The following is a 139,376-nucleotide window of genomic DNA, read 5'->3' on the forward strand; positions in this document are numbered from 1 at the left end:
GTCAGTGCCAGACTGGCCCTGGGGCCAGCCCTCCCCCGTGGCAGCCGCTGCAGGGACTCATCCAGACGGAGTTGTTTACACCTTTCTGCTGAGCTGCTGCTGCTTCTGGCCAGCATCAAGCGTCAAAAAGAAAATACTGAGGCGTGGGGGTGCTAAGGAGGCTGATCTGTATGTGAGTGAGCAGGAGGGCTCTCCCTGGGCAGCTGCTGGCACCAGGGCGGCTCCAGCGGGGAACCGGGAGCCCCGAAGTTTCCCAGGGATGGGGGGGACGGTGCATGTGGCCGGAGAAATGCTCGGTGCAGGCTGAGATGGGGTGAGCCTCTTGCCTCCCCTGCAAGCAGGGGGGAGGCAGAGCCCCCCCCCGCCCTTGCCCCCCAATTTAGCCACTCACCTAGGAACACCCATGTGCTGGAAAGCCCTCTGCAGCCGGGGCTTCTTGCAGGGTGGGGGCTCCCCCATTGCCTTTGTTCCCTTCAGACCCTCCCCTCGCCTCTGACTTTCCTTTGCGGCAGCTCCCGTGCTTGCCAAAAGAATGCACTGGATGGAGCGAGGGAGCGAGCCGGGCGGGTGTGCGCGCTTGTCTGCGCGTGTGTTGCCACTGACTTCATTAAAGCAAGCTGTCCCCGAGCTGCAGAGGCGCGGCAGCCTTTAATTCCGTGGCCCGGCTCTTGCGGGAAGCCGGCGTCGCCTGGGCGCGCTCCTGCCCCGGCAGCCGCGGGCTGAGCATCCCTGCGCCGCCGGTCCCTGCCCGGGGGGTCTGCCCGCTGCCCCGGGGGGCCGGCGGATGGCTGGCCGGGCTCTGGCGGGCTGCTGAAGATGGAGTCGGGAGGAAGGAGTTGGACACTTGGCTCCAACTAGGCTGGACCGCGCTGCAACCTGTTTCCCCGGCCTCCCCTCCGCTGCGCTGGGTGCTGTACCAAATTGCGTCTTCCTTTGCGACGGGGCGGATGGAAGGACTTGGATCCCAGCCCTTTCCCTGCCGGCGGGCACTCCCCGGGCTCGCTTTGCTGGGGGGGGGGGGCGGTTAAAAGGGGCTGGTTTGGGCTTGCAGGCAGAGCGGTGGGAAGGATGTGGCTGGGCTTAACCCCTTGCTTCGTGGCGGAAGGTGCTTAGGGACCGAGCTGCTGCGGCCTCCGCCGAGCGGGACGGCTTCCCTGCCCTCCCCGCTGGCCGGGGCTGCCCGAGGGGCTGTCGCGGGGGGGCTGGAGGCAGCCGGCTGCCCAGCACGCCGTGCCCGAGGCGCTGAGCCGGTGCCGCGCGTTGCTGCCTCACCTCCACGCGGGTCCCTGCTCCCCCCGAGGGATGGAGGAGAGACGGAGCTGAGCATCACCCGGAGAGGAGGAGGGGGCTGTGGTTGGGACTGCACCCCGCAACCCCCCTCCCTCTTCTCTTCCCCCCCACCCCGCTGCCTCGGTGGTGCTGCTTCGGCTCACCTGTGTGTTTTCTTTTAGGATGGCTCGCTTTGGGGAGGCGGTGGCCGGCAGGCTGGGCTCTGGAGATGGGGGCTCCGACCAGAACCGGAGCCGACAAGGACCTCCTGCTCCTGCGGGAGGGACCCCGGGAGCCTTCAAGCAAACCAAAGCGCAGAGAGCCCGGACTATGGCTCTGTACAACCCTATCCCTGTCCGGCAGAACTGCTTCACCGTCAACAGATCACTCTTCCTCTTTGGGGAAGAGAACATAGTCAGGAAATACGCCAAGAAGCTCATCGACTGGCCATATCCTTTCTGCGCCCCCTGTGAGCCCCCCCTTGCTCCCCGGATTTGCCTCGGTGGCCACCCAGGACACGTGCGTGTGGCACTAGCTGGCAGGTAAGCGCCTGCCTTCTTCTCTCCTTTGGTGTGTGGCAAGGGGTGCCCCGTCCCCTGGGGATGCTCTCCTCACCCTGTTGCTGCTTCCCCTTCTGCGCTTTGCTCGGTGCCTGGCGGGGAGCTGAACCCCTTCTCCCTGTGGGGAGCCCCCCCAGCCTCTTCTTAGGCTTGGATTTGGAAGCCCCCCTTGCTGGCAAGTGGGGGTGTCTCTGATCCCGGTTTAACCCTGCATGCTTTAGGGCGCCTTGTGCCCGTGCGGCTGGGGGGGTGGTCACAGCCTTTTCTCTATGCCTTGATGTCTTGCTGGAGTTCTGCCACCCCACCCGGAGCTACCCATCCCATTGGGGACGGACCCCCAGGAGCCTGTGAATCTCCAGACCCTGTTGGGTGGTGGCTTTGTCCCCTCCTGCACCTGCCAGCCTGTGCCCCCTTTGCTGCTGATGACACCTGGCAGGGCATGGCCATCCTCGCCCTGCAGCCCCCGGCCCCCACGGTGGCTCTGGGAACTGGCTGCCCCCTCCCTGCAGCAGAGGGGAAGATGCTGAAAACCTCTGGCTCTACCCCACGGCCCCTTGGGGTGCTGGCGCAAGGGACTGCGGTTATCCTGGGGACTCCCCTTCTAGGGCTGGGTGAAGGGCGCAGATCACCCCCGCTCCTCCATCCTTTCATACACCCTTGCGCGCTTCTCTCCCCTTCTACCCTGCCTGCGGGTGCCCCCGGGCACCCTGGCCGGTGCCCAACACCGCAGCACGCAGCTCCCCATCAGCCTGGGCTCAGCATCCTGCTGCCCCCCGAGACCCCTCCTGGGCTTTGTCCCCATTGAGGACCCGAACGGGAAAACTTCAGCGTGGCTACGCTTTGGCTTTAGGACCCTCCCTGTGCTGTTTTCTGCAGTGGTGATTACATGCAGCTCTCGCCGCTGCTGCTTTTTCCCTCTGCAACTTGTTGGTTAACTTGCCGGCTCCTCCGGCAGGCGCGAGGGATCTTGCCCCGGTGCCAAGCAGCAATGCCTTGGTCTGGTGCAACAGGTACCTCGGGGAAACCCTCCGATGAGGTGTAGGTGTGCAGGAGGGGTCACCCGCCCTGCTGAGCATCGCTGGGGAAATAGTCCCTTTGCAACACTGACACGTCAGGATGAGCCTCTGCCAGGCAGGAGCTGGTCCTGGCTGGGGAGCCACAAAGCCCTCAGGCTTAGGGGGGTGACCCGGGGGTGAAGGGGCAGCTCGGGGGGGGGCCGAATTCCCTGTGGCATCCCTAAATCTGCCCCTGCCGGCAGCGCCTGCTGGGTGGGCAGCTGCAGGAGCATTGGTGCGGTAGCGAAGATGGGGACGCAACACCTCAGCTCGGAGCCCTGCAGGGCAGCGGCTATGCCGGCCTGCCTGCTTTTCCAGAATACGCCAAATTATTCATGTGCTTTTCCAGCACAGTATGGCAGGGCCCTTGCCCCTTCAGCTTTCATTTAAAGCAAGATGGAGCTGGGGTGCTGCCGTTGGCCCGACGCTCCCCGTGTGGGCCGGGGTCCCGTGCCAGTGCGGCACAGCGTGATGTCTCATCTCCAGGCGGCTGCTGTCTCCTAGAGACTAGAGCTTCACCACCGCACGGTAAAAACTCCCCAGCGTTATTCTTTCCTGGAATTTGCAATGCATGAGGGAGATAAGCTCGTTTTATGGTGGGTTTTTTTTTTCCCCAAAAGTAAGTGACATATCCCCATGTGAGTGCTGGGAACAGGCATGCTCTAGGTGCGGGAGCTGAGCATCCCTGGCCATCCCCTGCCTAGCTGCCATCTCTTTCCAAGAAACTCATCCACCCTGGAGCTCCTCCGCACCTCTTGAGCTCCTGAGGGCTTGGGGATGGACAAGGCTTTTTGGTGATGAGTTTGGTGACATTGGCCAGGCAAGTTGTTTCCATCCTTGAAGATGTAGCCTGGCACATGCAGCCAGTGCCTTTTGGTAGGGCCAGGGAAAACATGTGAGCATCTCAGTTGCCTGGCCTGCAGCCCACAGCATCGCCCCTGAGTGAGGGCAAGGGTGGTTTGGGGAGGTGAGCGTTGGATTTCGGCCACGGTCAGCGAGAGCTGCTGGCCCCGGGAGGGAGATGGGCTGGTCCCTGCGCTGTGGGTTAGAGTGGGCATGGCATCGAGGAAAGCCAAGGGGGCTGGGGTGGAGCGCGGGGAGGAGTGGAGGCTCTTCTTCATCCAGCTCCAGTTGACTAGGTAATAGGGCTAAAAATAACCGGTGATTCAGGCCTGTATATCTGCTGGGTGACTGTATAATTATAACCAGCAGCCTCTGCAGTTTGGCTTCCCAGTGTAAATAGGGATGATGCACGGAAGGGAAGGAGGAGAACTACGAGTAACTGGGATTGGGATGCAGCTCCATGGGGAGACGAGTCTTTGCTGAGTTTCTCGCTGGAAAGCCCAGTGCGTTACCTCTGCTGGAGCTGCTCTTTTTACTGGTCCTGCTCAAAATGTGAGGCGGCTGCTGTTTTGGCTGTAGGAACATCTACTTCTCTTCTCCTGTGGCAACACAGCCTTGTCCTGCCTGCTCTCCTGCTGATGGCCAGGCCTTTAGCCCTGATTTCATTTGTTTGGCTGCCTGGAAAGCTGCAATTCAGTTAGCACGAGATGGGCTGCAGCTCATCTATATCTGCTCGGTTCTTCATCCGCTTAATCACATTTGACCTGGATAAGATCCCTCTCCTGCCCCAGAAAGGCCAGATGACATTGTGTGGCTCTGTCCCCAAGGACAGCCTTCAGCTGCAGGCACACACCGACCACTGTACCTATCCCCCTGGTTTGGACTGATGGATGTCTGTCAGTCCTCTGGGGACCTTGCTGTTCCCTGCAGTGAAGGCTTTCTCCTATCTCAGTCTCTTTGAGGACCAAATCTGGTGTCGGGCTGGCCGAGAGCAGCTGGGGTGTCTGAAAGCCCCAGTGCACATCCCCAGTCCAGCCCGTGTGGGGATTTTGCTCCATGGGATGCACACCCACACGTGCCTGAACCGTTTTGCTCGTGATGACTCCTACTTTGACCTGGGCGTCTCTGATGCTAGGTGGGCACTGCCCCTCGGGGACCCCGGCAGTGTTATGCCACACCTGAGCAAGCATCTTCTGCACCTTTGCTTTCGTCCAGCCAAGATTTTGGCAGGTCTTGCCTCCCCGCGAGAAGAGCTGCACCATGTCATGCTGTCCTTGGGCAGCTCCCTCCTTGCGCTACCCAACAACATTTTTTTTTAACTCCATGGCTGTTTTTTGTGCCCTTCATTCATCAGATTTTTAAAATGGTTTTTTTGGGGAGGGGCAAGTAGGTGTAATGGCAGGTCCATCTTTTTGACAGCCGGAGAGAGCGAGGCTGCCTGTCAGATGGTGAATTTAAACAGAGGCAGCTGTTGTCATGGTGATGCCAAGTTGCATCCTGTTGCTGTGGCAACCAAAGTTAAAAAACTGATGTTAAGGCAGGAAAATCACATGATGCTGTTCTTTTTTATTTTTTTTTTTTTTAAAAAAAGGAGAGGATAGAGATTTGATTTCCAGTTTTTAAGTGCAGGGTGAGGTGGGGGAGAAGGAGACGCTTTTCCACGGAGCTGTTTGCACGTGGCAGGCAGGTGCCCCGCATCCCTACGGGAGCAGCAGCAGTGTGGGCAGCTCTGCCCCGACCGGCTCCTGGCTGGCACTGCCTTCGGTTTAGCCCCTGACGGAGATCAGACCGCCACGTTTTGGAGTCATAAGCAGCAACATCTATGGCTGCAGATAGCAAGCGGCGTCTCCGCAGTTGAGGCATGTCCGTGCAGTGAGATTTAGGCAGGCTGAGCACCTTGGCTGGGTGCTCCCTGCGAGCTGCGCAGAGACACGAGTGCAGTCCTGATCCATGCTTGCTCTCCTGAGCTTGTTTTGCTGTGCGTAACGGGCACGCGGGAGCTGGCTTGCATCCAAAGCATGGTGGGAGGATTTGGGGTCTGTCAGCACCTTGTCCCTTTGGACGTCACTTTCTGTCAACCCCAGCAAAGCACCGATGGGCCGGGAGTGCTGGGTGGCAGGATGCAGGGATGGGGACAGCCAGGAGGGTCCATGGCTCTATGGCTGCTTGAGGGCACTGGGTAGCCTTATCTGCTGGGCGAAGATCCCCTGTGTCCTCGGGGACAAGCCAGGGAGGTGCTGTAGGGCTGGGGAACCCCAGAGTTGAATTAGGATGGCTCATGGTCTTTGCTCCATTTGACAGGTTTCTCTTGGAAACCGGCCTTGGAGAGGAGGTGCTCGCTTTCCTGCTGGGGTATGGAGCTGAAAGGAGGGGGGTCGCGGCGTCCTAGGGATGGGGATGTTGAAGAGGTGGGTCTTCCTGTTGTGCCACGTCTGCGTGGGGCAGGCAGCAGTGGTGGGGTCGGGAGCAGCAAGATGAAGTCCGCAGATGTAGGAACTGAAGCTCCCTCTCGCTGACACCCGGGGAGCAGGAAAAGCCCCTCAGTGCAGCAGGTCCTGGGGGAAGCCCGGAGAGCCATGGGAAAGGGAGACTTAAGTTTCTGGGAGATGTTGGAGCTGGGCTGGGTGATGCTGGGTGATGCAGGCAGGGTGAGGGTTTAAATTGTTCCTGTACTTCTCGCTGGCCCTCTGAGGTAGGCTTCCCCAAGAGCCCTTTTGAGATGCCCCCATGGCTTCGCTCCTTGGCTGCTCTTCTCCTTCCCCACCTGCCTGCCCAGGAGCGGGGAGAAGGCACGGTCACCAAAGCGGAGAGATGGAGGGGGGCTCTCTGCAGCTCCCAGTCCTTGCCCACACCCAGGGAGGTATTTATCTTGCACCCAACCTCTCAGGGATGTTGCATCAATGTGCCATCAGCACCATAAATCTATTTTCAGGGCTTGGAGCTGGGCATGCTCCCTGCGTTAGCAATACCGATGTTCTGGGTGGGCTGGTTTTGGGTCCCGGTTGGGGAGGGAGGTGAACAAGGCAGGTCACAGCTGGAAGCAAGGATCCATGGGTGGCTGGACATCTCCCTGGTGCTCCTTGCCAGCCCCTGCCAGACCCACCGAGGAGCTCCAGCTCCAGGCATGGGGTTAGCCTGTAGTGCCTGCTCTGCGTGGGCTGGGGTGTGGGTCTGGGGGGGGGTCTGCATGGCCTGGGGGCACCTTCCCCACCTCAAATGCACGGGGAGGGAAGCATGGAGCTGCAGGTGTGGTGTGCACTGGGATCGGCTGAGTTGCTAAGGAAACAAGTCAACGGTGCAGGGGAGAGAGTGTAAAGGATAAAGGAGATAAATCAATAAGAAAACCTATTTTTATCGGCTCCCTAATGATCCTCCAGGAGAAGCCAGACGAAGGAGGAGGAGAAGGCTGGAGGGAGACGGGCTTTCATTACCAGGCTTGGAGGGAGGCGAGTGCTGCTCTGTGTTTTGGGTGGCTGGAAGGTTGTGTAATTAGACATCTAATGAGACAGGAAACAAAGGAGTGATAGAGCATCGTCCGGTGGGCTCCAGCCCTGAGCTGGGAGGGTGCTTGCTTGGCAGAAGTGAAGTGCGTGGATAAAATTGCCCCCGGTTCAGCCAGATGTTCCTGCTGTCCCTTGGGGAGGGTTTTCTTACCCTTGGCTTCTCAAAACCTGGCACAGCTGGAGCTACAGGGGCTTGTTTCTGCAGGGTTGATGCCTTGCAGCTCTCACCCAGCTCCAGATGCGATAACCCAGACTTGGGTCCTCGGAAAACCGGGCCAGTGGGGTTTGGAGAGTCACTTTTGGCAGCGACCTTGTGCTTAGGTCGCTGCTTAGGACAGTAATTGCCCCGTTTCCCTTAGACTTGATACCTGCTGACCCACGTGTCACGCGCTCGCCAGAGGTGGAGCGGGGACGTGGTCCTATGCTGGGGCTGTGACAGATGTGCACTGTTAAGCCAGATGTTGGAGCCAGAAAGGAAATATAGGGGTGAGCTGAGCCATTAGAGGTGGTCCTGAGCCCCTGTACCACTGCTGGGCAGGGTTCCCACGCTGCTGGCTTTGGAGAAGTCGGGTTTTTCCCCCCGGGTGTTTCCCCTGTGGGACTTGTGGCCCCAGGAGGGAGGAGGTGGCGGTGGGGAGGAGTGCGGGATGCTCGGCGAAGTCAGCCGTGCTGGGGCGGACAGACGGACTCACCGTGCTGTTCTCACACTTCTCATCTAGGCAAATGTGCCTAGCACCTGGGGAGCTGGCTGCACTGCCCCACTAACACGCTGTTTTCTTTTAAGCCTGTGCTAATTGCTTGCAGACTTTCAGGAAAATGAAACAAAAGGACCCCAAATAGGCCGGTGGCTCGGGGCCAAGCGCCACGGTCTGCGTATGAGCCAAAGCGTGCGGCTAGAGGTGGGAATCGGGGAAAGTACGTGGCTTTCGCAGGAGCCATGCAATGAAGTCCTCACTTGTATCAAGCCTTGGAGGAAAACTTTTGGGGTCTGGCCTCCCCCTGAGCACAGGGAGCTGCTCGCGATTCATGCCCAGCTGGCATCAAGGTCCGAGCCCGCAGTGGTGAGCTCTGCAGCGGTCTCTTTTTTGGTTTGCCTTTAACTTAGCAATCATTAATTTCACTGAGTGGCCTTTTAAATGCCTTGGCTGAATCTTTCCTGGCTCTTCTCCCTACCAGGCTAAATACATCCCAGTTCCTGCAGGCTCTCCTTGGGTGCCCCTCCTGGCCAGCTCTCTGGGGACCCGCTCCGATGCCCAGCCCCGCTCCCACCTTCCCCTCAAATCGCAGTGTGCACAGGGTCGCTGCTGCCGGGGTTGATGCCACCAGCATCACTTCATGGTTTCCAGTTGCTCATGGTCAGCACTGGGATGTCTTCTCTTGCCCGTGGGCTCAGAGCCACTGGTTTAAAGCATCTCACTGTAGTCAGCGGTTTCGGTGCCCAAAAGGCAAGGTTGCAAAAGAGAAAATCATCCCTTTTCCCAGGGGTTGATGGCACAGGCATTTGGTACCTTCTGGCCTGAGCAGGGTGAACCTGAAGCTGTGGGGTCTGGAGAAGCCTGGTGTGGTGGGAAAGGGCTCAGCTGGGGTGCTGCTGCCTGTGCTGGCTTGGTATGGTGGGAGTGTGGCTGATTTCTTTATGAGCAAATCCATTCCAGGTGGGATCACATCCCCTTTCCACAGACATGAGCCTTGGGAAGGTAGCAGTCCCCTCCCAGGGTGGCCGCCGACGCCAGTGGTGACAGTAATGTAGCTGTGTGTTTTTGGCGTGGAGGGAGCGGAGAAGGGGCTGACTGCCCACTGATGAATCTGACCTCATTTTGTTATTAAGGACAACAGGGATTTTATTGCAAGGATGTAAAGATGGATGGGAAGTTAAAAAGATGTCGCTGGCCTGTTGCTTGGAAGTGCTTTGTTTTCAGGGCTTGACGGTGGGCCAGGCAGGAGGATGGAGCTACATGCCCCCACCTTGTTCCCGGTGGCCCCTATGAATCGAAAGGCAGGAGGGAGCTGAGTTTGGGGCACTTTCCTGGGCGTCTGCCTGCCCTCCCCGCTCACTCAGGTCCTCAGATGTCAGCGTCTGCTGCCACTTGTCCTGGTGTGGGGTTGCTCCCAGAGAAGGGTGCGTAAGCCCTCGACATGGCTGTAGGATTTAGGATGCTTGTAAGGGTCCAACTAGATCCTGTTGATAAGGTGCCACTACCTCTTGGGGTCCTGCTGAAGTGTGGCCGAGCTGGGATGTCTCCGTGGGGAGTTTCAACCCTGCCTGAACTGGAGCTCCAACCCAGGCGTCATCAGTGTCTTGAGTTGCGAATGCTCAGCTTGGTGCTCTGCAGCTCCCAGTGCTGCCTGGGCTCACCCTGCCACCCGTGGGGTGCTTGGCAAGGGACCCTCGGTTCCTAGGGCATGTCCACCTTACCAACGCGTGGCACAGGGTGGGCTGGCCTGGGTTGGGTCCCTAGGACCTGCCAGGGATGCCCTGTCCTCCTCGGGCTGTGCAGATAGTCCCTCCCACAGGGATGCTTTAGGACCAGGGCTGCTGATAGCCCATGACACCCCCCTCCAAGCCCCATCTCCTGCTGCTTTGTGATGGAAGAGAGAAGGCAAGCAGCAGGGCCACAGCGTGAAGGGACGTGCCAGCCCCGGCCACCAGCATGCCGTGCCAGGGAGAGCCTCCTTGACGCTGCCAGGAACCATGCTAAGCTCTTTTCTAGATGAAGCCCAACCTGGTCAGAGCCTAGTTGTACACCTTCATACTTGTGTCTGTCTTCTGGGCTCCTACCACAAGCAGCATCTCTCTCCCATGAGAGTTTGCAGCCCAGCAAAGGCTGTTAGTTAAATGTCCCATTGCCTTGGGAAGGAGGTGACGATGCTCAGCACGTCTCCAGTGAGGAAGGTCCTGGGGGCTCTCAGTTCTCTCGCCACCCCTCTCATTTCCAAACAGCACTAAGATGGCCTCACCCTCCTGCCTGGAAGCAGTGGGAGGTGAAAGCTGGGCTGCGTGTGTGCATGTTCTTTTGGGGGAAGCGGTGGTGGTGGTGGCGGCTGACAAGCAGGTGAAATGAAGGGTGGGCAGGGGAGGGGTGGTGGGTTGGGGATGTCATCCACCTCTTCTCTGCTCCTTAACTCCCCTCCACGCCCTTCGAGTACATGATACTGGCAACCATCATTGCCAACTGCATCGTGCTGGCCCTTGAGCAGCACCTCCCCGAGGATGACAAGACGCCCATGTCACGGAGATTAGTAAGTACCCCGTGTCCGTCCGTCTCTGCCCTGTATTGGGGGGTCCGGCGGGTGAGCAGGGGCATCAGCTAAGGGGAAGTCACCCCAACCTACCAGCTAATTTTTTCTGTTTTCAGGGTGGTAGGGCAGGAGGTTTCCTTGAGGACCAGCCCCTCCAGCCTTCCTGGGGCTGCTGTCACATACTCCTTCTCCATGGAAAGGGTTCAGGAAGATTTAAGCCCCTTAAAAAGTGGGGTAGGGAAGGGGGACTGGGCAATTCGAGTGAGTCATAGCCCCTGCTTTTTGTTTCCAAGTTTGGTGCTGGCTGAGGAAGGGCTGGGAAAGCTCCCAAAGGGGGGGATGGGGCTGGGGAAGGTGGGATGGGATGTGGGTTGGATCAATGTGGAATGGCTGGTGCTGTGTTTGCACTGTCTCTATCTCCCCCTCTCACCGTGTCACTGGTTCCCCTCTGGCAGGAGAAGACAGAGCCCTACTTTATCGGGATTTTCTGCTTCGAGGCTGGGATTAAGATCGTGGCTCTGGGATTTGTTTTCCACAAGGGATCGTACCTGCGCAATGGCTGGAATGTCATGGACTTCATCGTGGTCCTCAGCGGGTGAGTTGGGCAGCGCGGGGCTGTTGGTGGGGTTGGGCAGCTTGGGCGTGGGGGCTTGACAGGAGCTCCAGGATGCAAGGCAAGGCCCTGGTTTGCTGCTGTCAGTGGTGTTTCTTCATCCCAATGAGGGGGAGGATGGTTCTCTGCCCTGGAGGCTCCTGCGTTGGCTTTGCTGTGGGCAGCTGATGGGGGACAAGGTTCCCCGTTGGGCAAGGAGGGCTGGCTCTGAGGGCATCATGTCTAGCTTTCCTCAGCTGGTGGCCTGGCATCTGTCACCCATCTGGGCATGGGGTGTGGTGGGAATATGGCCTGATGAGCAACTGGACATGGTTTGGGAGAGGTCTTGGGCAAAGCCCCCAAGGGGAGGGAGAGAAGCTCTTCTCCTCTTGCCTTCCCAAGCACTTTCCAGCCTTGGCCCGGTGCTGGGGGTTTGGGAACAAGGTCTGGGGGGAGCTGTGTTCCCAGGTGATGCTTGCTCAGCATCCCGGCGTGCAGCAGCAATGCTGGGGGTGGTAGTGCATGGAGCTTCGCGGGTGCTGGTTGTGTCACCGGTGGTGTCACCTGCCGGGGACGTGGCCCAGATTTGAGTCCTGCTTGTGCTGTGATGGGCTTTGGTGACATAGAAACGAACAGGGGCATTTGGGCTTGTGTCAGCCAACAATGGCAATCGGCTTGAGCAGAAGCCTCCTGGGGTGACCCCCCCTGGTCCCTTGCTGTGTGGAGGGCAGGTGGGTGCCTACAGCCACCAAGGGGTCCTGGGGAAGGGGTGCCTGGATCGTGGCCGTTGCTTTTTGTGTGCTGATGGAAATGCCACGTTCAGAGGAGCTGGTTTGATGCGTACAAACAGATGGTGTCTGTGGATCTCTGAGCACTTCATGAGCTCTGCTGGGTGCAGAGCAGCTGCGGGGCTGGCTGGGAAACTGAGGCACAGGAGCCAGATGAGATACCTGGGGTCTCTCCCGAGTTGCTTGCTGTACAGTCCTGTCTCTTGGCTTGCAGCCTGGCCCTGCCTGATGGTACCACATGGGACATAACACCCATTTGGGTGTTTGGAGGAGGAAGGCAAATGCTGAGCCTGGTGCCACCAGGGATGTGATGATGGGTGCTGCTTGTCTGCGGTGGAGAGGTGCGGGTTGGGACTGTGCTCAGGAGGAGGGCTGAGGAGAACGTGACTGGGAATGTTTTGACTCCCTTGGTCCAACACGGACCTGGATGACCTCTCTGGGGAGTGGGACCATCTCTGCGGACGAAGGCAAGGTGTCTCGGTGGGGTGATGCTCCTCGGTGGGCAGCAAGCGGGCTGCCTGCGGATGGTGCAGCCATCACGCAGGACGCTGCTGGCTCTTCTGCATCCGCAAAGTGACTCTAATGGGAGAGCTCCGTGGCCAGGTGGGCTCGGTGCTGTGGGGAGAGTGGCCGGGCACGGCTCCTGGGCTGGCAAAGGTGGTCACATCCCTGGGGACAGTGTGGGACACGTGTCACCCCTGGTAGCAACAAGAGGGGATGTCTTGGCCTCACTGTGCAGCTGTGGTGCTGGGCTGAGCACGCAGAAAGCGGCTGGGTGCCTGGGGAATGCCCGTCAGCCGTCTCCTGGCCCGGGCATCCTTTGGGGCCTGGGCCAAGGGGAAGCACTGGGCTGGGAGGGGGGGTTCGCCGTGGACCTCTCCCTGCCCTCCCCACGGCTCTGGGCGAGCTGACTGTAACGGAGCCGGTGCTGAGTCAGCGCTCGGCAATTACTCACTCGCAAAAGCCTTGCCAGCTCCTTTCAGTGCTGCACCGCGGCGGGCCCCGTGCCAGGGAATCAATTGTCCGTGAAGGGCTGTTCGTGCCGCGCCGGCCACTCTGCCGGGAGGTGCCTGGGTCCCCCTGACACTGCCAGTTGAGGGGCGCAGCCCTACAGGGTCTGCTTCACCACCATCACCTTCCTCACATCCTGATGTTTGCTCCAGCAGGATGACAGCCTCTCCAAGAAAAGCCCGATTACCTGCCGGCGTGGCCCCAGCCGTGCCGGTGCCTGTTGGCATGGACTCACTGGGCTTTTGGGGGGCATTCTCTTGTATGGTGGGTGGAGGAGACAACCCACAGATTTTCATTCTGGACCAGTTTTGGGAAAGGTAGGGGTCACTGGGGGATCAGCTGGATGAGGTTATGGGCTCCTCCGTGCTGTTCAGCTCTTGGTTTTGCCGTGTGGTGCTGATAAAGCCATGGTTGCGCCTCCCTAGCAAGAAACTCTCGCCTGTTTGATCTGCTGAATTATTGGCAAATTTCTTCAGCAAGTAATCCTCGGCTGGCAAATGACTTGCAAACAGCTTGTGGGAGAGGGTTTGCACTTGGTGGTTCACGCTGTGTCGGTTGCATAAGGTGGGTGGTGAATTCTGCATGGGGGACGTGTGCGGGTGACTGTCGGGTTCAGGATCATCTTTGCAGACTAAAACTTTATGCTTGATTAATGTATGAGTGTCTGGACAGAGACTGTTGAGCTTGGGAGAATTAATTGTCACTGGGATCTTGTCACGACTTAGCAAGAGGCAGCGGCTGTGGTGGAGCGGATGTTGTGAGCATCAGAGGTGTGGGGTAGCGCTCATCTCAGGATGCGCTGGCCGGTTTGGGATGCTGATGCATCCCATGAGGATGGACGAGAGACAATATTCACGTGAGCAGGACCCACCCCAGGATGCATCCCTGATGGACCCAGAGGGACCCAGCATCGTGCTCGCTGGCCCTTGTCCCTCCAAGGGTGACACAGAGTATTACTTTTCCTTTCTGAACGTTTTTTTTTTTTGCTACCTGTCTGATAGGAGAGGTGCTTAATGCAGGTGGCATCGCGTCCCCGGGCACAGCGTAGGGATTTCCGTGAGCCGCGGGATATCCTGGACACGCTCTCCCTGGTGTTAATTAGCCTAACGAGGGGCTGTTGCCGTGCACTGTCTCCTGGGACCCTGTGCAGGAATGGATGGCATTGACTTGGGTTCAACTGGTGTTTGCTTCTTATGTCAATAAATCCAGATTTTTTCGTCTCTGTGGAAATCAACGCCCACCTAAAACTCCCTGATGCTAAAGCTTCCACTGGGGAACTAATAGTCACATTTGTAAACCCGCTCTGTTTATAACCTGTGGTTTCCAAATCATCATTGCTGCCTGAAAAAAACAGCCTGTTCTCCCCCAGCTAAAAATATTTTTCTCTGAAAACGTGCAGAAAATACCTTCATTCCTTCTGAGGCAGAGCCGGGGAGGGGAACGTCTGTGCCGGGGATGCTCTCCTTGCTCGTGCATGAACCAGACCTGGCTGGGCACTGAAGCTGGACTTATGACCTGCTCAATGCAGTGTGTCCTGGGCCAAAAAGGGGAAAACTGCTCAGAAATGGTGAGAAGGGGCAGTGGGACCTTGGCGACCTCTTAATCAGTGGTTCCAAGAGGGAAGAGGTTGAAGGGCCTTCAGCCACGAGCAACTGGAGCATCAGCTCCGTGCTCCCTGGGTGCTGTTAGCATAATGAATAGAGAACGAGGAGCCTGCAACAGCCTGCCTTGTCCTACACCGTATTTTAAGGAAGTCATGGAAAAAGAAGGGTTAAACTCTCTCTGAAAATATCCAGGTGGGTGTGTGCTTCACACACTCCAATGCTTGAGCATCATAGCACCGCGCTGGCTTTTTTTATAGCAGTTGCAGCGGTAATACAATAACACGTTATGTGAGAGGTGAAGGGGTGGGGGAACACTTCTAACAATGGGAAAAAATCAAAATGGAAATCAAAAGGCCCTTGTAAAGGCGTGCTGCTCAGGAGCCGGCAAAGCAGTCGCTGTAAAACCAGGATAAATACACCGGGGTCACTAAAACGAAGAGCTGGCGTCAGGGTTTTTCGGAGGCTTTAATAACAGCTGCTACACCTGGATGCCTTTTGTGAAGCCCTTGGGCACTGTGGTTTTCGTTAAGGGCTTTCGTGGGGTGGAGCATGGCCAAGGGAAGGCAGGAATGAATGATCGCCGGTGGTGCCTGCTGTGTCTTTGGCAAACCCAGAGCCAACCGGACGGGCACCAGCCCATGCCGGCGGAGGAAAGCCCGGCTCTCCAAGCCGGGACGGCTGGTCCTAAACCCAATGTCCTCTCTCTGCAAAGGCAAGCGGCAGTCGTGAGCCCGGCCTGTCCCTCTGGCCTCCTGGTGAAATCCTGCGCACACCCGTGCCCCAATTTTCAGCCGTGGCTGGGGCGAAGCAGGAGGGAGCGGTTCCTAAGGAGGCTGCTTCCCTCTTTGCTGCGGGGTTGCAACGGGAGCATGGGGACAAGGAGGGCAGGTTGTTGGTCGTTGTGGTGCTGCCTGGATTTTGGGGTGACCATCCTGGAAAGTACCCGGTGCCCTTTTTGCAATTCCCCTGAGCTCCCCTACGGCAGGGGCAAGGATGCTTTGCCCTCTGGTATTTAGTGCACCCTGCACAACCCAAATCCGGCATGTCTTAGGTGGTCTTTTTGGTCTCAGAGGTTCAGAGATGGTGGGCGGTTGTCCTTGAACAGGTTCTGGCAGAAGATCCATGCAGGAATGTTCATCTGCTGCATCCCCTCGTGGTTTGGGGTACTGGCACCCAGCAGCGTGCCTGGCACCCCATGCATGTGCGAGAGCACACACGTGTACACGTGCACACTCGGGCTGGGAACAAGCTCTTCCTCAGGCGCCGACACCTGCGTTTTCCTAACCGGGGGAGGAGAGCGCACCTCTAGGCAAGGAAGTTTGGGGGGGTGGATATGAGGCTGGGAGAACAAGTGTTAAATTGGAGCACAAGTGCAACATCCCAACAGAATTATTCTGCCAGAGCCTGTACCATTGCAAGGAGTGTTGTCCTATAGGATAAACCAGTAAAGTGACAACCCTGAGTCCGAAAGTGGAGCAATGCTTTGATCACACCAGACAAGACTTTTTTTTTTTTCCCTCTTCCCTTCTTTTCCTTTCATGAATGGTGCCGGTCTCCAACCTGATGTCTGCCCCATCTCCTACCCCCTTCCCAGCTCTTTCCTTCCAGGACAATTAGTAAAGTGTTTGGTCTTTCGTTTGGATGAATAATTAATTCTCCAGCTTTGTGAATGATTCATGTGCCATATGCCATGGCGACGGGACGTGCCTGACATTGGCACCTCGTACAAAGGGCAGCGCTGTTTCCCCTGCCCGGCGAGGTGATGGGGTGGGAGATGAGGGAAAAGGCTTTGTGCTGCTGGGGACGGGTGGTGGGGGGACGTGGGGTGATCCCTGGGCAGGCAGACCCATGGCTTTGGAGACAGGCATCCTGCCTTCCCCCGGCGCAGGGTCCGGCCCGCGTGCTGCTCATGCGCTTCGCCCCATCCTTCCTGGCTCCCGTTTCCCGCAGCCGCTGCGCTGCGGAGTGAGTCAGTCCCTCCCACGTGGCTGCTGGTCCCCGGGGGGGCATCGCATCCCCTTCCAGGCCCCCCTCCAACCTGCGCGGTCCCCCGGAGCTCCTTCCACAGCCCCGACACCCTTGTTCCACATGTCTGAGTGCAGAGCTCTCGGGCTGGGGCGAAGCCCTCGTCCTCCCGTGGGGTAAAGCCTTGGGTCAAGCTGCCGGGTCCATGCGCACCGTTTCTTTGCGCTGCCACGGACCTCGCTCTAGGAGAGGAGTTGCGGGGTAAAAGCCTGGCTCGAGGGAAGGGGAAAGGGGTTATTTTCCACCACATCCTCACACGGGGAGGTGGTATCAGCCAGGCTTGGGTGGATATCGCTGGGGTCTCGGACCTTTCCTTTGGCGTGAGTTTAGCCAACTCCTGCTGCGCTCCGCGGCTGCGTGCACTTTGTTTCTCTTTGCGGGGCCGGCTCTCCAGCCTCCTGGCAATGACTTTAGGTTTCTACTAGGTCCCGTTTGTGCAAACACAGTTTCACCAGCATCTCCTCCCCCTGCCAAATCCTGCATCTGCCGAGAGGCGTTGCCGGAGGCGGGAGGGAGGCGCAGGGTGGGCTTGCAGAGGGGGATGCTCCATTGTGTACCAAATCCTGGGGGCTTCTCTAGGAAGAGGTGGCCTTGGGGGATCATTTTGTCCCCCAGATCGAAGGCTGGTGAAGGCAGATTTCATCTTCACCCTCATCACACCTTGCAGGGAGTCGTTGGTGCCCATTTCACGGCTTTCAAAGCTGCCAGGAAAGACGGGATCAGCAGCTTTGCAGCAGTGCAATCCACTTGTGTCACGGCCCCGAAACCTAGAAAGAGCAAGTGAAGATGATGGGGGCTTTGAGGTTGCTCTGAACTGTGCCGAGGGCAGGACTCGGGCCTGGTGTCCCTGTCCCCTGGCACCTCCAAAGCAGGAGCACTGTGCTCTGCTGGGGCATCCTCGGGGTGGGCGACCCGATCCTGCTGGCCCTGCCTCGAGCGGGGTTTGGACCCAAGAGCCTAGAGTCCATCCTGCGACTCGTGATGCTGTCTGCCGAACGGGGAGGGATTGATTCACCAGCAGAAAAGGGCAAGAATGGGGTAAATTCATCAGGTAGCTTACTTTCCGTGAGCTGTTTGACCAGTGTATTAATTATGAAGTATTCTCCCTCGTAGAGTCAGGTGGCAGTGCAGGCCTTGAGGGGCCTTTCCACTTAATTATAAATATTAATTTGTGCGTCAGCCAGCCAGCCAGCACCCTCCCTGCCCCAGATTTTGAGCTGAGATTAGTCTGTCTCAGCCGATCCCTCCCTCCACCCAGCACACCCTGGAGCTACCCTTCGCTGGGACGGTTTGTCTGCATGTGCCTCTGCAGTGGTCCCCCATGGAAACAGTCGAGGGATGCTCAGTTTGGGGTGGGGGGGATGAAACCGAGGGTCGATCTGATCATTTTGGGGGTTCAGCCTTTGCTTGGGGTCCCCGCTGCAAAGCCCTTTGCAGCATGCTCCCAGCTGCGTGCGCTGTCCCCAAGGGCTGAGGTTTCAGGGCTGCTGGTGCTGCTCGCGATGGGATGACAGGGAGGGGAGCGGGTGCGATGTGCAGCCCGTGGCACGGGCAGCGGAGGCATGGTGGGTGCTGTCGTGTGTGCTAGTGCCCGGATTTGGTGCTGGCTCTGTGCTAGTAAAAGGGCTTTGCGTGGGCAGGGTCGTCGCGCATCTCTCATGGTTTATTCTGCTAAGTCCCAAAGAGCAGATAGTAATTTTAAATGTGATTATTCTTTTTTTTTTTTTGCCCCCCTGGGAAAAGAAATCCATAGGTGCGGGTCTTTAGCTGGGGGCGAGGGCGTGTGCTTGCTCAGCTGCTGCGAGCTGGAGCGGTGCCCGAGGGCTGAGAATCACTCCGTGCCGGCAGCCAGCCCCAAAGCCTGCAGGTGGGGCGGGCCCAGCGGGAGCTCACCCTTCACTCCGCAGCCTGTAAATAAATAAAATAAAATAATATAATCATTCTGGCTGCAAACACAAAGCATTGGATTTATTTTTTTTTTTCCTCCGAAAGCATGTTTTTGTCTGCTGGTGATTGCTCACTATTCAATTATACTTTGGGGGATTAGCATATACTTCCCATCCTGCCTCCTCTCTCATTTGCATTCTTCCAATAGCTCCTCTTTGCTCTTTTCTTCACCTGAAGTCTCTCTTTCCTCTGAAGAAGTAAAACTAACCCCTTTGCCTGGGTGACCTATAAAAACGCCTTCACTTTTTTTCTTCTTTTTTTCTCCAGTACATATGATGAAAAGCATGAGATCATTGGGATTTTTATAGCCCAATCTGGCAGCTTTTTCAAATAACTTGGATGGTGAGATGTAATTTTAGTTTGGGTCCTTGCCTAAAAATAAAGAATAATTATTAGCACATCAGACGTGGATATTGTAAGTGTTCGAAAAGGGTTTAAGTTGTTCTACAGATACCAGAGCTGCTGCCCTGTGTCAGCACAAAGGTCTGTCCCAACCCGAGTCCCATCTCTGCGCCGTGCATCCCGAGGAGCTATAAGAAACCTTAATGTGTGTCAATATATAAATCAGAAGTGGGTCATGCTGGGTGATACAGGTGGCTCTCTGCAAAAGAAAAAAAAAAAAGGCATGCTTAGAGGCTTAATAAGCAATTAACAGGTGAGATGCTGAACTCCGAAGCAGGAAGGTGTGTTTTGAGCATTGTGTTTATTATTAGCAGTAACGTGGTGGTGGTGTCTGTGAACCCTGGCTGTCGGGGAGAGGTGATGTCTGTTACTTACAGCCACTGAAGGGCTTGGGAAAAGCAGACAAAAGCCAGGCTTGCGTGTCTGGAAGCTTGCTTAGCTTTTTCCAGCCACCTCAATTAGTCTAAGAATGGCCTAGAGCTGCTCAGACCCTTCTCGGAGGCTCTGGGGTGCCTCGGTGCTCTGGGATGGACGGGTTTGCCGGGAGCAGCTGCAGCAGCGCATGCTCCCAGCGCATCCGCCCTGTGCCCGCAAAAGGATGCGCAGGCACGTATTTCGTAGCGGTGGGTCATCTTTCTGTCATCGGTCGGGAGACACGTCTGCAGTGCAACCACCTCGCTCTGGTGATCTGTCCAAACCTCCTTCCAAAAGAGCTCGTGATGTCCCTTGTCCCCCAGCGAGGACAAGGAGCATGTCACCTTGCCACAGAGGAGTCCCATTCTTAGCAGCTAATTTAGAGCGCTGGGAAGTAGTGCCCTGAAATCGCCTGAACCTTGCCTGAAGGCTCGGCGCGGCGGCTCCCGAGCCCTTCAAACAAATCTGGGTTAGCGGAGGACTTAGCAGCCAGGGCGTTCCGCTCCCCTCCGCCGCGATGGGCAGCGGGTGATGGTCCTGCCCCGGGGAGGAGATGTGCAGTGGGGCTGGGAGTGGTGATGGCTCCACCTCCATCGCTCTGCCTGGCTCTGTAGGACCACGGCTCATGCTGCTCCATGGTGGTAGGAGAGAGCTGTCGATCCCGCTCTGCTGCCAGGAGCCTTCCAGTTGGGCTTTTCACGGTGCTGGCCTTGCATCGGCGAGCCCTCGAGAGAAGGGTAGAGCCTGCCTTCCAGCCCAGGAGCATCCCTGGTCTCCTGGAGATGCTCAGCCCCGGCTGGAGTCAGTGCAGGGGCTGCGAATGCCTTTCCCCCGTCCCTTTGGGAGGCTGGTTGGACACCAGGCATTGGGATGTGAGGAGCAAAAGCTGAAGGAGGGTCTCGGGGTCTCCAAAGTAGCGTTGGGTGCAGCGTGTCTTCTACGCCGGCGTTTTGGGGAGTGCCGGGTTACCCTGCTCTCGCTGGGAGGTGGCATGAAAGAGATGAAAGTGCCTGTGCTCTTCTCTCTCCCGTGTGCTGCTGAGTGGCCGTGCTTTATCATACTTATTGATTTTGATCTTACAACCAATTTAACAACGCAGCTCTCCCCAGCCTCTGGGTGCTCCTGATTTAATTAAGTCCCTTTTCTACTCTCCAGTCAGCCCCGTGGGTAGCGGGGGCTGGTCGCAGGCTGCGGCACGGGGACCATGCTGAAGGGCGACGGGGAAAAGGGAAAGTGCCATCAAGGGTAAAAGGTCCCCGTATATATCAGGGGGTAAGCAATCTGGTACGCCGGGAGTCATGGGCAATGCATCACAACTGCTGCCAGGGCTGGTCTTTGCAGTCAACCCCTTGCACTAGGGCAGGGAGGAAGAGGAGGATAGGAAAAGGAGTTGAAACAACCTGGTTTGCTGATGGGAGAGTGTTTCTGCTGCCGGGGTATCCTAGGAAACCCAGCCGCCTTTCTGGAGGGGCAGGTTGGTACCTGCCGTACCTCGGGGAGAGGGGGAGAGAAAGACTGCTAATTGTTCAGCGAGCTAGAGAGCTGCTCTGGCCTGTAATTAGATGAATTAGTGGAACAATGACCCAATTTCCCTCGGTTTTTGGATTGCTGCAAACAGCCCTGAGGTTGCTGCCTCCCTCTGTCCCACTCTCCTCCCCGTCCCCTCCTCTCCCATCCCCTGCTCCTCCACTGCAGCCCTCCCTCCTCCTCCTCCCCACCCAGCACCCTGGGGACAGACCTGGATGGGAGAGGAGGCCATGAGCCCCGGCACTGCTGTCTGTGCTCCCGTGGCTCTGCCGGCATCCCCGAGCCGCACAATCCCCGTCCCCCCAGCAAGTACAGGGGCCCCGAATATTTCCACTGCTGGACTCGGTGTGCACCGGCTCCTTTCTGCCCCAATTTGTTTTCCAGAGATGGGCTTGGAAAATCTTTGTTTTAAAAGAAAACCTCTGGAGTCCTTCCTCTGCCTGCTGGTTGCCTTCCACGGTCATCAAACTTTCATTACTATAGATTTTTGAATGCGTGTGAGGTTCTCTGCTCCTTCTTGGCAATCCCAGAGGTGGGGGTCCGAGGAAGCTCCATGTGTGGAAAAAAGCCAGAGCAGCTGATGGCTGGAGGTGTTGCCAGGGGAGCATGGGTGACCGTCAGGGGAGCGACCTCCATCTCTGGGGCACCATCTCTGGTCTATGTGCCTCCTGCCTGGAAGGGAGGTTAAACCCACGCAATCGTGATGAGCGTGGTGTCGGCAGCATTGAGACCCCAGAGTGCGATGGCACAGCATGGGTGATGGCCAGCGCTGTGGCATGGGGCTGTCCGCAGCCATCATGGCATGTGGGGGGCATCGATGGGGGGCTGCCAGGGCTGGGTGGCCCTTGGGTGGCTTTGGCTGATCATAGTGGCCCATGAGCTTTGGTGCCAGCATCAAACGGGGCTCGCTGGCATGTGGGCTTTGGGAGGCATTGAATCTCCGTACCTGCCTAGGGATGTGGTCTTCCTCGTGGCTTCCCCCAGCCTGGTGTGGGAATGTGGTTCTTGGCAGTGGGGTCTCCAGGAGCTTTGCCCAGGATAACTCTGCTCTCTCCCTGTCTGCCCGCAGCATCCTCGCCACTGCTGGGACGCACTTCAACACCCATGTGGACTTGCGGACGCTGCGGGCCGTGCGCGTGCTCAGACCTCTGAAGCTCGTCTCAGGCATTCCCAGTAAGTTGGATGCTCCTGGTCTTCCTCCCGGGGTGTCCGCATCTGTCCCTGATGTCTTTCAGAGGCAGAGGGGTCCTCGTGCCACCTTGGAGACATAGGGTGAAATCAGGGAAGAGGGGGACAAACCTCCCCACGTAGTGGGAGCTCTAGGATGGCAGCGTTTGGTGTCCCTGGGTGGCATTTCCCCCCACCCAGCCTGCTCTGTGCTGGCACAAGGCTGGGCTTGGTGGCTTGCCGGGGCCCGCCGGCGGCTCCACTTCCCTGGCCAGAAGGCGGTGGGTGGATCCTCCTGAAAGAGGAGTGAGGTTTATTCAGGGGAGATTTTAGGTTTTTTGCAAGATTTCATCTGCCGACACGGGGATAAATAAAGAAATTAAGCTGCTGCTGGCACCGGTCCTGTGGTCCCTGCTGCCCTGGGCACTGTCTGGTCAGTGTGCTGGATCCGTGCCTTGGGGGCAATGTGGGGGACAGAGCGGCGTGGGCCGGGTCCCACCAAGTCTACGTGGAACAAGGACAGGCAGGACACCAGAGGGGGGACCAGATCCAGAAACCAGCCCTCCTGGAGTCTTGCTCTGCAGCCTGGCTCTCCCTGCTCTCCCTGGGATGGTGCTTTCCTCCGTGGTCCTCAGCTGCCCAAAGGGATGCTCCAGGCTGTGCTGGCCTCTTGCATCTGTCTGATGACAGTCTGTCCTTTCTGCTCACTGTCCTCCTCTTGCCAGATGGGATGGATGTGCCCCAGGCAGGGGGTTTGGATCACTGTCCTGAGCTGTGCTCTTTCTTTCCCCTCCCAGGCCTGCAGATTGTGCTGAAATCCATCATGAAGGCCATGGTGCCTCTCCTCCAGATCGGCTTGCTTCTTTTTTTTGCTATCCTCATGTTTGCCATCATTGGCCTGGAGTTCTACAGCGGGAAGCTGCACCGAGCCTGCTACACAAACAATTCAGGTGGGGAGAAGGGCTTTGCATCCCTCGGCTGGAAAGCAGCCGGGATGAGCACGTGTTGCCATTGTAGGAAGCCCAGGGCCGAGAAGATCCTGCGTTTTGCTTCATGCGCACCAGGCATCACCCGGTTGCGTTCAGGATGTCCCAATTTTTTACAGGAGCAGTTTGTGTGCAGCTGGGGCTAGTCCCAGCGGGGTTCCCGGCTCTGCCCCAAGCCCATCTGTGTTCAAGCTCTTCCCTTCGCCTGTCCTGTACCTCTCTCTTACCTCTGCCTCCTTTGGCTCTCTGCTGTGTGCTCGCAGGTGAACTAGAGGAGCTGGACCCCCCCCATCCATGCGGGGTGCAGGGTTGCCCCCCAGGCTACGAGTGCCGGGAGTGGATCGGTCCCAACGATGGGATCACGCAGTTTGACAACATCCTCTTTGCTGTGTTGACTGTCTTCCAGTGCATCACCATGGAAGGGTGGACCACAGTCCTGTACAATGTGAGTAGCTCTGCTCTGGGGTCTCTTTGGGCAGCTGGGCGTAGAGATGGGGAGCCAGAGACAGTATTTCTGTGTGCTGGAAGCCTGTAAGATCCTGAGTTTCCTTCGTGATGAGGATGGGGTCGGTCCTTCCCATTCGGGCAGGAGATGGGGGATAGAGAGGCATGTGTTGCCTGTTTCTGGGCAAAGGGATCTCTAAGGCTTTGGCCCCCATCTCTGGGCTGGTTGTGCAACCCGTTGTAGAGAGCAAAACCTCATGGGCACGGGCTGCAGCAAGCCTCCTGCTCGAGGGCTGTCCCTGAGGAGGCATCCTTCCTTCCCTCCTCCTCCTCCTGCGCTCCCTGGGGCAGCTCCATAAGAGTGGACGTGGTTTCTGGGCACTGCGCATCCGTTCTCCCTGCGGACAAGGCAGCGGATGTGCCTGCATCCCCACGGTGGCCTCGGAAAGCCCCGGAGCTGGGCTTGGACCCCCTCCCTGGGGCAGGGGCAGCGTTTCGGTGTCCAACAGGGAGCCAAGATCTTTGGTGTTTGTGCTGCAAACATCTGTCGGTGCTGACGAAGCAGGGAATGGCTGGGCTGCGTTCTTGTGGTCTGCAGTCGCTTGAAGTTGCTGATGCCCAAGCCCTTGGGATGCCCAGGGGGCAACTTGAGGGCAAAGCTGGAAGCAAGAAAAAATGCTACAGGCGATCGCAATGTGTAATATCTTTGTGAGCGATTGGCCATATACGTACGTTTTAGTTTATGGGCTAGAAGCAACCGCGCCAGTTCTGTTCCCAGCCTAATTTCAGCATCAATTTTGGCGTCATTGCACCGGGAATGTTTTTATACCCTGGTTCCCATAACGCCTGGAGATTTGCAGAGTGGCATTGCTCTGCGGGAGGCAAATTGGATGGCTTGTGATGGGGAAACATGCTTCGACAGTTACTTCGTCGCGAGCAGAAAGGCTGATCTTTAAGCCCAGGTGAAGGCATGGTGCTGCTGGCGTTGGGGTCCCCCTCCTGCTTGGTCCACCCCAAGATCCTTCTGGGGGTACAGGATGGTGTGCGTGGGCAGACGGACCATGAAACCCAGACTGGGATAGAAAGGGGAGAGTTCATGGCAAGATGTTGACCTTGCCATGAGGATTTGGTTTTCCTCTTCCTAAAATAGATGGTGGTGTCAGGATCTTGCTGCTTTAGTGGGGAGATTAGGCAGGATTGAACCACCTGGGAGCTCAGACCGAAAAAAGACATTTCTTGGCTGCTTCTGGCGTATCAATGAGATTAGAGACTTGACTACAGCGCCTATTGCCCAGGCATAATTAAGTATAGTGGGAAAGGTGTTTTCTCCTGCCTGGTGGTGTGGTTCCCTTGCCTTTAGGGCGTTGGGCAGCTGCTGCCTGCTCACACCGCTGTGCCGCAGCCCAGGCGTACCCAGCACTGCCCGTGCCTGGCACCAGCGACCTGCCCTGCGCCTCGTTTCTTGCATTAATGACTGGCTCTCTGCAAAAGCCAGGGGCTGCTTCCATCATGTCCCCTCCTCCCCGTCCTTCAGTGCCTGCAGCAAATAGCAGCAGCGCTCCCCGTGCTAGAGCCCCGGTTGCGGTGTGCGAGGAGCCGGTGAGCTACACAGACAATTTATGGTCTGATTGACCTCGTGGGTTTGTACTGGCAGTTCCCAAGAAAGTCTGGTCTCCTGCTGTTTAGGGTGTCATTACTGGGAAGGCTGGAGCTGACCCATTTGATACCTGGGATTTGCTGATCCACCATCTGGATCTCACTGAGGGGTAAGGGTGGGAGATGCTGCTGGGAGCACTGATAACCATGCTCCGTAGGACCTACCCTGCGGGATCCCCTGTTTACCACCGTAGTTGCTAAATTGGGGGTTCTCTGGGTCACTTGTGGAACCACAGCCCCAGTATCCGAATGCTCTTCCCAGCACCAGTCGCAATGCCGGGCAGACATGCTCTGTCACGGTGTCCCTGATGGCCAGGACCGTAAGGTGCCTCCCTTTCCTGCTCCTCTGCAAAGAACCAGCTATTACTTACCTATAATGGAAAGGATGAGGGACCTTCCTTGGCTTTTAATTGAATGAGGATTGGGGCCTTGGTATAGTAAAATGCTGCTGATTCACTCTGGGAGGTGGCGAGGGACAGGCACTGTTCCCAGCACTGTCAGGCTGCGCCTCCCGCCCTCCCCGGGGACACGCAGGGTGCCTCTAGGTTGCAAAGGCTATGGGTGCTCAGTCCTTCTGCTGCTTGAAGGCAGCAAAATAGGCTTTTGCCTTTTTTTAATAGAAAAATGAGGCATACACATGGGGGATGCAGTCCCTGGGGGATGCTGGAGGAGGGCTGGGCAGGGGTGGAAGGCCACCGGGATGCTCTACTGTCACCTTCATCACTTGGAGCAGCAAACCAGAGCAGGCTCCCGCTGCTAACCGGCATGGACCTTGCCCAGCACATACCCCAGGTTTGGGGGGATCGGCGGGGGACTCTCTGCTTTCCCACTGGAGTAAAGCGATGGGAGGCTGCATCTTTGCAGGTTAATGCCACAGAAGAGAGGGAGATCGGAGGAGAACCACTTTAGCAATCTCTCAAAGAAATTGCTTACTATAGTGTTCCCCTGTGTAACTGTATCGTGATGTTAAGATCCATTTTTCCACAATTTTACTGGGTCTAGAAGCATGGCTCCCAGAATTTGTAGATAGTATCACGAAAAGCTAATCGGCCCCAGGGTACTTTCCACGTGTGTTATTTCATGGATATGCTTGCCTTTCACTTTGTTTTCATCAGCCTGGCCTGCGTGAAATGCTGTCTTGCGAGGCAGAAATCACAGTATGGGTTAAAAAAAAAAAAAAGCCTCAAATTGTGGGGTGTTACGGCTTTTCCAGCTCCCGTCCCTGGGAGCCTGAAGGACTTTAATTTCTTTTAGAGGGGAGTTTCGGCTTTGCGGTTCCTCTGGCTGTCTCTGTGGTCCAAAACAGGGACTAAGGAGTATTTTTCTTTTCTTATTATACTGGAGCAGATGCCCCTTCCCTGGGCTGGCTTGAGATCAAACCTGATTTCTGTAGGGACCAGTTGGGAAAAATAATGCTGGCAAAGAGGCTCGCTGTCCTACTTCTCCACCTCTGCCCGTGCGCCGGCACGGGGAGGGGCCGAGTTGCAGTTTTGTCATTAGACAGCGATGCTGGGGTCCGGGACGGGGTGGCTGGGCTGGCGAGGGGCTGCCGGTGCGTGCCATGGGCTGGCCGGGCATGGCATAGGCGCTCGGTGGGGCTGGTGGCTTTGGATGCTCAGCCTGGCTTCCCTGGTCCCAGAGAGCAAACAGGAGAGGAGTTTGAAATTGTTATTTTCTCTGAAACGCCGACTCGAGAGGCTGTATTTATTCACCGAGATTGTTTATTCGCTTTCCCGTTTGGAAGCGCTCAGCCGCTGTGCTTGCAGGTAGCGAGGAGGAGCCTGGCTTGCCGGGAGCTGCCACTCTCCTCTTCCCCCACGTTGCCAGGAGCAAAGATGGGAAGAAAAACACCTGTGGCAAGCACGTGCCGGGGCTGTGGGATGGCCTGGTGGGCTCCACAGGGAGAGGGGTCAGCCCTGCCTGTCCCGGCTGGGTCCCTTGCCCGGAGCACTGCTTGGTGCTCTCCGGAGTCGGTAACACCAGTGAGGCGGCACGGGAACCTCAGCCCCTAGTCGGGATTTGGTTAGTTCGGGACAAACGACAACACACGTGCACGGAGAAGGCTGCTGTTCATAGCCGTGGGAGTGATGTGAACGTGGAGAGATGCAGGCAGGGTCTGAGGCTGCCGCGAGGCGCAAGCGGTTGCAGTTGCGAGCAGTTGTTGAGGTTGCGTGTGGTTGCAAGGGGCCACGGGTACAACCATAGGTACATGTTCAGCCGTGGCCACGGGCACCCTCCACTCACACCAGGAGAGGCTCTGAGCGCTTCACAGGTACAGCATGGCCGGTGCAGAGAACCAGAGCCTGTTGTGTGGGGACAGCCTGTTCCCCTGCGTGGATCTGGCCGTCAGGTTAAATTCCTGATCCTAATGTTATGGCCCCAGTAAAGTCCCGAGAGCCGGAGCAACCTGCAGACAGGCTCCGACTGCACTGCAGCGATAACCAAGCTGCAGCTCGGTCACGCAAAGAGCTGACTTGACTTTGCACAGGGCTATAGCTATTAGCAACGATGGATAAAAGCATTTGCCTCCTAGGCATATGCATTAAAGCAGCGCTGGATGAGCAGCCATGCTGCTAATTAAAACTGCATGGCAAGGCATAACCAGAGCTAGCCAGCTGCAGTTGCTTGCTGTAAACCCAAAAGGCCTCTTGTTGCACAAGGGATTGGGACTATAGGGAAGCAGGAGGGCAAAAAGCCATGGGGAGCCTTAGGAGTTGCCGGGACTGGGTGCTGGGAGCTTTCTGGGTGCTTTTGCAGCAGGAGGAGAGTGTTTGCTGGGGGAAAGAGAACAGAGTCCTTAGCAGCTTTCAAAATACCTCCCAAAATGCAGTGGTTGTGGGCAGATCTGTGTGCCATAGCCTCGGGGGAGATGGGGTGTGCAGGTCTTGCAGCCCTGGGCAAAGCTAAACAGCCGGGCGGTTGCAAAGGTGCTCGTTAGGTGCGAAGCGCGAGCCGTGCACGCGGAGCCCTGCAGCACAGACTCTGCAAGAGCGGCTATAAAATGCGAGCTGCTGCAAGGAAGGGGGTTTGCAGCAAGCGTGACTCAACAGCTACCTGCTTCCAGCACGCCCGAGGCGCTGCGGCCAGGAGGGTGCAAGGGGAGCCCACCCTGTGGGAGCGCTGGAGCCCGGCACCACCCCGGTGTGCGGGATCTCCTCTGCATGCGGGGTGCAAAAGGACTGAGATGAACCTCACCACGTGCAGAGGTCGGGGTTTTGTGCTGCTGAGTGTGGGGCTGGGTTTTCAAAAATCGGCTTGGGCTGCTTTTGACCGTGAAGCACCAAACTTGAGATCTTCTGCTGGAGCCTGGTTTTCAAATATGGTGAATCATCCATCCTTTTTGAAACGGGCGCTATTCAGGCGGCCCTGATTTGGGGCACTGGGAAAGGGAGGTGTGTTAAATCACTGGCTGTGCTGGAGCAGATGGATTGGAGATGGGTGCAAGGCTCAGCTGTCCTGCTCCCTGCCAGGTCCCCAGCTGCACTAGTTGAGTGGCCTTGGACAGGCTCAGAGGAGGAATCTGTTTCAAAACAGTTGCTTTTCCACGTGTGTGTGTATAAAATTGCTCATCACTTGTTGGCATAAATTCCCGGGGTGTCACGGTCGTCCCTTGGAACGCTCAGCACTCAGCTGCTCTCCCCGGAGCACCGATGTGTGAACAGTGGGACCTGAGCATCGTGCGGGTCTGGGTGTGTTTCTCCTCTTGCCTTTTGGAGAGCGAGGGCAGTGCCTGGCTTTTTGTGGGGCAGCCAGGGGCCAGCAAAATTAATGATTTGACCAGAGAGGAGTTTGCTCCTGTTGGGGTTTGCTTGGACTTGGAGCTGAGCTGGGAAACCTCCCTGAGCCCTGGTGCTTCCAGGAGCTGCTGCAGCTCCGTTGGACATCAGTGCATGTCCCCTGGGGTCCCTGCTCCCAAGGCAAGGGCTACAGTGATGCCAGCCACATGCCAAGGGTCATAGGGACTCGGCAGCGAGGGCCGGTGTTGCAAAGATCCCCCCAAAACAGCACCTGCCCTGACACCACGGTGGTGGGCAGAGCACTGGAGGAGCTCAGTACAGCAGTGGTCCCACAGTGAGGGGCTGAGCCAGCCCTGCTGCTCCTTTGGGCATTGCCAATGGTGAAGCTGGGAGTGTGATGGGTAACGGTGGCTCCTGGCAAGGAGCAGTGCTGGCCAGAGATGATCTTTGGGGAGAGGAGAAGGAGGGAGAGAGGCTGGAGAGTGGAGGAGATGGGAGGGATGGCGAAAGAGGGAAACCACTTGGCTTTTTAGCCTCTGTGCACTGGGACGTCGCCTGGGTCTTGAGCTGGAACGCTTGCAAAGGGAAAAGGAGTCCCTTCTTGTGTGTTTTAAATTAAAATGCAACACGAAAAAATATCCTGTTGGGGAGGTATGAAAATTTAATCAACACCCAGTGCTCTTAGCAGCTTGGTAGCAAGCACAGATCTTAATGCATCTGCAGCTATTCTTGGTGGCTTCTGGCCGGGCGGGCAAAATGGGGTGTGCTGGGGGGGGACAGGGGCTCCCAAAAAGTCCCCGGCACTCATGGCAGCGCAGGACAGAGCCCCTTCCTACTTCTTCCTCCGAAACGTTAGATGCTGAGTGTTTTAAATGCGATTAAGCTAGCGAGGACTTCGGAAAGGAGACTTCAAGTTCCACCCTGAAGGTTTAAAACCTGCCTCACTTTTAACGGAACAAGCCGGTTTTCCCCAGTGGCTCCTGCTGGTGCCCGAGCCGGCAGCTCGCGTGCTGCCAGCCGTGGGTGCTGGAGCCCATCCCCGCCAGGCACGTGTGCGGCAGCCAGCCTGCTTTACCCTCTTCTCCTTTTGGAAGAAACAGCTCTTTCTCCACAGTCAGCAATGCCAGACCCTCACCAGCTTGCCAAATGTTCCTGCTTTCCCCCCACCCCCTTTTTTTTTCCCCCTCTCTGTGTGTGCTGAAATGACACAGCAAGAAAAAAACTGTGTCTGCTGGATCCCCAGCTTTGCAGGCATGTTCTGTCAAAAGCTCCCTGCCCACACTCTCCTCCCTGCCCGTACGGGAAAGTCTCGCTCCTAGACCGTCTGCCGGCAGGAGTTGGGGAGCAGAGGGGCATGCTCCGGCTCCGATGCTCCGGCACCGATGCTCCGGCACTGCCCAACAACTCCAGGCTCAAGGGGAGGAGGTGGCAGGGGGGTCTCGGTGCTGTCTGGTCTCCGCTGCTCATCTTTGTTAAGCCCAGGGTCTGTAATGTCATTAGCAGGTTTGGTGCTGGAAATTGTGCTGGCGAGGCTCTGCAAAGCTGTTTCCGTGCCTCTGTGTCGGTGCGTGTGCTGCTGTGCATCAGGGCTGGACCGGGGGTATTGGGGTGAGTTGGGGTCCTTGAGCAAGGTCGCACATGGGTCTGTTGCCCCAGAGCATCGCAGCCGGGGTTGTTCCCGTATTTAGGAAATGTATTGCAGGGCCTGAGCTGCTGCTCTGGGCTTGCAGCGTGCTCAAAATAAAGCAGGGATCCAGCCCTGGCAATCACCAAGCCCCACTGAAAATAACAAAACCCCAAAGCTGATCCCATGAAAACCATGTCCCGCTGCAGCATGCAGGCTCCGGGTCCAGCCGGACAGGCAGCGGCACCGGCACGTGTCCGAGCCCAACGCTGAGCATCTGCACTGGGAACGCCGGCGCAACCTTAGCCAAGTGCTGGGTTTAACGAAGGCTGCGGAGCTTCGCAAATGCTCCGTCAGGAAAAGTTCATCCTGGCTGTGGGGCGGTTAGGGAGTGCTGTCATCCGGGGCTGGGGAAGGCGCAGGAAGGGGTCCGGGCAGGGGGAAGGTGGGGGTTCGGGAGTAGAGGTGGGGGCAGCTGAGGGGTTGCAGCGAGGGGTGGCTGGTGGGAGAGGAGGAGGAGGCACACGTGGGGTCAGGGTCTGCAGATCGATGCTGGGGCATCTGGGTGTGATTTCTTGGTGGATCAGAGCAGAACAGAACAAAAACTGCTCTCCGTGCCTATTTCAGATGTTTTGAAAACACTTGATTTTTAGTAATGCTTCCAGTAATGCATTTTTTGCATTCCATTCAGAAAACAGAAAAATGAAATATTTTGGGTTTTTTCCTGTTTCCCTGCTCCTTCCCCTTCCCCACACAAGCATGCCCATGCTCTGCAGGCTTTGCTGAGCTTTCTGGGCCCCTCTGCAGGGACTCCTGCCTGCCCCCGGCACCCCAGAGCACCCCGGGGCCAGCAAAAGGCAGCGCTGCAGGCAGGGCATCGGGCAGGAGGTGCCCACCCTGCCTGGAGACCCCGGCCCACGGCCGTGGCAGGATGCGTCCCGCCACGGGCCAGCCCCGGCCCTGCAAAGGAAATGTACCAATTTCCTCATTAACCTGATTTGGAAAAGCAAAGCATTTTCATTCAGATCTTGTCCAGCTGATGGGTACCAGGCAGGGCTGGCGGGGAGTGAAGCATGGCCCTGCATGCGGGAGATCAAATTACCGCTATTAAAGGGAAGAAAGAGATCTGTTACTGCGCTGGGGAGAGCAGCAGCGGGTGTCAAGGTCTTGAGGGAACTGGTTAGGCCAAGGAATCTGCTGTAAGGTATTTTTTTAGTTATTTTTTTCCCCCCTTTTTGCTGGGGTGTGGAGATTTTGAGGCTGTTCCCGCTGTCCTGTGTGTGTTTCTCAGCTGGATGCAGCTGTGGTTTGCAGGTTGGGGGCTGCAGAGGTGATGCTGGGGGGGATGGCGTCAGCCGTGGTGAGGGCATGGTGCATGTCACCACCGGGCAAAGCCCATCGGGAGTTGCCAAGCCAAGGATTTGGCACGTGAATGACGGGAGCTGTGGTGTTTTTGCACCCAGCAGGTCTGCTCTGCCCCCACGCCGGGCAGCAAGCCCCCGGGAGGTGCTGGGGAAGGCAGGCACAGCGCCCAGGGCAAAGCCTCCTGAGATCCTGGCTTTCCCTATCATCCCCAAACCCCCTTGCTGGGATTGCAGCTGGGGGCACAGGCAAGCCTCTCCTGCCCGGCTGTGGCGGTTGGGATGGTTTGGTCACCCCGTCGCTGCCTGTTAAAGGCCGCCTGCAATGCAGGCAAAGCTGTGGGTCCCCGTGGGAGCTCTCCGGGGGGTGGGAGATCCCTGGCAGAGGACCACAATGAGAGCAGGATGGGGCCACCGGTGCCGCTGGAGGTCCCATGGATTTCCCCCCCCGCCCTGCAGTGCTACCGTATCCCCTGAGCACGTCATGGCCAGTTGGTTACAGTAATGAATGTATATTACCGCGATCTAATTATGTGCTGTTTTGGTCCGTATTCAAACAGAAACCACAGAGGCTCTCTCCTAACGCAGATGGATTTTGAGAGGGGACTTGACTGCCTATGGGGCATCAGTGCGGGCAGTAGACGTTGGCCAAGCTGGTTGTGGAGGTCTCCAGGATGCATCTCCTGCTGGGGAAGGGGCAGAAAGCGCCCCTGCTCTCCAGGGAAAGCCTGAAGTGGGAGCCTAGCCCTGTTACTAGACACTGGAGAATCAACAAGGGTGGGTCTCTGTCTGGATGAAGTCCAGCAGCTCCTTGCATCCTGCTGCTCCCCAAATGAGTTGGGTGCCCACAGCCTCGGTCCCCAGTCCCCCTCCCCAAGCTGGTGGGCAATGAGTGGCCGTTAAAGGTGCCCTGCACAGGCAGAACATGCTCTCTGTTTATTTTTAGGTAGGAGAGACTGAATTTGCAGGGTTTTTTGTGGCTTGGTTCCCCCCCGCCCCCCCCCTTCCCCTATAGCAAAGAAATCCTAAAGTTTCCCATGCGAGCGCAGCCCGAGGGAGGGTACGTGTGGGCTGCAAGCTTGTGCTTTGCATTCGACTCAGGTATATATTTAGATTTCTTTAGATTTCTGGCCCCCCAAGTGAGACCTGCTTTTGCAGCTCCCTGTGCCTTTTCCCGCCCTTTGGAAAAAAAAAAACAAAACCCACAACCCAATACAAGAGCTGCCGAAAGAATAACCCTGTGCTGGGGGTTGAGAAGCAGGACCTGGCGGGGGCTCCTTTGCCAGGTGGGGACCTGCTGTGCCGGCTCCGTTACCCCATGAGGGTCCTGCTCCAATGCCTTGGTGGTGTCATTTATAGGCTCAGAGGCTTCGTCAGCAGTGGGATGGGTCGTGTCCGCGGCAGAGATGCGAGTCCAGTGGTTCAGCTCCTGCCAGGGTATGGCTGGGGGGCTCTACCGATGCCTTGGCATGAGAAACACCCTTGGGTGCCGAGTCCCTTGGGGAGGCTGTGGCTCCTTAGCCTTCACCAACAAGCTCATGTTGGTTTGGTTGTGTTGGTGTCTCGGGTATGCCTGGAGGCAGCAACCAACACATTTCTTGGTCTGGTGGCCATGAGAGAACTTAGGTGGTGGTGGTTTAGGCTGGTGGGGTGCATAACGAAAAGGTGGTTGTCTTAAAGGGAAGGGAAAAAGCAGCAAAGATCGGCCGTCAGGCAGCTCCTCCGTTTCCCACAGGGCTTGGGTGAGCGATGGACCTGGTCTCCAGCACAGGGAGCCAGGGGCAGGAGCAAGCAATTTCTTCATTAAAGGAGTTACAGCGTTCGTGTAATTTGGGGATTAAACTCCCTTTGTCTACCTTGACCTCTGCACATGATGACCTCCTTGTACCTTCAGCAAAGGGGAAAAAAATGGTGGGAAGGCACAGTGGATCAAGGCAAGGAACCACTGCCTATGGAGGGATATTAAGAACAAACTATACCCCAAAGGGATGGGAAAAGGGGCTGCTCAAGTCAAGACAACTACATCCTGGCACTGAAGAAGTTGCGAAGTGCTATGGGAGCTGCCAAAAGTCACGCCAACGCGGACCTTGTGAAGAACGCTCAAAGGGGCAGCAAGCAGTTCCCCACTTCTGCAGACGGAAGCAAGGCAAGGTGAAGCAATGACTGGGGAAATTTGGGCACAGATGGATATTTCACCCCAGCTTTTGGTCAACACCAAGCTAGAGGCACAAAAAGGGCTGGATAGTGGGAATGAGGACACGGGCATGAGCGCAGCCGATGTGGAAGCCAAGCACTGAGGCCATCGCACCCATCAGCCCGGCGCTCAGGCTGGCTCCCTGCCCCCCGCCGTGCTTGGAGGGAGCTGGCACATGAAATGGCAGGTCTGGTAACAAGTATTTTTAACAACTCCATGGAGTTGGGGGAGGCACCATCTGACTGGAGAATAGCGAATGCAGTGCCTATATTTAAAAGCGGGGGGAGGAAGGGAAAAAACGTAAGGCAGGCAGGAATAGGGCTGTAAGCCTGACCTCAATCGCATGCCATTTTGGAACAGATTTGGAAGGCAAAAGAGGAAAATGAATCATGGGTTTGCCAAAGGTAGGTCACTCCAGGCTAACCTGGCATCGGAGACCTGGAAACGCGTAGAGCTGCTCTTTGTAGTAAAGCTTTTGCTATGGGAAAGTGTTAATGAAGCGGAGAAGAAGGGAAGGAGAAGAGGAGCTCTGCGAGGCTGGCAGGGAAGCGAGCAGCGTCGGGATGGCGCTGGATGGTGTTGAGGGGACGTAGTGGCTGGCGGCGACCGGCGGGGCTCCTCGGGGATGAGTCACATGCTTTCCTGCTTCCAGCTTATGGCATCGGCTGGCTTCCCAGAGCTGGGGGGATGGAGGCTGCCACCCCAAGCTGGAGAAGTTTGAGGGCTGGAGGAAAAGATGTGGGATGCAGTGAGAAATGGAAAGCCATGTGCTTGTTGAGGAACAGCAAATATATCTCCTAGGAGCCCAGGTCTTGCTGATTGGGAAGTAGCAGTGTGGAGGAGGATGGGATGAGCAGGTGACCGCAGGGTGACCGCAGGCCAGCGGTGCCTTGGAGGAGCAGGGGGCTTTGCAGGCAAAGTCTTGGTAGCATCACGCGGGGATGGAGTGGGACCCATCAGGATCGCTCACTTGGGTCTCCTGCGTCCAGGGAAGATGAACTGAGCCTGGACTGGAGCAGGGAAGGGACTACTAGATAAAATAGGGAGGGAGGGCCAGTCATACAAGAGAGAACTGGAGGAACCTTGCTTTGGCTGGCAAAGCAGAGGCCAGGGACGGTCGTGATAGCTATCTGTAAATACATCAGTATGGCAAACAGTGTTTCAGCCAAAGGCCAATGCTGGTAAAAGAACAGAGGGATATATAAAATGACCACAAATAAATTTAGGCTGAAAATTAGGGCAGCCATTAGAGAATCTGCTTGAGGAGCCTTTCAGTGGGTATAGTGAGTTTTTAAGGTAGAGTTGACAAAAGTCTGGGGGAGATTGCATGGTGCGAGTGGGTCTGGACTCAGCAACTCTGTGAGACCCTGTCAGTCTGCGTCCTCTCTCGGGCAAACACAGGCAGGTGTGGCGGTTCCTTTGGTTTCCTGGGCAGATGTGCTTCAGCTTTGGGAGCAGAGAGGTGGGAATATGTCCACTCGTGGATGTGTGCGCACACATGCATGCACGCATGCCGTTCTGCATGCTGATGCCCTGCTGCACTGGATGCTTTGTGGTCATGCTCTCCGCCATGGGCTAGAGAAGCAGTGGAAGATGCAGAGCCTATGAAATGCCAAGCCCCTCGTGTTTCCCAAACAAGCCCCCTTGTCCCCCTAGCTGGGCCCTCTGCAGCCCTGGGTGCTGCAGAGGTACTGGAGCAACTCTTCCAGCTCCTTGGGGAATAAAAGGGCAAATTTTGGCAGAGCGGCCGAGCGGGTACCAGATGACAGGCTGGAGCCACTGCAGTCTGGCTGGGCATCACTAGCTCCTGGTTTTGTAGGGAACGTTGGGATGTGCCCGGGAAATTTTATCTTGGGGCTGGAGGGTCCTGGCAAAGCTGGCACCAGCCAGGGGACCCACGTGGCTGATCGGGGCAGGACTGTTCCTGGGCCTGCTGGCATTGTCCTGGGTGGCTGGGACCATTCCTGAGCTTGTTGTGGTTAGTGGTGTGTCCTTGTGTTTGCGGGGTCCATGGCCACAGCTCCCCATTCCCTCCCCTGCCCCAGCAGTGCCCCTCCTGGAACCACTGGCTGCTAGTAGTGTCGGACATGTAACCCCCCCAAAACTCCTAAAATCTCTCTAATCCCCCATACCTCCACCCCCGTGGGAGCTGGGTCCACAAATGCACACAGAGGTGGAGATGGCAGACAGCCTGTCCCGGCAGGGCGCTGCCCAGTCCCTGCCTCAGCTTTCCCAGCCGTGGGTCCCTGGTGCCACCAGCTTTGGCCATGTCCACGAACCCCAGCGGGAAAAGGTGGTCTGGTGCTGCTGCTGGTGTCGCTGGCTGATGACCCCGGGGAAACTGCCCTCTGTTCCATCATCTCATCCCTGTCTCCCACTCCATCCCCTGCTGCACGTCGCTGGAGGGGAGAAGGCCAAAGGAGGAGTAGCAATGGCCCAGCCCTGGGGGAAGATGTCGTCTTCACCTGTAGGAAAGGAGCTCATCTGTTTTGCAACCCCTGTGCCAAGGGCCTTGGGGAAAGCCCGTGGTTTTTGGGCGGGAGCCAGCTTCAAAGGTGAGCGATCCTGGCATGGGTGGCAGGTACCCAATGGCATCTTGGTGGGGAGCTGAAGCCTAGCCAAGCTCAGGCTGAGGGGTTGCACGATGCCTTGAAGGCTAATGCCGTGGCAAATGGTGCTGTTAGAGCAGAGCGCGGTGGCCTGGGTATCTCTGGAGGGCAGTGGTGAGCGTGGGCTCTATGGGATTCCCATGCATCATTCCCACTTCCCTGCGCTTGCTTCTCCCATGGCCCTGAGGCAAGGGGCTGTCGGTGGGCTGGGACTCTTGAAAGGTGCAGTTCCTTGAGAAGACGTGCGTGGTTTCCCCGGTGCCGAAGATGGAGGGCAGTGAGTTCTTTCCAGATGCTTTCCCCAACCTCAAAGTCCTTATTGCTGCCATGTGCCAGGTGCTCCATGGCACTGGGGTCTGCCCACAGCATCCCCCTCCCGGTGCTGTGGTCGGTGCCTGCAGCAGGATGTGCTGGCATTGCCCTTCCTGCCCTGGGCTCAGCGTCACGGTGGTGGGGACACCTGGCTGAGGTTCCCGCAGACACCTCTGTCACTGGAGGAAGACTCCAGCGTGGTGGCTTTCTCTCCCCCTTGGAGATGCGCTTCTCCCCTTGCAGAGTCTTGGCTCCTGCACTGGCCGACCGGGAGATGTGGTGCCAATGACTCAGACGAAGATGAGGGCTTAATTAGCACGGGGAGAGGGGGGAAGAGAGAGAAAAGAGAAAGAGCCTTTCATTGCAACAAGATTGATACCACCTCCCCCAGACAGTCACGTTCTGCCGCATCACCCTCCAGCCCGGCGTCATGTGCGCCGTGCCTGACACTGGAGGACAAATGGGGTCCGGGAAGCGGCTGCGAGGTACAGAGGGGCATTGCTTTATTAAAAGCCTCAGTGAATAAATGTCTGGAGGTATAGAGCTTGCCAGCAGCCTTTTTAGCGTTCGGCTTTGCCCTGTGGTTAAAGCGACCCTCCGCTCTCAGCTCCTTGGGGTTGGGGTAACACACCCAGGGCAGGAGGGTGTCTGCCGGGTATTAGCGGTGATGCCATCAGCAAAATGTCCTCTTGAAGGTGTGGGACTTGTCCGCACCAGCCCCTTTCACCCTGTGCATGCAAGGGCAAGCATCGGCTGCCTCTTCTTTAGCGGCCAACTTCGCTGGCCCTAAGGCTCCTTATAAATCTTTCCCTCTTAACCTGCACCGTGCTCGGCAGGCGCCGCTGCTGGGGGGCTGCTTTGCCCTGTCGCGGTGGGATGCGCAGGGGAGCACTGAATCAAGCTGCTGGGGAGGGTGTGGCATGCTCAGGGTGGCCCCTGCACCCTCAGCACCCCAATTTCGGGCTGCAGGGCCATGCAACTCCGACTATACCATTGTCTTACAGCCCCTGCGTCCCTGTAGGGAGGGTAAGGAGGAGGCAGAGAGCGGTCCTGCCCGATGAGGGCTGGAGACTGTGGAGGAGAGCGTGGCTGGGGCAGGATGCCGAGGGGCATCAGGGCACTGCTGGCTGGGAGCCCCTGTCTGGGCATACCTGCCTGCACAGGCAGCTGCCTGGTGCCCATCAAGGCTCGGCGGGCATGGCCACATCACCCCGAGGAGCCTGGCGTGGTCAGCCTGGAGGGAGAATCGCCACCGCGCCTGAGCTATCACATCCTTGCTCTGCCTGGCGTGCTGGTGTTGAACATAACGTCACACGTGTTTTTTCTTTTCCCCTCCAGACCAATGATGCCTTAGGAGCCACCTGGAACTGGCTGTACTTCATCCCCCTCATCATCATTGGATCCTTCTTTGTCCTCAACCTTGTCCTGGGAGTGCTGTCAGGGTAAGCGAGATGCCGTCCTTTCCCTCCAGGCCGTGCCCGTCCCCTCTCTCTTAGCTCCAGGGTTGGCCCTTGGTACTGCCGTGCCCCCCAGGACCCCAGTATCTGGTTCCCCCCATCCCTCTGTGCCTGCCTGCCCCACAGAGAGGGATTGCTCCCCGGCTCTGCTTACCTCCTTCGCTCCCTGGGGAGCCAGGAAAGGGGTAGCGTTGAAGATGCTTTCTTGTTGTTTTGCCTTGCTGAAGAGCTCGTGGTTTTGGTCACCTGTGAGAAATGGTCAGCATCGATCTTCTGGCTGCTTGGGACCTGCTGGAGGGGAGAGATGTGGGGGAGCCTTATGGAAACGTGCTTGAGTCTGGGACGTGTTTGTAGTGGGGTGTACGCTCGCTGGCTGATAGAGTGTGGTGGGCATGGGTTGGGATGGGTTTGGGAAACGTGCGGGAGCGATGTGGGGCACCTCCACGCTGTGTGGGCTGTGGCTGGGAGGATGTGCCTGGCACTGGTGGAGGATGCACACTGGTGAGGGTAGGGGTGTCTGGGGTGCACGTGGACAAGCCGGTGACATAGGGACAATGTAACTGTCCCTGTACTGCTCTTCCCAGGGGAAAGGAGGTTTTAATCCAAGCCATTAAGCTGGGTTTTGAGAGAAAAAGGCTTCTCGTCTCCATGACAATGAACTGCGGTTGCATCAGCACATCCTCAACCGCTGGCAGGGGTTGGTGCATGGGGAGAGCATGCCCTCTCCTGCACTGGGATGGGTACGTGGGCTGCTCTGCCCTCGCTGCAGGTGGCAGCAGGGACCCCATGCCTGGTGGCAGGTAATTTTTTTCCTAATTGCCCATCATGGCAAAAAAAAAAAAAAAAGCCACTGTAGCACTCGTTTGGCCAGCTGGAAAGCCCTTAGATGCAGGGATCAATGTGGAGACTGGCCCCTGGTCATCTCTGTGACTGTCCTAAGTGTCCCTGTGAGTTCCAGTGTGATTGTGGTGGTTTCAGAAGCGCTTCTGGAGCAGCAGGCTGGGCTTCAGGGTCTGGTGGTGGGTTGAATTTCCTTAGCTCTCAGTCTGGGGTCTACCTGAGTCCAGGGGCTCTGGGGACAGGCTGCAGGAAGGGCTTCACGCTGCCTTGCAGGGAGGGAGGTCTTATGGAGGATGAAGACATCCAAGAAGTGTTGGGTAGCTCGTGCATTTCTTATGCCGCATCCAGCTTGGGTATTTGAGCAAAGTCCAGCTGGGTGTCAGTGTCAAGCAGGAGCTTTCCTGCAAAAACCCAGAGAAGGGAAATTAGGAAGCTTGGGGCTAGGCAGCTGGAAAAGACCCTTATTGCCATATGGAGTCGTGCCAACATAGCGTGTTGTGTGGACGCTGAGGCTTTTGGTGCTGGTGTGATGCTGAGAGCAGCCTGGGGACACAGCAAGGTAGCACTGCTCTGGCCTGCAAGCCAGCCACTGGCAGGAGGACCATGGGGTGGCTGGTGGGATGCCCAGCCCGTGTTCTGGTCCATGCTGGGTGCTTGCCTGTGCCAGGACTGCCCAAGGCAGCTGTTCCCGTGCCCGCCGAGTTGGATGCAGTTGTCTAGGGCTCTTCCCAGGCGCCGGCTGGCATTTCGACTGTTTGTTTATTGCTAATAGGGTTTGTATTGGGGAAGGATGCAAGCGGGTGGGTGGCCTAATTGGCAATGGAGATGCTCTCATGGTGTGCCAGATACCTAGGGAAAAGCGCGACTGCTCAGCTCCCCGGAGGGCTGAGCGAGGTGAGCGGAGGCAGCGAGCTGGGCTCTGCCACCCGATGGCAAGGCCACCACACGTGCCCTCCTGCCTGGCCACGGCCACAGGCATCCCCTGTGGCTCGGTGGATGCAGTACCTCAAGTGGAGGTGAAGCATTCTCTTGCCAAAGCTGCTGCTGGAGCTGGGGAGGGGTGTGACGTGAGGCGGGAGAAGGTACTTCTGCATGCAAACAATGCATGTCCTTGAATGCAATAAGAAGAGCTTTGTTCCTCGCTTTGCTTGCTTAGTTTTTATTGTTTTTAATGCTTCTCACAATCCTCTTGTGCTGGAAGAGAGCACTTGGCTCTGCTGCAGGAGGGGAAGGGTGACTTTTCCATCCCCCAGCCGCTGAGCTGGATGAGCAGCCAGGGTCTGGCTGGATGCCCCTGCATGCCCCATGGCTGGGCTGAGCTGGGAGGAGAAGGTCACTTTGGGGATGAGCTCCATGGAAGCACCTTCTCGCGAAGGAAACCTTTCCTCGGTGTTACGGCACTGATTTGGGGAAGGCAGGCAGCCGTGCCCGGCTAGCTGAAATCACGGTCGCTCTGTTACTCGGGGTGCAGCGGTGAGCAGCGAGTCCTGGTAGCCCGCTTGCGGAATCCTAAACACACGTTGCTTGCAAACTGCACCATCTGCACCGGCGAATAACGAGGTCCGCTCGGGATTTCCAGCCGCCTTCTTGAAGTTCACACTCACGAGCTGCTGCGGAGCTGCCTCTCTGCCCTCGCTTCATCTCGGCAGCGGTTTTCTTTGGGGAAACAATCAAACACCCGAGGCTGGTCCTGAATGCAAAGAGGCTGCAGGAGGACATTTGTATGTTTAACTTGCCACCATCAGAAGTTTGCGGGAGCCCAGATTTAGCAGTCTTCTGGTTGCGATGCGCATCTCTCCCAACAGTCAGTTCCCCAACTGTTAAGCTGAGGCATGACCTCCGTGATGTAAACAGCCTGGATCCATCTGCTCCTAAGCACAAAGTATGTGGGAGAGGAAAAGAAATTATTTCCATCATACCGAGGCTCCTCGATTTTTCTCTCTAAATACTAACACGCACACATGCACTGGAATTGCATGCAACGCTATTAAGAGGAGATGGAGTCGCTCCAGGCAGGGGCTTGGAGAGCCAGTTCTTCTGGGGCTTTGGCATTTATTACTGTGTCTATTAACTTTCCCCCTCTATGGGTGCAATTATGGATCAATTAATTCTAACTGAAAGCGGGAAGGAAAAAAATATTGGCCCTGTTCCTCTTTGAGAGCATTTTGCAGGTATGAAGCCCAAGGAGATGTGACTGCTCAGCTTTTAAAGCTATACAAGCTACTGAAATAATGCTGGCAGAAGAGAGTCAGTGAGAGCGAGGGAGGATGGAGCATCGGCTGAAATGTCCTGTTTTCTGTCACATGGCAGCCGGTGGATTTGGGAGCTCAGGAAGATCCTGAGACTCGTATCAAGTGTTGCCAGCTGCCGTCCTGAGGTTGGTGTCACCCAGCACCCTGCTGCGGCGGGGCGGGATGCACCTGCAGCTCTGCACCCCTTCCCAGGGAGAACCGCTGTAGTGCAGGGACAGACTCGCATGCTGCAGCCATCTCTGCTGCAGGATGGGTAGGAGGGCTGGATGGAACCCCCTGCCCTGCGGCTGATGGCCTGTCGCAGGCAGTGCCCTGCGGTCGCTCCGTTCTGAGTCAGGGGATGCAATAGTTGCACGTGCCCTGTGCTGGAGATTTGCAAAAGTCTGCTCTTCTGTCTTTGTGAAGTGTTTCTTCTGGTTTTTTTTTTTTAGCTCAGCTCTTTCCCATGTAAAACAATTTGGATCTGTGTGTTTGGGCTGCATCTCCAGAGCAGCAGAGACCGGGTGAGAGCCGTGCTGGCCGGTCCCTGCTGCCTGTGACACGCACGGTCTTGCGGCAGCAGTAATGCCGTCCCAGTAATGACAAGAGCTCACCACTGGCCCTGTCCAAGCTACCGCAGAGGTCCTGCCTGTTTTGCCCCTCCTGACGAGGAGGTGGCTTATGTCTAGCTTGTTGCTGGGAGCAAGAAGATGAAAGAGCGAAAAGAAGAAATAAGCCATGCTTGGAGAAATAATGTTGAGGACTCACGCAGAGTTTCTGAGACCAGGCAGGCTGTGTTTTGACTCTTTTCCATCTCCCTTTCCCCAGCCCCTGCAGAGAAAATCTGCTTTGCAATTGCGCTCCTCCATTCACTGCAGCTGTTGAGGGCTGGTAGACTCTTTTCCCCTATCCAGTCTCGTACTTCCAGCCCCTTTCCAGGGTGACAAAGCTGCTACAATCACCTCTATTCGTGGTCCGCAGCAGTAGCTGAGTGGGTGCAGCGTGGAAGGGGATGCTGCCCGACCTGGGAAGGCTGGGGCCTAGGATCTGCCAAGGAGAAGACCTCTGGAAGCTGATGGCAGAGCAAGAAGTTGAGCGTGATAGCAAGAAAAATGAAATCTATCTGCCTTGTACCAAACAAGAGAGTAATTTAAATCCTCCTAATTGCTTCCACTCATCCTGGTGATGTTAAGTCTTTTCTCCCTTTAAGTCTTTTCTGCCCCCCACCCCCAGCTCTCACACTAAGCCTTTGAAAGAAACGACTAATGTTATAATTAAAGGATCAATTTGGCAAGATTTCTTTGTCTTAAGATCTTCTTTCTTTCAGGTTGGGTTAGTGCTCTGTTCCCAGTCTCCGGAGAGTTTTCTTCAGCTCCTTCAGGAGCCTTCTGTACCATCTCTGAAATCTTTCCACTTCACTTAATTTGAATTTTTTCCCCATCCAATTTTGAGGCATAACAAACGATGAATAAAATTAAGTTTTATAGCAATTAATAATAAGGGCGTTGAAGGAACAAGTGTACATTTTCAATGGAGGCAGGTTTTTTTTGCTGGCTCTACGCAAAACCTGGGGCCCATGCGTTCAAGCTGGATCAGATGGTTTGAAGCCAAAAACACTGGGAAGAGGATTAATGTCTCGGAGGTAGGCGGTTTGTGGACGGGAAAGCAGGGAGACGCATCGCCACAGTGCAGGAAGGCTTGTGGGGAGATCATGAGGGATAGCAAGATGCCAACAAACATGCCCAAGAGATAATTGCATCAGAAGCGTGAAAGCTTGGAAGCACTGGGTGTTTTGTTTTTTTTCTTTAACGGTTGTAGCATCTCAGGGAGTGGCTCGGATGAGATGTAAAATGGCTGTGCCCATTGTGTGTTTGGGGATGCAGTACTTGGAAGTGCTTTTGAACAGAGGTGTGGGTGTAATGGGGAGGGGGGCTGTGATGCCTCCAGTCAGGGCCCCCAGCATCATCATGGGATGCATGTTGGTCAGGCCACGCTTGTCGCTTTGTTCTGGGGATGCTCTTGTGTCGTCGACATGGTATTTGAACATGAGTGAAGCAAAGGAGCTTTTGAGATCTTCATCTATATTCAGCAGCCAGGTGGGCATCCATATTCAGTGAGTGCCTCTCTGCCTTGCTCTGCTGTACCACCTTTCTGCAGAGGGCCTCCAAGCCCTTTGCAAACAAGCTGCCTGACAAGAGACCCGCATGTCTGGTGTGCCGTGTCCCCCAGTGTTACAGGGAATAACGACTCCTCTTACAGCCAGCCAGCCAGGATAAAAAAAAACCCACAACGAAGCAATGACTCGGTGACTTTCCCCTTTGATTTTTCTTTGCAAATTATTTGCCAGCGTGTCTCAACTGCTTCAGATTTGTTCTTACTTGTGCCTACTGGCAGATCTGCTCTGTGAACTGTGGGTAAAAAGGCTCAGTTTTGATCCTCTTGACAAAGCACTCGGCGGATAGTTCTTGCTTACAGATTGCTTTTGGAGTTGTTTGTTCCAGATCTTAGTAATTTCCGTCATCCTGGTTATTGACAGCAATCATGTGGCCGTGGCTGAAGCTCTTTGACTTGATGGATGGCTTTGGAGATGCCCAGTTCCTCCATGACCAACTCCATGCTTGCAAGGGGGTGCTGGGTGAAGTAGACAGGGTGTCCCGAATGAATCACGTAGCATTATCAGTTCTTTGTACATCGTGGGTGGCTGTTTGTTTGTTTTGCAGTGGCGGAGTGGCATATCTAGTAGTTGCATTGTGGGTTTCACACTTGATGGTTGGTTCTGAATTCATTGTATTTGTGTGTTGAAGGTGTCAATTAGAGTGCTTGAAAGTTCCTGGGAAGTTAGCATGATGAAATGTTGAAAGTTGGACAACTTTTTTCCATGCTGTAACTCACCTTCAGCACTGGCCCCGTACCTTTCATCTGCAGATCGTTGTCACTTGCAAAGGGGACTATAAAACTGTTCTTTGCTTACAGAGGATAAAAACTGGAGCATAGGAAGGAAGGGGAGGAGTGACGTTTTCCCAGCGCTGCATGAGCCAGTGGGAGTGATTGCGAACAAAGCCCGGGGCTCTTGAAGCAGTGAAGCTGCGCTGCTCATACCAGCCCTGCCTGATAAGAGTGAAATAAAATCTAGAGCTTCCATCTCTGCTTCTTGCTGCTGGGGCTCCCAGACCCTCCGCCACCTTTTGTAGCTTTCTTGCAGCATGGGTTGACCGTGCTATTGCTGCCTTTGGTGCAACATTGCAAACAGACTTCTCTGAGCAGTGGGGACAGAGATGCAAACCTCAGCGTTGTAACCCTTGAAAAAAATCTTGAAACAGAGACTCTACAACTGGAATGTTGGTGGTTCCTTTCTCCTGATGATGTTTGTCCTTTTTGTCATTTATTTTTCTCTGCTTCAAAACAACAAGCTCTCCAAACCGTTGGCTGCTCTGAGCCCAACCCAGGTGTCTTGGAAAACCTGTCTTTTTTTTTTTTTTTTCCCCAAAGGTCACAGCAGGGTTGAGCTGAACACAAAGCAAGCATCCATGCGTGCTTTTCTCACTTTGGTCATGGAGTACTTTTTATTCTTGGAGAGCATGCATGAAGTGGAGAGGGGCTGATCCCACCTTGAAATGCAGAGGTTGGACTGGACGCCTGCATCTCTGCTGGGATCCATTGGTGAGGGACAGGCTTTGCAGCAAGGTACAGCTGATGCCTAGCCATGTTCCCAAGCGATGGGTGAACCTGCTCTTGGATGAATGAGAGCCTGTTGACTAACTGTAGACAGGAAACTACTACTAACTGTAGACAAGGAATGGGGATTACTGGGGAGAAGAGGGGGAGGTATTTGAGGTTCTTGCTGTTCAGTGGGCTGTGTTCCCCATCAGCAGATGCAAAGTCTGAGTTCTCTTGTGTTTCTCGCTGCTTTGAGTCATTCATTTCAGTGTCTCTGTTGCTGCTCTGGCTCTCCAAATACCAGGGGATCCCGTTACACAACTGGCCAATGGTGACCCTGTCCTGGCTGCTTTGGGCCCTACGTGGAGCCACGATGGCCCATATCTCTTTGAGGGACTGTCTTACAAAAGCAGCTTTTCAGTGCTGGGAGTCTTGACTTTGCTTCTGGTGGCTCCTCATTGGAGCCCCTCTCTCCTCTCCCCACTTGTGGAGGCAGTTTCCCATTTGGGCTGCCTTCTCCCTGTGTCTTCATGTTGTCATTGCCTTTCCCTTCTGCCTCTATTTTTGTTCACTTCTCTTAGTGTGGGGTGTCAAACTAGCAAACTAGCATGATGAGGTCTTTCTGAGTTGTTCATGCTGCTTGGTATCAATCCTGTCTGATACAAGCCCATTTAGGACCTGGTAGAACTGACAGACATCAGCGAGTACCTATAAGAAAATCTGATTTCAATCACAAGCTTTCTCCAAGGTAGAATGTAACCATCAGCATCTGCTCCTTCTTAAATGGGACAGTGATGTAATGGGTAATCTCAGGGCTGGTATCTCCCAGCTCCTTCCCGTTTTACCATTCGATGTCGCCAACAGCTTGTCAGCTCTTCATTCCCCTACTCGTGTGTCTGCCGGTGCTCTATAAATGCGCTCTCTTTAGCATCGTCAGCTGTACGCGCAGCTTTTTGCTGCAGCTTTGTCACAACGCGGCGAACACATAACTCCTGCCGAAGTACACAGGGATGATCAAAAGCTAACGGCCGCTGCGAAAAGGGAATACAAGAAATAGGATGTTTCTGTTTTCCTTTTTTTTTTTTCTTCTTTTCACCAGTTAGTATTTCTTGAAGACTTTCTCGAGACAATCCAGCTTTGTTAAGGAGTTGTAGAATCATAAAATGGTTTGGGTTGGAAGGGACCTTTAAAGGTCATCTACTCCAAGCCCCCTGCCATTGGCAGGGACATCTTCAACTAGATGAGGTTGCTCAGAGCCCTGTCCAGCCTGACCTTGAGTCTTCTCTGACTTCTGGTAATTCAAGTGAACTTAAATCAAGCAATTACCCTTATCCAAAAAACTTGTTGCCTCCTTCAAAGCAGATCTATGAAGCACATCTTCCCCCTGCAGAGGTTTTTGTACCTTTTGGAGTCTCTGCTCTAGCCTTTACTATCGGTTCAGTGCAATAATCCCGGTCTGCAATGCCAGCTCTGCTGTGCCTGCTTCCACCGTCTGTTTAAGTTGAAGCACCAGGTTACAGGCTGCACAGTTAGTTCAACACTCTTACTTTAGTTCCTTTACACCTTTTGGGTAAATACCATCTGATCCCCCTGGTTTGCAACTGTCTCATCCATGTTTTCCAAACCGTCTGTTGTCAGTTCTCTCCCATAACCTTCCCTGACACCCTCCTGGAGTCGAAGGCGGTTTTTCCTCAAATCGTGGTGCTCAAAACCGAGTCGGAGCCATGAGCTGAGACCTCGCGAGTGCTGAGGAAAGCAGCAGTATTACCTGATGTCTTACAGATGGCGTTCCTTGTTATACATCCCATTCTATATGTTTTTTTTCACAGCAGCACGGTACCGCTACCTCATCCTCAGCGTGTAATCCAGTATTTCTCCTCTTCCCACCTCATCCTTTCTGCTGCCTCGTATTGTTTTAAGACCCGTTTGCTAACTGGTTTGTTGGAGGCATCTTTAACGGTAGCAAAAGGCAATGAATTAATGGGTTTGAAGATGGTTGACTTGCAATTTTAAAGCATGGAAGCCACAATATTGATATGACCAGCGCTATATACCTGCTCTGGACTCAAAGAAGCTCCAGAGAGGATACATGTGGGTTGCAGCATCTGTGATATTTTTTCTTAGCTGTTTTCTTTTTTTTTTTGTGGTTGGGTTTTTTGGGTTTTGTGTTTGTTTTTTGCAAAAAAGGGGACCCATTTCCAAGCTGGATGCTTGCACATGGGTGGTTCTCCCAGTAAAACCAGACCTGGGCTCTCCAGCCCTTTGAGCAGAGCGCACTGATGTAGTTAAAAGCATCACTGCCCTGATGCGAGCGAGGGTGCGGGGGCCCAGGGAGGAAGGCAGCCGAGCACGGCGGTGTCCCCCAAGGTCTCCTGTCGGGAAGAGAGACGCTGTCAGGCCGCATGAGGGGATTGCCAAGGCTGTAGAGAAGAATTTGCAGGCAGAGGAGAAGCAAACCATCTGTGCTCCAATCGCCCCGGCAGGCTGGGCACGGCAGGAGGATGGATGGTGCCCTTGTGTGCAAGAGGACAGATGGCACACTGCTCCCCAGCTCCCACCGTGACCTTCAGCGCTCGCCTCCATCGCCCGCTGCGTGCCTTCGGCTTTACGAGGCTGGACGGGGAAGGGCTGCAATGACACAGGGTCGACACGAGTGGAGCTCGGCTGTTGTGGGTGGACATTTTCATGCTCGAGACATCAGGATTTGGGGCCAGGAGACCCAGGTGGACAAGCAGAGGTGTTGCTAGCGGGGACCGTGCTTTCTGCTGGGATCCTCTGAGACCCCATGGGGCAGCACAGCCTCAGGCTCTTTGCAAGGCAAAACTGGGCGATCCCTGGCGATGTAACCCAAACACTCCGGGGAGCAGAGCCCTTCAATGGGAGGCAGGCGCTCAGCTCTCTTGGCAATGCGATGCCGCCCTGCCTGTGACTTGGAGCCTTCCCAAGCGGCTGTCAGTCACCGTCGCTGGCCCTGTTCTCACTCACATACAGTATTATCTCTACCCGCTGCTGCAAATTGGCTCTGAGCAATCCTTGATCTGTCAGCATCGCCTACCCACTCTCAGATGTCACCAGCCCCCGCTGCTGCCCTGCTCGGTAACGTGTCTCTCTGAAATGTAATAATTCATTAAGTTGAGTTTAACTTTTTTTTTCCCCTCCCCTCTCTGCCACCCCTTCCTTCTTCTAATGGACAAAAGCAATTAAGCTCCATTAGGGATCAAGCGTGTGGGAAGTGTCTCCCTCGGAGACGCTGCCGCAGCTGCACGGACCTTGTCCCTGGATGCGTGTGGCACCAGCTTTTTGCAAATTAGGGCTCTGTGAGCAAATGGTTGGGTAGGGGGAAATGTTGCTCGATGAGGGGGGTGCTGGAAAAGATGCTCCCATTCCCTTCTCTGGGAAAAGGTGATTTGAGGGTCAGCTGGTCCTTCTGACTGGGTTTCATCATAGACACATGATGATGGCTTCTCTCACTGTGCAGCAAAAGGAGACACCGACCTCAGCAGAGGAGGAGCTGGAAGACAGAGGGATGGGCAAGCAGGAGGGGAGCAGAGAGGGGCCAGATTCCCAGCTGGTGTAAATCAGGGGAAGCTTTCCAGGTGCTCCTAATTGCAGGATATATCTTCAGGGTCTGGCTGGCAAAAGTTCTGTCAAGGTGCTGGCTGGCATGGGGTTATGGCCCATGGGGCAGAGGTTCAGCGCATGGAAGGACCAGTGGACCAAACCAGAGGGAGAGAGGCAACTTCCCCACTAACTCTGGCTGCAGACGGCATCTTCTCATTTCTTGACATCCCAAATTTGCTAACAAAGGCCGGAGAGGGATGATGGCACAGCCAAAATGGTCTTGCCTTTCCTCCAGCTAGGGCAAGGAGGGTTTTTGGCATGCCATGCCCAAAACTGAGAGTGCGTTTAGCTGTCAGCTGTGGGAGGTCCTTCCTTCTCCCCCATCTCTTCCTGCCCTCCTTCCCTCCACGTAGGCTGCTTTTCTCTTCCTTGCCTTTTGTTCTCTCCCCCTTCCCTGCCCTAGGAAGAAAGTCTCATTTCAGTCTGAAAGCCAGCGATGGAGGGGGAGAGTCATTTGATGCTTAATGCCAGAGCGGCAGGAAACTTCACCTTCCTGGGGTGGAATTAAAAACGCTTCAATTGTCTGGGGATCTTAAACAAGAGATGCAGGGAACATTCAGGGCTTTTCACACAAACATGCGCGCACACACACACATGTGAAAGCCCACACAGCATTAAGGGTGTAATAGCTCAGCTGGGGTAATGCACTTGAACTCTCTCTGCAGCAGACAGACCAATTCTTTCAGTTCTTTTGAATATTTTTTTTTTGAGGCTGAAGATTGCTGCTAGTCTCCGGAGAGAGAGACATTCGTCTTGCAGAGAGAACGGTGCCATTTGTTCTTCACAATCACTCTTCCCTCGGAGCACCCTGGGACTGGGAGGGGGCTGAGGGCATGGGCTGGGTTCCTCCGTGCAGCTGGGGCTCTGGAGCTCAGGGACGGGATGGGGAGCTGCAGCCAGCAGATTGCATCCCTGTGACGTTCTTGCAAGGAAGGAAAGGTGTGCTGGGGGGATGTCTGCTGTGAGGGATGCTCCTTGTGTGCTAACGTGGCCATCAGTAGAGGTATAAAGTTGTGGGTTGAGGTGCCCCAGGTATGTGGCGTGTGGAAGCACAGGGTGTGGGACCTCCTAGAAGCAGGTCCGGCCGTGTCATCTCACATATAACCCATGGTGTGGGTGGGAGGTTGTCTATGTTGCCACCCCTGTGTTTCCTGCCAAATATTTCTATTTCTCTGTGTGTGTGATGGCCTTTGCATACATGCTTAGGGTTTCAGGTGCTTCTTCATGCAGGGTGGGTGAAAACCTCTGCCTTCAGGAGGGCAGCCTGCATGGGCCGCCTGCGTATGGCCACGAGTGTGCGTATGCCAGAAAGCGGACCATGCTTACCAGCATGGTCTTGTGTTTTAACTGCACGTGAGAAGGTGTATGTAGCTAGCTGCATATGGGTGTCTTTCCACAGCTGTGGGCTGGGCTATGGGTGAAATCATATATCTTGCGTACCGAGGAGTGTGTTTATGATTGTGCCTAGGAGTGCATGTGAGCACGTGGATGCTACATCCGTGCACCATGTGTGTTAGAGGCTGCACGAGCAGTGGGCGCTGCGTTAGCTCTGGCTGGTGTTGCTCAGTGTTTGGCCACAGGCAGGCGCATGCCTTTGCCTGCGCAGAGCCCATGAGGTGCTGCCTGCCCTCCTGCCTGCTGCGGTGCCAGGCCAAGCTGTTGTCCTTCTCTGGACTGGTCATCACACCTGGACAGCTCGTGTGAGACACTGAAGTCCGGAGAAGGACAACAGGGATGTCTCAAGTCCTGGGAAAATCCTCCAAGGAGAGGCTGGAAAGAAAAAGGATTCAGAGGAAGAGGTGAAGGCAGGGGACAGGATCTGTCCTTCTCCATCCCCTTGCTGCCTCCTCATGGTGCCTGGTTTTTATTCCCCGAAGGGACACACAGAAGCTGAACTGGTGCTGGAGTTGGGTGGTGCTGGGAGCATCCTCCCCAGACAGCAGCAGCACCTCCCAGCAAGCGCATGTGGGGCTGAGTGACCGAGCAGGGGGTTTGCTCACGTGCATCTGCGCCTTTCCTCCTGCAAAGAAGTCTCTCCCCCTCTCTGTTCATTCATCCATCCTCTGGCCATGCTTTGGCTGGCGATGGCCATGCATCTCCCCAGCATGGTCCAGCAGCCCTTGGCTTGTGCTCGCCCTGGGTCCCTGCCTCCCCTCCCGGCCCTGTGGTGCCCCCAGCCCCCCATGCACCCCGCTGCCCCCCAGCCATGCTCTCACCGCCCCCCTCTGCCCTTCCCCAGGGAGTTTGCCAAAGAGCGTGAGCGAGTAGAGAACCGCCGAGCCTTCATGAAGCTGCGACGCCAACAGCAGATCGAGCGGGAGCTCAACGGCTACCGGGCCTGGATAGACAAAGCGGGTAAAGGCTGGTGGGCTGGGGGGGCTCCCGGGGGGGTGGCAGGCACCACAGGGTGCCGGTCGTGTGGAGTGGTGGGGATGGGAAGGGATCTCTGAGTGTCATCCAGTGCAACCCCGAAGTTGCCCAGAGTTGCCCAGGTGCTCATGTGGTGGCGTTGGGTGCATGGGCGAGCTTGACCCCAGATGCTCCAACAACTCTCCAGCCAAGCTGAGAGCAAGGACATTGCCGACAGCTGATGAAACATCACGTTCTGTGGCATAAAACTGTCATATTTTGAACGTGAGGCATATTACATCTCCAGGGGAGGCTGTGAGCATCACGGCTGTGAGCTTTGCTCTGCTATGGTTTCCTTTCTCTTGATGTTTGCTGGAGTTTCCTGCAGTGGTGGGTAGGGGGAAAGTAGAGCAGTGAATGGTGACAGGGATTTTCCAGCCCAGTCTGCTCTTGGAGCAGTCTGGAGGGGATGCACAGTGGAGGAAGAATGGAAGAAGGGTTGATTACAAGTAATTTTTCTTTTGGATGCAATGTATGGTAGCTGCCACTTGCCACCCTCCAGAATTTGCTTTTGGACACTTAATCAATACTTGACAAGAGTTTGCAACCTGGAGCAACCACCTCCAGGCTGAGCAAAGTGCTTAGGTACAAGGCAGTGAGGTCTGATGTGCTCAGCCAACAGTGTCTTGTCTCCTGATGCTGAACTTTGTGTTTTGCGTAGAGGAAGTCATGCTGGCTGAAGAGAACAAAAATGCTGGGACCTCAGCCTTAGAAGGTAAGACAAGCAGTGCCCTACCTAAGCACCTGCCTGCCCTTCCTTCTGCCTGCTCGCAGCTGGAGGTTGAAACCCTCCCACTGTGATGGGAGGTCTGGGGATACCCCAGTGGGGTCTGCAGCCCAAGAGAGGGATGTGGGGAGGTGGATTGACAGCATAACCCCTGAGAGAGTGTGGAGGCCAGGAGGTGTCTGGTCCCATGCAAGAGATAGCTCTGGACTTGGGTCACCTGGGTATCTCCAGCCTGTTCCCAGACCTGAGTTAGCCAAGTACCAATCACCAGGTCCTGGTCCCACGAGCTGGCTACTGGCAGAGTTGGGCCACCAACATCCCTTCCTCTTCCCTTCCCAGTGCTCAGGCGAGCCACCATCAAAAGGAACCGGACAGACACCATGAACCGTGACTCGAGCGACGAGCACTGCGTCGATATTGCCTCCGTGGGTGAGCGGAGGCTGGCGCAGAGGAGACCTCTTCATCCAACCTTGGGTTAGTGCAGTTTGGAGCTTTCCTCCCCAAAACCTCTGCTAGTTTATTGAGTTGCGAGGGTCGCGCCTATCACGTGGAGATTGGCACAGATCAGCCACCTCTGCTAGTTTGATGGCAAAGGGGGCAAACCACCCGCTGCCCCCTGTACCATTTAAAAACTGTGTGGTTAGGTCAAGTCCCATAAGAGCAATGTGTGTGAGCCGTCTGTCGTGTCTCATGTTGCAGGGAAGGCTGGAGCACCCAACTCCTTCTCTCACCTTGCCTGGAGCACCCAACTCCTTCTCCTCCCTCTTTTCCCTTAGGTAACCCCTTGAGTCACTCTGGCCTCAAAGGCGCCAGAGTGGATGGTGCCTCCTACTTACGGCACAAGGAGCGACTCCTGCGCATCTCCGTTCGGCACATGGTGAAATCCCAGGTCTTCTACTGGATCGTCTTGAGCCTGGTGGCTCTCAACACTGCCTGCGTGGCCATTGTCCATCACAACCAGCCAGCCTGGCTCACCCACTTCCTCTGTGAGTCCCTGGGCTTTGTGTAGGTGTGAGAGCACTGTGAGGGCAGGCAAAACCTCCTGCAACCTTTTTATCTCCAGTGGCCGGAGGCTGCAGTGTGACCTCGCTCCTTGCCCCAGGGCACATGGAGATGAATCCCAACAGAGTCATGCTGGTATGGAGCTGGGTGGGGAATAACCTGAATTACATTCACTGTTGATAAAAAAAGGACCATGTACAGCTATTGAATTTGCCCGTGGTCCTGTGGCCACTGATAGCTGTCTCAGCCCTGTGGGCAAATGTGGAGGAGTTTCACTGGCCTCATGCCCTTCAGGTCTGATGTGTTTGTCAAGAGAGAGTAACAGACTGCAGGTCTCAGTTGGGTTTATCCTAAAATTGTGAACAGTGGTGATGGAAAGCTTGCTGGAGATCCATCTTTGAATGCCCACAGGCGATTGCTGGAAAGGCGTGAGTTTGCAGGGATGGGACTGGTCATGGGAGAACCCCCTGGTTAAAGTTTTGGTGCAGAGCATGGCATGGAGATCCCAAGCTTGCAACCAGTTACTGGAGCATCCCCCAGCCCACCGTGGGCCATGGTACAAGGTCGGGTCTCGGAGGCAGTACACCTGTATCTATTCTAGCATGGTGCTAACTGCATAGCAGCGTTGTCGACCCCACAGCAGCCGTGTATTACTCCTGAGCTGCTGCAGCGGGGACAGTGCTGCTTTCTCAGCCGTGTTATTCTTACTCACCTTGAAAATGTCCTCATCAAGCTCGGGGCCTGCCCAAATTTGCATTAGCACACTCAGACCTGCCGGGATCCCAGCACGCCACGGTGTGGTACAGCAGCTGGTCGTGGTGAGAAGCATCTTTTGGACAAGGTGAAGAGCCAGACTCTTGCCTGTTAATGTTCATGAAATAGCTGGAGAAGCTTTTCACTGGCTCTTGGCTGTTCGGCTCGGTTACCCTGGCCAAGTTCCAGCCGTGCAATGATTTAAATCCAGGTTGCTAATATTCCCTTACAGTGTCACGTGGTTAATGTCTTTGCAGGCGCCTCAACCGCTGTCGTATAATGCTGAAGAGCTGCTCTGCTCTGTGCCGGCCATCTCTGGTCGTCTTAAACCCCTGGGATACTGGTGCACCTACCCTGAAAGATTAACTTGTGGGGTTGATGCTCTATTATATACAGTTTAGGTCCTCACAGACAAGCTTCCCTCGTCCCAAACCCTGAGAGCTTGGGGAAGCGGTGTGTTCCTCAACTTGTCCCTTCTCTGTGGTGTGCTATATGGACCACTGGTGGGTGCACGCAGGATGCTCCGTGCAGCTCGGTGCCCCGAGGGTAGCGCGTTTGGGTTTTCTCTTTCAGACTATGCAGAGTTCCTGTTTCTTGGGCTCTTCCTTCTGGAGATGTCCTTAAAGATGTACGGGATGGGGCCGCGCCTTTACTTTCATTCTTCCTTCAACTGCTTCGACTGTGGGGTAAGCAGCCCTAGAGATGCTGTGGGTGTGGGGGGAGATGTTTGGCAGGTGCCTGCAGCACAAGGCACTAAGGGGGAGAAGAACGGGATGGCCCTCGCAGTGGGCACAGGAGCCCTTTCTGCCTACCTGTGCCAGGCTGAGACACCAGGTCTTGGGCAGGGTGGTGGGTGCCTCATCTTCAGGCATGTGAAGATTTCCTGCAATAGCCTGTCCTGAGCCTGTCTTTGACTCATGGCTGTGTCTGCTTCTCAGGTCACAGTGGGAAGCATCTTTGAAGTGGTTTGGGCTATCTTCAGACCAGGAACCTCTTTTGGGATCAGTGTCCTACGAGCCCTTCGTCTTCTGCGAATATTTAAAATAACCAAGTATGTACCAACCATCCGTACCTGTCACCCTTCATGTTGGACTGTGGCTGCAGCCCAGATCCAGTCACTCCTGCTCTCCTGTCAGCATCACTGGGAGTGGTCCAGCAATGTCTCTGTTTTCTAGGTACTGGGCATCCCTGAGAAATTTGGTGGTCTCGCTGATGAGCTCCATGAAGTCTATTATCAGCCTGCTCTTCCTCCTCTTCCTCTTTATTGTAGTCTTTGCCCTGCTGGGAATGCAGCTGTTTGGAGGCAGGTAGGTAATTTCAAATCTGCGGAAAAGGAATTTCTTGGTGTTAAAGCCAAGTGATGACACCCTCTTCAGTGCCTGGGAAGACTGTAGCCTTGCTCCTCAATCTGCTGCTAACAGTGGTACTTCTTCCATACGAAAGTCCCCTCTTGAGGGGTGCCTTTGGGCTGTGTGGTTCCTTCTGGCCAGGACGCCTTTTGGGTTTTGGCACCAAATGCTCAGGAGACCATCCTTAGAGCGGGGAAAGGTCCTCCTAAGCACAAGAGAGCTGATAACACAGCAGTCAGGGGTTTGATGGCGTGGTACCCCAGCCCATTTATGTCCTCCTGGCTTCCAGGTTTAACTTCATCGATGGGACACCATCGGCCAACTTTGACACTTTCCCCGCGGCCATCATGACAGTGTTCCAGGTAGGATCTGGGCTGCAAGGGGACACAACCAAAGGGACTTGGGACTACTTGATCAAGCTGCCCTGGCTGGAAGGGGGTCTTTAAACCAAACAAGTTCCCCTCCATCAGCTGTTAGGATATAACTCGCTTCTTCCCTCTCCTCCTGTATAACAAAGTGAATGGCAAGAGGTGGAAACTCTTCTACCTCTGTTAAAGAAGTTGGAAGAGTTTCAAAACTCTTCTGAGGAGACCTAAGTCCTCAGCAGTGTCCAACATCATCTCCCTCAAGTGCTGCAGCTGTAGAGCTGGGTTATCCACTGCACAGGGTCTCTGTACTCGGCTCCTGTGCGTTGGTGGGATGGACCAAGGGGGCTGTCCAGGTGACAATAACGTGCAGGTGACAGAGCTGCTGGCTTGCTTTCCTGCAGATCCTGACGGGTGAGGACTGGAACGAGGTGATGTACAACGGCATCCGCTCCCAGGGAGGCGTTCGCTCAGGCATGTGGTCCTCCATCTATTTCATCGTCCTCACCTTGTTTGGAAACTGTATCCACCTGGCTGCTGTGCTTTTAGTGGAGACAACCCCAGCTCATCACCTTCTCTGGGGGCATCCCCCTCCCTACCCACTGCTCCTTCCTCCTCTCCCAATTAAGGGAGACCCATCACATGTGCGGCAGCCTTGGATATCCCAAACACAGAGAGGGAGCTGTCTGGCGGTGCACTGAGGGCTGTGTATATGGGATGGGTGAGGAGTTTGTCCCTTTGGCTGCTCCTCACTGAGCTGGCAAGGAGCCATCAGGGCCACCCTCACCTGGTGGCTGCAGTCATGCATGTCCTTAACACATGGCTTGTGCATCCTTAGCTGCTCGCAGATACTCTGCTGAATGTGTTCTTGGCCATTGCGGTGGACAACCTGGCCAACGCTCAGGAGCTCACCAAGGTACGTTCCTCTTGCTCCTTTTTCTTCTCTTGGGAAGAGAGTGAAGGAGGGGACCAACAGAAGAGGCACCGGGAGCAGTGCCTGTGACTGTTCTCGCTGTAGAGCCGGGGCCACCTATTCCCTTAGCTCAGCCTGCCTTGAAAAGAGGTCGGGCCAAATTGGAAGTGGAGGCTCTTCCTCCAGGAAGGTACGCAGGGTGCTCCCCTGAAACACAAAGCCATATCGCTGGGCAAAGCTATTTAGACTTTGATTTAGGAAAGTGCTCAAACCTGCTGGTCTCTCCAGGATCACCCACACTTCCCACCAAGTCTGGCTTAACTATTTCTCCATTTAAGCTCCCCAGTTTTGTTTGCCTCCGGTCAGATCGCGATAACCCTCGTCGGTCTGATGCAGGGACAGTGCCAGAGCACTCTGGAGATGTGGAGTGGGAAGCGCTTTCCAGTGGCGTCAATATTTATTCCCCATCTGCCCGTAGGGCAGTGGATGTGATTTAGGATGCAATTTAGGATGGTGCTTGAGAAGGTTATTTGGCTTCGCTGTTTTTAAGACCATGCTGGGAAATATTTGGGGAATGCTAAAATGTTGGGGCACCATCTGGATAACGGTGAGTAGGCGAGAGCTGCAAGGGTCGTTGCTGCGCTTTGGAGGGGACCAGCGATCCCGCAGTGCCTGTTTTTTTGCAGAGCCCATGCCTATTACTCAGGTCCTTGGGGCTTACTGAGAGGCTTCCACGCTGGTGTAAATCTGACCCGTTAGCAGCGAAGGAAACGGGGCATGGTGCTCGTTTCCCCGAAGGGTGCGTGCAGGGGTCCCTGTCCTCCTGCGGTGGGTGCAGGTGGCAATTCCAGGGGCTGCCGGCTGCCGCTGGGCTGAGAGGGGTGGGAGAGCCCCGCCGTGTACCAGCAGCATCAATTAAGGGAGCGCTGTGTTTTTGAAAAGGCTGAATGCGCACTAATGATTCCTAATGACGTTTTTTGCTCCAGAGATGCAACCATACTCGTTAAAGCAATACGGTCTCTGCTGGGGTCATTCATGGATGCCTTGCCTCCCACTCCATCGAGGGGATGCCTGTCTCGCCCCTGTGGCTGTGAAGAAGGGAGGGCTGAGCTGGTCTACGCCGTCTGGGGCTGTTCTAGTGTGCACAGCCTGGCTCTTGCCTGGAGTGGGCTGGGTTCACTTATTTAAGTAGCGCTGACGCCTTCAGTAAGATCTGGCGTAGTGGGGAAGTTGCGTCCCCATAATAAAATAAAGGCTGTTTCTGGAAATACTGCTCCCCTTTTCTCCCGCATGCCTTGGCATCTAAGGTAGCCCCGTGCATCCCTTGCTGCCTCTGATGGCTGCACCTTCCCTTGAAACCCCAGCATCCCACGAAGCAACTCCCTTCTTTCCTCTGCAGGATGAACAGGAGGAAGAGGAGGCCTTTAACCAGAAGCACGCCCTTCAGAAAGCCAAAGAAGTCAGCCCTATGTCCGCCCCAAACATGCCTGCTATCGAGTGAGTGACCCCCCCCATCGCTGCCCCGGTGTCCCCCCAAGCCCAGCCAGGCTTCTCAGCAGGGTGGAGAGCTGAAGCGGAGCCTGCCATGGCTGCTTGTGGGGCTGCAGCAATAAAAAGGGGTCCCTGGGTGGGGTGACTCCCTCTCCGGGTGTCTTCCTGAGGATGGATGGAGATCTAGGAGCGGGCTCCCCGTGAGCAGCACTGCCTTTGGAGAGGTGTCGGAGAGGGGACCAGGTCACCCCGCAAGACCTGGGCTTGCTCACCCCTTCCCCAAGCAGCAGCCTCAGAGCTTGGGCATAGCAGAAATCCGCTAAAAGAGGCTTTCTGCCCCAAATGTACAGCTCAAACACTCAGGGCTGCTGCTAGGGGTGGGGAAGGAGGCTGGGGAGGAGGGAAGGTATCTCAGTTTTTTCTTGAGGAGGGGTGATATTTGTTCCTGGGGAGCGTTTCTTCGTGGCAGAGCTGCGGGTTGCAGCCAGGGCTGGGGGAGAGGGGAGCCAGAGGTGTCACAAACCTCCCCCGGGCTCCTTCCCTGGTAGCGAATGCAGTTATGAGAGGTGGAGCAGGTTTGCGAAACCGTGTTTGATTGTTCAGTAATTTGATTTGGGCGAGGAAAAAAAAAACGCAAACCACATAAACCCCCAGTATGGTGTTAAGGAGCCTTGTCTCTGCATTTCAGCAGAAGAAAATTCTGTTTTTTCCTTTCTAGATGCCTTTTTTCCCTTTATTTTGCAGTGTCATATGGTCTAAATCACATAAAACTTTCAAAGTCAACATTGGAACGAGGCGTTTTGATTTGTTTCCCAAAACAGTACATTTCAGTACGGCTGAAAGGATTTTTTTTTTTCTTTTTTTATAGAATCCCTTCCCAGGGAATTTTAGGTTTCGTTATGCTTTGAAACCCAGCCAAGCTCGTACACGGCAGAATCTCTTGCAGATTTGCCGAGAGAAACAGCTGTCTTCAGGCGAGCTCTGATCTGGGGGGGTCAGAGGCAGCGTCGGGAACAGCCCCAGCTCCTTGGCTTTGCAGCGGTGGGATGTGATGGTCCCCCGTCCTGCACGCCCCACCCATGGTTTTAGGGGCAGCAGGAGCTGGGGGGTATTTGTAAGCCCTGCCTGGTATCCCGGCAGCCGCAGATATCGCTCTGGTTTGGGGGTGATGGGGAGATTCGTAATAAATCTGTGCCTGGCCAGGTATTGGGGGGTTTCTGGGAGGGATGGCAGAGTCTGTGTGTTGTGACCAGCTTTGGCTGCTGGTGGGAATGTGTTGGATAAAGCAAGGGAATAAAGGGATATAGGCAGCAGAAGAGGCTGGAGGGTGGACAGATAGAAGAGAGGAAGAGGGAAAAATGGAATATATTAGGGCACCAAAGGCTTTGCCTGCGCTGCACATCCCTGCTGGAGTTTTCAAGCCATTGTTAGATATAGGTGGTTAGGAAAACAGAGCTCTCTAACCTTTTGTTGTTGTTCTAGTGGCATTGAAATGGGAGGTATTGGTATTTGCAGATCTTTTTTCCAGCTCCTTCTCCTCGTCAGGCTGGATAGTGTCAGGGACAGGGAAGGGAGTGCGACATTGTGGGAGCCGCCATCTCCAGCATCAGGTCTGGTATGCTTTTGGTGGTGCTACGCTGATGCCAGCAGCCGGGGAGGGCTGGTGGGGACGTCACAGTGAGAGGGACAAGCCAGAACAGAGCCGGTACCAAAGGGCTGTTGGAAACTCAGAGCGGTGAAGCTGAGCCGGTCTCTGCGTTTGGGCGTGCGCAGACACAGATGGCTTCATTTCTACGTGGGTACCCAGCGCAGGCAGGTTTGGTACACGCGTTCCTGCCTGCGGAGAGGTCCGGTGGCGCTCGGGGATGAGTGCTCCCACATGGCCAGGTTGGCGTGGGCAGCTGCGGTGCCGATCGGAGTATTGTATTTGTACATGGGCGCCGTTGGTGCAGATGGCTCGGGGCTGTTTGACGAGTGGGTGGCCAGATGGACGCATGCGGATGCTTGTCATGTGTTGGTGCCTACCGTGGTGCGTGGATGCGTTTGAAGCCTCGGCCACTTGCTGCGGGGACGGCAGCCAGCACCTGCAGTTTGCTCTCTGCCTCGAGCGTGGCGCCGGGCTGTTCCCGGGCACGTGGCCGTGAGGAGGCCATCACCCGCGCGACTCACCCAGGTGCTGAGGGTGTCATTGCACTCGAAGGCAGTGAGATGCGCCCTGTCTCGCCTGCTTGAGCTCTGCGTGGATGCAGACGCTTGGTCATGTGTGGTTGGAGTATATTTGCTTGCCTGTCCTGCACACGCACACGTACAGGGCGTTTGCAAAAGCAAAAACTCTAAATCACTGTATGCACATTTGCATATGCTCGTGGCTGTTTGCTTGGAGCTGTGCGTATCTGACTGTGCTGATACAAAGGATAAAGCCTTGAATCTCCCCAGCTGCCTGAAGTCAGCGGCGCTGAAGGGCACCGACAGCCCTGTTAGGCTTCTCTGTGTCGGGGCTACTCAGGTGAAAGGGGCTCTGCAGCATCTCAGCCCTGAGCTTGTGCCTTGCTTTTGCTGGGGAGCTTCACGTTCCCCTCTGTGATCTCAGGGCAGCCTCAACCCATGGCGATGGCTCTGAGCAGCTCAGGGCTGGCCTGACGCATTGCTTCCTCTGTAAAATTGCCATGTGTTGTTCGGGAGAAGTGAATTTGGGGGAGTTTGAAAGAGCTGTTAAATATCTAAGGCTGTATCAGGGCTTCTGAGAGGCTGCAGCCTGCACTGCTCTCCCATGCTGCTGCTGCACAGCTGGCCGGCGCGGGGAAGACTCTGTGAAGCCCACCAAATGGATCCGCATCCCCAACACGAGCATCACTGCGCGCACCTCCCTGGATGGCAGCAACATGTGCCATGGTGGGGTGTGGGAATCCGGGTGCAGTGTGTGAGCGTGGGCAACCCCACGGGCAACTTGTTGCCGGTGTGCAAGCGCATACGTGTAGGAGTTTTGCTGCTGGCTGCTGCGCTCCGGCATCCCAGCAGCCGGTGGCCGATAGGCAAAGAGGTGCCGGCTGCCCGGCGCGGGGGGACACCTCTCTGTGTTGCCCACACGAGTCGAAGGAGGGGTGAAGGGGGGATTGAACCCATTTGTTTTTCCTCCCCAGAAGAGACAGGCGAAGGAGACACCACATGTCGATGTGGGAGCCACGCAGCAGCCACCTGTATGTGGGCCGCGGGGGCGCGTGTCGTCTGTGGCTCCTGTGCTTTCTGTGCGTCCGCGGGGCCGGGGCGCACGCCGCTCCCCTCCGGCCTCCTCGGCGGGGAGGGGGGTCGTGTGTGTGTGTGTGCCTGTATTCAGTGTGCTCCTTTGCACCCCTGTTTGCGTGTGCGTGCATTCGTGGATTTGTGCGTGCATTCGTGGATTTGTGCGTGCATTCGTGGTTTTGTGCGTACCTAACCTCATCGTGTGTGTGCCGTGCAGTACGTGTGCGTCAGTGCGTGCCGCTGTCCGTGGATGTGCAGTCGCGTGTGTTCTGGGGGTGAACAGTGTACGTACACGTGTGTGCTCGTGGGTGTTTCCCTGTGCCTAGGTGTGTTGGGAAGGGCACGTCTGTCTTCTCCAGGGTGTTTGTGTGTGTGTTTATGGCACTGCAAAAGTTTCATGGCAAAGCCCAGTCCTCCGTAGAGCACACCCGCAGGAACATAGAGAAGTCTGGTACAGCTCCTTCCCCTGCAGACAGCCGAAACCGCTGCTCCCCAAGCCTCAGGGCAGGCTTCCTCCCCAGGATGTGCTGGGTGAGAGGCTGTCCCAGCTGAGCATAGCTGAGCACAGGGAGGGAGGGGGCCTCCTGCGCCTGGTGACATTCTCCGTTGCAAATGTCTCAGAGGGCCATCTCTCACGGAGAAAGGCAGGTCTTGTACCTGCAGTCTTTTCCCCTCTTACTCACTGTCCCCAAGCCATCAGGACTGCCACCCTTGCTGGCAAGCTGGCCCTCATGTCAGAGTCCCCTGCGTGGTCATTTGTATTGTTAGGGCAGCGCCGCTCCGAAAAGGAGCCCGGCTCCGAGGAGCTGGTGATGCAAAGACAACCCCAGTGCGAGGAGGGATCCCCGGCTGCAGTGAGATGGCATTGCTCATATTTAAGCAGGTGTCCCCAGGCAATCAGGCACGAGGAAGGTGGTCACTGCCTGGCTGGGGTAGGGCAAGACAGGGTGCTGGCTGCTCCCAGCAAGCTGGGCGTGCTGCCTGAAAGCTGCAGGGCAGCTGTGAGGCTGCTGGGGCCATTGGTCCATCAGCCTGATGCCTTCTGAAGGGGTAAAAGTACAGCCTCAGCCCTGTTTCCAGCCCCTGCCAGCACCAGAGGGATGCTGGAGGGCTGGGGACGAAGCAGGAGCCCAGTCCGTAGCCCTGGGGATGGCATATCCTTCTCCCTGGGATTCCCAAATTAAATCCAGGGTGGGTGCTTCACTGGGAAGGCAGTTGGGATGCCAAACTCTTGCTGTCCCCCATTGCAGGCGGGAGCGTCGCCGGAGGCACCACATGTCGGTGTGGGAGCAGCGCACCAGCCAGCTGCGCCGGCACATGCAGATGTCCAGCCAGGAGGGCATCAACAAGGATGAGCCGCCCCTCATCAACCCCCACGCCAGCATCTTCCGCAGGAAGAAACCGGGGGATGGCGTCGCCGTGGAAAAATGTGCCGAGGAACAGGGCGGCAAGGGCGAGCGGCCACCGGCCGAGGGACCCGAGCAGCCGGCCCCAGGAGCCAACCCTGGCGGTGGCGAGGACAAAAGGAGCCCGTCGCCACGGGCCAAGCGAGACAAGGAGCCGTGGCACCAGAAATCGTGCCATGGGAACTGTGAGCCTGGCGAGCAGGATGGGGCAGGAGGCGGCATCGAGGATAGGGCCAGGATGAGGCAGAGCCAGAGGCGCAGCCGGCACCGCAGAGCCCGGACGGAGGGGAAGGAGCCAGCTGGCGCCCTGGGGAGCCGCTCAGCCAGCCAGGAGATGGGTCTGGAAGAAGCCAGCCCCACGGAGGGGGCACAGGATGGGGACCGGCGCGGGGACGAGGCCGCAACGGAGGTGCTGATTCAGGGGGAGCCTGAGGCGAGTGGAGAATCTGTCAGGTTGGTACCCAGGGAGGGCATCTCGCAGTTCCCACAGTTCCTTGTCCTCTCCCCTTATCTTCTTGTGCCTCTTTTTCTCCCGCATCCCTCCTGCAGGACAAATGGGGTCCTTGCCGGCGATGCTGAGCTGGTCGGGACCACCGAGGAGAGGAGCCCTCCGCAAGCAGCACCCGAGCCCCCCCGAGGGAAAACGGGCAGCCTGACGGAGCAGGACTGCAGCAGCCTAGACACCAGCGAGCAAGCACTGCTGGAGGCCAGCCGCAGTGTCAGCCGGAGTGAGCCCGACCTCTCTTCCATCACCCCCAACACTGAGAAGGCCACGGAGAGCACCACCATCATGATCGATGTCCACGACTCCGCTGTGGTACAGAGTGAGGACCCGTCTCTCTTTCCTGAGCCTCTCTCCCAGCCCACAGGGACCCAGCGGGGTTGGAAACCCCCTTGCATGGCTTTTCCTATCTGCATCCATCAACTGGAGGGGCTTTCCTTACTGCTCCCTGCAGCACCTCCCTCCAGCACCCCAGTTTTGCAGGGGAGCCTGAACGCAATGCTGATGTGCCACCGTCCCCTGGGGAGCTTCTCCCTTTCTCGCGTCCTTCCCACCCACCCCTTCACCTGATCCCTCCTTCCCCCTTCCTCTCCACCCGGGCAAAACACTCGCATCCCTTGTTTTTCCTAACAACACATCTGCAGCCTCTGCCCCGCTCACTGCCACTCAAACCCCTTAACAGCACCCTCGCTGTCAAGATGAGCCGCTTTAAATGGTGTTATTAATTAAATAGCACCACAAAAGCTGGCCTTATTCAAAACTCTTTCGTCTGCTTCATTCCGGCAGCTCGTTGTCTTTTCTTCCCTTCTGGTTCCTCTCCCCATAACGGCACGGGGATGCAAAGCAGAGGCCGGGGGGTTGCACGTGCCCGGGTGGCAGGGACACCCCAGGGTGCTGCCTGGGTGCAAGACCAGGCAAAGGCTCTCGCTTTCCTGCAGTTAGCAACAAGACAGACGGCGAAGCCAGCCCCTTAAAGGAGGCCGAGACCAAAGAGGATGAGGAGGAGATGGAGAAGAAGAAGCGGAAGAAGGAGAAAAGCGAGACGGGCAAAGCGATGGTGCCGCACAGCTCCATGTTCATCTTCAGCACCACCAACCCGTGAGACATTTTTTGGACTGCAGTAGCCTGGGGCTGGGGAGGGCTGCAAGGGGAAGGACCCCTAGATGCTACTGAAAACAGGGGACCCCCTTGGGAAGGGGGCTGAATATCTCCCAAAGAGCCTGCATAACCAGCCACAGTGTTCCCCAAGCCCTGGGAGCGCTCTCCCTCTGTGCCAGCCACGCTCGTGGCTTTCTCTCCTGACTGCTGATTGCTAGCTGTGATTTTTATTCAACATTTGTTGCATTTTTCTGTAGTTGTCTGCTCCCCCGTAACTGTTGCCCAGCTCCAGCAGCCTGGAAGAATAAGCTCCCCAATTTCTCAGGGACTCTCCCTGGCTGGCCACAGCGTGTCCGGGGGACTGGGATAGCCAAGCAAAGGGGTTAGCAAGCCCAAACCACCCTTGGGCTCCCTTGTTTTGATCCTCAGACTTTGCTGCCCATCTTTCCGCTCTGGAAGCCGGCGATGTGGTGTGGGTTTTGCACGTGGGCCATGCCTGGGGCATGCCAGGGGCTCACAGGTTGGGGTGCGGGCTGTCTCCCCGCAGGGTGCGGAGGGCTTGCCACTACATCGTGAACCTGCGCTACTTCGAGATGTGCATCCTCCTGGTGATCGCCGCCAGCAGCATCGCCCTCGCGGCGGAGGATCCCGTCCTCACCAACTCCGACCGCAACAAAGTGATTGCAAACCTCCCCTGCTCCCCCTATCCCGCAGGCAGAGGTCCTGTAGGATTTTAGCTTCCATGGTGGGGCACATGTGGGACACGGATCAGGGCAGCCAGTGGCAGCGCTTGCACTGTGCCGTGGGGTCTGACTTCTTCCCCATCGCCTTCCTTTATAAAACCTCGAAATCCCTCTCAGGCTCCCACTCATGGTATTTAGAGCCTGGGGAGCAGACCAGGGTGCCTTGTTGATAGTAAAGTAGCTTAAACTGGGGAGATGCTGATGTGCACAGGGACTGGCATGGGGCAGCATGATTCCGGCTTGCAGCATGATTTCAGAGCCACTTGCACCATGCGTGGGAAATGTTTCTCTCCTGCCTACGCAGGCTGGGTTTATGACTGTCCTGAACTCTTAAGGAACAGGCTGGGCTTGGGGGAAGCAAACCCACCCTCTGTTTGCACCTGAGCCAGGCAAGCCCCGGTGCAGGGTGGTAACGGGGTCTGGGTGGGCAGCAGTGAGCCTGTTTGCTTGGCAGTGGCTGCAGAGCACCCGTGCCCTCTCCCTCTGCAGGTCCTGAGGTATTTTGACTATGTCTTCACTGGCGTCTTCACCTTCGAGATGGTTATCAAGGTAAGAGCCCTTGCAGGCTGGCTGCGCTGGGGGTGCCAAGTCCTGCAGCATCCTTGCAGCAGGTGGGAAATAGGCAGGTTTTCAGTTCTGGTCCTAAATTTGGATGACGGAGACTTTAAAGCCTGGTTCTTAGCACTGGGAGGCAAGAGTGCTCAGCAAGAGTGCTCCAGGCTCCCAAAATACAATGCTCCTTGATATATACCTGTGGCACAGGGACAGGTCCGCTGCTCCCCAGCCATGTCCCTGTCCCCAGCACATCCCGCCTGAGGCTGCTTCTGCTTGATGGCCGAGCTGCTCATTCCCTGCCTTATTTTCTCACTGTTTCTCCCCTCCAGATGATTGATCAGGGCTTGATCCTGCAGGATGGCTCCTACTTCCGAGACCTCTGGAACATCCTGGATTTCATCGTGGTGGTGGGAGCGCTGGTGGCTTTCGCCTTGGCGTAAGTGGCCGTCATCCTTGTTGGCTCCTTGCCTTCCCTTGGCTGGGGTTGGAGGAGGATGTGACTGTGTGTTACGGCTCCTAGACCCTGATTTTTTATTATTTTTTTTCTCTGCATCTTTCTGCTCTGCTTCTGGGATAACTCCTGGCAGTGGTGCGTGGCTGCTCCAGAGTTGTATTTCTCCCTGTTTGTCAAATGCTGGTGAGCAAGCAGGCCAGGGGGCAAGGCAAGGCAAGCTAGAGATGCTAGGAAGAGGTTGGTGGTGAAAGTGGACTTGAAAGAGGGCAGAAGGGTCTGTTAGAGAGGGAAAAAGACCTAAGGGTGGCAAAGCTGGAGTTACACACCTGCTACGCATCCCGGGGCGCACAGAGACAGCAAAAGCAGCAGCCTGCCAGGTGGAGCTGCCCTCTGAACATTTTTGTGCTGGAAATGGTACTCCTGGCTGGTGGCTTTTCCTCTGCTCCAAGGGGGAGCATTGCCCCAGAGCCCTGCAGGGGTGGGGATGCAGCCGGTGGGGTTTGTGCCCGCGTCCTCTGCAGCATCACGGCGAGGGGAGGATGCTGTGTGCTTGCTCTGCAGCGTGTCCCTGCTGAGCATCACCTTGAAGTTGGCGTCTGGTACTGAGCTTGTGGCGCCCGCGGGTCCTCCTCTGCAAATGGGTGTAGGGTGGCTCGACGTCTGCGGTGCCTATGCCACGGAAGGGAGAAGTGTCCAGGGATGAGTTTTGTGCTGCTCTGCCCTCCTTTGTGCTGCTGGCTGGGGCAGGCGGTGCAGCGTAAGCTTGAGGGACGAGCGGGTGCCAACTGATGCTCGCAGGCAAGGGGCACCCCCTGGTCCCTGGGGACCATGGCACCCTGTTGGTGCCCGAGGAGGGGAGAGGAGAAGAGAGGAGAGGCTCACGCTCCTTTGTCACCCTGTTGTTCTCCCTTTGTGCCTTTGACACTGGTGGCGGTAGTGCTGGTGAGAGGGGAGGGCCTGGCAGCCACGCAGACTGGAGCCCTGTCCTTGTCCGTGGCTCAGGTGCTGTGTGAGGCTCTTGGGGTGGCTGCCTCCGAGCCCCAAGGTCGCTTGATGCATTACAGCCTGTAATCCATCCCTCCCATCTCACCCCTGGCTGGGTGGCAGCTCCTTCCCCTCACTCTCACCCACTTGCACCCTCTCTGGCTTGTTGCTTTGCCTTCCTCACCCTCCTCATCCCCTTCCTCACCTGGTGCTTCCATCCGCTGCTCTCTCCTCCAGAAGAGCGCGGGAGAACGCCGCTCGCTCAGCACAGGGATGAACCAAACCCTGGGCAGGGCTGGGGGCTGACCGCAGACCCCGGCATGGGGAGGGGGCACGGGGCAGGTCTGCTGACTGAGGACATTGCTCTGAGCCCCTGAGAGGCCACCCAGGCCACCACGAGGATGGATCGAGCATCTCCGGGGTCTGGCTGATCCCCCCTCTGCCAGGGCAGCCCTTCAGAGCGTGTCTGGAGGAGGGGCTCAAGGGCATCAGCAGCCTGAAGATGTGCTGGGTGGTTTGAGGGGTTTAGGAGGACAAGAGAGCCTTTTCCTTCCAAGACATCTTTCATCAAGACTTTTTGATGGCTGAAGGAGGGAAGGTTGATGGCTCAGCCTGCTCCTGGGTGGACGGGTGTCCTCACTCCCACTAACAGTACCGTAATCGGTGCTTACTGTCCCCTTGACCCCAACCCACAAAGGTGGCATGGTTCCTGAGGGGACCCCTGGAGCTGGTAGGGTCCCCACATGCCAGCACCCAGCACGTGGGGAAGCTGCCGTGCCCCTTCCAAACCCGCTTGCCACTTGCCTGCCTCCGCCCAGCCTCCTGAGGGAAGGACAGGTCCCTTTGGGCACAGGGCAGCTGAATTCTGGAGGGCAAGCACGCCCATCGGCTGTGGCACCGAACCCCCTCCCACAGAGAGGGCCTTTGCATCACCACGTACGTTTGCAGCAAGTCTTGTAGCCATAGCTGGGTAGGCGTTGAGTTGCTTGTGTTGTGGGCTCTTTATAATGTAAACCTGCGGGATTGTCCCTCTCCCCCACGTCCCACGGTGGCTCCTGCTGGTGGACATGATCTCATGGCTTTGGGGGTGATTGGAACAAAGGAACCGCAGGGATTTCCGATGTGTTTATACCTTACAAAGCATTTATAAGAACACCTGCCTCTCCCCTTGGCAGCTCATCACCGCCGCAGCCCCAGGAGCCATGGGATGTTTGCCAGCTATAAATGTCCCAACCTGCCACCCTCCCTCCCTCCATCCTGGTCTGGAGAGGAAAACTCTGGTGGTGAATTTGAATCCCTCTTCTTTTCCTCTCCCTCCATGAGCTATTTGATGTGGCGCCGGGGGGGCCATGTGTCCTTCCTCTCCCCCTCCTCACCTTCATGGTGCTAGATGAGCAAAGCAATGCCCAGGGAGCAGCTGCGGTGACTACGTGGCTGAGAGAGGCTGATGACCAGGTCCAGCACTTGCGGGTAGAAGAAGTGCTGGGACACGCCATGCCGTTCAGGTTTTCTGCCCTTTCTGCCTCCCTCTGCAGTTTGGTTTTCCCCCGGGGGTCCTGGGTAGCCATGGAGGGCTCTGAACTGGTCCAGGGGTACCATTTCCAGCTCAGAGCCCTCCTGCTCTGAGCTGGTCCAGCGTTGCCACCATCATCCCCTGGCCATCAGTGCCACATCAAAATCACCAATAAGCAAGTGTCCACCCGTGTCTCCATGTGCCGTCACGGCTTGTCCACTGCCCCCTCCAAGCCCATACATCCCAAGCGAGAGGTCATCTTGGCTCATATGTAGCTCTCCACCTGGAAAGCTAGTACGTCAATCCAAACGCAGCCTAAATAAAAAGCCCAATATAAACCTGTAAATCTCCAAAGAGTTCAAATTAAATTAGCTGAAATAACCAGAACCATAACTAAAAACCCCGGTCACTTTTGCCTCCCGTGGCACCCTCCGAGGAGGCATTGTGCAGAGGAGCAGCGCTTGCTTGTGGCTTTGCGGAGCTGCCGAGGGATGGTGATACCTACGCCTGCAGGCTTGCAGCAGCGGGAAGGGCTGAGCGGTGGAAAGGTTGGTGGAAGGGTTGAGTGGTCAGTGCATAGCCCTCCTTGTCTCACCTGGTGAGCAAGGGCAGGAGTTTCTCCACCCAGCGGTACCCAGCAGAGCTGCCTCTTCCTTTGCTGAGCAGCATCTCCCTGTGCTCGTCAGCACCGGTGTCTGGAAGCAAGAGGCATCCCTACGTACTGCCAGATAACCTGGTGTGAGGCCAGCCAGGACAGAGGGCTGATATCCCATCCCAGAAGTGCTGCAGAGTTAAACTATCACCTTTTCAACACACCTTCCACCTGTTTCACTAACATTCAGCCAGGCTCTGGGATTATTTTTATGGTTTTTTAAGAAACGTTTTACTTTGTAGGCTTGCCCCCAGTGATGAGCCCTCTGTCCGCACGTGGCAGGGACTGAGCTGAATCAGGGACGGAGGTTTGATTACAACTAGGGACGTTGTAGACCACCTTGGCTTGTCCGAGCGGGTGTCGCGCTAGGTTGCAGGAGATCCTGTGCTGCAGCTCAGGCTCTTAATCAGTTGATTTCTTGATGGAGGTGATTTACTAAAGTTAGCCTGTCTAGATGGGAACTGTGGCCTTGGGGGTCGGTTCCTTGGAAGGGTCTTGCCTTTGGCTGGTTGGGGCCAAGCCTCAAGGCCCCTCCCCAGCTCCTGGCTGAGGAGGACCACGCACCCACCCTCTGTCACCCACCGTCCCGCTTTCCACGGGTTCCTCTTGCAGCAGAGGTTTCACTCCGCACCCCCTTCCCAAAACCTCCAGCAGGGAGGGCAGGGGCTCCCAGCTTGCTGGGTGAGTCCTTCCCTGGAGTTAAGCCCCATCCTGGAAGACACAACGTGGTTTACTCATCGTGCCTTTCAACCCAGGTGTGGGGCAGCGGAGGGCTGCCGCAGGGTCCCCGCTGCCTGAGAGGCTGCGGTCAACTCCGCGCAGCTCCCCCACTGCTTTTCTTACCTTCTTCCTCTCTCCTCTCTTTTTTTCCTCTCTCCATTGGTGCTGTTTGGTGGCTGCCGGGCTGGATCATCAACAGGAATGCTTTGGGGTAACTATGCCGGTCGGGTTGTGTGGGGTGCTGCCCTGGGGAGCACGGGGGGATGGCCGCAGGCAGGCGTCCGTCTGTCTGATGCCTGTGCTGACCCTTAGCTGTGTTTGCAGAGACTGGAGTACCGCTGCTCTGCATGTACCCCAGTATTGCCCCAGGATGCATTAAAGGTGGTGTGCTCCGGGAAATCGCAGGCGGGATTTTCTTTGCAAGCACTGCAATCCCTGGCCTTTGGAGGAGGGTGCTTTCATCCTGGATCTCGGTGTCTGTGCAGTACCCCGAGATGGTGTGAAGCACACCCAGGGGAGCAGGGCACAGGGAAAGCAGTGTCTGCCGCAGAGCTGAAGGCTCTGCCCCGGTGGGGGCTTTGTCTGCACCGAAGCGCCGCAGGGACTTTATTCTTGACGTGCTCCGAGGGCATGGGATGTGGTTCATGCCGAGCTCAGGGGGCTGGGGAGAGCTCAGCCTCGGCGGTAGACACGGCAAAGCCAGATTCTCCTCCAGGTGCTATCCAGCTCTATGTCCCATATGCATGTTGGATCCCAAGCAAATCCACAGGAGGTTTCCTGAGGTCTGAGGAGGTCCCTCCTCAGCAGATATAAACCACTGCAGTTGAGTGGTCCCTGGTGGCAGCTTGCACCAGCCGAGCGGTGCCCTCCAATCCTCACCCCAGCCCCGGGTCAGATGCCCCGGCCGCTTACCCAGGCTCTGATACTGAGCAAAGCAGGAGAAGGGAGGTGCAAAGTGGGTCTCAGGGCTGTTTGTACAGTTGTTTCCCATGCATTTGTGGGGCTATGCTCCTGGAGAGGACTATTAATTAGTGGTTTTGTTTACATCTCTTAATGATTAAGCCCGTTATTGTGCTCCCTGTTGCATTAACCCTCGCAAAGGAGCTGTGTAATTTGGAGCGTCTGTTGTAAGTAATTTCCATGACATTTTTTGAGGGTGCCCAGTGGACACAAACTGTGCCACCTTCACCAGGACCTCTCTGCTCCATCCTGGGATCCAGCCCATGGGCTTTAGTTAAAAGACAAGAAAAAACCCTGGTATTGCAGTTGGGATTAATCATCATATTCAAGAAATGAGGGTCACGAGGGGGCTTTTGTAAATAATTCTAGGGGTAAGCTCTGCCTCCCTCAGCTGACTTGGGGTGGAGGCAAGTGCAGCCCTGATCTGGAGAGGGAAGAGAGGGCTGAGATGTTGCATGCATGCGACAGAGAGGACCAGGCTGACCATGTTGGGTAGCACTGATGGAATAAGGCAGAAAGCCGTAAAAGACAGCGTTTGTGTGAGCAAGCCAAGCACAGAGCAGGTGCTTCCCTAGGTGAATGTAAGGACCATGAATCTTGAGTTTAAACCAGGATGGAAAACCCTTGCTGAGAGACCTGCATGTAGACCCCAATGAATGCATCTCCCTTATTTTATTATGAATTTCTTGCAACCAGTAGTAACGGTAGAAAGCAATTTGCAATGGTGGGGGCCTTTTGCAAGCCCCATCTGCAAATGGCATGTGCCTGCAGTAGGGAAACAAACCTTCTGGCCCCATCAAGCAGTGTGGCTTGGGGACATGGGGGAGGGCAGCATGCCACAGCACCCTTTGGGCAGCTGTCCTTGCTTGGGGAGAGCGTTGCATCACCTTCCCAAGCCCTGGCATGTTGCTGCTTCCCACAGCGAGGGGATTTGTTAAGGTTGCTGCTCCCCAGCGAAGGGGAAAAGTGCTAATCCCGAGGAGGAGAGGATTGCTTTATTTTTCATCTCTGCCAGCTGTCAGCGCGCGTGTTGGAGGAGACTGGTTTGGGTGGGCTGAGCGCTCAGCAGTCACACGTTTGTGAGTGCTGGCCCCCAGAACGGCATGTGGCCCTCCCGTTCCCGTCCTCGTGTGCTGGAGGGGGATTGTCAGCTGTTGAAAATCCCGAGTATCCAGCCCCGGATCTGCAAGGTGATTGTCTCTCCGTTTCATTTCTGGGTCCGTGTGCCTCCTTCCGACGTGGTAGGACCAACAAGGGCCGGGATATCAAGACCATCAAGTCTCTCCGTGTGCTACGGGTCTTGAGGCCCCTGAAAACCATCAAGCGACTGCCCAAGCTGAAGGTAATGATCTCCATCTCTTGTCTTACATCTGTCTTTTCCAGCATGGACCAGTGGGTGCAGGGACCACGCACATCAATTTGCTCGTGAGCGATGAACAAGTAGTTTTCAAAGCATTTGCTGTGTTTTAGGAGCCCTGTTTTCAAACACAACGCCCTTCAGGCTGCGTCACATCTGGAGGTGCAATGAGTTATTAAAAGCGAGCCTGAATCTCTGCAAGGTGTCAGAGTTAGTTCCTCTGCCAGGGAAAGTGAGGCTGCAGCGGACACGAGGCAGCAAAGCCCAGATGCTCTCCTGATAAAATAGGCTGTCCTGGCTTTGGGAGAGCTCAAAGCTCTTTCCAAAGTTCATGATCTTTCCCACCAGAGCAGCTTGCAAACAACTCGTGATTTTGTGTGCTGTGCTGTCATGGTGTTACACCAAAGGGGGATGTCCCATCTGAATAGAGGGATTATTTATGGAGTGCAGGTAGGATTATGGGTTTCCCTACCTTAGCTGATGGGGTATAGAGCTGGAAAGGAATAAGAGATTGAAAAAGCCCTGAGTTTTGCTCACAAGGGGATATTTGGCTGATGGATGAGGCCCAGGGTGGCACCCCAGAGACATGGGGTTTGATGCCAGCTTTTCTTCCTGGTCAGTGGATGGATTCAGCCTCTGTTAGTTCCTTTCCAGACACGTCTGTCTTCACCGTGAAGCAGGGATAAGGACATTTCTCTTTATCTTAAAGTGCTGTGAGAACTAGGGCTGAGAGCACAGCCTGGGGAGGTGCTGCTATTGCAGGCAGAGGCATTCACTCTGCCTTGTTATTTGGGGTGATGCGAAACAAAGAAGTGTTTATTAATTGGTCTTGAGTGCTGCTAATTGCATCATTGGGGTGGTCCCTTGTCTGCTGCCCTGGTTGCAGAGAACATTGGAGGGTATAGATATCCATCCCTGCTGCTGTCTCAGGGGCTGCTGAGTGTTTATGTGTGTGCTGGGCATACTCCAGGTGTTAAACTTGCTCATAAAATAGCCCTTTGCCCAAGAGGAGGCCTAGCCTCTGTCCTCCTTTCCCCCCAGGAGTGGGAAATGTCTTTCTCCATGGTAGTCTTGAGGAAGGTTTTGGTCCTGCCCTTTGCCAAGCCTGTGGGTTCCCCGAGGTGAGCTATGCCCTCTCCTGCAGGCCGTCTTCGACTGTGTTGTGACTTCCCTCAAGAACGTCTTCAACATCCTCATCGTCTACAAGCTCTTCATGTTCATCTTTGCTGTCATTGCTGTCCAGCTCTTCAAGGGGAAGTTTTTCTACTGTACTGACAGCTCTAAGGACACAGAGAAGGACTGCATGTAGGTGCCCTTGTTCAGTAGGTCCGATGCTGCTGACACCTCTGGCAAAGGCAGGGTGCTGGGTAATGTCGTCTTTGGGTTCCCAGTTAAGTCCATGGTCATGACTCGCGCTTGGCCATAGTCTCTTGGGGTGGACAGCACGGGCTGAGCCCCGTCCCCATTGCTGTGTCAGCACTTGTGCATCCTTGCACGGGGTGTGGGTTGCAGAGCCCCGTATTTTGCTCCTGTTCTCTTTCCTCCTTCTCTCTTCTCTTTTGCTTTCCCCTTCTCTGGTTCGCCCCAGTTGTTATCCAGCCTCTCCCTATTTCTCCCTCCAGCCCCGCAGGAGGAGAGGTGCCCACCCCCCACCGCACACACATGTTGCCCCCAATGTTTAAAGCCACCGCCTCATAGTCTGGCAGTGTAAAAAGGAAGGTCACTGCTCTCTCCCAACCTTGCAGAGGGAACTACGTGGACCACGAGAAGAACAAGATGGAGGTGAAGTGCCGGGAGTGGAAACGCCATGAGTTTCACTACGACAATATCATCTGGGCTTTGCTCACCCTGTTCACAGTCTCCACTGGCGAGGGTTGGCCCCAGTGAGTATTCTGCTTCACCCTCCCGTGAATGGGCGTGCGCATATCCCCATTGGGGTGGTTGGGTTAATAACTGGCTATACCCTGGCAGGACTGAGAGAGAAAAACTGCTGGGCAGGCTGGGGGAGAGGAAGGACAAGAAATTATGTCAGGACAAGTAGACCTTTACCCCCCATATGAGGCTGGGACCATGGCTGGGGTTAGCTTCTTCATTAGGGGGTGAATGATGGATAATCCTTTCTCCTGCATGGCCCTGAGGTATATTTTAGCTCAATTTTAGAGATGACCATAGGACTAACCCTTTTTTCATGCTCATGTGAGCTTGGGCAATTTTTTTCTCCGTATGTGGAGCACTGGAAAATCCATTTTCCATCAGGGGCACAGGCAAAGCACTGTAAAACAGGCTGTAGCCACTTAGAAGGGTCATCCTTCTAAAGGAGGTTAAGGTAGAAGTTTATCTTATCGTTGTTACAGTCTGTGGTCAGACAGAGCTGGCTGTACAAAGTGGGTCCCGTGAGAGGTGCCGCGTGGTGGCAGTCCTGATGGGCATATCTCTGGTCGCTTTTCTCCACCTGTCTGCCCACAGGGTGCTGCAGCATTCAGTGGATGTGACGGAGGAGGACCGCGGGCCCAGCCGCAGCAACCGCATGGAGATGTCCATTTTTTATGTCGTCTATTTTGTGGTCTTCCCTTTCTTCTTCGTCAACATATTTGTGGCTCTCATCATCATTACATTCCAAGAGCAAGGAGACAAAATGATGGAGGAGTGCAGTCTGGAGAAGAACGAGGTATGGTCTGGGGAGGGGGAAAGAGGACGTTTCCACGGGCTTTCTGCAGTTCGGGAGCTTGGAGCTCCCTAGACGTTGAAAAGGTGTAAGAAACCTGTGAGGCACCTGCCTGCACAGCCCATGAAGGAAAGAAGTGTGGCAGCCACTGTCCCCCACGTTACCACCAGCCAGGGCCTGATGCATGTTGTTTTATTCCAGAGAGCCTGTATTGACTTTGCCATCAGCGCCAAGCCCCTCACACGGTACATGCCCCAGAACCGGCACACCTTCCAGTACCGGGTCTGGCACTTTGTGGTCTCCCCATCCTTCGAGTACACCATCATGGCCATGATAGCATTGAACACTGTGGTGCTGATGATGAAGGTGAGCTGGTCAGGGTGAGCCTGTCCTGTTTGGGGCGGTGGGGAGAAGGAGGATTGGTAAGAATGGGACCAGAGGGTATTCTGATTGTTTCTAGGAGATCCTTTGAGTCAGACTCTGAGCATGTATCCCCTTGGCATAGTCACTTGAGACACCACATACTGCAAACTGGAGGCAAGGTCTTCCCTAAACCAGGTGACCCAAATGATCTGGACCTCTCGACTACTGTAGAAAGATCTGGATTTACTCTGTGCTTCCTTCTTAGAAGCAGTGGCAGCTATCCTGGGAGAGGGGTGGAGAAGGGAAGGAGGAGACAGTCTTGAGGCACCCAGGGCAAGGAGCGTGGGCCACCGCAGGTCTTCCCGGGGACAGTCATCAGCCAAGAGGCTGGCAGGCCCTCTCCTGGCTGGTAATGTCTCTGTCTTTCCATCAGTACTACTCTGCTCCATACACCTATGAGCTGGCCCTGAAGTACCTGAACATCGCGTTCACCATGGTGTTCTCCTTGGAGTGCGTCCTCAAGATCATCGCTTTCGGCTTCTTGGTGAGTGTCTGCTCCTGTTCTTGACGAGGGTGTTAATTTGCGCTTTGGCAGCATGCAGATCACAGAGGGAAGGTGTTAATAATGTGAGGTTGTTGCTATTTATTTTGGGTCCCAGCCTGAGAGCTCCTTTTAGGCTGGAATCACTCCTTTGTCCTCATTAAACTTCCCACTGCTGGATGCTAGTGGGGGAAGCCACACCATTGCTTTACTTTTTGCCTCGTTTCTGTGGTGTATTGGTGCCTGGACCATGGATGTGCTGGGCAGCTGCTCTGCTAAAGCCAACTGCTGCTGCAGTCATGCTGGTGGCTGCAGTCCCTCATCCCCGGGAGCCACGAGATGCCAGTGCATTGCTGTCCTTGGACTGTATCAGTTGGACCAGACTGACCAGCAGTGAGACCGCCTTGCCTAATTCACGGTCCTCAAGTCCCCAGCTGCTCGTTTAAGATTTGAAGCCACGGACTACCTTTTCTTCAGCTACTCATTGCTGCTTATGAGCAACTGTCGGATTTGCTGTTTCATAGTTTCTTTCCTGTTTCTAACCCATACTGGGAGATGAGGTCCACTAGCAGGAGGGTTTCTTGCCACCCTCCCTGCTCCCAGCAGCGCCAGCCATGGTCAAGTCCAGTCTTGCACCAGCTGCTGCACAAACAGCAGGGACTGAGGCGGGTCCGGGTGCCCACGAAGAGGAGGGCAAAGCAGCCTCGTGGCTGTGAGGGTCAGCATGATGAGCTGTTGCAGCCTGACCAGGGCTGGCTGTGGCCGCCTTTCCCGCTCCTGTTCACCAGGGTGGCCTGTTGGATGCGTGAGTCCTCTCCCAGGAGAAGCTGCTCACTGCAGACACGCTCAGGTCTGCCACTATCTCAGGTGCAGGACAGTGCTTCAGACTGTGGCTGCATACAAATGGGTGGCAATGTCTCTGCTACCGCTCTGCTGTTGTCCATGAGCAGCCTTGGCCCGTGGTCCAGCGCCCTTCTGACCTGCCATCCCAAGCTCAAATCCACATTCCCTCTCTCCTTCCTTTTGCAGAATTATTTCCGGGACACCTGGAACATCTTTGACTTCATCACCGTCATCGGCAGCATTACGGAGATCATCCTGACGGACACCAAGGTGAAGCAGGGGCTGGGAGCAGCGGGGCGAACCGCTGTGGGGTGGGGGCTCCCGCCTCCCTCTGACCCTCTCATCTTCTCCCAGCTGGTGAACACCAGCAGCTTCAACATGAGCTTCCTGAAGCTCTTCCGGGCTGCTCGGCTCATCAAGCTGCTGCGCCAGGGTTACACCATCCGCATCCTGCTCTGGACGTTCGTGCAGTCCTTCAAGGTAAGTCACGTGTGCCCTGGTCTCTTCCCAGGCCACGGTGCTGGGGGGCTGCTCCCAAATACAGGCTGTTCCCAAGGGCTTGCTGACTCGTTGGCTTGTAGGAGAGGTGGATCGGCACAGCTTATGCGCTCGCTGTGCTTTTTGTACTCCTCTGGAGCTGGACCTGTGCTAAATGAGATGACTCATCTGCTTCTCTTGCAGGCCCTCCCCTACGTCTGCCTCTTGATCGCCATGCTTTTCTTCATCTACGCGATCATTGGGATGCAGGTGAGCACAGACATCTCGGTGTGCATCCCTCTGGCGCGGACAGGCCGGACCAGCATGTCCTCAGCATTATGCACAGCAGCCAGCCTTGTGCCTGCCTTGTCATTGATTCACTCGGTCACGGTGTCTGGGAAGGTCCCGAGGGTGGAACAGCTTGTTTGGGAGCCGCAGAGCCACATGCCCTGGGGGACCTGCCACAGGCTTGTTCAGTCAAGCTCCACAGCTGCCTCCCCAACTTGTACCCTTGGAGATGTGGTCTTGGGGACTCAGCTGGGCATCCTGTGCGGCAGCTGCTTTCAAATCGCCACCCCTTCGTTTAGAAATTACACCCTATCTTCAACTCCCTAGCAGCCCCCAGAGATTGATTTCATGCCTGAGGGACCTGGTAAGCAGCCTTCTGCCTTTTCCATCCAAATGGCTGGATCACGGCGGTGATCCCTGCAACCCGCTGTCCACCTTGTGCCTCTGAGGAGGGTTTATGTTGTAGCCGTGCTGCTGGTGGTCTGCTTGGGCTTGGGACCTGTGATGACCTACCAGATGGTGGGAGGTCTGCAGAGCATGGGAAGATGTGAGCTTTCCAGGCTCCAGCTGGTAAATAAGAAGCATGTGAGCTAAAACTCTCAGCTCCACACGTGCTGCGGGGCTGGCTCGGTTCTGCGGTGACTAAATCCCACGCTGAAGATCTGACAAAGCATCTTTGACGACGAACACTTGGGATCTGGAGCCGCCCGATGAGCGAGTTGCCGCAGTACCCAACACCGTTGCCTGACGTGCGCCGCCAGGACAGGCAGATTTTGGGGAGGCAGTGGACCCCCACTCGGGCTGCTTGGCAGCGCTGGTGTTTAGTCTCTTCCACCCCCTCTCTTCTGCCCCGAGAGTCGCGTGGCTGGTTTTGGCCACTCTGTCCTACACATCTCGGCACCAGCTCCAGGTGTTCTCCGCGCTAAACAACCGCCATCTGACTCAGCCCCCCTCCCTGCCGTGTGGTAGTATTTGATTTATTTTATTTTTTTTAACACCATTGTGAACAAATCCCCAAGCAGTAAAGTCTGTGGGCGTTATTTGAGCAAAATAGCTGGAGGCAGAAAATATTCTACAATTACACATTCCAAAAAACCTGTACAGGGAAAAAAATACTCTGCAGTTAGCGTATTTTTAGGTTCACGGAAAGTGGAATAAATATTTAACAGTAATAACAGCACATTTTTCTTATTTGAGGCACTTTACGAACATTCGTTATGTCCTACCATGGCCTTGGCTGTGGGTTGTTATTAGGGTATTGTCCACGTTTGGGGCTTCATTGCCTCTTTTGGCCCTGGGGATGGTAGTCCCCGGTGTCTGGCTGTCCGTGGCGGGTTAGCAGTCGGTCTGTCCCTCCCTCACTGAGCTCTTCCCCACCCTGTTTGTACTGCTGTGCCAAACCCTGGCATCACGGACCGTTTCCCCACCAAGGGAAAAGTTCCTGGGAGTTTCCAGGATCGTGACCCACCACCCACCCAGGGTGGTGCGACTCATCCCTGTGCCTCCAGCGTGCCCTGGACCGCCGGGTGCCGTGCGGTGCTCGGGTGCTGCCTGTAGCACAGTAGAGGGATGGATGTGGAGCGGTTGGACTTGGTTGATCCCAGGTCCGCTGTGCTCCAGTTTCCATGGCAGCTCGGCCTCTCGCAGCCTTTGCCACTAACCGCAAATCTCTGCCGAGGAGACGAGAGTCTCCTTCCCCGATGGCTGCTCGGCGCCAGCTCCTCGGTGTGCTGGCTGTGCACCAGCATACATTTGCTGGGACGCTTTTCCGCAGGGGATTGTGCAGAGGGTGGATGTCGGCTGCTTTGGGGGCCAGCTGCGCTGAGGGTGATGGACCTGGAGCAGGATCGGTCCCTGCAGCACAGGGGTGCGTGCCCATGAGCCAAGGTGAACGTGCAGCTGCTTCCCCGACCGACAAGCTCTTGCCTGAATAACTGAGCCCTTTTTCTCCCTCCCGTAGGTTTTCGGCAATATCAAACTAGATGAGGAAAGCCACATTAACCGGCACAACAACTTCCGCAGCTTCCTGGGCTCCCTCATGCTCCTGTTCAGGTAAGGAACCATAGAAAACTCCTTTGACAGTGGTTTTGGGTGCAAGCATGCCAGGAGCTGGGCTGGGCAGGTTCTCACCTCAGGGTGTTCAGTAGCGGTCAGCTTTTGGTGCTAGAGAGCAACTGGGTGACACATGGCCCCAGGAGCTCAGGAATTCTTTTTTTTCTTTTTTTACCCTGCCCCAAAAAGGATGGTTATCCCCCAGCTCTTTGGATGGGCTGGCTGGGGGGAGTTGGCCCCACGTGCCAGGAGCTACACCCTGGCGTGGCTGCGCTCATGTGGGTCCAGCTCGGTTGCTGCTGACCCAGTGTCTCAATCCTCTGCACGCCGGAGATGAGCTTAATTTGGGTAGGGGGTTGCACAGCTTCTTTTAAGGCTTCTCCTGGGGGCATCCTGCTGCGGCTCCATCCCGTGCCACCACAGCTGCTGAGCATGGCTATGTTGGGCGCAGGAGTGCCACGGGAGAGGCATGGCAGGAGATCATGCTGTCCTGCCTGGAGGGCAAAGGCTGTGAGCCGGACACGACGGCGACGTCCGGGCAGAACGAGAATGAGCGCTGTGGCACTGACCTGGCCTACGTTTACTTCGTCTCCTTCATCTTCTTCTGCTCTTTCCTGGTGAGTTCCTCCCCTCTGAGAGTCCTGGGGCTCCCTCTCATCAGCCCCCCAACCTGCACCCCTGCCGTAGGGTCATCTGCCATCTTCCCACGATTACCCTTCCTTTACTCTCTCCCTTCCCTTTCTCTCTGCCTTTTTCCCTTTCACTTAGATGCTCAATCTGTTCGTGGCGGTCATCATGGACAATTTTGAATACCTGACTCGGGATTCCTCCATCCTGGGACCTCACCATCTAGATGAGTTTGTCCGGATCTGGGCCGAGTATGACAGAGCAGCGTGGTATGTAGCCAGCTCCTTCTCTTCCAAGCAACCTCTCAGAGCTGGTTTTAAACAGACATCTCTGTGTTCTGCTATTGGAAACTGGCTGCGACGCCTGGAACGGTCAGGGAAGGGCTGCTCTCGCTTGCAGTCGTTACGAGGGCAGCAGCCGGTTCCTACAATGCCTGGTGGCACAGGAACAGTTTGCCATGGTGTTTATCCTGAGTGCTGGAGGTTCCTGTTCTTCCTCTCCTCCCGGGCCAGCGGGCAGGTTCCTCTCAGCCTCCTTCCCCACGCCCGTGCGCCAACTGGGTGCCTGTGCCCTGAGAACAGCTCCATCGCCTGGTCCCCAGCACCCACAGCTCCCCATCAGAGCAGGGCTGCGTGTATCTCCATGGGGAGACACTGGGGGGTCTGCTGGGCTCCTGCCAAGTCACCTGTGGAGAACCTTATTTGCAGTGTGTTTGATAGGCTTGAGGAATTGTGTTCCTATGCTGGCCAGCCTGCTCACCCCTCTAGAGATGGGAGAACTTTGTTTTCTCTGCTCATGTCTTTGCTGATGAGGACCCCAGTGAACAGGGCTCCTGTTTGCAGGCAGCAGCCTGTTCCCAGCAATGGGATGGATTCACAGAGGCCATATATACCCTGGGTGGCCAGGCTTTGGCTCTGCTCCCGCTGCTGCTGCAGAGGAGCTGCTCTCCACCACTCCTCCCAGCGTGGTCTGGAGCTTCCCTAGGGCGGTGCGGAGCCCTCGGCAGCCCTGGGATCATGGTCGCCCTCCACTCATTCCCAGCTCCACAAGGGCGTCTTGTGTGGCCCCTTCCTCCCTCCCCCAGCCCAGAGACAGCTTCTTTGGAGCCATGACCCACTACCGCTGTGCCGGGGAGTGTGGGCGATCTTATCTCGAGAGCCCTTGGCAGCCACATGTGCTGCCTTTGGAGACTCTTCACCTCCACTGCTAATGTCCTGCCCCTCGAGAGACCAGCTCCAGCCAAGATATTTTTTTTATGCCTAATATCGTCAGGTCCTGGCATAGTTTCCTCCACCGTTTCTGTCCAACCCTGCGCAGCTCAGTGCTGGCCAGGTTCCTCCCCGCATGGCCTCTTCCAGCACCCTTGCTGCTATGCAAGGCCCCCGTGAGCAGGTGGGTTTGCTTGTTAGTGGGTGACTGTGCCTTGTGCAAGGGGGAGAGGTCAGCGTGGGTGAGTAGATGTCCTGATAGACAACTAGAGAAGGGAGAGGAGGCGAGAGCAGTGAAACACCCAGCTGCTCAGTGTGGGGCTTCTCACTTCCTTTTGGGAAGGATTTCTTCACACCAGGCACTTCATTCACTCTCAACCCCCACGTTGGTGGCCTGGGTCTCCGGGACAGTCACTGCAAAAGTGCCTGAGCTGTCCTATCGATGCCATGCACCCCTCTGATTTCTGAGCAAGACATGCTTTTTCGTGTTGATATGAAGCCAGCGGTTAGGGGACGTGTACAGGAGGTGGTGGTGCTGGGCCCGTGGGGGCAGCCCTGGCCCCCGTTGCTGGGTGAGGAATGGGTGAGTACATCCGAACGGGTCCCACTGCCTGAGTGGGGCAGCAGTTCTGCATCCTGACACCGACGCCATCACATGAAGGTCTCACAGGGAGACTGCCCAGCACCAGGGGGGCTCAGGGATGGGTTTTGCCCATATGATTGGCTTAGCTCTGGCCAGCAATGGAGAGGGAATGGGAGAAGAGCAAGGAGAAACCAGCGGCAAAGGTGCTGGGTAGGACGGTAACGCTGATCTTTGCCTCCTCGTGCGGTTTCTCTCCAAGCTTGTCTAAGGATGCCCAGGAGGCTGCGGCACGCTGCACCTCAGCACTTCCACCCCACGCGGTCCTACTTCCCAAAGGGCTCCGCTCTGGAGCGGAATGGGGAGCTCAGCATCCGATGGCCCCGGTACCCTCTCCTGCCAGCTCTCCGCCTTGACGGCTTCGTTATTTCAGCCAGTGCAGGAGGGATACGGGCCGTATCCCACGATGGCTGCACCTGGGTCTGGGGAGATGCGCTTCTGTGGGCGAGAAGGGGTGTGTGCATGGGAGGGTTTGCTTCTAATAATGTGTACCCTTGGGAGAGCATGGTCTGGTGGTCAGAGCACAGGACTGGACCGTGAGAGACCTAGGGGCTAGTGCCAGAGCCACCAGTCACCAGCTGGTCACATTATCTCTCCCCGTCTCAGGTTCCCCAGATATTGGAGATACAAGTGACTCAGCTGCCAACCTCCTTAGGACCTTGTGAGGACCACAGAGTTGGCCATGGAAGGGCAGGCTCTCTGGTGGTGTGATGGGACACAGCTCCATCAAAAGGACTCACGGTGGCTAGAAGGCAACCAAGCTGCAGTCTCACCCTGTCTAAAATCCCAGCCCTCCCCTACCAGGTGTAGATGGCCAGGGGCACAATGAGGAAGGGTGATGGGGTGGCGTTTACTGCCAAAACTGTCCTTCTCTAGGGTCAAGATGGGTCAGTGTGAGCTGACTCATGGTGGAGAAGGCAGTAGCTGATGCTCACAGCTTCTCTGGGTCTGACAGAACCAGAAGGAGAAGAGCTGTGCACCCCCGGGGGTCTTCCCCCACAGATGGCCCCAGCATCCCCCTGTTAAGCTCTCCATCCTCCCCTTCACCCTCTCAGTGTCCTATTAACCCACCTGTGCTTCCTTTGCAGCGGCAGGATCTCGTATAAGGATATGTACAAATTAGTACGGGTGATCTCGCCTCCTCTGGGCCTAGGAGAGAACTGCCCCTACAGGGTGGCGTGCAAGGTTTGCCTCCCAGTCCTCTGCCACAACCTGGCCACGGGACGCACCATCCACCCCTCCTTCCCCCCTGCTCCACCACCACCGCGCCTCCTGAGGGAACCCTGACGTTGCTTTCCTTCGAGTTTAAAGAGGTCCGCGGCCTCCCAGAGCCAGCAGCTGTCCTCCTCGAGGGGAGGCATGAGTGGGGCCAGGGGGGGCTCAGAGCCTCCCAGGGTGGGTTTCGACAAATTGCGTACCCCAGCCAGCCCCCTGCCCTGGCTCTGTCGGTGCAGAGAGCCCCCGAAGGGTGCCAGGCCAAACGCCACCATCCCTGCTTGGCTTCTCAAAGTGCCCTCATGTGGGAGCAGGAGTTTTTTGGGGTTCAGATGTGGTTTACTCCTGGGGAGGAAAGGGGGAGCAAAGGCAGGAGGATGCTGGGGACTTTGTCATTGTTTTGGAGAGTGAGAACTGGGGGGAGGATGTGGAGGCCAGGGTGACCCCTAACTTTGGGAGATGCCGTGCTGTGCCCAACAGACTCTTCTGCAAGCGTGGCACTTGGAAGAGACACAACCACCTCTCTGGGGAGCGGGACTCTTGCTAGTCTTGCCCTTGGCTTGCCGGACCTGCTGGGAGGAGGTGGCACCTGGGCACATCTCTGGAGCTCAACAGCTCCTCTCCCTCTGCTTGAGCCGAGCTCCCAGCTGCTGGCCGTGAGTCGACGGCAGCAGTTTGGCCTCCTTGTGTCTCTCTGACTTGCATGTTTTTTAAAAATTTTATTTTAGGGTGACAGTTGAGCAAAATCCTGCACCTGCCATCTTCTCTGAAGTGCCACAACACCCATGCCTGTGTTCGTGACACAAAAGGATGAACCACAGAGCTCGCTCTTCCCTCTGCATCCCTCGCAGCATCTGAGGAGATGTACAAGGGAAACTCAAATGCCCCCAGCCTGTGATCTTGGCTCGCAGGGGAAGAGGGTTCCTCAGCATGGCGTGTTGTAGCTGCCTCATCCTCCCTGCCACATCAGAAACACTTCTTCCAGCCAGCATCCCTGGAGCGGGTCTGTCACCCTCCACAGCTGATCGTGGGGATGATGCACACATTTGAAATCTTGAAGTAGGCCACCAGAAGTAAAGCAGAGCAAACGAGACAGGACCTGGACTCTTGGTCATCTCATTTATGAAGAGGTGTTTAGGGATAGGAGTTTTCTTGCAACAGTCTCAGATGGCTCATCCGCTCAAGGAGGGACTCTTTGCAGTCTTTCCACTCTTCTCTGTTGCATCCCTGGCAAAGGATGGCAGCTTTGCCGAGGGCTCTTGTTTGGGTCCCTGCAGACAGAAGATGCCTTCAGGAGGAATTCCTAGTCTTTCTCATTTGACATCAAGGCTTCGCCAGCAAATGCTGCTCTCCTAAGCTGGATCACCTGGTGCTCAGCAGGGTACCTGTAATGCGTCCTGGGAAGACGGAGCTCTGCAGCAGTCTGGGCTTTCTGCTGATTCTGTGGGATGGACAGAGCAGTGAAGGTGGATAATCTCAAAAGGAGGTGGAGGCAGAGAGAGAGAGAGACCAGCTTCTGCTGTCATGTGAGGGAGACCATCCCCATCTCTTCCTTGTGTTACCTCGGTCTTGTCCTCCTTGTGCATGGGGTATTTCAAGGACATGAGAGATTATCAGGGATTCCTACTGCCCTGGAACAATTCCCAAAAGGCAACTGATGAAGAAAGAAAACCCACGTGGTCGTTGCATCTTGCCATCGTGGTCCAGATCCCAAAATGCCAACCCAACTTGTTCACCTTTCAGTTTGGTGAGCCTACCCTGCACATCACAGTGCACAGATTCACCTTCCTGGAGCCCACACCCTGCCGGGCAATGCAACAACGATGACTTGCAGAAACAACCACCAACGTGTTTATGGAGTTGTGGACAGCCTGCTCTGGAAGAGATGGTTCTTGGGCAAGTTCAGGATGCAGCACAGTGGTGCAGCATGGTATGGAAGCATACCCTCTAGGCCATCTGCAGGTGGGCTAACAAAGGGGCATTGATGCAGGAAGACTTCCCATGGCAGTCCAGCAAGCTCCGTCCTTATGGTGGGGAGAGCAGGTCTTGTAACCAAATCTTGCTGGGACTGTATCCTGGCAGCCAGCTTCACTCCTTGAGGCTACTTCTACCTTTCTTCACCCCCTCTGCTTCTACCATTCATGCAAAAGTGAGCCAAAGCTTCACTTTTGCCCCCTAAAAGTAGCCCTTGAGATGGTCATGGGTCAGGCGAATGCTCCACAGACATTCACGTCCCTATGGACATCTATTCCTGAACCTGGTCTCACATCACTTGCTATTCTGGTGCTCTGTTCCTAACAGCCATAAGGCATAGTACTTATTTCCTAACCACAGGAAGACAGATGTCCCCCAGATTTCCCCCTCCATCACTCACAGGGTTCTCTCAGAGCACCAGGACAGAGCCATTAGTGCCTGATGGTTTTACAGGCCACCCTGTGCCATAGCCACAGGGCACATCTCCATCCAGACACGAGACAGATGGCCAGCTCTCCCATCAAGGATGCGCCTGTGCTGGGACCAGCTCTTGGGAGCCATCCTCTTCAGATGGATGTCATTCCACGTGCCTTCCTGTGCTTCATGCCGTGGGGATGTGGTTTCTGGGCACTGCTGTGCTGCTCAAAACGCTTTAAGATCTCTGCTCTGAGAAGCAGCAAAGTATGCAGCCTGTCTGTGAGAACAGACAGTGTGGTCCTTCTTGGTCACTGATGCAAACTTTTCCTTTCATGGGAATCCATTCCTCCTTCACTGTGCAGAGAATTTCAGCATGAAAGACAGTGCCTGACATGTACTGGGTACACTAATATCCGCCCTGCCAGGAAGGGCGGGTAGAAGATCGTTGTCTTGCTTCCTTTTTGCACGAAGTTCTTGAGCGTGAAAATTCTGAAGTCATCTTCTCCTCTTCAGACACCTCAAGTCAGTGCACACCCAGCTCTGCCAAGGTGCTGCTTTACGCACTCCTGGATCTGGGTATTTCCTCTTGATCGTCCCACTTAATAGTCTCCAATGTTGTTATCAATCCTCTTTCCAACTTGTTTAGGTGTGTCCAGTCTCAAAGGGGATGGCTTGCCCAGCCTGTTCTGTGCCTGCACCCCAAACAGCTCCCATTGCAGGTCATCACCATCCCTAGTTCCCATCCAAAATGTTGGGACTAATCTTGGTGGGGGCCTCTTTGGCCAGGGGGTTGCTTCCAAACCAGCCTGTACCCCTGAGAAGAGGAGATACCTTATTCTCCCCTTTTCACACTGCTCTCGGCACATGGATAGGGAATTGGCCGGGATCCCAGGGGGAGTGCTTAATTTTTCAGCAGTGCCCTGTCTCCCAGGCCGCTCCGGCTGAGACGGGTTCCTCTCCAGCAGCATCCTCCCAGCCCAGCTGTAAGGGTCGATGCCTTTGCTGTTGCGAGGTTGCCCTTGCCCATTAACCATCCTGAACGTTGCAGTGCAGGTCAGAAGCCTGGCACGAGGGGAAGAAGAGGTGGCCGAGCCCAGGATCCCTGGGAGATGTACTTGAGCAGCCTCCTGGATGTGCAGAGAGAGGGAGGCACAGCCCAAATATCTCAGCCTGGGAAGAGGGCTCGAGGCGTCATCGGGTGGCCCATTTTTGGTAGCGTTCCTCACTGCAGCAACCCTAGGCAGGTCCTTACGGAGCAGAGGAGCGTGAGGTGGGGGTCCGTCCTAGCTGCCTCCCTCGGGAAACCCAAACGAACCCCAATGTTGGAAGGCCCAAACAGCTGCCTCTGCTGAGACTCTTTAAACTCCAACCTGGTGGAACTTGCAGCCGCATGTGGGAGAGAGCCAGGGCGGGAGCATGGCATGTACAACTTTTCCTCCCGGTTTTGTTTTTTCAGCCAATTCAGCATGCCTTTTGCACTGGTGCATGGTGGGAAAGTGGTCCATCCGCAGAGCCAGACGGAAGCAACTGGGCATCTTCCTTTGACAAGTGACCCTGGCCCACTGCCTTCTATGCAAGATGCTGCCTCCCAATTGCATAGACCTTACGAGCTGGGGATACACAGCCTTCTGGCTATGGGTTAGGTGGCGATGCAAAGTAATACCCAGGCCCCCCGCCCCGGGGAGGGAAGATACTACGGAGGCCACAGAGCACTGTGGCGCAAACCACCGTTACCTCAAATAACCCATGGCTTGAGTGCCGTGTATCTGATTTATACCACTCGCACACAGCCCTGGAACCTGTGGGACAAGTTGGGGGCTGCTGGAGGGCTTTAGGAAAGGGGTTGAGAGCAGAGAAGGACTCCCGGACGGCTAGCGAGGCAGGTGCTTGAGGCCAGCAGCAGAGAGGAGAGGGGTGAGTTGCTTTCTGCCAGCATTCCTGGGTCTGTGTGAGCAGTGCTATAAATCCACGTCAGGACAGTCTCTCATGTATGATTTGCCTTGATTAACGGGTTTCCTGTTCTTTTCCTGTTTGTCCGTTTGTTTTTTCTCTCCTGTTTTCCTGTACTATTTTTGTTTGTACGTTTTTCTGCTCTCTGGGAATGCCTCCTCTCTCTCTGCATCTCCCTCCCTCCCCTTCCCCCTTCATGAGCAGTGGCCGAATCCATTACACTGAGATGTATGAAATGCTGACTCTTATGTCACCACCGCTAGGCCTCGGCAAGAGATGTCCTTCCAAAGTGGCCTATAAGGTAGATCAACCCTTCCTTCTACGGGGGCTAGAGCTGAGCAGGAGCCGGGGCTTGAGGGAGCTGTGGGAGGTGGGGCTGGGAGGAGCCGGGGAGGCGTTGGGGGCATCCAACACGTGTTTAGCTCGCTCCTGGGGAGCCCGGTGTGCTCAGAAGAGTCCTGGCCACACTGGCTGGTCTTCGCTGCCCACGCACGTGATGCTGCTGTGGTCCCTCGCGAGCCCAAGGAGCTCCGGGGTGGAAGACCCCGGTGGAAGAGGAGGGGCAGGACCAGCAATAGTGTGGAAGTGGGAGGGTTGGAGAAGATGAGGTGAGGAGCAACCCTGTAGCGCAGCTGGGAGGTTGGGGTGTCCCCAGGAGCTCGATGGCCCAAGCTCGTCCCCTGGGCTTGGAACCATCGTTGTCCCAGCCAGCGCAGGAACGGGGCTAAAGCCCATGGAGATGGGAAGCAGGTGGGCAGCAAGGACATGTCCTGAAGAGGCAGCTCTGCAGTGCGTGAGGAGCCAGGCACATCGGTATGAGCTATCTCAAGGATGGCTTGTGCAAGGCAAAGCCAGGTGCCTTCAAGAAGCGGCTCCGAGTTTTACCCCCTTGCTCCTCCTGGGGCAGTGGCCGGCAGTCGGCTCATGGCACAGGCACAGCGTGCTCCCGGCTGTGTAGGCATGGAGCAGGAGCACAGGCAGCCCTGAAGGACATGGGGTGGGAGCTGTGTGGCTTTGCTGAGGGCAGCAGGTGCTAGGACAAGACCTGGAGCAATGTGTTGTCCAGGACTGGAGCAAACTGAAGCTTTCCTTAGCTACGGGCTGCTGCCTGCGGCTCTTTCAGCAGCATTCAGGGCTAGCGAAGAGGGGATTTCTGCACACTTGCAAATGCGCTGCCACCCTCTCCAGCTCTCTCGTGTGTGTTCACGCATGCATACATCCACCATCGCACTTTTTCAGGAGAAAAAGGGAGGCTTGAAGGCAGGGGAAAGGACATGAGAAGCCGGGGGAAAAGGAATGGGCAGGGAAGGGATCACCCAAGGTATTCATAAAGCAAAATATACTCTCTGGAAAGTGGATCTGGTCACTTCGGTTTGCACCCCACCTGCCCAGGATGGGGAAGGAGCATGGCGTGTCTAACCTGCCTTGGTTGCCCTTCTCTCTTTCCTTTTGCACTTTTTCTACCCCTCCTTCCCTTCCCCACCCTTGGATAATTTGGACCCTGTGCATGTGCTGGCAAACTTCATCTCTGAAAGACGCAAAAAGGGAGCGCCAGGATGTAGCATGCTAGAGGAATCCAGCCGATCTGAAGTCCCTGAAGGTTAGGGACCCTCCTCTCCCCTGCCCCAGGTGGGAAGGGTTGAGAGCCGAAAGCCAAACCATCCCTGGAACGGAAACCTGAGCCCCCTCTCCCCTTCCCGAGCATTCCCTGCTCGCATCCTTGACGGATCAGGCGTGTTTTCCCAAAAGTGCCGGGAGGTGCCATGGCAGCCGCAGTGCTGTGGGGAGTGGGGCTCAGGGGCCGTTCCTGGGGCGCAGGAGGAGCCCTGGAAGGCAGTGAGCCGGTGTCCTGGGGTGGAAGGAGCCGGGGGGGGTGGCGGGGTGATCCTTGCCCTTCTTTTTTGGCTGTGCTGTTTTGACACTCTTTGTTGCTTTTTATTTTTTAATTTTTTTTCCCTTTTGTTTAATGTTTAATTTCTTTTCCTCCAGCCTGGTCGATGTGTTTTTCGATATTGTTTTCCGTCCGCTGTTTTCTTCTCTCTCTTGCGCAGAGACTGGTGCTGATGAACATGCCCGTGGCTGAGGACATGACGGTCCATTTTACCTCCACCCTGATGGCTCTGATACGCACGGCCTTGGACATCAAAATTGCCAAAGGTATGGTTCATGGGCTAGAGAGGGGACAGAGGCAGGAAGGTTTCAGAGTGACTAGCGCTCGTCCGTTGGGAAGGCTGAGGACATCACAGCTAGATTGGGGTTGGTTGCCCAGAGCCCAGCACGTGGATGGAAGTGATTACCTTGAACAGGCAAATTTCTGCCACTTTCTATAAAAAAACCTATTTCTTTAGGGAAGAGGTGACCAGTTTTCCACTGGAAGCTGCTACTAGAGAGCAGAAACAGCTTGATGTCCACTGTGTAATGGAGGAGAGTGTGAATTCCCCTTCATCCCCACCTACAAAACCAAACCAAGGAAGGAAAAGATCACATGTGCTTGGCTTCCTAAGGCTGTGGGGAAGAGAAGTCTCTTTCTCAGGGAAGATAAAGGGATCAGAGCAGGAAAACCTGCTTTGTTGTTGTTGCTGGAAATGCTCTGATTTATCAAATCAAAAGCTTTCTTCAGAAACGTGTCATTTTCAAGAAAATGTTCCCTGGGAACAGCTCAGCTGTTGGAAGAAAACCCAACCCAGGGCAGGATATCAGCATAAGCCCAGTGCTGAGACAGCTCCTTGGGTTCAAGCCCCTCTAGATAAAGCAGATATTTGAACCTGGGTCTCCTACAGCTGGGCAGAGTTGCCTCCGGCTTGGGTGTCCCCGTTTGGCATGTGTTGATAGCTCCCTTTGAGCCTGGGTCTTCCTCAGCTCAGAAAATCCCTTTGCCTCTGGCCAGAGAGCTCTGCTCTCCTCCTTGCACAACATCGCTGAGTATTTAAGGATTTCAACGGAGTGGAGCTGCTCTTTCACCAGCACATGATCTGCTCACCAGAAAAGAGAAAGTGGGGCAGCAGCAGGTGTGTGTGGGCTGGAGTAGGATTGGAGCCGCAGAGACGGACCCAAGGCAAGCTTGAAGATGGCAGCTTTGAGTGGGAGGGCAGGGGATGGGGAGATGGAGGCACATATGGAAGGGATTGTAGGAAAGTTTCCCTGCGAGAGCAGGAGACCAGGCTCGCTGATGCGAGATGGCCCTCTCAGCCCCGAGAGCTGGTTGCTGCTCATGAACCTCACTTCAGGATGGGAAAGGGGTATTTTTAGTTGGACCCTGGTGCCAGGTCTTGATGTACGTGGGCCATTTTTTTCCCCCCCGCTGTTCAAGGTGGTGCAGATTGGCAGCAGTTAGACTCCGAGCTTCAAAAGGAGATCCTGACCATTTGGCCTCACCTGTCCCAGAAGATGCTTGACCTGTTGGTACCCATGCCAAAAAGTGAGTCTCTGCAAGCGCTGTTATCGCTGTCAAGTTTCCGTCATACCTGCAGCAGCTGCTTCCCAAGGGGAGGTGGGGACCGGTCAAACCCGTCCCCAGCTGGGGAAGTGGGAAAAGGGTTTGCGTTGCTGCAGGCTGGCTTCTGCCTTGCTCTGCCTGGCTGCTTGGGAACCCTCTCGAAAAATGCCCAGTTTGCAGTGACCTACTCCTGCCAAACCCAGCGTCTCCTGTAAATCATCTCCAGAGCATACAAGGGTGGGAGGCTGAGCATCACTTGGTCCGTTACAGATGATGATGTGATGAAGATGTGTGTCTTGGTGGTTTATGATGATGCTTTCAAGTCATCTCCATCTATTGCATCTTCACGTGGAGTGCCTGGGTGTTCAGCACTCAAAAGAGCTCCAAAAGGAGCGGTGAGCAGAGTTTGAGGGTCACCAGGGTATCCCACAGCAGGAGTCTTCCCGAGATCCGTGCTGGTGCCTTCAGACCTGCTGTTTCTGTTAAGACAAAAGTGTCACCCTGCTTCCTTCCCCTCTTATGCTCTCAGCCTCTGACCTGACTGTGGGCAAAATATATGCAGCCATGATGATCATGGATTACTACAAGCAGAGCAAAGCAAAGAAGCAGCGGCAGCAGCTGGAGGAGCAGGTGAGGCTCAGCGAGGGCACGCGGTGGGTAGGAGCGGGGAGTTCAGAGCGCCCTCGCTGCTTCCTAATATGTCCTACTATGTCCTGACCAAACGTGCAGCCAGCTGCACGGGACGGAGCTGAGGGATCAGGATGGTGGTACAGGTTGGGCTTTGGTGACTACAAGGCATCCGTACGTGCATCCTTGGTCCCCGACAGCAAACGTCAGCGTGCTGTCACCTTCCCAAGCGGTGGGGTCTTGCTTGGTGAAGCACTGGCCGCTCATCTGTATTTCATACAGGCTCAGCTTCTTCCTTTCTTCAATACAGAAAAACGCCCCTATGTTCCAGCGCATGGAGCCGTCCTCTTTGCCGCAGGAAATCATCTCGAACGCAAAGGCTCTGCCTTACCTCCAGCAGGACACCCTCTCGGGCCTGTGAGTATTGCCCTGAGAAGGGAGGTATTCCTGTTGCTTTTCGGTTCCTGCAGCCCTTGTTTTGTTCTCTGGAGCTGGCACTGGGATGCACAGAGGGTTAAAGAGCTGCTGAGAGCAGGGGAAACCCAGTCTGGAGCAAAAAGCTCCGGGCACGAAGCTTTTGCAGGATGCCCGGTAGCTGCTGTGTGTCAGCATCACCAACAGCAGCGGAGGTGGCAAAGGGGGATGGCCGGGTGTCTCCATGGATGCTCTTCGTGCAGGACCATCCCAGGAGGGTCATCTTACCAAGGAGGGTCTGGGATGGACCTGAACCTCAGGAGCGGTTGAACAGCGGGTCCCTGGGTGGTGCAGGGTTGCTGGGGGATCCCAGCAGCCTGGCTGGTGGGAATGAAATGGTGGGAGTTGCTGGCACCGTACTTGGGATGTCCCCGCTGCTATGGGACCTGGGGCGCTGGTGTCCTCTCCTGCCTGGGCACCACTTCAGCTCTCCAAGGAACATGATGTTTGTCCTGATGGTCTTGACAGCCTGGGGGGGGCAAGCACGGGGGCTCCCCAGCTCTGAGCCACTGGAGAGGCGATGCCCAGCGATGGCAGCACCCAGCTCGGGGCCTTCCTGAAGCTGGACTGTCTTTGCAGGAGCAGCCGGAGCGGGTTCCCCTCGCTGAGCCCGCTCTCACCGCAGGAGATCTTCCAGCTGGCGTGCATGGATCCGGCCCCCGGGCAGTTCCAGGAGCACCAGTCTCTGGTAAAGTCATGCCCTGCCTGGCAGGCGCTCGCCTGCGGTCCCAGCAAGGATGCTGGTGGGCACGGGGAGGTGTGGGGCTGCCGGCATGGCGGTGAAACGCTGCTCCCTGCCCCTGTGGCAGCGAGCACAGCGGAGGGATGGCAGCTGCTGGGTCACGCACGGATCCAGAGCAGGGGACAAACATTCCCGGGTGTCTCCCAGCTGGGGCTCTGGCCCCTCGCCTCTGTCCAGGCGCTGGGGACGCAGCCATCCCCAGACCAGCCCTGGGCAGTGGGGCCAGGCAGCGGCAAGTGCTTTTGGGGCGAGAACTGTGACCAGGGTCCGATGTCCTGCAGTAAAATATCCTTCTCTTCACAGGCTGCTCTTTTTTCCACTGAACGCTCATTTCAGTGGGTTACCCCGTGCTGAGTGATGGTATCTGATGTTTTCGGATTCATGTTCATTTTGTTGTCAGTGCTGGTGTCCCTAATCCCAAACCAAGCTGTCCAGCTGTCTCCAACGGGAGCACACCCCTCCGGCCTCACACACATGCCGGCCGGCAGCAGCAGTGTCTGTCTGTGTGTGTGTGTATATATATATACATATCTATATCTATTTCTCTCCGTGTCTGTGTGTGTGCATTCGTGCACCACCCCGGCGCTTGTTGGACGCAGTGTTGTACCACTGTGCATCTCCAGCCCGGTCCGTGTCCCCAGGGTCTGTAGTACTCTGTGTGAGCCGTGTACCGCACAGGCGGGCGTCCCCTGCTCCGGCCACCCCAACCACGCCACCGTTCTGCTGGCGGGGAGGTGGCAGATCAGACTCCCCCTCCCCATAAAGTCACCTTCTAGCAGATCTCCAGGGTCACTCCCTGCCCATCTCCTTGACACTGTCTTGCACAAAAGAGTCCCCTAAATTGGCAATTAACCAACGCGCAAAGGTGCCATGGTGGGCATGCTTTCTTTTAATGGGGATGCGACCAGAAAGCCTTTAAAGCAGGGTCAGAGAGAAAATCCCCTACATTTGTCCCCTTCTGGCAAAAGAAGGAGTTAAGTCCTGGGCAGTCAGGGCATCCCTGCATCCAGGCAAGAGGAATGGGCCATCAGGCGAGCCAGAAGCACCACATCTGGGCTCACCTGCAATGGATTGTGAATCGGAGATTATTTTTCAGTGGTGACGTGATGGATGATATGTCTTAGACTCCCTTTTTGGCCCACTTAAATTCCGCCCCCGGTTGAGCGAGCAGGGCTGTCCCCTGCAAACGGGGCAGAAGCAGCACGCTGCTCTGCTCCAACCCCATCCCAAGAGCTTGGCTGTGTGTTTATTTCCAGGAGCCAGAGGTTAGGGAGTTTCAAAGAGTGCAGCCCTCTAACCGTGGCAGCTGCCTTCCCGTGGACACTCAGGACCACGCTGTCTCTGGGAGGGCCTCCTCCATGCCTCGTCTCACTGTGGATCCCCAGGTAAAACCAAGAAAAGCCCCCACGGGTGCCGGGTCCAAGCAAAGCCTACCAGGTAACACTGGGGCTTCTCTCCGTGCTGAGCAAGTCCTGTGAGCCCCACGGCTTCCCCAGCATCCCGATATTGGAGCATCTCTCCATCGGTGGGGTGCTGCGCAAGTAGGAGAGCTGCTGTTCCCCTACACGGGGGACACCGGCAGCTGAGAGCAGCCAGGGGAATTGATCTCCTGGCTCATGTTGGAGGTCCACGGTGGAGCAGGGACACACCGGGAGGTTGCAGGGTCCCCCTGCAGTGGGACACCCCTCCTCTCCTCCAGCCCCGGGCGCCGACTGAGGTTCGAGGAGTCCAGCCTGGCTGTCAGAAGATCTCCCATGTGATGAAATGCCTTTTCCTTCCATTCCCGTTGTCCCAACGCACACGCTTCTCCGTCTGTCCAGGGGAACCCAGGCCGCATCTCACCTCCTCATTTGTCTGTTGTTCTGTCTTGTACTCAGCCTCCACCGAGACACAGACGCTCTTATGGGGTTTGGTTTTGCTGTGAAGTCTCTGGGTCTGCTTTCTCACAGAAGTCGTCGTGTCGGTGCTGGTGCAACATGTCGTGGCACTTTGCGGGGAGGGGCGTGAAGAGGAAGGGAGGCTTTGCCATGTGGGCTTTATTGACCATTTGGCAGCAGGGGAGACGATCAGATGGAGATGACCGGGGCAGAAAGGGTACTGTGTGAGGAAAGGAGACGGGGAGAATGGCCTGAGGCTGCAGAAGCAAAAAGCTGCTAGAATAAAGCAAAGGAAAATATAGAAGGAGGTGATGTTTTCCAGAAAACGTGTGAGACCACAAGCTAGAAGGAGGGGAGAAGGTAGAAAGGAGAAGCATGGGAGAGAGAAAGAAAAGGAGAGGGAAGATAAAGCAACAGCGTGAGTGGGGAAAGAGGGCATGAGTGCCAGGGATGGGGATGCGGGAAGGGTCCAGGGAGGGGTCTGGGAAAGTGGCAGCAGCTGGGAAAATAAACACTGAGCGAGGGGCGCTGGAGAATCCCCTCTCTGTCAATGATTTCTTCTTTGATGTCTCTGTTTGCTCCGCTTGACCCTGTTTTCAAGGCGGGGAGGGATGCTGAGGCAGCCTGGGGGGGCAATGGCCTGGTACCCGCCATGTCCCCATGCCTGGGGTGGGATGCTGCTGCTCTTCCCCCGACATGCAGCACTCTGGCTTGAATCACAGCTGCTGCCTTTGCTTGTGGAGCACAGCTCCCAGCCGGCTGGGGCAGGGGAGCTCACAAGCACGAAAGCTACACCCCACTTTCCTCCCAACTCCGATTTGTGCAGAGATTATTCGGGGGGGGCTGTGCTCAGGCTGCCCCCCCCCCCCCCCCCCCCCCCCCCAACCCCGAATCTCCCCATCCCGGAGGTTGGTGTGCTGGTGATAATGGGTGAACCAGTAATTGCTCGACCACTGTCCTCCCGAGCCCTGTGCAGTGCTAACCCCTGCCCCGGCCGGCCGGGGTTGCTTGCAGGTGGTGACGGACACCAGCTCGATGCGGCGATCGTTTTCCACCATCCGGGACAAGCGGACCAACAGCTCCTGGCTGGATGAGTTCTCCATGGAACGCAGCAGCGACAACACCTACAAGTCCCGCCGGCGCAGCTACCACTCCTCGCTCCAGCTCTCCGCCCGGCGCCTCAACGCTGACTCGGGTGAGCAAGGGCAGATGGCCCCATCCCACACCAATGCCAAAAAGAACCCTAGCCGAGCGTCCCCCGCTCCTGGGGAGGGGACGGTGGGGACTGACGGGAATGTTCTGCAGGCCACCGGTCTGACGGGCATCGCTCGGGCGGCAGAGAGCGGGGCCGATCCAAAGAGCGCAAGCACTTGCTGTCCCCCGACATCTCCCGCTGCAACTCTGAGGAGAGGAGTCCCCAGGCGCACGACGAGTCACCGGAGCGGCGGCGCGAGTCCCGGTCACCCAGCGAGGGCAGGTCGCAGACACCCAACAGGCAGGTGGGTGACAAAAACCCCTTCCAAAGCACAAAGGCAGGTGCAGAAAAAGCTCCTTGCCAAAACCAGGAAGATAAGCCCCAACTCTGGGAGCTCTGCGCCGTCTCTCCTCCCTATGGTGGCATCTCTGTGTCCCCTGTGAGCTGAGCAGGGTGGGACTGCTCGGGCACCCTGCAGAGCATTTGGGGAACGGGGTGGATCTCCACGCTGATCCTCTCACCACCGTGGCATCTGTTCCCTGCCAAGATCGAGGTGACCCGGCTACACAAGCCTGGAGATGCCAGTGCTTGAAGCCCATGGAGATGCTGCCGGTAGAGACCAGCAGCTGGCGAGCCATTAGCTCTTCCCGCAGCAGGTTTGCGGGTGCTTTTTACTTTTGACCACCAAGAGCAGACACCATCCTCATCCTGGAGCAGACCCTGAGGCAGGGATGGAGCAGACGAGGGCACAGCGGGGCCTCATCCAAGTGGGACGATGCTCTGGGGAGCCCAGGCTCAGGGTGGGGGGGAGTGGGTGCGTGGCGCTGCCCGTCGCCCCTGTGTTCTGCAGCGTGTCTTGGTGCGTTGCAGGGAACGGGCTCCCTGAGCGAAAGCTCCATCCCTTCCATCTCGGACACCAGCACCCCCCGGCGAGGCCGCCGCCAGCTCCCGCCAGTGCCCCCCAAGCCACGTCCCCTCCTCTCCTACGCCTCCATGCTGCGGCACGCTGGAGACGCCTCGCCACCCGCCGAGGAGAGCGAGGGGGGGTCCCCGCTCCTCTCCTCCACCCTGGAGCCCAACGCTGCCGGCCTGACCGAGTCTTCCAGCTCCCCAGCGGGGAAGCAGAGCCGACAGTCCACCCCGCAACGCTACATCTCGGAGCCCTACCTGGCCCTGCACGACGACTCGCATGCCTCAGACTGCGGTGAGGAGGAGACGCTCACCTTCGAGGCGGCCGTCGCCACCAGCCTCGGCCGCTCCAACACCATCGGCTCGGCCCCGCCGCTGCGGCACAGCTGGCAGATGCCCAACGGGCACTACCGGCGGCGGAGGCGAGGAGCAGGGCAGGGGGTGATGTGCGGGGCCAGCATCGATGTGCTCAGTGACACCGAAGAAGACGACAAGTGCTAGAAGCTGCCCCCCGCCCCATCTCATCTCCCCCCCACCCCGCCGCCGCCCTGCCCCTCTCCAATGCATGCTCTTTGCCACGCCTGGGAATGAAACAAAACCAAAACCAAATGCAGGGGAAAAGGAGAAAATCAAACCGACCGGAATGGAGGGGAAAAAAAAAAAAGAAAAAAAAAGTCTTTGTGCAAAAAAAAAATTAAAATCTGTCAACTTTCATTTATTACTATCACTTTTTTTTTTCTGCACAGAGAAGCATTTGATGGGTGGCGGAGCGGCCCGGCCGGGTGCGCGTGCTGGGGGGCAAGTGAGTGTCCCCCCGGCCGCGGCCTCGCTCCCTGCCCCAAGCGGGACCCCCGGGAAGGCTCGTCCCGGTGGTTTTCCGCTCCCCGAGGCCGGAGAGTCGCAGCGAGGGGGTACCGGGGCCCCCTTTGCTCTGTCGCTTGGGCTCATGCTGCTGTGGCTTTGAATTTCCCTCCCTGAGAGTGTCATCCAGCCCGGAAAGGGGGTGAGGTGTGCTGGCGGGGTGGGGGGGGCTGAGGGGTCGAGATGCACCAGGCAGACAGGAGTGGCTCTGCCTGCTGCGGCGGGGGGGCAAAACCAAAGCCAACTGGTTTGTACTGGGGCAGGTGGGAGTAGGGCCGGGGGGGGGCTCAGTGCTGCCGAATGTATTCTGTCTCCCACCAACATATATTTATTTATATACGGAGAACTCTAGGTGTGCCTGTGTGTGTATATACGGTATGTGTGTGTATATATATTTATATGCTGTATATATAAAGATATACACATACATGGATTTGTTTTAGTCATCTGACAATGCTGGGGAGCCCCTTGGGGTTTTTACTGCCCGCACCCCGTTTGGCGGGGGCAGAACCAAGCGTCCCCAGCGGGGCTGCTGCGCACCCGTCACTGTGGCAGAGCATTGGGAACGTCATCCCGCTCCCCTCGCCCCTTCCCAGATGTTTCCAGAGGTGGGAATTGCATTTTCTCCATTAGAGGTGGCTGCAGCGAGGGGTCTTCGGGCAGCTCTGCTGCTGGCTGTGCTGTGCGGTGCCTGTGGGAGTGGGATGCCCAAGGGATGAGGATGGGGCTGTTCTTGGGGCGTACGTCTGGCTTGGCACCAGCGGTGCCAAGGGGGTGATGGCAAACCTCTCAGAGGCCTCTTTGCTGTGTTTTCCCAGGAAAAGAAGATTCCTGCATCCGCAGGGGAGAGATGATGTTGTGCGTGCATGACGGTACCCTAAGATCTGTCCTCCCGGCAGAGGAGCCTGGCTTCGGCACCTCCCCTGCCTCAGTTTCCCCTGCAGCCGTGGCTCCTGCCTGCTCCGGGGGACCTGGCACCCCCTTCGGAGGAGGGCAGCCATGGGGGTGGCTGGGTTTGCAAACCCCGTGGCCCCAGCACGGGGGGTAGGTGGGTGTCCGCAAGCCGGTGCGGCTTTGGGAGAGGACTGTGGTCCGGGAGGTGAGCAGGGTGGCTCACACCTCCTGCAAATGCTGGAAATGCAGTACAGGGCCACCTTGCAGCACTGGTCATTAATTAATCTGGTAATTATGTGCTGTCAGCTCTAACGATCCGCACGCACCCTCAGCTGCGGGTGCGATGCTTTGCCTGCCAGCCCGAGGAGATGCTGGTGGCTTGTGATGATGGGTGGTTCACCCTGGCGATCGTTGGCATGTTTCTGCTGTGAGTTGTGTCCGTTGTCAGCCCGAGCGTGGTCCTGGGAGCTGAAGGGTGCTGTGCCTTTGGAGCCTCAGGGAAGGGCTTGCTCCATGGGCTGGGGGGTCTGGTCGGTGTGGTAGGACCAGGCATGGTCATGTGTGTGCAGATGGGACATGGCCTTCAGCCCGCTGGGCTGGGCAGGGGGAGGCGGCGCAGCCCTTGGCCAGCCCTTCCTCCTGCCCACGGCTTCGCTCTGCTGCGGGTTGTTGTGGTCCAGGTCCTGGGGGCTGTTCTCCAGCCCCTCTGGCTGTGAGCAGCAGCTCTGGCCAGGCTTTGCTTTGCTCCTGGATAACCCGTGTCTTCTCCTGACCGAAAGCTGCTGTGAGCACAAACTGCCCCGCTCCTGCATGTGCAGATCAGCCCCTGCCCCGATCGCTTTCTGAGCTCCCCCAGAGGAGCTCTGCTTTGCAAGAAGCAAATCCCACCAGCTCCAAAGGCTGCCTGCTCCTGGGCTTGCTGATGCACCAAAATCCCTCTTTCTAATGGTCAAGCTGCCCTCTGTGCACCCAAGGAGCAGGTTTTGCTTATGGGGACAAAACCTCCTACTGCCTTGATGGTCCCTGCTGGTGGGTGGCACCTCTGCTGTCCCTGCTCGTCCCGTGCCTCCTGAACAGACGCTTCCAGCTGCCAAAGGACCCAAAAATTCCCCAGGAAGCCCTCGCCATCACTCTGGCTCAGCTCCTGCATTCCCCATCTCTGTGCTTGGGGGCAAGCCGTGCCCCATGCAGCTGTGGGGAAGGTCTCTGGTGCTGGCTGGTGACATGGGCCATCTCCTGTCCCCTTCTGGGCATCGCCTGTCCCCTTCCAGCCATCCGTGAGCAGTTTGTGGCTTCAACCTGAAGCTGCTGGAGCATTGCTCCCTGTGCCGGAGTTTGCAGGAACCAAGCCTGATGGGCAGCATGGGACTGCATGGGAGCTGGGGCCAGGGGTGCGGTGGTGCTGGGGGCCGGGGGAGGTGATGCCATACGTGCTCTAAATATAGGTGCTGGCATCGTCTACTTCTAAATGCAGAAAGGTGTCTGACAATACACCGGGCTCTGAGTAACAGCCCGCGGGGAGGGGAGGAGGCGGCTTTTTGTGTCTGTGCCTGTTGGGTGGGAGGGAGGGATGCTCTCCAAGGGGGCGGCACGTTTCATGTGGATTTCAAGCTTTGGGCATTTTTCTTTCCTCAGCCCCAGAACGGGGCCGGCAAGCAGTGTGTGGCAATGCTCAGCAGTGGTACGGGCTGGGGCAGAGCCCCTCGGGGCGTACCAGCGCGTGGTAGTGGGCTGTGGTGTCTGAACCTGAGCTTTTCAGCATGTGAGACCTATGTTTTTCTAACGTACAGAAACCGTATGAAGCAAACCAGAGCCCCTTTTTTTCTCGGGGCGGCCCAAAAGTGTCCCGTTCCTGTCTCTCCTGCAATAGCCACAGTCCTGCTCTCACGGTGGGAGGGCAGGCAGGCACCCGCGGCACCTCCAAAGCACGTCTCTGAAACCAAAATCAACCCCCAGGAAAACCACGGAAAAGACTATGCCGAGGGGGAAGGAAAAACAGCCCCGAGGCGCCGTTGCAGCCTGCGTCTTGCTTTTCAAGGCACTGGACTCACTTTGCTGCTGTACGATCTCTTGTCCATGGGTTTTTGGACACCTCCTTCGCCTCCCGGACACTGGAGATCTGCCACTGTGCTCGCCGTTGGTGGCTGCTGGCCATGCTTGACCGTGGGAGGGAGGATGAGAAAGGGGGGGACGTGTTTCAACCTCTGCCTGCACAGGACAAGCCCTTGCCCAGGCAGGAATTCACCAGTAGCATGCAAGCGGTTCCCAGTTTGGAGCTTGGGACTGGGCTCGAAGCCCTGCAAAGCTCCTGGGGGGGACTGCAGAGGGTGTGTGGGGAGATGAGGCAGCCCCGGAGCACCACGGAGCCCTGCTGTTCCCTGCGGGCTGGCTGTCCCAGCCCCATCCTCCTGTCCCCCCCGTGAGGCCTCCAAGGCAGAGCCTCCCCAATGTGGGGCCAGTGGCTCCTGGGACCGAGGGAGGGTGGGTGGGAGATGCTCTGCCTTCATCCCCCAGGCACTGGGGTGGGATGTTGTAACATATAACATGCTCGTTCGGACCAAAACGGGGAACCGAACCGCCTGACGGTGATGTACACCTTCAATGTTTTTTGTCAAAAAGAAAGAAAAATAAAACCTTGTTGTAAAGAACTGCCACGGATCCCATCTTGTTGGCACTCCCCTGACCCGCGCTGGCAGGGCTGCGCGGACCCCAGGTGAGATGCTGGCCCCCCGCAAAAGGTCCCCATGTCCGGGAGGGGGTGGCACGCAGCCTGTGCTGGGCAGCCCCATCACGCGGGGCCATCCCCTGCCAGTGCTGCCCTGGCATCCCTATGGTCCCCAGGCAGGGAGGGGGGCTGCGAAGGAGAGAGGCAGGGAGTATGTTTGGGAAGGGTTGTCACCCCGGGGGAGTTGTGGCTCGTACCTGGCTGCTTCCAGACATGCTGGCTGGGGGGGCACCGGGGGGGCCGGGGCCAGGAGCTGTAACAGCGGCACCGCAGCAAACTGGCCGGGGGAAGATGAGAGCATCGCAGTGACATCGTATCGCTGGAGAAATGCACGGGAGCACCAGCCTGTAAACCAAGGGCTTGGAAAACCTGCTGGGATCCATGGCTTTGGGGGATTCAAACAGCTTGGTCACCTCTCCACGTCTGCGCCCGGGAGATGTCAAGTGGATTAAGATGCTCTTGCCCGGTCCAAAGCTCATGGGTGAGTTGTCAAGCAAAGATGCTGAAGTCTTATATTTCTTTTTTGCATAGCTGTTTAAAGCACAAAAAATTCTCTGGCAGTCAGAGGCGAGTCAGCAGCCTGTGGCAGTCTGCAGGCTGAGCACGGGTGACAGGGATATTTTATGGCTTTTCAACAGGGCTCTTCTTTTTCTTTCCTGGTGACAGGAGGGTGCTGTGCTAGGAGGAGCTCAGGGAAGGATGAAGGCAATTGCTCTGCTCATCTGGACTGCTTTGAGCCAAGCTTACCCTGTGTGTCTCCCATGAGCTGCTGCCCCCCTCTGCGTGGTGCCACCGAGGACCAAGCCCCCACATCATGACCTACAGGAACTGGCTTTATGTTGCCCTTCACTTTGTGCATCTTTCCCTATATTTCCCAAATGCTGTCAGGTTTGGTTTTCAATTCTTTGGCTCATGAAGTGCTAAAAAGCATGTTTTCAGTGGGAAGCATACAGTTCCACAGGGACATCGCCCAGGACATGGCCCAGCTTTGAGGGCACTTGCCTGGATGATGGATGCAGTGACAGCCAGGGGCATTTTTCAGACTGGGAAGCACGTTCTCATTTTATAGCCAAAAAAGTGATCTGCATCCCTGACCATGGGGAAGGCTCTGCAGGGTGGTGATGCCGCCTTCTTTGCTGAGGGCTTTGCATTGGTGCTGGAAGCAGTTTAAGGAGAGGACCTCCTCCTGTGTGGGCTAGCAATCCTGCATTAACGTTTTTTGCAGTAAGTGTCTTAAGTATGAACTGCCCCAAAGGCTTTAAAAGCGGGACTGACTGTACAGGTCTCTGACTGACATCCCATGGAGCCCTGCCTGGGAGGCTGGTGCCAGGATGAGTGAAGGACGTAGCTAGCTGAGTGCTTAACCTCCTCTTCTGCCTTTCCCTAAATCCCCTAACATATATGGGGCCATGAAAAAGATACCTGGAGCAACGCAGGGAAGGCAGAGCTTCACCCTAGCAAGAGTAACTGGTGCTGCAAAACGGGGAGTCTTCACTGTCGGAGGAGAGCCAGCACTCTGCCTGGCAGGCGCAGAGGCTAAAAAAAGCCCTTTGACAAATGGAACAGAAAGGTTAAAATTATCTGTACATCATCTGAATAACAATGGCAATGCAGATTGTACCTGCTTATAATAGCTCCGGGAGACAGGGGATAAATCGGGAACAAAAGTACCCCAGAAACAGATGCTGCTGGCGTGCGGCTGGCAGAAGTGCTGGGGCTGCTCCTCCTCGCCGGGGCTTGGGGAGCCGTAGGGGACAGGGCCACCAGAAGCACCAAAACCTGGCTTGTGGGTGCTCCAGGGCCCTTGCAGCCCCGGGTCCTGGCAGAGCTGCCCAGGCGGCTTGCGGGCTCCTGGGATGTGGGAGCAGTCCCTGCCCGCAGTACCAGCATCGCAGCGAGTGTTGTGCACAGCTTGTCTTGCATCCAGGTACCTGGGGGCACGAACAGTCCTTTTTCTGGGACTGCTGCAGATCATCGCCCCGTAACCTGGCTCTTCTTCCCGGGAAAAGACCCTTCCCGGGAAGACACCTCATCCTATTAGATTTTTTCTCTCTGTCTCTGCCCTGCTTTCCTCCTACTGCCCCCTGCAAAGCCAAATGAAGGCACATGGTGCTGGGTGCATCTGTAAGTCTGCGGGCACTGGCTCTTCCCTAAAGGCTCCCCAGATTTATTTTTAAGGCAGGATGCCAGTGATTGTGCAACCCTGGGGGGTTGCGAGGGAAGCCTGGCTCCGGTCCTTGGGCACTCAAACACCCACTCGGTCAAACGCCTGGTGATGACCATGCCCACTCCTTCAGCAAAACAAGGGAAACTTGGATGTGAGGATGCTGGAGTCAAACCCAAGCCCCTGGGGGGAGGAAGGGACAAGAGAGGGGACTAGGAAATGTGAAAGAATGAACCCTTTTGTCTTCCTTTTCCAGTACCAGCGAGGCGTTTAAAATCCATACGTACAAGGCTGAGCGGGCAGGGGTTTGCTCCCTCTGGGGTCACAGCTGATGGCTTGGAAAGGAGGTGCTGGGGGCAGCTCTCATTCCCCCCTTTCCCTTTCCTTCCTCCAGTGGGACTTACAAGCAGGCTGTCCTGGTGCCAAGGTTGTGTGTGGGCTCTGAAGTGCGGCTGGTGCTTACTCATGCCGGGAGCCACGTGGCGTTGCTGGCTCACAGGCTGGCAACGCTGATGGTTCCCCGGGAAAGCGTCCCCCCATGGGTGAGCATCCCCCCCACAAGCCAGCACATGCTCCTTTCCAGCACCAGCGTGGCTCCCCAGGAAAGTGGGATGTGCTCACGAGGGCTGTTGTCCCCAAAGGGCTTGAACAGCCTGGCCTGGTTCAGCACCTCTATTTTTTATTCTTCTCATTTATTTATGTCTCTTGACGATGATCTTTCTTGCTCGGTGATGTAGTGCTGCGCATCTGCACTGGCTGCGTTTGCCAGACCCCACGTGATCAGGTGAAATACCATGGACTGCCCTGGAAGTTGGCCCCTACCAGTGCACGGAAGAGCGAGCTGGCAAATGCTGTCTCCCTGGAGCTTTTTGGGAGCGGCTTTGTGTCACCTTTGGCTTTACAGGTGCCAGGGAGCAAGGGGATGGGCAGGGCTGGTCTCACCCCTGCCTCTCCTGTGGGCTTGTCTCGTCTTGGTACCCGCCACACCATCTCCTGGTTAAATGCCACAGAGCAGGAAAGAGTCCACTGTGTGTTTGCCTTTGCTATTTGTGTAGATAATAAAAAAAGAACACCAAACCAACACAATTCTGCCTTGTAAATGAATGCAAAAAGCATTATTTGCTCTCCTTCCCCAGCTGGCATCTTCCTCTCACCAAAGCGGGGCTCGCCAGGTGCCAGGCACCCCTGGCAATAGGCAATCGGGTGCTGGGAGGGCTGGACGAGCAGGTGGAAACCAGCAGTGGCGATCTGCAGCCAAAATCACCCAGTGCACTTGGCTCGAAGCTGTGGCAGGACTGAGAGCTGGATGTCTCCGCAGCGGTCCAGCGCACGAGCGAGCTGCCGTAGGGACCAGGGCACGGATGCGACGCACCCAGCAGGCTGCTCCAGCAGACTTCCGCAGAGGTACCGGTGCCGATTGCGGTGCAAGGGAGAGGGAATAGGGATAAGAGTTAAGGATGTGTGGTTATTTGCTAAAGCCAAGCCTAAGCTAGGCTGTCCCACGCGCCCTCCCCTGGGACCCAGTCAGTCAATTCATGGAGCAATCTGCCATAGATGATGTGATTTTCAAATTGATTTTCACAAATCTGCATCATGGCCATCAGGAATGATGTGGAGTTTTTTGCTTTCCAAAAGGGGAGGAACAGAGGAAGGAAATAAATCCGAGAGTTATACCTCCCAGCGGAGCTTAATCCTATGCTAAATTCGGCAAACGGTGCCTGGGCAAACACAAGGGCTTCAGGCCATGGCATTGCACCTCTGGGCAAAGCATGGAGGTGCGGGACCATCAGCCAGAGCCACAGCTCCCGGCTGCCCCCCTTCCTTTGGCCTCTGAAATGTTGACAGGGGCTTATCATTTCATTGCTAATTTACTTTGGGGGGGGGGAGAAAAAAGTGCAATCAAGCTTTTTTTAGGTTTTTCTCACTGATCGAAGGGTGGGCTTCATTTTCACAGGCATGTTTTAAGGATCTGTCCCAGCTTGAGCCCCTGTTCCTCCAGCATGTGATATTGCACTGTATCAGCACGTCTCACCTCCTTTAGCAGCTAGGAGCACATTAGGAAACCAGCGTGAGCTGTGCGAAGGAGCTGTGAATTAGCAAAGCCTCCCCTGCCCCTTGGCAAAGCCTTGTCTTACACCTCCTAGCAGGAACAGCTACAGCTGCTTTCTGCAACAGCAGTGAGAGCAGAGGGGGTGCGATGGGGGGGCAACGGGACAGGCGGTGAATCCTTGCATCCTCTCAAGGACACAGTCTCGGGTCACAGCCAGTCTGCCACCCACAGCCCAGGCTATCCACACCAGTCCTGGGAACAGGGGCTCTGCTGTGGCCCCCGTGTCCCCAAATGCCCAGGGTCTCCAGCTCTGCGTGTCCCATGGTGATGGACCACTCCACTGCAAGGACAAACATCCTTTCCCCCCAGGGCTCGGTGATCGCTTAGGGGTGGAAGATGCCCCAGCAGACAGCAGGGGCTATGGAGCAATGGAGGGTGCAAGGCAGGCTGGGTTGACTGCAAAAGCCACCCAAGCCCACCAGCTCCTCTTTGCTGCTTGGGAACGTTTCTGTGACGAGTGCTGGCAAATCCGTGCTTCGCCTGGTGCTGGTTTGGGAAGAGGGACGTCTTCCCATCCTGTGCCGAGCAGACTAGTGCTGCAGAGAACTAGCTTGCTCTTCCATGCCTGTGACATCTCGGCAGCGCTGGCAGGGATGAAGACCTACAGCTGACAGAGAAACAGGCAGATGGGATTATCAGTCACATGTGCCACCACTCTCTTCTTGTCTTAGCCTCTTTTTTCCCTGCATTAACTCCTTGAGCGGGTTTTCAGCCTGCGCTAGCGACAGCGATTTGATGCTTGACACAATCGGCTTCTTCCTACTGTCTGTGAGAGGCTGGTGGGCGTTTCAACATACCCGATGGGATGTTTCTGAGCAAGGCTGGCCTCGCTCCGCATCGCACCTCAGGAGCATCCTGGCAGGAAAGCATCCCTGGGCACTGGAGAGCCCAGCAGCTCACAGGGGAGAGGCCTTTGCAGCTTGTTTGCCTGCTCCCATCCAGGTTTATGCTGCCCCAGATGCAGCCCACAACCGTCTGCGTGACAAAAGGATGCCCACCAACCTAATGTTCTTTGCTAATTTTCCCCTCTCCTGCAGACGGCTGGCTCAAAGCTGGGGTTAGCTGCTGACTCTGGGTGCTGCACATCAATTAATATCAGCACGGACTCGTTCTACTTATCACCTCTGGCTGTAAAGCTGTTGCTGCCCTCTGAACTTCTGTCTCCACCGCACCCCCATGCTAGAGGGATGCCTTCGACATGTTCAGCCAAAGCAAGCGGACTGTAGGAGACTGTAGCAGAAGGAGATTTTGCAGATAAAATCTGCAACCCCTGCTGGGATTAGCTGTTCCCAGACCCTGGTGTTTGCACTCGCCGCATGCGCACACCTTCCGCCAACGCACGTGTGCCATGGCGAGGCTCCTGCGGTTTGGAGACAGAGCTGCCGGCACCGAGTGCACCCCTGGGCTTCCCGTGAGGTGCTCTGCCGAGGGCTTGGTGCCGGCTCCAAGCTCAGATGCCCGTTCCCAGCTGTGCAGGGTGGAGATGCTGCAGTCCCCAGGTGTGGCCTATGAGCCACCTCTTAAATAGTTGTGATGAGCCTGAGGAACTCTCCCTGCCCTTCTTCTGGGGCAGCTACAGCCAGTCACTGCAGAGAAGGGTCTGTCCTTTGGCCAGGACAGGCTTTCACTGTACTTGCAGTCCAGTTCTGCTTACGGGTGGGGAAACTGAGGCACAAGATCATAGGGCTGAGAATAGTGGTTCCTAGTGGGTCGGGCATTGCACCTGTGGTCTTGGCAGGAGCTGGTGCTCACTGCCTGAATGCTGTAATCATGTTTCTTAAAGTTTACTTCTACAGAAATCCCTTTTTGCTCTGATTGCAAGGGTTATCTGAGGAGGGGGGAATCAGGAGGCTTTCAGCTAGGGCTGTGCTTGTTGGGGCTGAGCTGCTGCCCGCGTTGCCACCAGCGCTCTCGCCAACCCCTCAGACCAGCCTCTGCATCAAGGGAAAGAGGTTAAGCTATATTTTCGGACAGAAATGACTACAGCTCCAGTGAATTAACTCAGAGATGTTATTACAGGCCATGAGAACAGGTCAGGTTTCAGCCTGGGAAGGAAGCAGATAAGTGATGTTCTACAATCGTCTCCTGGCAAAAATCGGGCCAGAAAATAAGGTTTTCCCATATTCTGCGCCTTCCCTTGGCTCATGGTGCAGGGGGACGGCTCTGCCACCCCTGCGCAGCGCTGCAGGCGAAGGGGAGCTGGGAGGATGCCGTCCCACAAACAGGCTGGGGCAGGGGAGAAGCTCCAGCAGCGCTGGGAAGGAGTCTGGCTCTCCTCCCAGCAACAAAAACTTATTTTAGCTGGGAAATTGGAGGTCAGGAGGGCTAGACAGACCTCCCAGGCTGAATTTCACAGCCATGAGTAGAACAAGTTGTTGATTTTGCCAGCACTGCCATAAGGAGACATGTTGCAGACGGAGAACGCTGTATTCTCCGTTCCTGACAAATGCCTGTCATGATAGTTTGAATATAAAGCAGGGGCTTAGGCAGAGGGAGCTTATTTAGTGTTTGCATTTTTCCATAAATTCATGTTTCTCTGTAGATCATAAGAACCTTCAGAAGCCCGGGGCAAAGCCAGGGCTCCCGTGTGCACAGCAGCAACGCAGGAGCGAGCCCCATCGCCCGCAGGCTGGGTCCTGCAGAAGAAGCCAAGCCACGGTGTGTTGGCGTCCTCATCGTGCGGAGGCAGGCACAGAGGATGGCAGTGATATTCCCATGAGGTATCTGGAATGCACAGGCCTGGCGTTGCCTGGTCCTACAGCACGGAGCCTTGTCTTGATGCCGTAAAGCCAAGAGGCCACGTAGTAATGCTGGTGGCCAAGCCACCAACCTCCCCAGCCTGCTGTCGATGCCATGGGTCCCTGCCAGGACGTGCTGCGGTGAGGAGGGAGGGTTTCTTTTTGCCAGGGTCACCAAGGGGGACCCTCCTTGGCATCCTTCTCCTGCTCAGCTCCCTTGTTCCTCACTATTTGTTCCAGCAGCCCCCCTGCACCCCTGGAGAAAGGATTTACTCTGAACAGGGTCATTCCCTGGCAGCATCCACCACCCCACCTCGGTCCTGGCAGTTGGAGAAGTAAGACAGATGATGGCAGGACCAAGGGGACAGCTGAGAGGCGAGTGGTAAAACTGCAGATAGATTTATTTCAAGATGCAGCTGGAATTTTATCTCACGCCTATCCCTGTGCTTTGTGCCTGACGCTGCAGCACGTGGGGACAGGCATGAAATGCGGCTCCGTTTAGAGCCTGGGAATAGCAAAATCTCCCTTGAACAGCCATGTTTTAATTTGCACTTCTAGGGCTCTGGCAGAAATCTGGGTCCTGTGGTGTACTCAGCAGTGGATGCACTAAATGGCCATGAGTTTCTATATCGCTGACCTGCTGGGGCAATCTGGGCAGTTGGCAGACCCGACAGCTCTCCTGGTGTTAACACAGCAGTGCTGGTTGCAAGCAGTGGCTTGGGAACTGGGGGGTGGACCTGCTGGTGGGATTTTTTTAGTGGCTTTTGGTCTATTAATCCAAACCTCAGCTTGGCTTGACTTCTTTAGCACTGCTGGTTGAGTAGGCTGCGATGCAGGATTAAACGTCACTGTTTAATCAAATGGGTGACGGGTGTACGAAGGAGGGGAAGGCAAAAGCAAAACGGAGGGGAGAGAGCAGCAAGGCTGGAGGTGACCCGTGCAGACTCTGTCCTAAGAAACACAGTCCCCAGGAGCATGAGAATGAACTGCTCCTAGAAAAACTAAAAGGAGGGAGCTGCAACCTAACAGCTGCCCTTTCACACTCCTTCATAGAGCTGTGATGCTCGTGTGTAAGGCTCGCGTGGTCACGGTGGCAGATGTCTGCAAGGTGCCGTCACTTTTGCACCAAAAGCTCTCTCAGTGCTCCTCTGATGCTGTCACGAAGCCCTGGGCTCGCTGCTGCCGTGCGCTGCAGTGACAGCCTGCCTCTCAGCAGAGATGGGGCTCCTGGGGGTGCTGCCATCTGGACGCACAGGAGGAGATAGCCCTTGCTCCCTGAAACACGTCAGCTCAGGGTGGGAGAAGCAAATCCTATTTTACAGAGGCAGGAATAGCTTCACTGATGGAAGACGGAGACTTGACTAGAGGTGGTTATCGAGTCCTGAGCATCCCAGCTCTGGCTCCGAGCACAAGTTACCTGATGATGTGAGGTCTCAGCGGTGGAGAGAGCAGAGTGTGCCTTTGACAGCAGATGCTTGCGGGCAGCTTGCTCGCTCGCCGGACAGGCAGCAGTTGCCTGCTTTGCCTGCCCGTTGCAGATTGAGCTCTCCTGGCACTGGGCTGGCTCCCTGCAGACTGGCTGTTTGCATGCCTGGTTGGCTGCCCGTGCCTTCTGTTGGCTGGTGTGATGTTCCCCGGGGCGAGGATGGCTGCAGATATTTTGATGAAGTCTAAAAATCCTTCCACAGCTAATCAAAGTGCAGCCAGCAATCAGCCCGTGCTCTGTGACTTGGTCAAATCTGGGATATCACAGGGGTCTGCATCTCAGGAGATGCACATAGCGTGTCCCAGTCAGAAAAGGCCAGTGTGGCTTTTCTGTCGCATGGAAGTTTGTGTGGCTTCCCCAGCCAACCAAAGAGGCTGCATGGCAGTGGCTTTGCAGCTGAAAAAGATGACTCAAGGTGCTCCATGAAGCTGCAGCAGCGGTGTGAGCTCACCCAGTGGGGGCTTTGTGGAGCAGCAGGGCAAGGATCCCCTCTAAAAGGGGATTCTGGCATTTTCTAAGCTCTCCATCAGCAGCCACGGCCACCAGTGTCTCGTAACAGCCTTTCCCGCAGGGACCCTGACAGGTCTTTAGCAGTGATCTTTCAGTGCTGAGTCAGGGAAAGGAGCTCTCCCGGCTGAGTCACAGCAGCAATCACAGCGTGTGCCTGACAGCCTGCTCATCCAGGTGTGGGTCCTACCGGGCTTTGGTCACTTCAACTGAACCATTCAAGCGAACACCGTGTCCGTGTTTTTTAAAGGAAACATGCTCCTTCTTCCCTTCGGTCTACTGCACTTCCAGCTGTCCCCGCGCGTCTGCGAAGTGCTAGGACTGTCACGGATAGATAACCCGGACTCACGGCTCTCATCCCCTGGGAGTACCAGCTGCTGTCTGGCGGACCAAGTGGCCCGAGATTCTGGTCTGCTCCCTGTGATGCCAGTGCTGTCTTGTGTGGGCATCGTAAGCCTGTGGGGATGTGCAGAGTGGCTTGTCCTCACCCTTTCTGCAGCGATGCTCTATCACTCTGCAGGTATCTGTTGCTGTGTGTCTACTTGGGCGCCAATCTTGCAGACCGTGCCAAGGGCTGATGAATTTCTTTCTTTTTTAAACAGAAGCTGTGCAGAGGCAGCTGTGAGGCTCTGCCAGTGGAGAGCATCTCTCGTTTTGCAGGAATGCAAAAGCCAGATGATTTCTCAATGTGCCCAGCTAAAATAACACCAAATAACCTTGTTTGCATTTTAATTTCCCAGCCCTGTTGGGAAAAGCTGATACACCACTGTTCTCCCCCTCGGTGGGCGGTGTGCGCCTGTGAACACGCTTGTCAGAGGGTAGCACTAGCAGCACTAGCCGGCTTACCGTGGCTGCCATTCTGTCTGCCAGGAGCTGTGGGATCAAAGTGACATCGAGAGCTCCAGGGACAGCTCCAGGGTGGCTGGCAGAGCGCTGGTGCTGTGGCGGTGAAGGTTGACCCACCGGCTGGAAGTCGCAGCAGGACACTTGGCTTCTCATCTTGGTGTGCCTTGCAGAGGCTGGATACGAGCGGCAGCTGCCTCCTGCCCCCTCCCCAGCGAGGCTTTCCTGTGCTGAGAAAATGCCCGGCTCCATCTGGTTGTTTTTCCCGGCTGGTGGAGCTGACTCATTGCTGTTCTTCAAGGAGAAGGTTCGTTTGCCCCCAAACAGTCTCTCTCCTTGTGTGGCAAAGCCTGTGTCCCTCTCGAGACTGCTGCAATTTTCTTGTGAATCCGTGGGTTTCTTTAGCTGAGGAATTTGTTTGCCATTCATATATCCCTGTTCCGTAAAAACGGCTACTTCTCTACGGGGATGTGCTGCTAGGAGGCAACATTACACCTTTGTTCATGGATCAGCCCGGCGCCTGTGTAAGAGACCGCTCCTTGCAGCTGAGCGTGGCAATAAAACCCATCTTTGGTTCTCCATCAGAGAAGCAGGCACTCCTCCAGGCCTGAAATCATCCCACGGACTCCCAAAAGTTCAGGCTATGTGCAGGGGAAGGATCTCTGCTTTCAGAGGAGCAGGCGCACAGACGAAAGCAGTGTTAGGTTGTGACCCCATCCCTGTACGAGCACACCTCTCCCTTGCCCCAGGCAGTCCAGCCTCGCTAGCTGGGTGCCAGCATCCCAAGCCCGACCCCGCTGCCATGGCCCTTGCAATGCTCTCGGGGTTTGTTCGCCTTTCCTCGAGACAACATACTACAGTCTAAGAAAGTCTCTCATCTATTTAATTTCTTGCTTGCATCCTCGTATGTACTTTACCAAATGTGTGGGACCAGCATATCTCTCCACACCTCTACCTGGTGAGGGGAATAGCTGCTTCTTACTATATAAGAATAGCTTGAGCCAATATCACCTACTGGTGGTGGGCACTGGGGTAGGATCCTGCAAGCCTGCCCCTTCCCGCTTCTTTTTTCTCCACCCTGCCTGTCTTGCAACTCTTTCCTTTCTCTAGAAAGCTGTGGAAATAAGTGTTTGCAATGATTTTCTACAGAACCCGTTTCCTTAGAGAGCTGATTAAAGGCAAATAGGAGAGAATCTAATTGCATCCGTGCTTTTATCTCCTCCTGAGGTATCATGATTTGCCAGGAGAACAAGAAAATCCTGGATTCTGCGCGGCCAAGGAAACTTCTCTAATCTCCCTCGTTAGACAGAAGCAGCAGCTCTCACTGTGTTGATAACGCCGTTGGTATCAGCGGAGCTGTGCCGGGGTGAATGTGGCCCGGCTGGTGTCAAGCACAGGAGAAGCGATGGGCAAGGCTCTCGTGAGCAAACACCCCGCAAAGGGAGAGCTGGGCAGAGGCAGCCACCGATGCCGGGGCTGCGCTTTCCTGTCCCATGCGGAACAGCAGCCGCGGCTGGTGAATGACAGGCTGGGCATCGCTCAGCGTCGATAAGGATGCAGGAGGGTTTCTCCCAGCAGCTGCTGTGCTGCAGGGCAGTGCCGGGGTGGTGGGGTGGGGTGTTGTGTCTGCCAGGCGGGCAGTCCCTGTGCTGCCCGCACCCCTCGCAGGCAGCGGGAGAGTGGCAGCTTCTTCCTTAAGAAGATGTCGTTTTTCACTTTCATCCTCTTGCCGTTTTACAGCCAGGCTCTCCTCTCATTTACCCCTGAGCTCTGGAGGAGGTTGGCTGGGAACATTGCCGTAGGGGGTGCCAGGACCTGCCAGAAGATCCGCTGTGGCAGAGGACACCAACTCCTGCATCTGGTGGGGACGGGCTGGGGGTCTTGTCACGCACCCGCACTCAGTCCCATCCGGGACAGTGGAGGCTGCTGAATGCCGCAGGCAGGTGAGACATCTCCTGTAATGCACAAGGACGAGCCCTTGTGTTTTCCTCGCTAACCTCCATCTTTGTCTCGTGTATTTTTCTAAGCAAATCTCTATGGAAACAGGTACTGTTTGTAATAAAGCCTCTGTTTTTCACTTTGCTTCATTGCTTTCGAGGAAGGAGGGGGGCAGAGACCTATAAAGGGCAGATGAAGTTTAGGCAGGGAGAGATGTTTCAGCTGCCTTGGCCCTTGGCACAGACGGGAGCAGCCTTAGCATCCCTTGGTCCTGCCCTCGCTGATGGGAGACGGAGGCTGAGATCGACCAGACCCCTTCTTGGCTCCCTCAGTTTTGGTGAGGACTCGCTGCCTGGCTTTCACAGCCCTTCTTCCTGTCCCAGTTGGATGGAGAGGAGCACTGTGGTGTTGAATGGGGGATAAATCATTCTTGCCTGGAGTTAATAACACAGATTTCATGTCTCCCCAGTGAGCTACCAGCCCTACAGCACCCTGGCTCTCTTGAAGGTCACCCAGTGCTAGTCCTGTCTCGGCGTCCTGACAGCAACCACCGTGACACTGCTACGGGGTCCATGTGAGCCGCCTCCACGCTAGCTGCAGTGCGGGGGGAGCGGGAGCTGCGGAGTGTGACGAGAAGGGGCCGGAAACCACCGTGAGACAGAAGGATGCACGAGCCCCCGCCTTCCTGGGACGTTGGCGCTCCGTCATCTCGCAGAGCTTCCTGCCCGCAGCCCGTTCCCAGGCTCGTGAGCTTTCTAACTTGTTTGTTTATTTTGGGGAGGGAGGGGGATGTTTTAGGAGCTGCGAGAGGAATGTTTTAAAGGAGGAATTCAGTGCCAGATTGGCATCCTCTGCATCAGACGGAGCGGTGCACCAAAGCGCGCTCAGAGCTGCAGGAGGGAGCTGTGTTTGTCAGCTCCTTCTGCTGCGAGTCGCACCTTGATATTCAGCAACCCTGGGCCTTTCCAGGGGCTGCACTGGCTGTGGGGGCTACTAAATCCAAAGCAACCTGCAGTAGACTAATACTCAGATCCTGGGGTTTCTTAGGACACTCTAAGCTGTTTCTGTTTTCCACCCAGAGAGAGCAAAGTGGGCCTTGAATGAGATGTAATTGGCCTTTGACACAAAGATGAGTCCATGGTGGCACCTGGCCCTCTGGGTCTGGAAGGCAGATCTTCCACCCTGACCAGGAGCTGGTGTCCTCTCCCCACTGAGAGCTGCTCCTGCTGCCCATCACGCTGGCCAGGGGCTCCTCGGCCCACGGAGGATGGAAGGATGTGCTTTTCTTTAAGTAATTCTTTGTGTTCAGCCCATGTGTAGCCACCCTGCAGGTAGGGCTTGCTCCAGATGAAATCCATCTCACCCATTCCCCTACCCGCTCTGCCAAGAGGCACAGCCCAAGGGCTGCTCCGCTGGAGCTGTCAGGGCTGATGTTTGGAGACCGTCAGCTCCAGGGCTCTCCAAGGGCACCGAGCATGGAAAACGCTCCCTTCCCACTGCTGTTTCTGGGAGAATAATACTTGCTTTAAGAGCAGGGATTTAGACTATAACGCTAATGGTGCTTCCTTCCAAAAGGAGTCAATATTACCGAGTCTTTGTGGTTCTGCTAGAATTACAATACGTGATTACCGGGGTTGAAACACTGGTTAATTACCTAGTCATTTGTTGTAATGCTTCCAATTAGCTTGTGGAAGCATAGCAAATGCATTACTACACACCTGTTTTTAATAGCTTATACAAGGTTATTCATAGATAGTAGAAGATTAACAATGTTGGATGTGATATTAGGGTGGCATAGTGCTTTCCTGCTTCCTTGGGTGTCCTTTCTTAGCCTGGGGAAGACAGGAATTCATACATTAGATGAGGTAAGCACCTTGATGTGATTCACTTCACATCCAAGCTGATCACATCACCTTGGATATGATTCAGTCGAGCATGGCTTTCGCGGTAGGCATGGGAGCCTCTCAAACCCCGTGGCAATGCCGGCAAGGTTCAGCCTGCTGGGAAAACTGGTCGAAAGGAGGTCCTGCGACATCATCCACCTTTCTGAGCCTTGTTGAGCTTAGTTATCCCAGCCTCTTGGTGTCGGGGAGGAGAGGAAGGGTTTTCATGCCTAGGCAGAGGGGGCAGCCTTCCCCCAGCCCTGATTCTCTTCGCTGCCTCTGTGCACCGCCTGATTTCATGCCCACAGGAACGCGTGCATCGAGGCAGTGTTTGCCCATACAAGTGCCTGTTTGCCCACACAACACATTTGTACATCTGGCTTGGCAGATTGGTGCACATGCAAAAATGGGCAAGAAAACACTGAGGCCTGGATGGCAAATTTGGTCTGGTTTTCTTTCCTTTTTTTCTGAAGGTGCTGCTCACAGTTACCTGGTTACAGCTGCACTGAAACGTGCCCTTCAGGAGAGCTTTGGATCCCAGGTATTGCACTCCAACAATATAAATTTTGTCTCTATGTTTGGTGCAGTAGGTCACCTAAAAATATTTGTTAGCTTTTTACCCATAAAGCTTTCTAATGACCCTTTCCTGAACTTGGTGTCTCAAGGTATATCCCTCCTTCAAGGCCTTTAGTCCCTTCCCCATGCTACCCCAAAGCAAGCTGGTCTGTCAGCACAAGACATACAGCCCAAGGAAGGATACCAACTCAGGTCCTAGACCCAAGCCCGGCGTGTTCATGTGATGGTACCCTAAGGGGTAGTGATTTAAAGCAAGCTGCCCTGCCCAGGGCAGGCTCAACCCGCCCGTTCAGATGCCAGGAGGTAGCCTTAAGCTGCCAATAACTTGGTTGTGTGTCTGGACCCCAGATCGTCTATAAGAAGGACAGGCTACAACAGAGCATCTTCTCCAGCCTCACCAAGTGCCAATGGCTATTGCAGTGTCCAGCGAGAGAGACCTGGCAGGGCCAACGCCGGCGGAAAGGTGAGCGTTTCTGGACGTGGCTTTCTAGACTTACTCCATCTCCCGTTTCACTCTCTTCTAAGCAGAGGTCTGTGGGCGACTGTCTGCAATGGCTGAGACAATACATGGATATCTAGGTGCAGCTCCCCGTCCAATTTCCCTGCTCAGCAAAGACACGCTTGAGAGATTATCCCAGCGCGGGTGATGGTTTTTAACGACAATGGCCATGAAAGTCTCCATTATTTATCTCCAAGCTGCTTAGTGATAAAGTGGGTGGAGAAGGAAGCCACATTTCCTGCTCAAAGAGTGTGTGGGAATACCTTTTCAAATGTTAATTTCTCATGTTTTTCAAAAAGTTACCCAAAGGCACTGGTCCGAGCAAACACTAAGAAGCCTGTGCATATTCAAACCAACTAGGTTTTAAAAAGTCTGCAAAGATATTTGGGGCGGGAGGGAATAAGAAGGAGCTCCAGGAAAAAACCCGCCACCATTTCCTCCACTTCAAAGTTAAAATTAGATGTGCACATTTCCCTCTTCTCTGATATAGCTCCCTCCAGGGAAATAGGTGATGAATGCAAAAGCCTGGAGGGAGCAGGATCAGCCAAGGGGTTCCCCTCCAGCAATGCTAATGAACGTCCTTCTCCCAAATCCTTCACCCCACGGGCACCCATCATCAAACCCCAACCACTGGTAAACAGTAAAACCACCAGGCAGGGCTGATGGGGGCTGGCTTTGGACAAGTGCCCAAGAGATACAAAAAGCCACACATCCCCACTTCTGTTTTGCATCCGAGGGAACCTGGTTCCCTAATATTAAATTGTCCCACTGTAAAATTCACCAGCTTCCAGGACTACATTATTGATAAAAACCCTTTCTACAGGAGCCGCCCAGGCAATATGTGGCTAATTGGCTGTTGTAATACACATCCTAGGGTTTTCTGTTGTAGCATTTGCTTTAAAAGAAAAAAAAAAAAAAAAAAAAAAAAGTCATGTGTGATTTTAATGCAGATTTGAAAGAAAAGCAAAAAAAAAAATCTCTTGGGTCTGTACCCACCACAAGTTTTAAAGTGCAGAATCTGTGTCTGTTATTGAATAAGAAATGCATGCTGACTGCCAAATTTCAGATTGAAAGCAGCCAGAAGCTATCTGGTAAAAAACAAATGTTTTGCAAATACCTTTTGTAATTGTAAAAATAAAAAAAAAAAAAGAAAAGAAAAGAAAAAGAAAGAAAATAAAAGAAAAAAAACACCCCGCAAACCAGAAGGAATTCACCAGTTATTAACCCTTAAAAAATATGGGATCTTGTATAACTCAGAGCCCAGAAGTGACATCTAAGCTGTACACTCTGGAAAACATGAATTTATAGTTTGCATCTTATTCCTCATAGCCAAGCAGTTTTATAACCAATGTCTCTTCATCCCAAGTGCTGAAGCAAGAACGGAAAATGCCTCAAGCCTGGCAGGGAGGGGATACGGATCCTGCTGTCCCTAAGTACAAATTCCCTCATTCGTAAGGGTTTGGTTAACTCTCATTTTGGCCAGCCCTGGAACAATAATGTCCTTTCTTGGTCTGGAAGTTGTCACCATTGAAAGGGGACATGCAGCTCCCAAGAGAATCATCTGATGGTCTTTGCTTCCCTCTTGCTTTTCACTTGGTCAAGCAGTCCTGGGAAGAGATGGGGATGTTCAGTGGAACCCCTCCCTGCTTGCTCCTCCGCAGTAATGAAACACAAGAAGAGGCTTTTCCACTGAAGAATAAGAAATCTGCAGTGAATGAAAAGAGGATGGAGATATCTCAGCTGGACTGTGACCCTGGGCTGTGCTGCGGGTGTGCTTACAGCTAGGTGAGCATCCCTTTGCACCTCGGTGAGCGGGTGTCTGCGTCAGGCAACACGGTTCAGGAACCACACGGCTCCGGCGTGGTCAATCGACTGTGTCCATCTGCAACAGCTCCTGAATGCAGAGTCAGTAAAGGTAAGGGGTTTGAGGTTCAGCAGGCGCACCTCTTCCCCGTCACAGCACCCCGAGTGCAGGACCCCACAGCTGATGCTGATAAGCTCCCTTTCGCCCTCGCCCTCCTTAGGAGCCCCTCTTGACTTAGTCTGCATCTGCAATCCCCACCCTGCTACCAAGCCACTTAGTGCACAAAAAAGTAAGTCTTCGTGATGCACAAAGCAAAGGAAATCATGGGGAAAAGCTCTTCAAAACATGCATTTTTTACAGATCAAGAATTTCACAACCTAGTGGAAAGCACAAACAATACTGGACCAGGCATTCGTAATGTTTGGTGCCTGGTTTGTATAGCTACTGCAGCTAACATCCCCAAATAAATACTTCCGTGACTAATCCCTTGGAAAGAAAAGCACAAAGAAAGAGGATGTCACATAAAACGAGATGATTTTGATGTTTGTTTTGTATTTATAAACACAAATTCTGCTTCTTGTGCTGTGTAATATGCTTCAGCTAAAACCCTGTTAGTCTCTCACTAGGTAAATACGTGTTTGTTTTCTGTCCTCATCCCATCCCTCTATCCTTCCCCAAAAGCCAACCAAGAAGTCCTTATCCTCCTTTCTGGACTCAGGCAAACCTCCGCATATTTTGCTGAGGATGTAGAGGTACAAAGTCTTAAGTTCTAGAAATAATTGCGATTTCGTTCAATGTGATTAAACTATGGAAATTTTCTCCTTGGGATTTTTTTGCATAAGAGCACCAATAAAACCCCATAAAGAAAAAAAACAAAACCTGTTGGCGTCATCAGAACCTAAAAATAACGGGAAGATGACTTCTGGTGCCAGAATGATACCAGACAAAATCTATTATTGAATTAGATTCTTTCCAATTGTTGTTCTTAGGAATATATTTCCCTTTTCCCCTCAGGATTTGTTTGGAGCCAAGGTATTCTGCTGCCAGTGCCATTCCAGCACTCAAATTAACAAGAAGTGATGTCTCTTACAGTAAAAACCAATATCTATTAAAATATTGATGAAGGCAAATAAGCTAAGGAGTTTGTGGTGTCTGGCTTCTAGCTGGCAGTCAGGGGATAACTTTGAGTGGAGGGGAGAACTGCACAGCCTCACCCCACTGCCACGGCCAGGACGAGCCTCCCGTTCCTGGAGGGATAGACCTGATGTCCCAGGAGCAAGTGGCAGGAGAAGCCTGACTCCAGGCACTGATGTAGCTCATGGTGTGTCTGGAGCACCCGGCACTCTTTCCTCCCTGCTTTTCCTCCGCTGCCAGATCGCCAGTATCTGTTTTCTCTCTGGTGTAGGTTTAGAGGCTCTGCTTGCTGGGGTTTGCTGTCCATTCCTTTAAAGGGCTTAATCTTTTATTTATTTCCCCCATCTTTCAGTCTAATTAAGCTCCTATCAAGCTCGTTTCATTGTAGCTGAGCATCTTGGCGACCGTGGGACTCTCTGCTATGATGGAGAAGGGACTTCATCCAACAGGTCAGCTTTTATAGCTTAATCTACACTTCTTTCCTGGTCTAGTATCTTAGCATTATTTTAAGGGTCTCCTGAAATCATCTGTCATCATTTCTCAGAGTATTTCTTGCTCGCTGGTATTGCTGTCCCCTCATTACCATTCTCTTGACCAGCAAAAATGAGCTGCTTGCTGACACTGCAGCGAGGCCCTCTTGAAACGCAGGCTGCGCTTTCGTTAGCTTAGTGGCATGCACTCCATCTGCAGTACCACCCTGAATTTATCTAACCATGTCATCTTCATCTGTAAGGATTCCCTGACCATTACATTAATGCCGCTGGCATCGTCCTTCTCTCTGCCCTGGCTACTGATTTTTCTTAGGGCACAACGTTTCAGGCCCTCCGCCAGACTGGAGCTCACCCTTTGCATCTCTGCTGTCACAAGTGGACTTGGTCCTGCAGACATGGTGATGCTGAACAGACCCACCGGGAGGGCTGGAGGAGTCCTGGCTTAGACCCAGGATCAGGAAAAACCCATCCATATTACACAGAATCCTCTCTTGAGCTTTCCTGCACTGATGGGAGGTGCGTGAGATGACCAGAAGCTGGTGCAGTCCAGCAGTGCAGCCAGGGTGATCCCACTGTCAGCGTTAACACCGCTGACCTGCTTTACCCCGAGTGTTTTTTCAATAGCCAGCGAGCACGTCGGATGCGATGCCTTCAGCTCCGCCATCCAGACGCACGCTAAATGACACAATCCGGGCTGGAAGGAGCCATGTGTTTTCTTCTGCATGCAGCTACCGCTGTGCTTCCAAACACGTCTCTCCTCTTTCCTTTTTTTGTACGGTAACTTTGCACACAGAAACGTCAAACAGCAGCTGTTTGGCCAGCATTTCGAAAAGCAGCTAGTGATTTTAGCTGCCTTAATTTTGAAGCTAGGATTTCCACTCCACACAGTAAAAAGTCTTCCTTTTCTTCTCCAGTAGCTGTAGATATTTTTACTTATTTCCTTTGTAAGTGTGAACCATGGAAACAGTCAGACCTTATCAGGCACGAGCGTCTTTGAGGTTTCCCCTTGTAGAAAGAAAATGTCACGGTGCCTGTCAGAGCCACGTTACTCAAGGCTTCTCCTACTTCAATTAAGCATAAGCAAACCCAGAATGTGTCAGAGCCCGTGCTAGGTAAACGGCGTGCTAGATAATTTTGGAGGTGACTTCAATGCTGGCTTTGAAAACTTGAGCAGGAAGCTGTGCTGAGAAGGGTTTCTTGAAAAGTCTTCCGCTCCTGTCTGAGCCATCCCATCGCCAGAGCCTTTTCTGGTGGTTTGGCCCCTCTTGTCTCTGGCTGGAGCCTGAATTGAAAAGGACATATGCAGTGTTTGGGGAAAGGGACTCAAGCCACAAGTCAGAACAAGGCTTTGAATCCTCCCAAGTGTCCAAAGGAAGCCTGAAAAATGCAGCTGAAGGAATTGATTTTTAGGGCAGAGATTTCACCTGCTGCAGCTGAAAGGTCACTTGTTAATAGTTTGGGTTTTTTGCCGTGGGCCCAGAGCAGATCTCTAAGCTTGCAGTGCATGGCTGTTGCTTTTCCAGTAAGTGCTTAAGAGCTGAAGGGAGCAAAATTCAAAAGGTGTCCCCTTGGGATTGAGCTAAGAGCACTCGGTGAACGAGGTGCTATTCAGTGGGGGAAAAGCTACAGGATATTGATTTTTTTTCTGTCCTTCTTTGATGACACAAGAGTGAAAAATAGGTTCTTTACCTGGGCTGGAAAGCATTAAACCAGAAGTCCTAACTGCAGAGATGGAATCACTGCACCAAGTTAGCTGTGGACAGCCACACTGGTGTGCTCCTGCAAAGAAGGTGTGGAAAAACGGACAAGCCCGTGTACTTCCCAAGGTCGGGATAAAGCCAAGTATCCCACCCCAGAGCACCTTCAAAGGGTTTTGTTGATACCCCAAAGCACAAAGGAGAGCCTGGCGATGTCGTTCGCCTTTTGACTGGAATCAGCAGCAGGACAAAGGGCCCCAGGGATCAGCTCCGTATTCGTCACCCTCCTATGGATGGAGGCAGGGCAGCGACTGTGCAGCGTGCGGGTTTGCCGGTAAATCCCATTCATCACGCACCAAGTCTTCTTCTGTCTAATCCTCTCTCCTTCCACGCATGGCTAAATGATTTCATTGCAGCAAGGCAGTTGTCCCTGATAACATGATAGGACGCGATCGCCTGACTGGCTTATGTCAAACCTCAGAAAAATGAATTTTAAAGAAGCGTCGCTATTAATTTATCTGCTTCCCATAAAATCCATCTTGCTAAGCCTTGCTTCTCAAATACCTTTTTTTGGTGGGGCTGACTTCAGCCCAAACCTAGGCTACTCAGAGGGTGCGTTGCCTGCCCTCTGCTACTTGTCTGCAGGGACCGGCCCAGGTCAGCGGTTGAGGGAGGGAATAAGTGGGGAGATCTGAGAACAGACTGCGCGTTTGTAAAAATCACGCTTGCCACACACGGGCTGGGTGGGAGAAGAAGTAGTAGGCTTGAACAATAGCAAAGCAGATGCAGTTTGAACACGACTGAGGAGGGAAAGAAAACATGGTCATGATAGGTACAGGGTAAATGCTAGAGCAGATCGTGGGAGAGATTAAAGAGGCTGCGTCTGAAAAGTTTGTGTGTGGAGCCTGTTAAAATTCTCTTTCTGGAGCGGATTTTGGAGTAGATGCCCATGCCCTTGTGTTAGAGAGGTGAACCTCTGCAGTTCACTTCAGTCCTATTTTTTTATGGGTTTTGTAGTATTGCTGTTGGAGATCAGCAAGAATAAAAGGGAAAGTCTGTCTTCTCTGATAAAACTAGAAGTAAATGCATAACACAGCTTAATTGAAATTACTGTCTTCCCCAGATAAGCTTGGATGTAACTAGATCAACAGTGATCTAGTTAATATAGAAAAATGACTTGCGATATCCAGTGCTCACAGATTAGAACACTGAGGATGGAGTGGTGAGACACCGACAGTGACTCTCCGGGGGGAAAGAAGGCCGTGTAGATTTGCTGCTGCCACAACAAGGATAACTTGAGCAAACCCGAAACCCAGTAGTTCAACCCTAGAGCAGAAAAAGGAGGGGATAAGGAACTTGTTTTAATAGCATCACCCCTGTGGTTTTGGTTTTTTGTTGAGTTTCTTGAGCAGTTCCCTGCTGTTCTGGACCTCAGTGGAAGGTGTAAGCTCAGGATGATCTCCAAAGTTGTAGAAGAAATTAAGTCATTTAGGAATATAAATGAAAACACAACAAATCCATTGAGCTGAGTGCTTCGTCCTTGAGTTCAGCTGGAAACCCCTAATGTTTGAGGGACACGCTAGAGGAAAAGAGGACTATTTAAGGAGCATCTGGAGAGATGGGCTTCAGATGCCCTTTTCCCTATTTATGCTTATTAGAGACAAAATTGAAGTGCAGCATGATTAAATTATTCGTATAAAGAAGAGCTTCCACAAACAAGAAAACATAAGCAATGTGGGAAGGAACAGAACTGCAAAGAGAACGAGAGGAGCAAAACCAAACAAGTTGCCAAACTGCAAAAGACATTTCAACAGCACCTAATTAAAACTGTTCACATTTGCAACAGACAGAAGGTAAAGACATTCACTAGGAAACAGAAGAAAGGGGGAAAGACATTAAAAGGAGTGATCTAGTCAATCACAGGAGATTAGCAAGCTTGAGCAAAGGCCGGTTGCAGAGCACGAAATGCATTTAGAGTTGGGGGGGGGTTATTTCCATTTGTCTTACAGCAGCACTAACTCCAGCTGGTAATAATGAAGAATACAATGTGCAGCAGCCCCTGCCCACAGCGCCTGCAGCCTGTGGGGAGCTGGCACTACCAACATTTCGCGTTCATCTCCATGCAGTGATTTGAATAAGATCACATAGCAACCAGTCCAGGGCTGAGAAATCCACCCAGTTCTCCCAGGTCCCACTCCAATAACTTAATCACAAGACTATCTCCCAGCTTCTTTTGTTAATGAATCTTCGTCTTTTGGCTTCAGGCACCATAGACACAGCAGTAACGGTGAGGCTGAAAATCCAGCATGATACCTTTGTTAGCGGGATGAACTCATAACGCTTTTTCTCCTGCAACACCTTTCAAAACCTGACATGTTCACCACTGGGTTCATCTGGTTTCAGATGTGTAGCGGAGCAGCACCAACTTAAAAGTGGAGTAATCATGACAAATGAGTCCTTAGCCATCTTTCAAAGAGACCAAATCAAATCTTCACTTGCGTGACAAAAACACAGAAGATGAAAAAACAGGAAGAAGAAACTACACTATACTTTGCTTGTCTCTGTCTAAGCAAAACCTCTTTAATAATTGGCGAACATGGAATGAAAAGTAGTGAATAACATTTGAAAGCAAAAAGGCTGTCATGTAGTATGTCTGAGAATGAAAAGGGGAAGGTATTTTTCCTTCTCGTGGCAGAGCCTTCACTTTCAGAAAGAGCTGGCTAGGTGAAAACTGAGCTTTCTTGCTAGAGAGAGGCTGATTTATGTGTACACAAGAAATCTCGCTGTTCAGAGATAAGACACCTAAGTGCTTTGTTAATGATGAATGATGAAGCGGCAGTCAGAGCTGTAGGAAGGAGCTCTTCATTAAGTAAATCAAGAGCTGTCAGAGGACTTTGGTAACCCACCAGTCTAGATGCTGCCTGAGATGCAGCCATCCTCTCCTTGTCCACCCATGATGCTACACGGAGATGTCATAAATCACTTGTTCAGTCCACGAAGAATTACCATGAGGCCAAAGGTGCGTGTTAAACAATCCCATGCTGGGGGGACAGGGGGATGTTTGGGTTTCCCTTCTGCCTGGATAGGTCTCAACTAATTAGCCCTGTGCTGGCGGATGGCAGCCAGCAGGGATGTCTCACCCCTCCTAACATCCAGTGCCGGAGGGTGCCCAAGGGGCTGGAAGTCCTGCTCAGGCCAATCCAGGTTACTCTCTCGCCTTTGGAGTGCTCGTGGTTTGGCCGTGAGGACCAAGGCCAGGCAGAAGTGTTGTTCCCAGCCCTGACACTGAGAAATGAGCAGTGTCACAGAGAGACAAGTGGCCCAGGCATGTGGCTGTAGCCATTGTCCCCTCAATAATGTCATTTTTGCAGGGGCAATAGGAGGGGGAAGAGCATAATCCCCCCCAGACTGCCTCCTTCTCGGGGAAGTGACTGATGAGCCTGGCAGCCTCTGAACAAATATTTCTGGTGCAGAGAATTCACTTGTCAACCTGGAGGAGCCCCGAGAGGAAATTTCCAAAGCAGATCTGTCGGAGATAATGGCATCGCACAAGGAAGCCCTTCTTAGGAGGAATGTCTCCAGAAGATGTGGTGTGTTTGAAAATACGATGCTTCTGTGTGTTCCTGTTGATGAGTTAAAATTCAGGCAACTGTGGCTGAATTTTTAATCTGTGAGCTGTAACAGGGAGTGATTCATTTTTTCACCTTCCCTGTTGCTTCCTTGGTCGGCCAGATATTTTTTACCAGGTCAGAAACCTCTTTTTAGACCCGAGATAACTCGCTGTGTTCTGCCTTGTCCAGATTACAAACCAGGGAATTTTTGTGCATCTGGATGTTTGTGTAATTGCCTAACACTGTAAAACCCCATCCCAGCTGAAACCTCTTAGCTCCGCTGTTAGATAAAAAGCAATTAACAGTAACCATAACCAGAAACACTTTTAGTGTGAGGACAGGCAGCAAATGGCAAATAGATACATCAACAAATCTGGTTTTGCCTTGTACTTTGCTGTTTGCAGTCAATGGGTCATTAATTTTTATATGGGTATCATGTACTTATAAGCGGTTTGGGAATCTTGAAGTTATTACCTATGACAGTGGCTTTGATTATGTTGGCTGCTCTGCGTTCCCCGTGATCCTTTGGTTTAAGAGTCACCCAGAAGGCTCCAGCAGCCAGAATCGCACCTCAGGGCAGTCCCGGGTACCCAAAGGAAGCCAGGCTGTGCCCTGATTACTCCTCACACTCGCTGAATCTCTAAAAAAAGTTTCCTCAAAACGGGGCTGGGTTTGTAAAGCCATTTCCCCTCTGAAAGCTCATCAGCATGCACGCTTCGTAGGTGGTGTTCAGCTAGCTCTTCTAAGTAGCGGTATTTTATCCTGTCAAATATGAAATTGGCTCAGGTCAGAAATTTTGTGCTGAGCTAGCTAGTCTGTGTGGTTTTCACTAATTAAATCTAGGACAGATAACCAATAGATTCTTCAGCTGAACAAGAATAACTATTTTAACCTCTTTTTCCAGGTATTTTCTGATCGTTTTACATTTTCTGATTCATTAGCTCGAGTTTCAGTTCTCTGGGAAAAAAAAAAAAAAAGTAGGACAACTTATATTTTACTTGGCAAGTCAATCGTTTTATATAAAATAAGGTTTACTTTCCACATGAAGTCACAGAGGCACTTGTAGAGTATCTATGTGCAAAATGATGTGAGTAACGTTAGCTGGATTCATGCAAGTGATGGGTTTTAATCTGAATAACTGCAGAGTTTCAAAAAAAAAGCAAATACAGAGGTGTCAAGAACGAGATTGCCTGTTACCACACTCTGCACTGGTGCAGTGCTTCGGTTATCAGTTATTTTTATGCTCTCTCTCCGGGTTTGTTTGACGTTAGCCTGTGTCTCCAGATAATCTATCAACAATTACCTGTTTAGTTTTAATACATTCTGTTCCCTTCTGCACTCATTCAGGACTTCATTTGCTTACAGACAGTTTTAAATGTTAAGCTTGTTTTCCTACCAGATGGAGAATAGACGCCTCTATTTCAGGTAAGCATTTTGTGATATCTCCCCGGTGTAAGATGATGATACCGCACTTGTTATACTTCGGGTTGGGAAGGCCACTAAATGCAAATCAAACCAGGCCTCATAGGTTAGAGGGGTTTTGTTGGGATATTTGTGTGTTTAATAGAAGTTGGGTGTCCTTCTTGTGCAGTCAGTAGCTGTGGGCGGGTGCAACGGGATTTTGCCGGAGCAGTTCAGCCTGGAAAGCTATGATGCTGGCACGAACCTTGCCAGTACTGCCACGGCCACCTCGTACGCGTGGGACAGTACAGATTCAGCTCCCTGTCAGAGAAAGGCTTTTATGGAGTGTTTGCAGGGCTGAAGGCAAAGCTTCTCTGCTGCCTCGAGTGTGCCTAGCCCCACGCAGCCATTTTTCACTCCAAGTTTCTCTTTCGTGGGAGATGGCAGACTGCAGTGGCCAAAAAACGGCCAGTCTGGGCTCAATAGCTGCCTGTTGGCAAGGGATGTTGATGTCTTGACTCTTCCCGAGGATTATAACAAAGAAAACTAAAAAGGAGCCAAATGAAAAGGCGTTAATACAAACGTGCGAAGACAGACACCTTGATCATCCCGGCAGTGACCAAACCGTTCAGGGCAGAGGGATCCTCTCCCTTGAACGATGCGACCTTGGTGAATATGGTCCCCAGCACAGTCCCGCAAGTGGGTGTGCAGATCCCAGCAGGGATGTGAGAGGGATCCGTTCTGGCGGCAAGGGACTGCGTCCACTCCTGAGGCTGTGGGCCAATAATTCATCTCATGAGAGTTTGCACACGTAGGAGAGAAGGAAAAGCGGGTGTCGCTACAGTTTTCCATTTTTTTCCCCTTGCTTCTCTTATAAAGGGTAAGTCTCTGCTGTACGAGTTTCCTGACAGCTGAATGCAAGCAGACTGCCTGTCTTATCTCCATTTGCCCCCTTCTGTGCAAACGCTTCAGTCACTTCCTTGCAAATTTAATGTTTTTTCAACTACTGACGTGCTCCTCTTCCCCACTCTGCAATTATGAGCTGATGTGCTGATGTTTTAAGTAAAACGTTTTGTTTTAAAATGTGCAACATCCAAATTTAACCAAAAAAAGACAGGAAAAAAAAGAGACAGCTCCCTCCCCAAATTCTCTCTGATGCTAATTATAGAAATCTCAGCTCTCCAGCAAAAGTGTCAGTCAACAGAGGCTTAGGCTCTTTTAGGAGGCTGAAGTTTCGGAAAAATACACTGATGATGATGCATACAACTGGGAGATGCGGCAGGTACGTGCTGGAGGTGAACGCTGAGAGTTTGGAAATGCAAACAGATTTTGGGGTCTGCCAGTCTCCTGCCTCCCCCAACACCTAGAATATTGCATTGTTGGTTGGTCTTCAATTTGAAATCATCTAACAGTATGCTGTCAAGACACACGTGTTGTTTTCATAGAGTTGGCACCAGAAGTTTGGGGGTTTTTCTCCACCTCAATTTAGAGAAGGGTAACAAATATTCTGGGTTTGCTCTGAAATTGTTACGGGAGGAGATCCTGGCTTACACATCACGGCTGCTCCTGCAGTGAAAGTGCAGTTCTTCTGTCAGAGTTTCAGCCTGATGATGATTCTGGCTGTTAGGAATGAAACCCCAGACTCTGTCCCCATCACGAGAGAGGGTTAGAATATACTTGCAAATTCATTCCAGCACTGATCTTTAATTGGGAATCTTATTTACATACTGCATTCTCTTGCACCAGGAAGCTGGAGGCATTTTTTTTTTCCCTCTAATGCTTTTTAGAGGTGGTCTGACGTTTTCTAATGGCTCTCAGGTATGTATAATTCAGCCTGTTCCATGTCTGCGTTTTCCAAAATAACACTGGAAAATTATTCGGGTTCCTGCTTTTTTTTGGCCAGTCATTACTCTCACTTTTTCCAGGTTGACCTATAAATGTCCATATGCTGCAGGATATTTGCAGTAGGTGTAGGTTCCTCTGGAGACGATCTTGTGTGGGAGACAATATGACAGCTCATCTGCATAGCACAGGCATCATACCCCTGACTTGATTTAGCAGAGAGTCCTGGATCTGGAGGCTTCTCCCATATAGCCTGTATATTTAGGAGATTGCTCATATATGCTGTGCACTCACGCTCTCTCGTGCAGTCATTTCTCCGTTATCCGTGGGCAGCTCAGCTGGTCTGAGAATAAATCACAGCGTGCAGCAGGCGTGGCAGACCCCGGCTCGGGGGCATGGCCTCTGCTGTATCCACACATCCACGCTGTATCCAGCCATCCCGCGTTGTTAAAAAATGTGCGTTAATGTACCGCCAGAAGATTTTATGTGAAAATCTTTGTGTTGACGGCGTGTAACAGCAGTGATGAAGGCTGTACTGATAAACGGGTGGAACTGATGTCCCTGGGAGAGTGCTCAGTCTTCCAAATGCCATGAATTTTGATTAGGAACTACAGATTGTCCCTAGAATTGTTGAACCTATGTAAGATCTTGGGGGGGGGGGGTTGGAAATCTTGAGAAGCTGGGATGCAGGTTGTCAGCGTGAAATTGGGATGAGGTGCAGGAAAAGGAGCCCTGTCACACCACGCCTCAGCATCCCTAACCCTGTTACAGTTGCGTGCCAATGATTTTCACCCGGCAGCTAAGGAATTTGTGGGCATTTAGGTGTCTTTGTACCAGCGTAAGGCCAAGTCAGGTGTTTATTTTAAAGACCTTCAGCAGCCAAATATCCTTCCCATCTGACGGGTGTGTTTTGGAGATTTGGATTGAGCAGGTGGGCTGGAACACGTAACGGAGGTAGGGCACTTTTATTCGTTTTGGAGTCCTTTATGCTCTGACGAGGTGTTTTCCACGGCTAAGGACCCTACGGAAGAGCGTGTTCCTTCTGTGAGTGTGGTGGTGCCATCTTCTGTTGTGTTTTTTGGTGTCTAGCGGGACCCCTGTGAGCAGAGGCTGCTCTCTGGCTTCCTCGGCCCCACGGAGGGACATGGCCTGGGCTCGCCGGCTGTGCGAGGAGGGCGGACAGCACAGTCGTGAGGGGTTGTGACAGGCGACTGATCCCTGTCAGGCGTATTGGGGGAGCGGTAGGTGTGCTGGTATCATTTGCCAGCAGTTTTTTCTGGGCCTGCATGCAGGGTGCCAGTGGGGTGGTTGTCCTGGGTGTCAGTCAGACTACGGCTGTAGAAAGGTGAACCGGTCCCGGGGTGTGTCAGGCACACTGAGGAGCTGTAGTGGGAGCTGGACTCCGGCTGTGTCAGGCCTACTGGGGGGGTGACAAGGGCTGGGCTCCGAGTGACAGTCCCGCTGAGGTTGGTTGTGTCAGCCTCATGGGAGTGTGATGCGTCAGGGGACAGGGGTGGTCTCAGCGTGTCAGTCACATTGGGGGTTGGAGCAGGGGTTGGTCCTGGCTGTGTCAGTCACACAGCTGTGTGTGACAGCGGGGCAGCCTCAGAGTCTCATCACAGTGGGAATGACAAGGCGGGTGCCTGACTGTGTCAGTCGCACTGGGGGTGTGATGGGGCGGTCCCTGGTGGTGTCAGTCACACTGGGGGTGTGACAGGGGAGGTCCCTGGCGGTGTCAGTCACACTGGAGGTGTGACAGGGGCGGTCCCTGGCGGTGTCAGTCACACTGGGGGTGTGACAGGGGCGGTCCCTGGTGGTGTCAGTCACACTGGGGGTGTGACAGGGGCGGTCCCTGTCAGTGTCAGTCACACTGGGGGTGTGACAGGGGCGGTCCCTGCCATTGTCAGTCACACTGGGGGTGTGACAGGGGCGGTCCCTGCCATTGTCAGTCACACTGGGGATGTGATGGGGCGGTCCCTGTCAGTGTCAGTCCCACTTGGGGGTGTGACAGGCACGGTCCCTGGTGGTGTCAGTCACACTGGAGGTGTGACAGGCGCGGTCCCTGGCGGTGTCAGTCCCACTTGGGGGTGTGACAGGGGCGGTCCCTGGTGGTGTCAGTCACACTGGGGGTGTGACAGGGGCGGTCCCTGGTGGTGTCAGTCACACTGGGGGTGTGATGGGGGCTGGTGTCTGACTGTGTCAGCCAAACGAGGGGAATAACAGGAACTGGTGTCTGGCTGTCAGTCACACTGGGGGAGTGACTGGAGCCGGTCCACGGCTGTGTCATTCCCAATGGGCGTGAGGGCGGGGCAGCCTCTGGCGGTGTCAGTCACACTGGGGGTGTGACAGGGGAGGTCCCTGGTGGTGTCAGTCACACTGGGGGTGTGACAGGGGTGGTCCCTGGCGGTGTCAGTCACACTGGAGGTGTGACAGGGGCGGTCCCTGGTGGTGTCAGTCACACTGGGGGTGTGACAGGGGAGGTCCCTGGTGGTGTCAGTCACACTGGGGGTGTGACAGGGGCGGTCCCTAGCGGTGTCAGTCACACTGGCGGTGTGACAGGAGAGGTCCGTGGCGGTGTCAGTCACACTGGAGGTGTGACAGGAGTCTGTCACTCACACAAAGGGCTGTGAAAGGAGCTGGCCTCCAGCTGCGTCAGTCACACTGGAGGTGTGACGGGGCTGGTCTCTGGGTGTCAGTCACACGAGGTGTGACAGACAGACGGGAGGTGTGACAGGGCCCAGACTCCAGCTGTGACAGTGCCGCCGGGGGTGTGCCGGGTGCCGGTCTCTGAGTGTCAGTCCCATGAGGGTGTGACGGGGGCTGATCTCTGGCTGTATCGGCCCCCCGAGGGTTTGAGCGGGGCCGGCCCCGCGGCCGCGGTCCCCTGAGGCGGGCAGGGGGTTGCGTCGGGCCGCCGCTCGCGAGCGCAGCTGTTGGTGACGCGGGCGCGCCCGACAGCCGGGCTGCGGTCGCCGATTGGTGGCAGGAGCTGTCTGTCAGACCGGGGCGGGGCCATGGCCGCGTCGTCAGAGGGGGCGGTTTCTTTGCCCCCTCCCTGCCGAGGGTCCCGGCACAACATGGCGGCAGCCGGGCAGGCCGGGCCGGGCCGGGCCGCGAGCGCCGCTGCCCTCACCCGGTGCGGGGGGAACGCGGCAACCGCTGCTCCGCCCGCGGGGCCAGGGCCGGAGCCGGGGCCGCCCGGGGGGCAGCGCACGCCCGGCCCGGCCCCGCCGCCGCCGCCCTGCCGCGCACTGTTAGGGGGTGCGGGCGGCGGGGGCTGCTGCGCGGAGAGGCGGGCCGGGCCGCGGGCAGTGTGAGCTGTCCGCCCGCCCATTGCCTTTCAGCCCCGGGAGGAGCGAAGGGCGAGGGGGACTGGCCCTGGGGAGCGGGCCGGGAAACTCCCCTCGCGGGGTTTTGGGGTGGCGGGGGTGAAGTGCCGTGTTTCAGTCAGAGCTGCTCGTTCAGTTTCCTTTGTAATCAAAAAAAGAACTCGCAGAGAGTGTGTGTTTTCCTGGGGCACCACTAAAAATATCCCCACTTACGCTTCATCAGGTACTCCAGTAAAAATCCCTTACGGTTGAATAGATTATCAGATGCTTTTCTGAGTCAACCTGGTAATCCAAGAGTTACAAGAAAAACCAATGAGTACAGATTAAGGGTATTGAGACAACTGTTCAGCGGGTAGAGATTTCTCCTTTAGCTCTGTAACAAGTTGTGTATGCATTTTGTGGGTTTGTAAAGCTAAGCATGTATAAGGTACATCTGCAGATACATCTCTTCTAAACCCACAGCCAGTGATTGCGGGAAGCCGTAGGGCGTGGATGTTTTTGCATGTGCACTTTCTGTCCTGCACTGGAAGGGTCAGGTTATTGCTTTGCAGACTCCTTTACAGTCTTGTATGTCCAGCACTGGAATTGAGCTGTCAGAGCTGGGCTGGGGATGTTAGCAAAATCACACAAGAGTTTTGCATAGAGATTTGTTGGCAATCTAGATCAATATGTGCAAAGGAAAATGCAAGTTTGAGAAACAAGAGCATGCCAGGAAATTACTACTTGATTAACATGCTTTTTGCAGTCCTCACCTAGTTTCCTTCTATTAATTGTTCCATGTTCTTTATAGCTTGACTCTAGATTTTGTAACTGTATCTGACTTTTGCTGTAGTTAGGACTTGTTTTCTCAATGCGTTTGTTTCTTCCGAATGCCTTGTTTATGAGATGCCAGTTGACTGGGACCCAAAGACCTAGAAGATCCTGGCAAGCTTCACAGACAAAAAAGCATGTTATGATAACAGGCTGGAGCTGGCTGGAGATAGGGGAACGATTCCTTGCTCGAGGTGATAGCATGTTGCATGTGGTGTAATCAGCTTTGGTAGTTGAGCGCTTGCTGTTGGGTGCTGTGGTGGTGGTCTTGTAAAATTCAGTAACCAGCTATTGCTGGTCTTTCACCAGAGTTCAGTGTGCTAAACAGAGCCCATTTTTCCCCTGGGGAGTTAAAAATTCAAGCTTCAGCCAAGTATTAGTTAAGTCCCTCTGAATTCAGCTCCTACTTAGAAGAAAACTTGCGTGTTGTGGTTTTTTTTGTTTGTTTTATGAGAAGAGTCTGAAGTGTTTATGGCAGTCCTAAAACAAAGTAGCGAGGCGTCGGGGGAGAAACCTATATGGCCAATAAAAATTCAAATTTGATAGGATGTGATTTTAAATACTTCATAAATATCTTAAGCTCCCATTGTGACAGCAAAGAAATTTGCACTTTTTAGGGAATTTAACAGAAATATAGGAGTGTAGAGTCTGATCCTTTAAAGAAAAAATAAAATACTCCAAAGCAGATCTACCTGACAAATAGTAGATTACAGAGACACATCTGTCCTGACAGACTCCTCACATTTAAAACATATAAAAGTGAGGTAGCATAAAGAAAAAGAAGGATTTGGGATCCGTACACGCGTGTTGGGAATATAAACGTAAGGAATGGTACAAAGCACCAATAACGTAATGTTAATAGGAATCATATATTGTAAAGAGATAGGTGTTTCGCTTATTTTTTTGCTTCCTTCCCCTTGAGGATTACAGCTTATTTTTTTTGTGTGCTGGGATAACTCATCAAGGCTGATGGAAAAGGCTTAGAATGCGGAATTTAATGAAATCACGTGACCGTAGATAACAACATGAAATAGAAGGCAGAGTACATTCCAAATACCTCAGTATTAGGAGGAAAAATTAAAATATGTGGAACTTGATAGAGCTAAGTATATTCATCTGGAGACCAATGTACATGAGGTAAGACCTCCAGATTTTGTTTTTTATTTCAGGTTGAAAGGGAAGCATTAGTTGAGTGGCCCGTTCCTCATCACTGAAAGCAAGAGGCTAGTTTTGGGACTGTGCTCATGAATTTTATGAGTGTGTTGACACTTTTGTCGGTCTGAGTGTTGGGGTGTGGACATGCTGGTTTTATTACCTTGCCATAGAAGCCCTTTTCTGTCTCATCTCGGACCAACAACAGAAGACACGATGCACGGAATAGAGTTGCCCTGGGTCCTCGATCTAACCCATGAGACACCATTTGGAGTGTTCTGCATTATGTATTACTACTGAAGTATTTTCTATTAAACTGACATCTTAAATGCTAGCTTTGCCTGAGAGATAATGAAATTCTTGTTTCTTTCCTAAGGAAGCTGACATGAAAGAAGCCAACCGTGAGAGGTCACAGGAATTTGTACTGCCTGTCTCCACAGTTCCTAACAAGTAAGCACTATGTGATGGAGGCGGACTTTGTTTCTGTTAATGACAGTTGTCACACAGGTGAGGAACACTCAGGTGATTCCAGACAAACATCAAAAAGGGTGGGCTGCAAAGCCAGCCTCCAGCTGGAGATGGAGGAAGATTACGACCTTCTAGTCTTGGGTGCATCCTGCTAGACCTTCAGTCCGACAAGAAATCCATCTAGAACTGCAGTGCAAAGGAGAGGAGACCTTTGAAACTGATTACCAGAAGCGTAATTCAGCCAACCCACCAACTTTGACCTGCAGTGTGAAGATGAATGTTTAGAATGCTTTTCCCCTGTACACTCTGAGGAACCTCAGGAAGGGATAAGTGAGGGTGATGAAAGCATCGTTCTTACCGATGCTCTTGAGGAGGAGGAGGATGAGGAGCACCTGGAGCATCTGGAGGTGCTTTGATCATTTCCTCCATGATCCCTATGAGGAAGACCATTGTTTGCTGGCATTAGGCCATTCCTTGGCAGCTGCAAGAGGAAATGCTGCCATTGTATCAGGTTGAAGTCTACAGAGATGTGCAGTTGTTGGATGTGATCAGGACTAGCTGGACTCATCTGGGCACCTACTCTTGTAAGGCTGACGTGTTAAATTAGAGCTCTTGCGCGCATGTGGTCTCTAAGTTACGGTGTTGCTGTCTCTATCATCACCACCCTCTGGTGCTGGTTTTGCAGAGGCATCACTCGGGCTGCACAGCCCTCTTGGCCAGAACGACTCATGCGTCTCTTCTCTCCATACATCCTCTCACGTTTTAATGCATTAGTTGTAATAAACCATGATTTGAATTTTAAAAAAAATGGCCATTTGTCATCTGCACCCTGCGCAAGCATGCTTGGCTGTGGAGACGTTGGTGCCATATGTGCTTATATATTACTAGAGTTTTCCTTATGAGAACTGATGAACGAGGGGAGGGTTGTGTGCTTGTCTTCCGTAAGGGAGGTGGAAGGGGAACGCAATTCCGTGCGTCTTGGGTCTGGGTGGAAGAAAGCCTTTACCCTGCCCAGCTACTGCATTGCCGTAAGAAATGCCTAAGAAATTTAAATTCAGAAACATGATCATAAACCCAATGAGGGTTTTTTTCCCTAGTTTGTGAGTTGGAGCGACGGTTCTTTTCTCTGCAAGGTTTGCCATACTAAGCAGCATGTGGGTTTCTCATGGATTCAAGGACTGTCATTAAAGGAATGTTGCTAACTTATTTTTTAACTGCCTAATCTGAAGAAACTGAACTGCCACTTACTGTGCGCTCAAAAGTAGCTCGCTTTTCTGTGTGAAAGGAGTAGGTACGTTTCTTTTCCTCACCCTCAACTCCCAGCAGAGTAGTTTCTGGTTTCATGTTTATTTTTAGAGAGATCTGTAAGATCACAAAAAAGCAGGATATTTTTAGAAAGATCTGTGAGGTCACAAAAAAGCCGAACATGGAGCCTTTTTATGTACCATATTTGCATATTTTGCTAGTAATGTACACTCTTGTTCATTTTTAATTTCGGTTCTGTATTTGCTGTTCATTGTAGAAGCCCATTTCCAAAAGTGAGAGTTTCGTTTAGCTGTCCAACGTGCAACATAACTGCAGCGTTAAAGGCAGGAGCAATCTTTGCGTGATTACGTGGTGATGTTGGAGAGTAGTTTCGGCTGTGGGAAGCGCAGAACTGGTCAGTACGATAATGGGGGGACAAAAGCGGAGTGCTGCAGGGACTGGGTCAGGGACCACCGGTTGTAGTTGAGCAGAAGCTGTTGGGAGCTTCCCAGCGGTGCTCCTGGGGGACTGGACCTCGGCTGAGTCCTGTTGATGGGAATGTAAAAACGGGCATGTGCTGACAAGGAACATGAACAGGAGGGAGGGCTGCAGAGCCACAGAAGAATGAGAAGTCTTCCAGAAATGGCGGTAGAGAAATGGTGGAAATTTCTGCTCCAAATTGGTGGGTTATCAGCTCTAAGGGATGGAGGAAAGGAGCCTGAGGAGGCCTATGGACTGCGATCATACCGTGGGCTTGAAAAAGGCAAATGGGATGGATCCTAGGACATGTTGGGCAAATAGTGCCGCTGTGAAAGGCCCTGGTGAGACTTTGCTGAAGATGCTGAGTGCAGTTCTGGGCAGTCGGGGGGAGAAGAAATACTCATTCAAGTTGGAAGGGGCCGTGGATGGAGCCTTCGTTACGAGAGCAGAGACTGTTTCTTTTGACAGAGCCAAGCTTGAACGTGAATCCGATCTCTGCCCAACGTCTGCGGGAAGACGCAGAGTTACTGCCGTTCGGGGGGGGGGGAACACCCTGTGAACTGCTGGAGCTGGGGAGAAGGCTCCGGTCCCCCGGAGCTCTGGGGGTTCGGGTGAGCCTTCCGGCAGGAGCGGTGGAAAAGGCACCTGCTCGCTCTCAGCCAACGCTTGGCTGACCCACCCGGCTCTTTCTCCGCACCTCCCGGCCCCGCCGGCCGCGGCAGTTTCAAACGGGCGCCGGAGCCGGGAGCGGGGTCCCGCCGCCCCATCCCCGGTCGGCGTTGCGGGAGCGAGGCCTGCTGCGGAGAAGGCGGGGGGGGGCTGCCCGGGTCCCGCCCCGCTGCTGGCAGCCGCCGGCCGCTGCGGGCCTCGCCGCGCTGCGATTGCGCCGCCGCCGCCGCGAGGGGCCTCCGCGCCGGCGCGAGGGGCTGCGCGGTGGCGGTGGCGGTGGGGCGGAGGGCCGCGGCGCGGGAGCCCCGCAGGTAGGGCGCGGGCGGCGGGGGGGGCACGGGGGCGGCGTGCGCTTCTGCGGGGCGGGACGGGCCCCTGCGCCCCGCGGAAAACTTCGGGGTTTCATTCTGCCCGCAACAAAATCTTTAAAAAAAAAAAATCATTGTGTTTTTAATTTTTTACAATTATTTTTAAGCCTACGTCGTGATTTAAATATTCCCCCCCCCTCCGTGGAAACCGGCCGGGCCTTTGTCAGGGAGTTTTCTTCAGCCCAGCAGTGCCAGCCTCCCTCGCAAAGTTTTTTCTTCCACGACGGAGGTGCGGGCGGGTTGCGCGGCCGCGGAGCCGGCGGTGTGCGGAGCCGGCGGTGTGCGGAGCCGGCGGTGTGCGGAGCCGGCGGTGTGCGGCCGCGGCTGCTCGGCGCCTGGCAGGGGGTGAGGAGGGGTTCCCGCTCTCAGGCACACGGTCCTAAATTAACGGGGACCGTCGAGGTTGGGGGGTGACTTGAGCCATTCTGTTCCAGGCAGCGACTGGCGAGGAAGGCTAACGCAGCTTGTTTTCTCTATCGCAGCAGAAGAAAGCGCGGCTTGTGTCTCGGATGAAGATGGCCTTTCTGAGACCTCAATAAGACCTTTCACTTAACGCGCGTTGCTATAACGCCTTTATAACTATTGAAACCTGCTGAAACTAAGGAGACAAGCTTTATGCATGCATGGAAATACAGAAGTATGTCCATTTTTACATATATCTGGTTTTATATATCTATGTGCTGGCGTTCAGAGAAGTCTTACCCAGACAAAAGCAGTTAAGAGGAAGTGAAGAAGCAGTGGGAGTAAAGGGAGCATGAAAAGTGGGTGTGAAGGAGAAGGTGCGGGTCGGAGGAGCAGCCAAGGTATCCATCAGGATGGGAAAAATGCAGTTTCTGAGCTTAGACTAGCAATTCCCTGTGACTGCAGGTTTAAACCAGATGAGTGAAAGCTTCCCTGTGAAACTGCTGTCAACAGAGGCTGCTGGGACAAATCTAGAAAACCTCTTGTGAATCCACGCTTTGGTATGGTATAAATGAAAGCATCTTCTTCACAAGGCAGTTTGTGACTCAGACAGGTATTTCTGCCCGATTACCATTGCTCATGTTCCCTGCTAGCGAGGTTGGTCTGCAAAGGGGGTTTACCCAGAGAATTTGAAGCTGTTCCAGCGGGATTACTAGCTGTGCTTTGAAGCCTGGGAGGACGATTAGTAAGCTTTCTGGACAGCTCTTTCATGCCTTTCCCTGCATATGTCGTCTTTGCATGGTGCTAGTTGGTAGTGGCACAGGGACCCCAAATATCCTCAAGACAGTGACAGTAATGCTGGTCAGGGTGTGAGGCCAAAGGTGCTCCCAAGCTCTCCAGATCCCCCTTCCATACATTGCTTCTGGTTTTGGCTGTTGGACTGACACAGTTTCTGGGTCTCATTGCGTTACCTAACTAGTTTCTGAAAGAAAACACCTTGTGACTGGTGCTCTTAGTTCGTATTTAGCAAGGTGAAAACAAGGATTAAGCATGAATCCTCAGAAAGAGACCTGTGGTGGGGGCAGCTCTGCTGTAGGACTTTGCTGAAAGTGTTTGCACGCCAGAGTTCTGAAGATTTCTCATCTTAGGTGAATTGAAAGTGGAAATTATCTATTTATATTTGTAGTGAAGGGTGGGTTATGATAGAGGATTTATCTTTATTAAATGTAGTCTGTCTGTATTTTGTATGCTGAATGTATATTTTATACATATATATAGTAGATGATTCTGTTTCTTCTACTACATAACTAATAGTCTGTCCCATTCTTTTAATCAGAAAAAAATCTTCGCTGTGATAACTGTATCTTATGTTAATATCAGAAAAATCACTGCTGAAACAGGTGTTTTATTTTCCAGGGAGGACTGTAAAGAGAGCTGAGAATGAGATCGATTTACCATGAAAGACCTGAAGCTCTTGGTGTACACATCGTCAATGAGCCGCAGATGAATGCAGCGTATCCCTCAGAGGATGGATGTGAACATGGAGTGGGACTCTGAGAATAACATTTGTGGCACAGGTGAGAAGCATCCAAATTATTCCAGAAAGACCACTAAGCAGGTGGGCCACGCATCTAGCCTCCAGAAGGAGGTAGTCATGAATTTCTCGCAGACATGCAGTCTTCGTGGCAACTCTGCTGGACCTTCAGGTAAGCAGGAGCTTCCTGCAGAGTTGCAGCGTGAAGACAAAGAAACCTATGGGACGTACTACCAGAAAAGAGGTGAGACTACAGCTGGGGCATTTGTCCCTTCTGGTACCAACTTTGACCTGCAGCGTGAAGATAAAGGTTTAGAGCGCTGTTCCTCTGAGCAGTCCAAGAAACCACGGAGAAGACTACGTGACGATAACGAAAATACTCTTCTTGCTGATGTGTTTGATGAGGACCTGGAGCCTGTCTCTGAGGAAGCTTTGCCCTATCGGTGCAAGAAGTGTGGTTCCTCTTTCCAGGGTATGAGCGAGCTGCAGGAACATAAGCGAACTCACCTCGTGGAAAACTCATACCGATGTCCCGTCTGTGCCAAAGAGTTCTTCCGTGCGGCAAATTTGCGAATGCACAAGCTCATTCATTCTAGTGACAGGCCACACAAATGTCCGGAGTGTGACAAGGGTTTCATTCGCACGGCTGATGTCTGGAGGCACCTACGCAATGTGCACAAGATAGAGCGCTCCATGGTGATCTTGGGAAACGGCATGGCTAGGAACCCATGGTCAATAGTGCACCGTAATCAACACACTGTTGAGTACACTGATCAGCCTTGCGCAGAAAACCAAAAATCTGAGGAAGACGACTATAAACCTTACGCCTGTCCAACCTGCGGCAAAGGTTTTGATAAGCCTAACCTGCTTTCCAAACACAAGGTGATCCACCGGCAAGACAAGCCCTATAAGTGTCAGGAATGTGGCATGGCGTTTGTCCAGCTGCTCAGGCTGAAAAGACACCAACAGACTCACTCTGGGGAGCGCCCTTTCTATTGCGAGGAGTGCGGAGGGACGTTCACCCGGCTGGCATCGCTCCAGCGCCATCACCGCATCCATACCGGAGAGAAGCCCTATTCTTGCAATTACTGTGGTCATTCCTTCACCGAGTCAGGTACCCTACGGAGGCATGAGCGCACACACAAACTGGACAAATCTTAATTCTTAGGTCATTTGTGATTGTGGTCTCCTTGGTTGCTTCTTACCTGAAAGAGGCCTGCTCCGTGGGGCTGGAGAAAGCACTCCACTGCAGGCGCTCTGGCCAGTCCAGACCCACTTCCCAGCAGTGGGTGACGGGGAACACTGCATCCCGGGGATCTCTGCAAC

The 139,376-nt window shown here is 54.7% G+C and overlaps 2 protein-coding genes across 2 annotated transcripts; both read left to right on the forward strand.

The window, feature by feature from the left end:
- The first annotated feature begins 1,452 nt into the window (after positions 1-1,452).
- Positions 1,453-96,890, forward strand: CACNA1E (calcium voltage-gated channel subunit alpha1 E). The gene is made up of 48 exons (XM_059822143.1): positions 1,453-1,718; positions 10,365-10,470; positions 10,926-11,065; positions 21,850-21,953; positions 22,745-22,897; positions 23,197-23,378; positions 38,209-38,312; positions 50,916-51,031; positions 51,747-51,800; positions 52,152-52,241; positions 52,589-52,798; positions 54,141-54,253; positions 54,506-54,618; positions 54,743-54,874; positions 55,206-55,278; positions 55,686-55,803; positions 56,130-56,197; positions 57,594-57,691; positions 60,826-60,882; positions 62,176-62,784; positions 62,881-63,155; positions 63,772-63,931; positions 64,479-64,608; positions 65,164-65,223; positions 65,559-65,665; positions 69,752-69,763; positions 71,758-71,854; positions 73,014-73,174; positions 73,615-73,752; positions 74,336-74,537; positions 74,736-74,900; positions 75,331-75,441; positions 76,468-76,551; positions 76,636-76,761; positions 76,963-77,028; positions 79,007-79,098; positions 79,550-79,715; positions 79,867-79,994; positions 87,334-87,430; positions 89,181-89,286; positions 90,440-90,547; positions 91,095-91,195; positions 91,503-91,609; positions 92,246-92,354; positions 93,665-93,793; positions 95,300-95,480; positions 95,591-95,784; positions 96,351-96,890. The coding sequence occupies exons 1-48, from the start codon at positions 1,453-1,455 to the stop codon at positions 96,888-96,890; spliced, it is 6,858 nt and encodes a 2,285-aa protein (XP_059678126.1).
- Positions 96,891-138,044: 41,154 nt separating this feature from the next.
- Positions 138,045-139,211, forward strand: LOC104260806 (zinc finger protein 253-like). Its single transcript, XM_009816627.2, has one exon. It carries the CDS (start codon positions 138,045-138,047, stop codon positions 139,209-139,211), a length of 1,167 nt encoding a protein of 388 aa, XP_009814929.2.
- Positions 139,212-139,376: the final 165 nt, after the last annotated feature.

The sequence above is a fragment of the Gavia stellata genome, chromosome 10 (genome assembly GCF_030936135.1).
Source record: "Gavia stellata isolate bGavSte3 chromosome 10, bGavSte3.hap2, whole genome shotgun sequence".
Taxonomy (NCBI): Eukaryota; Metazoa; Chordata; class Aves; order Gaviiformes; family Gaviidae; genus Gavia; species Gavia stellata.

Excerpts from the sequence above, each read along its gene's own strand:
- CACNA1E (XM_059822143.1), top strand. The coding sequence starts at position 1,453 with ATGGCTCGCTTTGGGGAGGCGGTGGCCGGCAGGCTGGGCTCTGGAGAT. Across the intron at positions 22,898-23,196 it reads CTGCTACACAAACAATTCAG|GTGAACTAGAGGAGCTGGAC; the intron begins GTGGGGAGAAGG and ends GTGTGCTCGCAG. Across the intron at positions 23,379-38,208 it reads GGACCACAGTCCTGTACAAT|ACCAATGATGCCTTAGGAGC; the intron begins GTGAGTAGCTCT and ends TTTCCCCTCCAG.
- LOC104260806 (XM_009816627.2), top strand. The coding sequence starts at position 138,045 with ATGGATGTGAACATGGAGTGGGACTCTGAGAATAACATTTGTGGCACA.